Below are 131,985 nucleotides of genomic sequence, written 5' to 3' on the forward strand. Positions count from 1 at the left end.
GGTGGGGGTGGGCTTGGAGAACGCTGGCGTGGCTGCCCCGGGCCCAGCCAGGGGCTCCCCGCCTCCCTAGTAGCGGCCCCTCCTCTAGAGTCGTAAAGTCTGGCTCAGCCCCCATGTGCTCAGGCCTCATGGGACCCCAACCCGCTGGCCCCTGGCCTCGTCACTGCCCCGCACGCCTCCCCCTCCCTCTGACCAGCCTGGATGCCACCGTCTGTGCAGTGACCGCTCCCCCCGGCTCCCCATACACCTGGGCCAGCGAGCCGTGGGCCCTGGGGCCAAGCAGTTCCCTGAACACCGGGAAGAACTGGGGGCGGGGCCAGTGAAGGCTCCGAGGTGACACTGGGGCAGAGACAGGACAGAGTGGGAGGAGGAGACCGTGGAATGTTCCGGGCAGGGGCGCCACCCGTGAGCAGCCTGGGGCCGGGCCTGGCTGCGCCTGACCCAGAAATGGCAGGAGGACAGAGCAAGCTGAGCACAGGCCAGGGAGGGCTCAGCCCGGGGACCGGGGCAGGGGCTGTGGGGAGGGGTTTGGGTTCTGTCCTCAGAGCGACCGGAAGCCCCGGGGTTCTGAGCAGGGGGGTGCCAATGACCTGGCGTCTGTGTGAACGACCTGTAGATGAGAGTGCAGGTGGCCAGGTTGGGGGGATGCCCGCTGGCATGGAGGTGGCTGGACTGGGGAGGTGATGGCTTGGAAGGGGTGGGCGGGGGCTGAGCCCTGGGCGAGGTGGGATCCAGGGGCCCAAGAGCAGCCAGGTGGTGGGGGGAGGGGCTGGGTGGGTTGGCGAGAGCAGGGTTCACGGGGGCAGAGTGTGGGTGCCGCCATCTCGGCGGCAGTGAAACAGACTGGGCTCGTCCCAGGACTGAGTCCCTCGCGTCTCCAAGGCCGGGCGGGGAGGGCCGGGGGCGGCAGCAGGAGCGGGGTAGACGCTGCCAGAGACACCTGTCAGGATGTGGCTGGCAAGGGGCAGAGGAGAAGGCTCCAGAACCGGGGAACACCTCAGGAGGCAGGCGATGCCCCCGCAGGAAGGACGAGATGGGCAGGAGTGGGCACTGGCCCCTGCCAACCACCCTGTCCAGTAGCATCGCCTCTGGCCCTTTATGGTTTGAGCTGCCTCGAGGGCTGACATGAAGCCCTCACAGGACAGTAAACGTCCCTCCCAAACCTCCCCCCTACTCCTGTGCGCGCGCACGCCACACGCACGCGTGCATCTCCCCTGTGGGCACACGTGCTCCCGCACACTCACGCGCAGCGCTGCGCCCGGGTTTGGGAGATGAGTTAACAGGAAACGCAACATATGAGCCGCACGACCGCCGGGCAGGTCTCAGGAGTTGAAGGAGAATGCGGGTCCCCTTTCGTCCATTAATTTAAAATTACAGTATCTTCAAAGAGGGAAGGACGGGTAGTAATGCCATGGAGGTGAAATGAACAGGTGCGAGGAAACGTGGCGTGGGAGACAAAAGGAGAAATAAAGTCAGTGAGGCAGGCTCAGTAATTACGGGCCCAACTTCAGACAGGCCGTGGGATCGGGGGAGAGAAGCCACCCAGGGGCTCGGGGGAGGATAAAAGTGGAAGAAGCGTTGCATCCTCATGAGGGGCTCCAAGAAGAAACAGGAAGTCAGTGGAGGGGGCAGAATGTTGAAATAAGTACTTTTTAAAGATCTGAGAATTAGAGGAGGATTTAAAACCCCAGATGGAAAGTCTCAGAGGGCGAAGTGGGGCCGGCTCTTAAAACATACCCTTAGATTCACTGATGTAAAAAACCAAAGACGGAGGGGAAGTTCTTTAAACGCTTTTCTACAAAAAGACAAGAGTCGCTCTACGTCAAAAGGCGGGGGAAATGACCTCAGAGTGTTGAAGGGAAAAGGCTCGAATTTTATGCCCAGCAGAATTACTACTGAAACGAATGGGGTGAAAATACATTCTGAGGCCCACAAAGTCTGAGAAGGTCACATGTCACAGGGGATCCTCTTCGAAATCCGGTTGGTGGAGTTTTCTGCAGAAAGGGAAAGTAACCAGCACTTAGGCCCGATACATGGAAAATCCCAGGTAAGTAAAAGCCCTAGTGACGTTCGCCGTTCACGGAATCGTCAAGCCCTCCCCAGACCATCACATCGGTGGCAACCTAGACTAGGTTCCAGGCTGTTCCAGAATCCCTGAGGGCAGCCGAGGTGCTTGCTTTCTTTGGAGGTGGGAGGCTGACGGAGACAGTTTTCATATCAACTTGTTAAGCTCTTGGAAAATACCAGCACTCTTGAAGTTAGGAGCAGCCACCAGGAGGGAAAACACTGAACATATAACCTTCAAGATTAGCCAACTAGATCAAGCTTTCTTCTATGTAGGGGGGTAGAACACATGCAAGCAGAAAAATAAGGGAGACGGCCTGACCATATCCCAGTGTAGCAGAAATTACAACAAATAGCGGGGAGTTTAACGCTTCAAAAGATTGCGTTAAAAGACAAGATACAGCTTTCTACTTCTAGCCGTGACGGAGTAACCCATACTGGACCAAAAACCATTAAAAAGCACGGAAAATATATGAGGAAACTGTTTTTAGGCATTTTAATTTAGAAGGGTCAGTGTTTCAACAAATGGTGCTGAAACAACCCTCTCCCCGGTGTGTGAGGCCCCCAAGGTGTCAAAACATCACAAGACACAGAAAATGAAACACAGTCAACCCTAAGAGAAAGGAGGAGGACAGCCAGCGGGACCTGCACACAGCGGCTTGAGTCAGAATGACCGGACAGAGGCCAGCACTGGTGACGGAGACACAGACTTGCTTTATTTGGACAGAAGAACACGACTCAGCAACTAACGACAAAACTCTTTATGGATGGAGACACAGCCATGGTGGGTGCTGACCGCACCACACCTGGTGGAAGAACAGGACAGAAAGGCTGAGAACGGGGGGTTCCACTCATAGCAAGGCCAGGGACAGGCAGAGACCACCTCTGGGGAGGAAATTAGAGCCATCACAGCCACCGGGGCACAGGCTGGAAGGGGCTGGAGGGGGCTCTGGGGGATGGGGGCCTTGGGGTCGAATCTAGTGAAACTCACTGATCTGAGGACCTAAGACCAGGCATTTTGTCATAGGTAAATTTCATGTCAATCAAAACAAAAACCCTGGAGGCAAATACCCCAAAATAGTGGTCATGGTTAATTTGGTGGGAATGTGGGTGATCTATGCTGTGTGCGGATTTTCTGACTTGTGTTTGGGTCTCAAAAGACAGAAAAAGCGGATACCAGAAAGGGGAAGCATCCCCATCCCTGGGGCTCCTGCTCTCTCCCAACCCAGAAAAGAACATCTGCAGCTGGGCACCCCCAGGGCTCCCCACAGCTGCCCCATATCTGGCGCTGGATCCGCTTACGTAAGGAGGATTGAGGCGCTGACGTCTGAGATCTGCGTCCCATCCCGGCTGCATCCTTGGGGGCCTGGCCCTGCCCCACTTCCGCCGCCCAGTCCTGCGTCCTGGTGAACGCCCACCCGGGCTCTCCCCCAGCATCCTGGGATTGGTGCCCCAATGGCCCCAGGAGGCAGGTGCCGATCCAAGATGGGCAGATGGGGGCCTGGATGTCCAGGGGGCTGTCCAGAGCTTCACAGGCGGCGGGGTGGGGGCTGCAGACTCCAGCCTCCTCTGACCTGGCGCTGCCTCCAGCTGCACCTCCAGCAGCATCCCCATTACCTTGTGCGGGACCAGGCACAGCCTGGGGAGGGTGGAGACCCAGGGCTCCAAGAGGGCCCGGCTCCAACCTGCCAGCCACACCCCTGATGCATGGGGTCTGGGGAGCTTGACCATAAAGGGGGAGCGATTCTTTCGGCCTGGGGGGCCCCCCACCCAGGTGCCACTCCTGGGGGAGGGGCCACATTGTCCAGGACCCGCCTTGGCACCTGGAGCCTGAAGGTTTGGAAGAATCAGAAGATGGGCAGACTCGCCCACCCCGACACGCCCCCCCAGGGCCGGTGTTTTCCCAGGGTCTCCAGGGACACTGTTGGTGCCGCCCAGTGCTTAGCCTTGGGGTGGGGGGGACACTGGACCCCCAGGGCCATTGCCCGTGCACCTCCCCCCACCATCTCGGGCAGGGCAGCCCCCGCATGGTGTGAGGTAGGGCTCTTGGGCTGGGGGGCGGCCTGTGGAGGGTCCCCTCCACGCCCTCGATGTTTCTCAGGGGCTCCACCCCCAGGGACCACACTCCAGAGAGTCTCCAAGTCGGCCAGATGAGCTGTCCTCGGGTCCCCCCAGGTCACCATGGCTACTGTGTCAGGGAAGTCCTACCTGTGTCTATGCCCCAGAGGGGTCCCCGGGCTGTGGGCAGAGGGGAACCCACAGGAGGTGTCGGGGAGCCGGGACCTGGGTCCTGAATGTGGCTCCGGGTCCCTCACAAAGTACCAGGGCCCACGGGGGTCTGGGGGCATCACAGGCCCCTGCAAAGTGCTGGCCCGAGACCCCCGGCACCCCTGGAAGGCAGACTTCTGGACTCCCTGGGGCTGAGGATCCCTCACCTGAGGGGACCTGCCACTGGATTCTCCTCCGAGCAGGACTACGTCTCATCACTCCATCCCCAAGGCCCCTCAGGCACAAAATCGGGGTTTTTGTTAATTTACCCAGAACAGACCAAAATAAAATCCCTGCTTGGACCCTCCCCTGGCAAATGAGGTTCGAATGTTTGCTGACTCGCCTCTGGGGTCAGAGAGAGCAGGTCTGAGGACCCACGGATGCCCCAGGCCCGGGTGGCAGAGGCAGCCAGGCTCGGCTCAGTGCCTGGGCCTTGGGGATCCCGCAGGGACGAGGGGCTTTGGGGGCTGAGAGGGGCTGAGCGTGGCCAAGGGGCGTGGCCCTGGGACAGTCAGGGCTGCTGGGACATTTGCCGAGAGCAGTCAGACGTGCGTCCTGGCGGAAGGCCATCATGTCACCCTGCTCCGGACACACCGCCCTGCAGATAGACAGGCGTTTACCAGCCTCCCGGGCAGGTCCCCAGGAGGCAGCTTCCAAGGCCGTCTCACAGCAGACAGATGACGGGGGGTAATCTGGTGAGTGGCATGGCCTCATCGAGTGCGGGGAGTCCCCTAGATCATGCCGGCCAGCCAGGGCGGCAGGAAGAGGCCCACCGTTCCCAGCAGGCAGACGAGAATGAACACCCAGAGGAAGATGCGGTCGATGACCATGGCCACGTACTTCCAGTCCTCCTTCACCTGCGGACAGACACACACAGTCACTCCCGGCCGTGCCCTCAGGCCTCACCGCAGCGTGAACCTTCTAGAAGCTCTGTTCCTATCCTTGCCACCAAGGTCACAGGCACACCTGTACTGGGGTGAGGGGTGGAAAGGGGCCACGGAGAAACGGCTTGTCCAGCTGAAGTCTGGGCTCAGAAGCAGTGAGCTGCAGGGTCAATGCCCTCTGCGGGGGCCGGACAGCAGAGCCACTGCAGGGGACAGGGTCCAGCATGGTGGCCCCACCTGACTTCACCTGCCTGAGCTCCGAGAAGGTAGTGATGCCTCTGGAGGAATGCCAGGGTCCGCACTGTGTCACAGTGTAACGTGCTCTGGGTTTGCTAAAGTTGGTGGCACCGTGGGGACCAGCCAGTACACCCCCATTTGCAGGTGGGCAAGTGAGGCCCAGGGAGGGGGCACCCACAGCCCCTTGGCTGTGCAGGGCAAGAGCCAGGAGCAACCTGAGTAACGGGGCCTGGCCTCCAACAAAAAGCCCAGGGCAGGCTCCACGGTGGACGGCGTCCCAAGGGTGACAGCTGAGTCCTAACTGCCCTCCACTCCTGCCCGTGCCCCGGGGCGGCACTCACGGCCGCCTGCCCATGTGGCTCGAGCCCCTCATGGGTCCGGGGGTCTCTCAGCTCTGTCCCTAAAGCCGTTTGAGGGTGAGGGTCACATGTGAAGGAGGGCACAGCCGTGTGCTGCGAGCAGGCTCTGAGCCGGGCAGCTGCGAGGCAGGGGGCTCCATGGAAGGGCAAGGAGGGGACCCCGGGCTCGAAGTGGGGAACACGCGGAGTGCATCACCTGCGGTTGCTCCCTTGGACCTGACAAGGAAGGTGGCTGCACCATCCCGTCTGCAGGTGGGACCCTGAGGCCCAGCGTGGCGCAGGATGGGCCATGGTTACACGTCCACACTGGGCGAGCAGGTCCTGGCCTCCACCTGGTGTGACCCCAGGGAAAAGGCTCAGGAAGGCCACAGGCGGGTCCTGGGTGGGCAGCTGTCAGCCCTTGAGTGACCAGAAAGGATGCAGCCCCCAGGCTCAGGCCAGCCAGACGCCAGTGGGTGTGATAGGCCTGGGCAAGGGCAGGCTCATCACACCCCGTTTTGGGGCCGTCGAGGGAAAGAAGGCTTTTCACTGCTGTTTTGTGCTCTGATTTTTAAAGTCATCAGAGGCGTCCTGATAGTTTTAAGCCAAAGCTGAAAGAGCCGTGTTTATTCTCAGGAAACCAGAGCAAATGGGGTCACTATAAGCGAGGGAGCGCCAGGACCCTCTGTTCCAGGAAGCAGCCCGCGGCGCGCGGCCTCCGCGCTGCCTTTCACACTGCCCCTCCTCCCAGGATGAAATGCTCGCAGACAAAGCTACCCCAGCCGGGATCCCAGGCTGGATCCTGTGAAGTCGCTTTGCTCCCCAGAGCCCGGGGACGACGCCCGGAACCAGAACCAGGTCGCCACAGCCAGGCCCGCGATGCTGGTGGAGGGGTCTGGGGACGAGGGGCCGGCCCTGCGCTGAGGACCGCTGGGCCTCCGAGATCCTGGTGATACTTCAAAGGCGTCAGTCTCTGCTCAGCAGGCCCTCAAGCCCATGCCAGAGCCAGAGCTCCTCTTGTCTCAAGACCTGGCTGCAAGACGGAACCTTCCAGAAACCCCCAGGTGGCCTCACAGCCCCTTGGGATTCAGGGGGATAACCAGCCAGTCATACAGGGATGACCAGCTGGTACAGGGAGACCGGCTCACTGCTAGAGGCGGGGCTCAGCCACGGGACGGATGGTCCCCGGGGATCATGCGTGTCCGGGAAACAGTCATGGGCCGTTCCCAAGGAAGCAAAGGGACCAGGAGGTTCCTGGAGGGAATGGCAGTGTCACACCCACCCCCAGGTCCAGGGAGGGGACAGCAATGTCACGCCCGCACCCAGGGTCCATGTTACGGGCAAGAAGAAGCTAACGCGGGGCAAGGTCAACGCGGCATAACCGATGCCCAGGTTGAGCAGCTGGTAATGACCAGGCCGACTGACCAGTGCCCTCCCCCTGCCCGCCTGTCTCTGCCCATGCCCTGAACTGGGGCTCGGCCGCCAGCCTGGACCCACACTCACAGGCACCCACGACGTGGCCAGTGGAGCCTGAGCCTCGGGGAGCAGCCCCACTGCCACCCCATAAACTCCATGGGGCCCTGAGTCTCAGCTGTGTCTGAGCACCCGCCCTGCCCACCCAGACCCCGGGTGCCCTCTCCCCAGCTGGGCACAGGGGCGCCGGCCAGAGAGGCAGGGCGGTGGCCCAGGCCTGAATCCTCCTGTCCCCCCGCCAGGCCGCCGAGGCCACTCAGCCCCCGCCCTCACCCCAACCCCAGGGCCCAGACACCCCCCAGTCCTTCTCCGGGAGCCCTTGGCGGGGTGGGGGGCGCTCGAGGTCGGGGGAGGTGCTCACCAGGTACAGATGGTGCTGGCAGCCCCATCCCCGCCGGCAGGCTCCCTGCGCCCTGAAGCCCCAAGGGGGTGCCCGAGATCCATTCTGCTCTCCGCCAGCCACTCAGTCACCGCAGGGACCCCCACTGGTCTCGGAGGCTTGGGGCAGAGGGAGCAGACGGCGGGGTGGCGGGGGGCCTCCAAGCTGAGCAGCCGGCTCTGGGACCTGGTTTCTGGGCCTTTCACCGGCCACCCCCTCCTTCAGAGTGGACAGGGCAGCGGGGCCCATCTGGCACGGCCGCGGCGGGGACTTACCGAGAAGTCCGTGTCTTCCGCCTTCAGGTGGTCTGCAATGTACTGGACTCCCTCAACCGCCCGCGCCAGAGCTGGCGACAGGGGCAGGGGTGGCGCTGCGGTGCCGGGGGCCTTGAGCGCGGCATTCGGTGCCTCCGCCTCCTTCCTGCACTTGCATTTGCGGGGGGAGGCCTGGTCTGGGGGCTGAAGCTCGGCCGAGGGGGCCGTGGTCGGCGAGGCAGGGGAGCCGTCCGCCGGGCGGTCGGCTGGGGATGCGGCGTCTTCTCGGGGCGCGCGGTCCTGGATGCTCTGGGACCGGCACCTCACGCCACCCTCTGCCACGTCGCTGGGGCCGGACACGTGCTGGACGCTCAGGGACCGGGCCTTGGCGAGCCCTGGGGCCCGGGGCCCGGCGGGTGGGCGGCAGGGCCCGGGCGAGGGGCAGGGGCCAGCCTTCTCGGCCTCTGAGGGCTGCAGAGCAGAGGCCTGGTCCGAAGGCGACATGCAGGCCAGCTGGTCCGGGCTGCGCAATGGGGTCGGGGACGGGGCGGGGCCCCGACTCCCGAGCTCGGGCTCCCCCCGGGGCTCCGGCCAGAAGCGCGGGGCTCCGGCCGCCTTGTGCATGGACTCGATGAGCCGCCGGCAGTTGCCCTTGACCACGGACGGCCGCTTCATGAAGAGCAGGCGCGGCACGACGTCCAGGAAGACGCGGCGGACCCAGGCGGGCATGGTGTGCGTGCGCGGGGAGCGGTGGTGCACGTTCAGGACGAAGACGGTGATGACGATGGACAGGGTGACGAAGATCATGGTGAACAGCAGGTACTCGCCAACGAGCGGGATGACCAGCGAGGTGGACGGGATGATCTCGGTGATGAGCAGCAGGAAGACGGTGAGCGAGAGCAGCACGGAGATGCACAGCGTGACCTTCTCGCCGCACTCGGACGGCAGGTAGAAGACGAGCACCGTGAGGCAGGAGATGAGCAGGCAGGGGATGAGCAGGTTGATGGTGTAGAACAGCGGCAGGCGCCGGATGACGAAGGCGTACGTGATGTCCGGGTACACCTCCGCGCAGCACTCGTACTTGCGCGTGTTGTAGGTGCCCACGGCGTCCACGATGACCCACTCGCCGCTCTCCCAGAAGTCCAGCTGGTCCACGCGGCTGTGCATGCTCACCAGGTCGATCTTGGCCTTGTCGTAGGTCCAGGAGCCGAACTTCATGGTGCAGTTCTGCTGGTCGAATGGGAAGAAGGTGACGTCGATGCTGCAGGAGCTCTTGTAGATGGCCGGGGGTGTCCACTGCACCCGCCCATCGTGAAAGAGGTGGGCCTTGGTCAGGTGGGTGATGGCAAAGTCCCCGTCCGCGCTGGGTGGGAGACAGAGGGGGTGGGTGAGGTGCCCAGCACCCGCGGCCCGGAAGCTCTCCTCCCCCCGCCCGCCACATGCGCCCCCACTTCGCGGTGGCCTCGCCCAGGACGGGGCAGCCCTGGGCTCATTGCTCACCTGCCTGCCTCGCTGTCACCCCTACCCTGGGGGCAGCGCTCCGTGGAGACCGTCTCAGTGGCCCACACCGTGCCTGACGCCCAAGCTTGATGGCGGTGATGACCGTGATTATTTGGGGGCCAGAAAGCCCATCCACGCCACATCAGGGGCCCCAGGCACACAAGTGGCCCCTGAGTAGCACGCAGAGCACCTTGTCCCCTGCCGTCACCCCAGAGCTGGGCGGAAGTCGGACCTGTCCGGCCACCTTCTCGTGCCCCAGACTGCTGTTTTCTCCCCATTGACCCCCCCAAACTTAGAGGCAGGACCCCCCCTTCCTGCACAGGTGAGGACTCCAAGGCCCAACGAGGCAAAGACCAGTCTGGGCCCACCCCGAGCAAGACGTGGACCCCAGCCTCACATCCCAGGCCCTCAGCCCTCCTGCCTCTCCCTCGGCCTCGGGGTGCCCTGTCCCAGCCCTTCTCCTCGTGGGCAGAGTGCCCAGCCTGCAGCCCTGGCCCTGGGCCTCCCAGACAGTGATGTCCACCTCAGTTTTCTCCACCAAAGACACCCACGGTGGGATGGGGGGTACACTGACACCATGAGAGGTGAGGCAGCCGGCCGTGGGGACACAGGGACACCTGCTCATGTCCCCCCGAGAGCCCTCTTGGCCCCAGAGTCAGCCACTCTCTCCTCTGAAGCTGGCATCCGGTCCCCAGTCTGGGCCCTGAGTGGGTGCCACCTGGGCCTCGGGGGCCCCTCTGTCGGCCTGTTTCCCCACAAGGCCTGCGCTGCCCATGCCGACCGTGCATGGTGCCCACAGGCCAGTTGAGGCGGCAGCCGTTCCCCCAGCCCCTCCAGCAGCCCTGCCGCTTCGGCTCTGAAACACTGATGGGAGACCTTGCCTCGTCCCCCCAGGACGCCCCCCAGACAGCTGGCCCCAGGACTGAGGGGCACTGGATGCTAGTCACCAAGCCCGTGTCTTCACACTCGTGTGCTGAGGGCACATCGGCCCCGGCCAGGTCCTCAGAGGGCCTAGGGCTCTGCACGTGGGACCCGGCGCCTAGCGCAGCCCCGGGAAGGAGCAGCTTTCCCCAGGGCATGCTGTCACTACCCGTCACCGCTGCACGAAGTCCCGCCCCTCCCCCCACAGCTGGTTCCTGTGCCCCCAGCAAGCCCAGGGGTGTGGACAGCGGGACCGCATGACAGCGCCATGGGAGGAGGGGACCCCGAGCCAGCGGGTCCCGTTCCTACTCCAGGACGCAGACGCCCATCCACGTGAGACCCTCTGCCTGACAGGCCGATGCAGGGAAGCCCCCAGTGGGTGGCATGGCCTCACGTGCACGCCCTCCAACCTTGAAGGGGTGCCCCAAAGCTACCAGAAAAGCACCCCCCTGACCCTTCCCCCCGCCCAGCAGCCTGTGCTGACCGCTCGGCCTCACTCAAGTGCACACGGCCCTGGCCGTCAGCTACCCGCTGCCCCTGGAAACAGGCCTCCTCAGTGGCCGTCCGGCCAGCACCAGCCACCAGCTCTGGGGTCTGTCCTCACCCACGCCCAGCCCCATCCAGACAGGGCCTCGATGCCGATCTACTTTCCCAGGAGAAGCTGGAGGTCCATCCCGCTGCCTCCCGTGGGCCTTGGTAAGGAGGCCAGAAAAAGGGGCTCGGGCGGCGGCCCCACCCTCCTGCGTTGCCGGCCCAGGGGCTGTGTGGCTCCCGGAGCAGTCCTGACGAGGCTCCCCTGGGTGCCAGAGTTCTGACCCTGGTACCTATGTTCTGGATCCTTTGATACGCAGGCGTATTCCGTGCTAGATCCCAGCAGGTCAGGGGGCTGGGGGAGCGGAGCGTGGACCCGGGGGGCCCGGCGGCTGGAGAACTCCAGGGCGCAGGATCGGACCGGGCAGCTTGCAGAGGGAGAGTGGAGAGCCCGCCCCGCCTTCCATTCACCAAGCGGCCCCCCTTAATGCAGCCCCGAACACCATCTCCTCCACATGCGGCCGCTCTCCCGCTGCCATTACTGGAACCAATTAAGCTGAAAGAGGAGCCCAATCGTTCTTAATCAAATAGCAGCATTTTGTAGGTCAGGCCCAAGCCTGGGGGCCCAGGAGGGCTTTTGTGCAGAAGCACTGGGGTCTTGGTGGGAGGGCAGGGGCTGCGGGCAGATGGCTGGGACCAGAGGGGACCGGCGCTTCCATTTGCTGTAGCTGTAAGCGCTGTGGAACGGCCGCCTCCCAGGCCCGAGTCTGGATCCGCCAGTGTGGATTCAGCTCAGGGTGAGCTGGCCTGGCAATGACACAGCAGGGACACGGGGACGCGGGAGGGCACCAGGCTGCCCCGAGGTCAGGGACACCTCGAAGATCCCGGGAAAGGACAAGTTCAAGGACGCCAGCCCTCTGGAGCCCACTGTCTGCCACAGCCGTGCCCATCACACCCCAGCCCCCCAGCACAGAAACATCCTCCAGGAGATCCGATTTCAGAGCCGGGGACACGCGGCCCAGACAGAGGCTTTGTTTGCTTGCGTGTGGTTAGCGGGGTCTGGGGAGACTGCGAGCACAGACTACGGGGCAGGAGGAGGCGGGGGCGCGGGCCACGAGCCGGGATGGGCGGCCGGTCTGGGGCTTCCTCCCCACACCTCCTGGCCTTTGCTCCCAGACGCGGTGCGCTGCATGTGCAGGGCCCACTTTCCCCAGACAGGGACTGACTCTGGAAAGGACTCCAGCCCAAGGGGGAGCAGCTGCAGGGCCTGCAGTCACCCTGGGAGGACCTCAGACCCCTTCCCAGCCCGTGAGTGCCCGAGGCCCCTGCCCCAGCCTGGGCAGGGACAGAGCCCCCAGGCGCCACTGCTGCCCCCAGGACCCCGTCTCCTTGCCACCTTGCCCGCTGACGGGCCTGCCCCCCACACCCCAGGCCTCAACACCCTCCTTTACTCACTGTTCCTGCGTCCGAGCCCGCCCTCAGCCCACACAAGCCGCCTGCCTCTTGCTCACACCGGCCTTGGAAGAGCCGCCTGGCCGGAGCACAGCTGGACCCGGGCACCTGTCACCCTGCCAGCTAAGAACCCCGGGCTCACTTGTTGTACAGGACGATGTCCGGCCGCCAGATGAGCTCAGAGGGGATGCGGATGGAGGTCACGTTCTCGTAGTCAGCGGGGTCCCAGCGCAGCTTGTAGTCATGCCACTCCTGGGGGAAGCGGGGTGGGGAGGTGAGGGGGAGGAGTGGGGGGCGGTGAGGGGGAGGGGCGGGGCACGGAGGGGCGGGGGGCAGTGGGGGCTCCCTCCCACTCACCTGCTTCACCCACACATTCGTCGTCATCATCTGGTTCTTCTCATCCTAGGACACAAAGGAGAAGAAGGCAGGTTGTGATGCCCTCGGGTCAGGACACGTCTCTCTGGCCGCGTCTCCTTACCCGAAAGGATGGGCCAGGGCTGAACGTGGGGAGTGGGGGACCTCAGGAGGGAGTGAGCGCCTTGTCCCTGGAGGCAACCAAGCCCAGTACAGTGGGCCCGGAGGGGACTCAGGGCCAGAAGGAAAGTGAGGACAGCATTCGGCTGACGTCACTGGTGGCCGGGCCCGGCCCCCCTCCAGCTACCGAAGGGTCTGAGGGGAAGGGAGACGGCGCCCCTCCCCAGGCAGCCGTGCTGGGCCTGCCCACCTGCATGGCTCCATCCTGCCTGGCGGGGCAGCTGCCCTGCGGAGGGGCTCCAGGTGAGCTGGCATCTGCCCCCCTCCAGGTACCAGAGCAACACACTCACTGGCCAAACTGCCCCCCAGGGCCTGAGCCTCAGGACCCGAAGGTGAGGGGCTAAAGCAGGTGACGTGGGAGCAGGAGACCCGGGAGGGTCCTCTCCAGGTCACTTAGTGGGACCACACACGCCGTGAGCTTCCTTCCGGCCTCTGCACCTCCCCCGACTTCACAGCCCTCCCGGGTGCACGGACGGGCAGGCAGGTCCAGCCGAGGCTGGAGACCTCTGGAGAAGACCGCCAGGCTCCGTGCAGGGACGTAGGGGTCCTCACACCCCACTCTGAACCAACCTCCAGGGACCACGGCCTCCCCCAGCCCACTCAGAGGGTAGCTGGGCTTGGGGGCTGGCTCCTTGCCCAAAGTTTGGGGCAGGGCACCCAGCAGCTGATGGGGGGTCCCCTCAGAGAGCAGGGAGCCCATGGGGACCAGAGAGGCAGGGGCTCTTTCCCTGGGGGAAGAGGGACTGGACACGGGACACAGGGTGTGGGGAGCAGCTCCTGAACCAGCCTCCTCCCACTTGCTGATGGCCCAAACTTTGCCCCCATCTGCCCCAGACCAGGGACACACAGGCCATTGGGATGACTGCTGAGGCCAAAGAAACCAAGGGTGGTCAAGCAAGCAAAGCGCCCAGGGCCGGGGGTGGGGGCTGGTGTCCTTGGGAGCCTCCCCTCCTGCTTCCCCCAGGGGACAAGCCCCCATCAGCCAGGTCACAGGAGGGGACCACATCTCCTGCGGCCCAGGCACTGCCCTTGGTCCTGCTCTCTCTCGGGGCCACCTGGGACAGGCTGCCAGAGGACACTGAGGATAAGTGTGACTTGAGTGGGGCCCGGACACCACGTCCAACGACCTCGACCTCGGCAGTGCGGTCCTGCGGTGCAGCCCCCACCACCATGTCCCCGCCCCTCCCCCCTGGGGACAGCCTGCCGGGCTCTGCCCCGTCCCCCACCCCCAGGCTCCGAACAAGCTTCTGGGTGGCGGGGCCTGGCCTCCTCCTCTCGTGCCGGCCGCCCCCCAGCGCAGCTCTCCCCCCGGCACCCGTTTGAGGTGCTCTCTGTACATTCTGGCGCCTGCAACGTCCGCCCGGGGCCCAGAAGCGCCCAGGAATTCCCCAGCCTCCTCTGCAGGCGTGAACTCACACACACAAGCACTCTGCACCGGGGCACAGACCTGCAGCAAACACCCGAGCCCCACAAACAGTGGGGCAGGGAGGTGGCCCCTTCCACAAACGGCCAGCACCCAGGATGGGCAAGGACGTCTTGCCCGCACACACGTGTGTGCAGGAGTGCCCTTGGCCAGCGTGGCTGCAGACAGCAGAGCCTGGGAGCAGCTCCTGTCCTGCCTGGTGCTGCCACAGGGCCTCGAGTGGGTCCCTCGCTGGTGTCTCGGAGCTCGTGTGCTCCAGGCTGTCTCTCCTGGGCAAACCGGGGAGAAGCGGTGATGCGGGGCAGATGCTGCGATGTGGCAGGGGGGTGGACGAGACAGCTCCAGAAGCTCAGTTAGGGGGCCAGGCCACGGTGCAGCCGACCCAGAACATGAAGCCACAGCCACCACTGGGAACAGCATTTGCAAATGCAGTGGGTCGGGACCCCTGCCATCCTGAGTTGCCTTCTGGCTGTGCCCCAGCCAGGAGTACTTTACAGGAAGCATTTAAGGCCTGGTTCCAGGAGGCCTGAGGGCACAGGCCAGGCCAGGGGGACTGACCGGGTCTCTCTACTGATGGGGTCCAAGCACGGCCCTTTCTATCCATGTGAGTGTGGCTACCGCCCCTCCCACCTCCCAAAGCCCCTTGGATGTTGCCAGCTCAGCCCCAGCTGGAGCTGTCACACTCATCCCATTTCACAGGTGAGAAAACCAGGGCCCTGAGGGTCACCCAACACACCCGGCCTGTGCCAGGAACCAGGGCCTCCAGACTCCAAAACTGGTGGCTCCCCCCCTCACGGAGCCCACTTGGGGTTGGGGTCCCGGCAGGGGAATAGGGTTGGCATTTGGAGAGATCTACAGCCTCCTGCAGCTGCACAAGTTCCAGCTCCCTCTGTGGAACCAGAGCTGGCTGGAGACCCCAGCCCAAACCCAGCCGGCCTTGGACCTGCAAACCAGGCTCCCAGAGGCCCCCTCCCTGCCAGGCCAGAGCCCACCCTCCAAGGCCCTTGGGACCCTGCCCCAGGCTGTGCAGCTACCACCCAGTCAGACCCACAGGACGGGCTCCCACCCCAAATGGACGCCCCGGCCCCTCCAGAGCTGTGGCTACTCGGAGGCTGGACCCCCGGCCTCCTCCCAGCAGCTGCCTTGGTCCCCAACCAGGAAGGGAAACACATCCAAACCAGGTGGAGGTCAGGGTGCTGCCAGGGTGCCGCACGGCCTCACCCCACCCCACGCAGTAGCACGACTTACACAAAAGCCCTAAACTCTGCCACTGGCCCCACAGAGGTACTTCCTGCTCTCTGCCTCTGAAGATGACAGCCCGGACCCCCTGCTGCAAATCTGGCCCTTTGAGCTTTTCTACATGGAAAGGGAGGAAAGGGCAGGGCTTGGGGGTGTCGCACAGAACCTACCTTGCCTCCCGGCTTGCTTAGGCGTGCGTGCTGGGCTAAGGCGGGGCTGGGGCACACACAGTCCATGTGCAGCTCCGATGCAGCCCTCCCAGCTCATCCAGCCCCCCTGCCCCCGCCAGCCCTGGGGCCACCTCCAGGCCAGCCCCTCCCAGACATGGGTGCTCCCCTCAGGTCACTGCCCCCCCACCCCACCCCCCATCACCTACCACGTCAATGAGCTGTGCGATAGACAGGCCAAAGTGGACAAGAACTACATCCGAGATGTTGGCCACGGGCCGGGACCACTTGTTGTAGCCAGAGAAGAGTTTCTTCAGCAGCCGTTCCTCCGCGTGGGCCCGGGTCTCCACGTGGCTGCTCACTGCGGGGACCAGCATTTGTGCGGCTCAGGGGCAGGGGATGGTGGCCGTCCAGGATGCCCCCTTGGGCCTCCTGCCAGGCCGTGCTCAGCACCTGGGCTCCCTTCCAGCTTCTCACAGCACGTCCCTCCTACCTCAGGACCTTTGCACGTGCTGCCCTACTTCTAGCCGCAGTTTCTCCCCTACCCCCTGGGTCTGTAAGGGGGTCTGTAACTTCCTCAGGGAAGCCTTCCTAGCATGGTACCCCTCACCGTGAACGTAGATAACTGGTATGATAAGTGCTGACCCCGTCAGGCCGTGACTGTGGGTGGGAGGGACTGTATCTCTAGCTACTAGCAGAGTCCTGAGAACCTTGCCTCAAAGTACAAGGTGGGGGTAACCACAGGACAGGAAGGGAGATGGAGAAAGGAGAGTGAGGGTGCATCCACCGAGAGCCTGATTCCTTTGGCTGTGGCATCCGCAAGCAATCACCCAAGAAAAAAACATGCTTTGACATGTAAGGGGTACTTTAAGTGCAAAGCCCGACAATGAACCTGGCACCCTGTGTTCTTGGACGGACACACAGCCTGCCCTCGATGACCAGGTCTAGAGTGAGCCTGGGGAGGGGACCCCTCATTCAGCCCTGCCCATCGGCCAGTCTGTGGTCTGAGGGCTTCCCTGCCACTCCTGGGTGACTTTGCTGGGACCACTGCATGGGGGGGGCAGGGGTTTGAGGAGGGGGACAGGAGACCCCTGCCACTCTGGTCCTCTCAGCTCGGTCCTGCTCACCTGTGAGTCACGGATGGACATTAGGAGGGCATTCACAGGTACCCCTGGGGTCAGTCCTAGACCCCAGGACCCTTCACTCCCAACCCAGAGCCCCAGCCTGGTCCCTCTGACAGGAAGGTGTAGCCTGCTCCTCACTGGGGAAGCCAGAGAATTACACTCCACTCACCCCTGAAATAGCAAGGTGACTTCCCAGGGAATGGGGAGCACGGGGGCTAGAACTTCCCCTGTCCCAGTGGGCCTGGGGGAGCAGAAGAGGTTTGGGTGGGGCCCTGCCAAGGGCAGAGGCCACCCCTCTGATTCCCCAAACCCCGGTGCAGTGGGGAGGTGGGCAGGCACCATGCAGTCTGCAAGGAAATTTGGCACAATGGGTAAATGGGGGTGGGGGAGGGGGGAGATGGACCGCGCCTCTCTCCATCCAAGTTGGACTTTCTGGGTCCAGCTCTTGAAACAGCATTCCCCCTCACCCACCCACCCAAACCCTGCCTGCCTCAGCCCTCGCCGCAGGACAGCCTTTTGCGTCTGGAGGGAGGGTGGGGGTAGCCTCCGCGGCTGCCCCGTTGCACGCACCCGCGGCTTGGGACCGCAGCCAGGAGCCTCCCCTCCTCTGGCTCCGGAGGTCCGAGGCCGCCCTGAACCGGGCGAAAGGGGGTCCGTCTAGCGCCCCGAAACTTACCAGGCAAGAAGCCGGCCCCCAGCAGCAGCAGCAGCGGCGGCAGCAGCGGCGGCGGCGGTGCCCCCGGGCCGCCGAGCTCCATGGCGCACCGAGCGGGCTCTAGATGCGGGCGGCTCCCGGCCCCGCCGCGCCCCTGCTCCGAGCTCCGCGCGAGTCCAACTTCATGCCCCCCGCGCCGCGCGGGCAGCTCCGTCCGCCGGGCCTGCTTCGGCCGCTTCTCCCGCGGGGCGCGGCGGCGGCTACCGCGCCGGGAGCGCGGGGCTGTGGGCTCAGCGGCGCGGCCCCGCCCGGACCTGCCCGCCTCCAGCCGGCGAGGAGGAGGGGGAGGAGGGCGAGGATCGGAGGGGGAAGGAGGGGGAACGGACCGCGAGCCGAGAGGGGGCGCGGAGGCTGCGCTCTGCCCGCGCAGGGCCAAAGTTTCCTTCCACCTCCTGGGGCTGGGGACGTGCCCGAGCCACGAGTGGGGGCCCGGTAGTCACTGCGTGCGTCTGGGGAATCCCTGCGCGGTCTGGTTCGCGGAGCACGAGACACTGACCCCCTCCCCGTCCCCAGCCCAGCGCCTCCAACGCCTGCCTGGAGGGAGGACGCGCACCCAGGGTCTCCGGGCGCCAGGAGGGGAGCCCCGCACGGATCCGGTTAACTTCATCACCCCCGCCCCGCTCTGCAGTTTGGAAATCACAGGTCTTCCCCAACCAGGCGTTCAGGACAGAGTCCACCCCCATCGGCCTGTCCCTGGCGGACCGGGAAGCGTCCAGGGGAGCCTCGGCCCCGCGGCCCGCCCTTCGGGGGCGGAGAGGACCCTAACGCCCCCGCCCCGGGCGAAGCCTCCTCTTGCTGCCTCCAGGTCCGGCCTGGGCCGGGGTCCGCCGCCCCCCACTCTGCGCGGCCTGCGAGTGGGTGGCCTGCGCCGGCGTGAGGGCAGCCCCCATCCCACGCGCGGTGGGCAGCGGCTGAGGGGCGGCCGCGGAGCGCCTCGGGCCCGGGTGCCTGAAGAACAGACCCTTGGCGCCCCCGGACTAGCCTTGAACAATGTCGGCCGCAACCGAGATGCCCGGGCAGCGCGCTGGACGACCCGGCAGGGGCTCCGCCCTCAGGTGGGTCGAGGTGGCCGCCGGCAGAGCAGCAGGTGCTCGGAGGAGGGGCCGGGAGGGGCCTCTTTGTGCGGCGGAACCGCGGTCTGCGTGGCGCGCACACTCGTCGCCGCTCCGCAGAAGCGCGAGCCCCGTAGCCATCCCTGTTCGCCGTGCGCCGGGGGCTCTGGGGGGCGGTGGGGGGAGAACCCAGCCCCCAAACCGAGACTTCGGGTCCCGGGATGGAGGCAGAGAAGGAGGGGCTGGAGATGCCCCCGCGCTCCTCCTGAGTCGGCGCCCCGCCCTTGAGGGGGCTGAATGCGGGTCACGAGCCCCTCGTCCCCGCCCCTCACAGGCGATGCTCGTCAAGTAACAGGCTTGGTCCCAAGGCAGCAGCTTCCATCAGCAAAGGCCCCTGCCCCTCCGCATTGCCCCACTCCCGCCCCCTCCCAGCTGGTCTCCCCTGTCTCCGCTCTTTCTCCTCATCTCCCTCCTTCCCCATCGCCCTTCCCCCTCCCCATCTCTCCTGCCCCTCCCCCATCGCCTCTGCCCCTCCCCCAGCTCTCAGGCACTCTGGTCCCAGCTTTAGCTCTTGACACCTCACACAATTGCTCTGAGGCCTCCAGGGCTCCCCTCTCGGGAGCTGTCTATCCACTCTGGCTGGTGCCTATAAATAGAGCTCTCCAAAAGCTTGGCCCTGAGCAGTGGCCAGTCTCAACAGTGACGGTCGCCCTCACCCTGTCCATGGGCTTCCTAGATGCTGGCCCAAGCCATTGGGGCACGGCTCCCACAGCATCCCTGTGAGGCAGGCTCTTTGGTTATCTGTGTGTCCCAGTGAGGAAATGTTCAGACAGAGGAGTTGCCCCGCGTGCCAAGGTGATGCAGTCACTACCAGGGTTCCAAGCAGGCCCTCCAGCTTCAGGGTCTGCTCCTGGCCTCCCCGGCCTCAGGCATAGCATGTCCCAGGGCTGGTCTGTGCCCCTACAGACTGGAGCTCCCCAGGGTCTGCCCTGCCCTCTGGGCGACCTCCTGGGCTGCCAGCCCCAGCGCACAGCCCGCCCTGGACCAGCCCACAGACTCACTGGGAGCCTGCTCTGGTTTGAGGCCTATTTCTGCCGGCAAGCCCCCTCTTACCCTTCCCTCCCTCTCAGCACCCCCCAGGGTTCCTCTCACACCCTCAGGCCCCTTCCCCGAGCCAGCTCTGCGCCAGGAACCAGAAGATTCTCTGCGGTGAAGAGTTGCCCTGAGCCAGGAGCTGGGGGACAGGCCCGGCCGGCGGCCGACTGCGCGCAGGGGGCAAACCCCGACCCCGCCCCCCCTGGCCCGCTCCCCACACGCAGCAGAGCGCTTGGCCACACAAGGTGCAGAACCTGCGAAGCCCCCCCTCACGGAGAAGGGACGGTGGGCGTGGGGGTGAGCCCTGGTGACTGCCGGCTGCGTTCTCTGTCTGTCCCTGCTCCGTGCTGTCCCGGGACAGAAGGTGCCTTGCTCAACGACCTTCTCTTGGTGGTGGAGGCCAACCACACTCCAGGCCCCTCTGAAGTCCCCTCTAACCATCTCAGCACCTCTGGGAAGCAGGGGTTCCCTCATTTGGCAGCCCAGGAAGGTGAGGTATGGACGGGGTTTGTCTGGCTGAAAAGGCGAGATTGTCTTGTCTCGTCCCCCTGTGGCACTCCCCACGCCTTTCGGGATGGGGATGCTTCCTCAAGCCTCTGCCTTTAGGCTCATCTCTCGGGACTTGTGAAATCTGGGTGCTCCTGAGAATGTTAGGCTGACGTCAGAGGAGAGAGGGTGATCTGGCCCAATCTGTGAAGGCTTCCTGGAGGAAGGGGCACCCAGGGATGCAGCCCTGGGGACTGTGGACGTCCACTCACAGCCACGCACAGGGAGTCACCTGGGAGCTTGCTTAAGTTCCAGACTCTGGCGCCCCACCCTCAGAGGGTACTCAGCCAGGGCCGAGGCCCCCATCTCTATCTGCTGACAACCATCTCCAGGCAACACTGATTCAGGAGGCCTCGGACTTTAAGAGCTGATTTGGCCCAAGGACTTGGGCAGAAAGTCTGGCCAGGCGCCCACTCAACCTGGCATCCTGGCCTGAGCCGGGTGCTGGCATCACCCGGTGGCTGAGGCTGAACAGGGAGAGAGGCCTGGGCTCTCGGCAGGAGCCTGCAGCTGCTCACAGCCAGGTCAGCTCTGCACCCCTTCCCTGCACCTGGGCCAGCCCACGCAGTTGAGAAGGTGGGTCTTAATGGCCATTCCCACGGGTGAGCCCAGCAGGCCCATCCCTCCTGGAGCTCGAGGCCAGACTGGGGTTAGCGCGGTGCTTGGGGCCCCGGTGGACCCAGAGGGGCGTCGCGTGCACACGTTCACACACATCTGTCCAACCTTGTTTGGCTTTCCCCACAGACTTGCTAACGCAGCAAGATTAATCAGGCCTAACTCATTACTTTGCACAGCCCTCCCTCCGCACCTGCGCCCCGCTGGGAAGCACTCATTGCAGGAAGCTAGTCATCATCTAGTCGTGTCGTAGGAGCTGAATTAGTGCTTACTCCAGGCCGCCAGGCCCCTCCCTCCCGCTGCTCCTGAAACTGCTGTTTCAGAGGAAAGGAAAACCCCCAGTTCACACACGAATGAAACCGGCTTTGGGGAACGGGTGCCTCCGTGTCCCTGCGTCCTGGAGCCTTTGTGGCAGGAAAGGTGTCCTCTGAGCTGACCCCGGGTGGGGGCCGAGAGGAGGAAGGGTGTGGAGCAGGCCCCCGAAGACCCCTGCCCACACGCTACCCCGGCCAGTGCCAGGCGGCTGGCGAACGTGCAAGGTCTTCTCTGCAGAAACCGCCTTCCCCTCTCCGCCTGCTGCCCTCTCCACCCTCCACCCTGTCCCAAGGACATTGCCATGGTAACCAGTTGTTGGCATAAACGGGGACTGGATTAAAGGTGGGACTTAGGTTGGGTCAGGGGCTGAGGGAGGCAGGAGGGCGGGCTTGGGAGGCAACGGTGTGGGGGGGAAGGGGGTCGTCAGCAGCAGGACCCACGAGAGCCCAAGGGCAGCGCTGTGAGCTCAGCGGGCCGGGAGGAGGTGTCCTGCCTATACACCCACAGCCCTGGGGGACTTCCTCCTCCAGCCCTTCAGCCAGGCCCAGCCACAGGGGAGGGGTGGCTGACGGGCCCCCTCCAGTCCCCTCCCAGGTCCGCCCTGCTGCTTCCCTCAGCCCCTGACCCAGCCACGCAGGCCCTTTAAGACCCAAACACCCCTGAGAGGGGCCACGTGAAAAGCCCGGTGCTCCCACGTGGACTGTGGGGATGAGCTTCTCGCCCCCCCACTTCTCGCCCCCCACTTCTGCCCTGTGGCCATGCTTCACCTCACTTCCTAGTACCCTTCACCCCCTAGATGTCACACCTGTCGGCCCCTCCCCTCCGCCACCCCCCGCCAATAATGGAGGAGTCAGGCTTTGCACACATGCCCGGCACTTAGTAGGGCTGGTAAACGTGTTGAACGTGTGGGTGAATGGATGAGTGGGTGAGTGGGTGCCTGGCAAGAGGGCATAAGGGAGGCTGGGTCCAGAGGGGGCCCCTGTTGCGTCACACGTCAACCCCACCCTGGCTGAACCCCACACACTCAGGCTGAGAGGATCCAGGTGTTTGGGGCTGGTGCTGGGCATCCGGGCAGGTGCTACCCAGGAGGGAGGGGTGGTGACCACGCTGGGCCAGGCAGGAGTAAGGACGCTGGGACCTGGGGAGGGTTCAGAGACTGTCTGTTCCTTCCTCATCCTTTCCCCATCCTCGGTCAGGATTGGATCTGAAGTGAATCTACTGGCCTCACCTCCCTAGGCCCTCGCAGGCTACCCTGCCCTCCCTCAGGATGGAGATTGCGCCCACCCCCCGAAGCAGCCCCTGCAGCCAGTCCTGCAGTGGGACCTCCCCCCACACACACAGGGGACCACGCCCCACCAGAGCCCCACGTGGGCCCTGGCGCCATCTCTCGGGGGCTGTTAGGAAGATCCTGGCCTGGCCTGGGATCGAATCTCTCAGTGGGAGCCCTGGTCCAGCACACACTACGGTGAGGCCCCGAGGGAGGGGCACTGTGTCCAGCCCCCAGGTCACTCTGACTGCTACATGGAAACACATATCCATCCTCCTGGGCCAGAGGCCTCCCCGTCACGTCCCCCAGGCCCCTGCAGCCTGCCAGCTCTCAGCACCACGGACAGCGACACCCCCCAACCCCCACCCCCACCCCACCCCACACAACACCCCTCCAGCCTCAGTCGTGACCAAATGCCTTCCCTGGGGCTCCTGGGAGGAAGCCCATACTTGAGTCTCTTTCTTTGCCCATTTCTTTCAGCAGAAGTTTTGAAAGCCATCAAGTGCAGGAGGAATGTGAGAATCGGGGCCATTTCTCCAAAGGGGACGCGCTGTCATCTTCCCCCACTCGCAGGTGGGTCCAACCAGGCCTCTTAGAGAGATGCCCTTGCTGACCAGCCAGAGGCCACACTGACGCTGGGACAAGGGGTGGGAGAGAGGGGAGAGCGCAGCTGAGAGGCCTCGAAGTCACTGAACGTTCTCCGTGCAAGGAGGAGTGGACAGTCGCACAGAGGAAGGAGAGACCTGGCCTCCCCCGAGATACCGGCCAGTCCTCCTCCAGGTTCTGGATTTAAGCCACGAGCTCAAGCTGTGCTGTGCCGGGATCAGGGCCTGCTGCCCCAGCACGTTTCCTCGTCCCCTGTGTCCCTGGCGTCCCACGGCCCTGGCCTGGAGGACTGTGCTGTCCAGAGCCAGACATGCTGACAGGTGCCCTTCCTGCCAGGGCTCTGCAGGGCCCCTTCTCCCTCTGAGCCAATCTGGCAGGGGCTCAGCCCCACTCCCCCACCTTCAGGGGCCCCGCTGCCATAGGCGGGACTCCTGTGAGCTGGACTTTGTCCCTACGACACTTTGCAGCATCTTTTCAGACGGTATCGATCCGCCTTTGGCCGGCCTCCAGTCTCACAGCTCCACGTGCCTCTGCCTCCCACCCCACCCCCAGCTGCCTCTCTGCTAAGTAGTTAATTATCTATAAACACACTCCAGAGGAGGGCGAAGCACTCTTCAGGGTGAGGAAGCGGCTGGGGATGAATGGGATCCCCGGGCCTCGCCCCTGCTCCCAGTGTTCTGTTGGCCCAGCAAGCGTGGCGGGGGGGGTGGGGTGGGGTGGGGTGTGGTGGACGGTCCCTGCCGGCTGGCACCTCTCTGAACCTCCGTTTCCCCAGCTGTTAAGTGGGGATGGTAACAGTCCCCGCTCATGGGGCCGTCGTGAGGGTGGAGGGGTCGGGTCGGCCGGGCACTTGGTGTCTGGCTCCGTGTCTGGCTGGTGCTGAGTGGCTGCTGCTGCCGCTGAAATGACCATTAAACAGGAGCCCCCTGGCAGTTGCCCTTTTGCTCTCAAGGGAGGCCCCTGCGCCGACAGCTAAGAGCTGGAAGCCGGACGCAGCTCAAGTGCCTTCAGAGGCCAGACGGGGCCCACGGGCCAGGTCAGGTGTGGCGCAGACCCAGGGCCTTCTCCTTGCCACCTGCCCTGGGGGCTGCAGAGCATCCCGGGGCACTGTGCCCAAGGACCCCCACGCAGGCCTTCGTGCCCCACGGCCTGACCCAGGACCGGAACAGCAGGTGTCTGGACGCCTGCCGGCCCTGCCACCCCTGAGGCAGTGAGTCCGGCTCTTCCTGAAGAATTACGTTCTGACAGCCCACAGCGCAGAAAAGCCCTTTGTCCCAGCCAGCTGGCCACCTGCTCATGAGTCCCAGCCTGGAGGATCACACGGCTCCCACCTGGGGGCAGAGGGTCACAGTATCCCTCAGAGGAGGGGGGGGGGGCGGGGGCAGGCCCTGCTGAACGGCGATGCATGAGGACGGAGGGCAGGCCCAGCGAGGCTTCGTGACCCTCCGAGGGGAGCCCTGAGTCCTCCTGGAAGGTTCTCCTCTTTCTCCTTCGCCTCCAAGTCACCTTGTCCTCTCTTGGGCCCTGAACCTGCATTTCCAGATGGCGCTCTGCCTGGGGTGGGAGACCCCACAGCCTGCCAGGCTCCCCTGGGCCAGTGCGAGTGCCACGTCGGGGCTCCTGCTGCACGTGAGGCCTGGACCCCAAACTGCCGCTCCTGTGTGAGTTACCGCCACGTCTAGTGAGACCCCACACGTGTGTCCCCAGGGCCCCCTCAGGACCTGCCCTCTGTGAGCACAGCAGGGTGTGTGCTCTGGGCCTAGCCCCAAATCGCTGGTTGAGGGTGTCCTTCACCCCATCCAGATCCTGAGCCCCTCGAGGCAGGCAGCTGCCAGGTCGTCCTGGAAGAGGCACTGGGCAGGCCACGGGCACGTCCTGCCCAGACCAGTCTTGTCCACTGCCCAGGGACCTCCAAGGCGTGGAGGAGCCCCTCCTGGGGGTGGAAATCGGAACTTGGTCCTCAGAAACTGGCCCCGCCACCCCCGAGGGAGGGGAGAACGGCCGCGGTCATGCCTCCTGCTGGCCCCCAGGCTTGACCATCCAGGCCAGGCGAGGGGGCCTGTTCCTTGTGGACCTGGGGCAGAGCGAAGGCCCCTCCCCCGATTGTCACCTCCACCCCTGGGCATGTGCCCTGGTGGCCCCATGTGTGTGATCCAGGAGACCCAGACCCAGGCCTGATCCCGCCCCTCTGGCCACAAGGCCTCAGGCAACCCCCCGTCAACTCAGTCTCCCCACCTGTAAAGCGGGGCGCTGCCCCTTGTTTCCCAGGCTGTTCTTAACCAAGGGAAGCTCCTTGCTACAGTGGAGACCAGGCTGGGGTGTCAGCGCGTCCGTCCCGGATGCCAGCGCTGAGGTTGATCCCCTGCCCGCCAACTGAGACCACCTGCACTTCCTCATCATCCCAGGTTCCTTGGGAAGCGACCCAGTTGGGGCCCCTTGGGCCAGGGAGGACCCTCCCTGCTGGACCTTCTGGGCCAGTTTCCTGGGGGCCTAAGTTCCCACAAACACAGGCTGGCAAAGGCGGCTGGCCTCCCCCACCAGCAATGAAAACAGAGTCGGCAGCAGAGACCAGAAGGAGGGTCCCGGGAAGGCTGCACAGCTCCTGCGGGGTGGGGCCTCTCTGTGGCCTGCTGGCTGAGGCCCAGCACAGAAGTCAGGAGAGGAAGCCCGTGCATCTGCAACCAAAGCGGAGGATCAGCTGCAGGCCCAGAGGCCAACGGCCCTGGAGGCCACAGGCCGCTTCCTGGGCGAGTTTGCATGGGGAGCTCGTGTGAAAGCTGCACGCCATCTTCCCAGGCAGCCTTCCGTGGGCCTGGGCCTCGCCTGCTCTGCCCACTTCCACCCCCATCTCTGTGCCCAGCTGTCCTGCCCAGGAGGGAACTCAGCAGGAAAGGCAGACCACCGACATGCACAGCCTGCCCGAATCGGGGGTGGGTAGGGGGGGCAGGGGGGCGCCCACAATGGGAACTCAGGTCCCCAGGCCCAGCAGCCGACTGCAGAGCACGGAAGCTTCCTCGGCCAGTGACTGGATTTTTAAATCAGCACATTCCCCGGGCAGCGGGCAGCAGGCGGGCAGGCGGGGCCCTCTTCTTCAGCATCCTCCGCGTCCTCTGCGTCCTCCACGTCCTCCAACCAGCACTGGGCCCCTGAGATTCCGAGGCTGCTCACGCACCACAGCCTGCAGCTCAGGAACTGTCAGCAAGCCGAGGCACTGCTCTCTGCCCGCACCCACCGTGGACCCCATCCTCAGTGGGACCCCTGAGTGGATGAGATACCCCCAAACTAGGTCCTGGGGGCCCCGCTGGACCCCAGGCCACAGTCCACCCCACAGCGCCCAGCACCACCTGCTCTGTCCAGGTTCGTGGATGCAGGGAGGTCCAGCTGGGCCCTCAGGCTCTCAGCCTCCGTCCCTTCCTGGAAGGGAGCACTGGACATTCAGCCTCAGGGAGCTGGGATCCAGGCCAGGGGAGGTGCCGTGGAAGGAGAGGGAGCTTATTGATTTGTCCTTAGCGATCCCTGTCGGTATCTGTCCTTGGTCCTGCCTGGGGCCGGGGGCGGGGGGGGAGCGCTACGCCTTTGGGTTTCTGAGCCCATCATTTTAGGGAGGCGGATTGAGGGGGGGAAGGGGGCCCCTTTGCAGGGTGGGGTGCTCTTCTATTTCTGGCGTGTTCTGACGTTTGTTGTACCAGATGGATGGTCACTGCCTCTGGGGTGGCATTATTCTGCCACTCACACGCTGACAAAGCTGAGGTCATCCGGCCGAGGAAAGGGCCCGGCCGCGGGACCCCAGCAGCACAGCTCCACGCCCCCAGGTCCCAGCCCGACCTCCAGCCCCGGGTCCCCAGAGCCTCGTGCGGCCCCACCCACCTTCCTCCGTGAGATGAGACGCGCCCAGAGCTGGAGGCTCAGGAGGGCCCGTGAGCCTGGCTCTGCTCCTGTTGACAAGGACATGTCTGGCGGCCGAAGACCAGGAGGGCAGGAGCTAGCACAGCCGAGCCGCAGGGCCTCAGCGACCCGGGCAAGGCTGGAGCTCCCCTCTCAGGCTCCCATTCCTCCAGCTTCCTGCTCCCTCTCCCCGGTTTCTTTCCTCTTCCTTCCAACCTCAGTGAGACGGGGTGGGGGTGGGGGTGGGGGGCTGCCTCGACCACTCCCAGCCTGGGCCGGCCAGTATCTGTGCCGGCTGTCCCAGAGCCAGCACCCCACCCCGTTCCAGCTCGCGCGCTCTCCAAAGCGATTGCCGTGTCCCTGGCCTGTTCTCAGGGAGGCCCTGGACCTTGTCCCAGTCCTGGGTGGAGATGATTACCCTGACGTCCGCTGCAGACTTTAAGTGCATTCTCTTGGCGCTGGAAACACAGATTTGATGGTGGCGAGCTGAGGGTGGGGGGGCCTCAGCCTCCCCGGAAGGGCCGTTTCCTCCACCGAGGGGCCGGGGGCTCCTCACTGGGCAGAACCTGCTGCTGCGGGTCTGGGACACGGGTTGGCGGCAGCCAGGCTGGGAAGGGGGTGCTGGGGAGCCCGGCCCTGACGCTCCCCACCTTTGCGGAGGTGCCGCAGAGCTTTTGCAAGTTTGGAAGCTGCCATGGTGAGCACTGGGTCTCACTCAGAGCACGGCTCGCATCTCTGTAAAATCAGCGTCACAGGCACCGCAGACCTGGCTGCGCAGCCGGACAGACGGCAGGACCCTCCAAACAGGCTGCCCACTGGCTTCCAGGAACCGAGGTGGGGCCATGGCCCTGCAAACACCCCGTTCGACCCAGCAAACAACTCCCCAGATGGGGGCGGCCCCGCAGGAAACCGGAACTGGCAGGCCCATCACCCCTGCGCTCGGATGGAGCTTCAATCCAGGAGGATCTCGAGGACAGAGGGACAGGGGAACCTGGGACCACGTTGCCCCTGTTCCCGGGCCCAAGGGGACCCCAGGGATCTGCCAGGGTCCTCTCTCGCCTCCATGTGTACAGTGCGAGGTTCTAGAAGGTTCTAGCTGGGCCCTTCCCTGCTCGCCTGCCCGTGCCCCCGCCAACGCCTGGCTCCTTCCTGTCATTCGGGCCCTGGATGAAAGGCCACCTACCAGAAGGCCTCCCGACGTCCCTCTCAGAGGATGGGGTCCCTGCCGACCCTCCCCCGGGACAGGGCCTGGTGTGTGGTTCAGGGCGGAGGACTGGGGACGAGGGGTCTGTGGCAGCGGGACCCCAGTGGGCAGCTGTGGCCATGGCTCAGGCCAGGTTGGGGGGGCGGCCTGGGCTGCCCAGGTCACGGCGCCCACCTTGGGGCCCTTCCAGCCCAGGAGGGCGGTCAGACAGCCGTTGTCCAAACTCCTCCCGCCGTGGGCCCACCCGGCAGACCCCCACTGCCTCGGCGGTCACCTTCATGAAGTAACCAGGAGGGCAGGCCTCAGGGTGAAGGGAGCCCGGGAGCCTCCCCTCCAGGCCACCCCCAGCCAGGCCTCATCCGGCTCCACTTCTCCCACCTGCCTCTCCCCTGGGGTCCCTGCATCCCAGGCCCGGCTCAGACAGACGGGTGGGCGGGTGCTGCAGACCGCTGTGTTTCCAGCACAGGACGGAAGGCCGGCTCCTGGGCCTCAGCCCGCAGACCACTCATGGGCCGGAGGTGGAGCCCTGGAGACACAGATTTAAAGAAAACTCCCAGGGTGGCACTAAGGGAAAGCCACTGATGCCACAGCCGAGAGCACCGTCTCCGGGGCCCAGGCTCGAGGCCAGCCCTCAGCAAACGGTAACCGGCCTGAGCCTCCCTTTCCTCTTCAGCTGCTGGGGCTGAAAGTCGTACTTAACCCTAGAATCACCACGCACACTGCAGCCGGGGCCCCACACGGGTCCTGCTGTCCAGCCAGCACCACCCACAATGGGAGCTGACCTCGGGGAGGCTGGACGCAGGAGAAAGGCTGTCCCATGAAAGGCACAGCAGAGGGACCTGGGGTCCTGGCTGGCCTGGGGGTGTCTCTGCAGGGCCCCAGCCCCCAGAGCTTACAAACCATCGCCTGAGCACAAAGGGGGCCCTCCCCCTTCTCCGCAGACCACCATGGCCCTGACCAGGTGCCTTCGGGGGCCTGCCCCTTTAAGGAGGGGAAAGCTGCCAAGGACACTTGCCTTCTGAAAGAGGGAGGTGGGTGGGCTGAGGGGCTCCACCGGCCCCATTCACCCACCCTCAGCCACACCCACCCACCGGCAATCCTGCAGGATGACACCAGGCTGTTCCTCAGGAGGTGGGTTCTCCGCTTGCAACCTGTGGGCTGAGCTGCCGTGGTGAGACCCTCCGCCCTAGGGGCCTCCCTGTCCTAACTGCAGCTGCAGCAGGATGGCCACCTGTTCGCCGGGCACTTGCCAGGGGCTCGCGTGGACCAGGGTGCCTCGGGACCCACCACGGAGCTGTGCCCGGGCAGGACCCCTCCCCACTGATCTCTTGAACTCTGGGACCAGCTGGTGGGGGCTTTGATGGGGGCAAATAAGCGCCTTGAGGCCCAGCCGGTGGACCCTGGCCCGTGACTTCGGCCCACGTAGCCCCCTGCGGGGGGAGGGGGTGGAGCCTGGCTCCTGGACGGCCCAGTTGTTCTGCGCTGGGCCTGGCTGGCAGCCGGGCCACCCACACCTCTCCAGCCCAGCTGTCTGCCCGGGGCCCCACGTGCATGGCCACGGCTCTGTCTGCGCACCCAAACCGGGGAGAAGACAGAATGGCCTGAGCCCTGCGACCGACTTTGCTGAGAGGTTTTCAGATAAGCAGGCGCCTGGCGCCAGGCGTGGATCAGGCTGAGAGATCCCACATGTCGGGGTTTCTCATCCATCCCAGAAGCTTCTCGCTCGCCCAGAAGGACACACTTCCTGACCCACCTCCTCCGAGTTCTCTGGGCTTGGAAACTCATTCATCTTTCAACACCTCATCCCAGCCTGTCTGGGCCCATCCCCAGCCCATATCTCATAGTGTGTTTCCATAGCAACATGCAGGTGCCTCTGTTGGTGGCATCTCATTGGACTGTGAGCCCTTTGAAGACTCGGACCCTGAGCTGGCTGATGAGAGTGGGGCTGGGGCACCATGACCCTGAATGAGTGAGCGCGGTGAGGGAGCACGGGCTCCCCCTACCTCCAGTCTGTCCAGGACCTCGTCCATCCAGAGCCATCTTGAAGATGGGACGCTGAGGCCCAGAGAGAGGGAACCTCCCCTTTCACTACAGTGCGGGGGGCAGGGGTCATGCTGTCCAGGGACAACCATGCCCCCTTCTAGGAAGCCCACCAGGAGACAGAAGTCACCGATGAGAAGGGTCCAATCTCTCACATCCCTGGGAGAGGAAGGCCAGGCGCTGGACCCCCGCGTGGGGTACTGGGTGGGCCCTGTCCGTCCCTGGCCTCCTTTTCCAGGGACTCAAGGCCAGGAGGCAGGCCCGTTATCTGCTGCTTCAAGCCTAGGGGAGGCTGAGGATAAATGGGGGGCAGGGGACGGGGGACGACTTCCCGCCTCTGCTGAGGGCAGCAGCCCCGTGTCAGGAACATTTCCAGAGCGGCGGGTTTTCTGTCTGGTGGGCTTTCCCCCTCATAGCAAGGCGCCCGGTCTTCCAGCCTCCACCCAGGGGAGGCCCAGGGCCCAGCAGAGGGGCTGGGCTGTGGGGAGGAGCAAATCTCAGCAGAGGGGCCGCCGGGTCCTGCGAGGGGCGGGCACAGTCGCAGTCCAGCCTGTGCCCTTCGTCCTGTTGAGCAGACAAACTTGGCAACTGATACAGCACCTCAGTGGCCTGTTGGGGCTCTTTCCTCAGGGCATTTGAATAACGAGTATCATTTCAAATACACACAGGTCCTACATTTCAATAATTTTTTTTTTTTTTTTTTTTTCGGTACGCGGGCCTCTCACTGTTGTGGCCTCTCCCATTGCGCAGCACAGGCTCTGGACGCGCAGGCTCAGTGGCCATGGCTCATGGGCCCAGCCGCTCCGCGGCATGTGGGATCTTCTCGGACCGGGGCATGAACCCGTGTCCCCTGCATCGGCATGTGGACTCTCAACCACTGCGCCACCAGGGAAGCCCTACATTTCAATTTTTGATACTAAAGTCATTTCTGATGCAAATTTCTCAGCCCACAGAAATTGCTGGAATTTGCCTGAGTTGGGAATAAAAATTGGAAGCATGAGTCCTTCCATAACCCCAGGCCTAGCGGCTTCAAACAACGATACCCACGTATTATCTCCCATGGCTTCCGAAGACCAGGAAGGGATCTGGACAGGTCACAGAGGGGACAAAGTTCTGGGCCTCAGCCGGGGGCTGAGAGCATCACCTGCAAGCTGGCGTTGGCACTAGCTGTCGGCCAGAACACCCGCACGTGGGTCCCTGGTGGCCTCGGCTGGATTCCAGAAGTGAGGTCCCTTGAGAGAGGAGCCCGTGGGGTGTGTGCTGTGGCCACCGCTAGAAGACACCCTGCCTGGTTCATTTGTCCTGTGAACACCCATGACTCCTGCACCTTCCCCACTCTGGGTGTTTTCAGTACCGCGGGAGCCACGGGGATGCCGCCGGGGGTCCCCGGGCTCCGAGAATCCTGGTGGGGAGCACCTGGGGTGGGGATCCAGGCCAGTCCCTGGATGGGTGGGAGGCCCTCCTCCTCTCCGACAGGGACCCCATCCCCGCGGAGGCCACAGCCTAGGGTGCCCATCGGCAGCGCCCGAGGAGGCCGCTCGGGTTCCCTCCAGCCTGGGGGTGGGTCTCCCCCTCACAGAAGGAGGGCACAGGTGTCTGTCCCACCGTTTCTGCCTCCCCTCCTGTTTCTGGAGGGCCAGGCAGGGGCCCCAGGGGTCTGAGGCCCCTCGCCGCCCCCCAGCTGGCTCACTCTGCTGTCCTCAAGTTCTGAGGCTTGCCGGGAGCCAACCTCTCAGACCCCGTGGACCCACTTCTTCCTGAAGCCAGCCTGTCCCGCCCTCAGGGTGGCTCTCTGAGAATTCAGGGGAGCTGTGCCCACGGGCAGAGGCGCTCAGCCCACTCCGCCGTGTCCCCGTGGGGACCTCCTGTCCCCCCGTCTCCCCCGGCACCTCCGGCCAAGCTACCTAGCTTCTCTGAGCCTCAGGTTTTTCTCTAAATAGGGAGGGGGCTCTGAATGCAGGCCAAGCGGCAAATGGGGGACAAACTCCCGGCAGGGGGACGTGTCCTGGGAGGGGGGGGCGGGCGCTGGGCCTGGCTCCCAGGTCAGCCTTGGGGTGGGAGGCACTGGGCTCTCAACAGGGGGCTCCGCCAGGCCCACTCACCCCTGCAAAGCCGTCATCGGCCCTACCCTGCACGCCCACCCACACCTGTCTCCTTAGGTAGCCCTCTCCCTCCCTGCCCCAGCCCCCAACAGAAGCCTGGGGAGACGCAAGGCTGGGGGTCACAGGCCCCACCCCCCTGGGCCCTTGTCTACAAGACAGGTGAGCCTTCCCGCCCGGGGTTGGTGGGCACCCATTCTCCGGGTGCAGGCACAGCAGAATCCGGGAGAGCGGGCAGGGATGGGGCACGTGAGGCACGGATGCTGCAGGGAGTGTGCACCTCGGCTGGTTGGGTGCCGAGCGGATACCCACGAGTGCGGGCGCTGCGGTGGGAAGAACAGAGCCTCGCCCGACCTAAGGCAGGTGATGGGGACTTGGGAGGAGCAGGTGTGATGGGGCTTTGCCAGGGAAGACAGTGCCAGGACCAGGGCCCACCGGGGACCCTTATGGGGGAGTCTGCCCTGGAGCGCGGCCTGGGGCAGGGTGGGCAGCCACGTCCTGAGGTCAAGGTGGGGGCAGAGGCAGGGTGGAGGATGGGGGTCCCAGGTGCCCCACAGCACCAGGTCTGCGCCTAGGTGGCCGGGGCCCCCAGGGTGGGATGGACAGCAGGCAGTGGTGCGGGCAGCCAGGAGGATTCAGTCTCTGCGCCAGCCATGGGGAGGAAGTTAACAGAAACCGATTCCAATGCAAATGTCAAACCCACCCTGTGATGAAAAATTAGCATCTCTGAATGTCAAGGAGGGAGTTCCAGCTCTAGCTGTCTGGCTCCAGTGGGCGGGGCGGATGGGGCTGAGCTGTTTTCTCCAGCTCCTGGGCTGGGGGCCAAGGGAAGAGGCAGCTGGATCGGGGCCACTGCTGGGTGCAGACTGGCCACTGGACTGTCAGAGCGCCCATTGTCCCCTCAGCACCCCCCCCTCCAGCAAGTCCCTGAGGGGCTCAGGGGCGTGGCCGTGCCTTCTCCCCTGCCTCTCCACAGTGCAGAGAACAAAGGATGCATTCAGTAGGTGCTCCATAGATGCTCTTGGCCATGTGGTCTCTGGCTCTAGTGAGCATGAGTCCTGCACCCAGCTCCCTCTCTGTCCACTGGCCTGTGGCAGCCCCGGGCAGGTCCCACCCAGGGTCTCTCCAAGCAGGAGGGGAGGGTCCCAAACTGCCCCTGGGCTCACTGCTCCCAGCCCGGTGGTCTCAAGGCCATCCATGAAGACTGACAGGCATTTTCCGCCTACGAGTGTCTGAGAAGAACAAGCCACGTGCCAGCATCACCAGCTAGACCTCCCTCTGCACGTGCAGAAGTAAAATGCCAATTGCTTGAGCTAAACCGTTTCATCTTAAATTGAAAAAGAAATTATAGTTTTGCATCTTGTAAAAGCAGATGATGGCGGCTACGGGGCAGGGTTTCCTGAGGACCCAGCTGTGCCCGGATTTCGGGACTTTCCTGGCGTCTAACCCCAGCGGGTCTGCAGGCTCAAGGAGCTGGCCCTGGAGAGATGGGAGGGCCTCAGGAGAAGGGGCCCATGGGGAGGAGGATGGGGGCACGGAGGGGCTGAACGCCACCCCCGGGATGCAAGTCCATGTGAGGGAGGTGCACTGGTGCAGGGCAGCGCAGAGGCCACGAGGAGGAAGCAGGAGCGGAGGTGGCGCCCGGAAGGACCAGAGGGTCGGAGAATGGGAGGAGGGAGGGGTGGGGGTGTGCCCGGAGAGAAGCACGACGCTTGCGTGCTGGGGGGAAGGCCCCAGTGTGGGGAGGAAGGGTTTGGACTTTTCCCTGCAGGCACTGGGGAGCCACGGAAGGCTTCAGAGCAGGACGGTGCCCAGGGCAAAGGGAGCAGAGTGCAGACGCGTTGGGGGAGGAGCCCAGGGCTGGGCTGCAGGAGGGCCGAGGCCAGCCAGGCAGAGGGGTCGCAGGGGAGAAAGGCAGGACCCGGTGAGGGAGGAACGCCTCTGCTCACACACACAGAAGCTTCCAGGCCTGCCCTCTGCCGGGAGAAGCGTGAATGTGCAGTTTCTGGGCTGGCAGCGGGGTGGGCGGGTGTGGACAGCTGGTTTCCCATAAACCCCCATGCTTGCGTTTGAGGTGCAGTCTGGGGGCTCCTGAAACACCAGGCAGTGACTCAGGCTGGGTCCCTGCTCAGTGAACCCTCCGTCCTGCCTGCGAAAGCTCCGAATTTCACAGCCGGGCCGCGGGTGGAGAGCTGGACGGGGCAGTGCCACTTCCTCCCTCCCCGGTCTCGCCAGAGCCCAGAGCCCTGACCTGCAGGGCCAGCCCCGCGGATGTAATAAAGTTTGCAGACAAGCCCAGCGCCCCTGCCTGCCTCTTGCCCTCCTGGCACGGGTCTGAGCCTTGCTGTGTTAGGAGAAGGTCAGGGAGATTTGCTCCATCAGCTTCCGGAAAGGGAGACGGTAACAACAGAGGCCTTGCTCCGGGCAGCAGTTCCAGTAACAGGAGATGGCTTCCATTGCGCACTGGCCAGCCCCGTGCCCGAGCTCCCGCCCTGCGTTTCCGCTCCCCGGCACCGGACATCATTGGCTGGGCCCCCGGAGGGTCGAGGGTCAAGGCTTGCCCCAGGGCCTGCTGCACCCAGAGCCCATCAGGATTGCTAACCCAGGGTTGGACTGGGCTCCGCCTTGAGACAAATGTGCCCTACAAGCCAGTGAGGGCAGCCTGTGACCACCCCACTGAGCTGTCTGACCTCTGACCTCACGCGCACAGGGGCACTTCTGTCTGTAACGTCTGTGCTCCAGCAGCTGTCGTGAAAGGTCAGGCTTCACAGGTGGTATCCACAATCTGGCTTTCAGCCTCCATGAGCCCAAGGCCTGTGTCTGCCGCTTTCTGGTCGCTGCTCCTGGGGACCGACACTCACCTGTTTAGTGAATGAATGAATGCGTGAATGAATGAAGGGCACCACGCCCAGGGAAGCCTTCGGGCCTGTCCTGGGCGGAGCCGGGGCCATTCCGAGAACATCCCCCTCGTGGCCTTGGGACCCCGTGGGCTGCAGGCTTGAGGGTCCAGGCGGGGCCGGGGCTGCGGCCACTCCAGCTGCGTGAGCCCCCGGCTTGCAGAGCGGTAGAGGGAGCTGGACCACAGGCACTGGGCATGTTGACGGACGCGGGGAGCCAGGCCGAGGGGGCCTGGCGGGAGCAGCACCTCCTACTGTCCTGAGGCCTGAGGGCCCAGCTAGCATCCCAACCCCTTACCCTCCAGCCCACCCTCCACAGGAGCCCGCACAGCGGGGGCCCTCCTCTGACCCCTCAGGCCCTTCCCGAGGCACCACAGAGTCCGGGGCCAGGCCTGGGGGCGTCCGTCCAGCAGAAACCGCCAGGCAGCCTTTCCAAGCCGAGCACCGACCTCAGAATTGATGGGTCCCTGGGAGCAGCTGCCCCGGGTGGGCTCCAGGTCCCCGTCCTCCGGGTTAGTGCTGCCACCTAGTGGCATCTGGACGCGGCGGCCCTGGGGCCCAGGAAGGGCCAGACGGGGCGTCCTTCCTGGGGGGGCTTAGAGGTGGGCAGCGGCCGAGCACACCTGGGGGTTGGCATTCCCCGCCAGCCTCCCGACAACCCGCCCCTGCCCACAGCACCTATCCACCATGTGTCTTGTCACTCCGTGACCACAGCCCCTTCTGATCCCCCCGGGCCAGCGCTCACAGGCTAGATCCCCTGCCCCGTTGACCCTTGGGCACTCAGGGGCACCCCACGAGCTCATCAGCCACCTGGGAATGCACCACGGCGGGGGGGGGACATCATCTTCCTGCCCCCAGGAAGGTGGAAGGGGCAGGACATGGCGGGGGTGGCGGGGAGGTTTCAGGATGGGGGAGGGGCCAGCGGGCGAGACATGCCCAAGTGGCCCTGTGGCAGCAGGCACCCATCACGCCCCTGGGCCAGCACCTCTGGGAGGGAGAGCTCGGCCTCCCGGTTCTGCCATAACACCTCATCTCCGGAACCCTCCACCCTTTGGCTCTAGCAGACGGGCAAGGACATGGCAGGACCCTGGTTGGTGCTCCAGGTGGACAGAGGTGAGCCCAGCAGACGACCCCGGTCCTGCGAGCAGGAGCCCAGCTCTCACCCAAGGACGCCCCAGCCCAGAACTTTCTGGAAGCCTTGCAGCCCAGAGGCCTCTGGCGGGTGACCTGGGCCTGCCAGGCCCCTCCCTAACCACCCCTGCTGCAGGCCAGGTTGCCTGGGAAGCGGCTGTGGGTCAGCAGTCCACGCCCGCTCACTGCCTCTTGGGGTCCTGTCCTGCTGAGCTGTTCTTCCTACTCAGCTGACCCCCGGGAAGCCCAGGGAGGGTCCAGTGGGGTGGAAAATTCCAGAAGGCAGTGGGCAGCAGAGCTGAAAACACACACAGTCTCAGCTCACGGCCGCATCTCAGACCCACCTGCAGCCGGGCCCTCACTGCAACCCTCCAGGTGGGAGATGGGATGGCCTCGTCCACCACCCTCCAGCCCCTCCCCCCGCTGGAGAGAAGGTATGGGCGCATGACCAAGCAGGTGCCACGCCCAGCAGGAGGGGCTCTGAGGACATCGGAGTCCAGGCCGGGCACCAGCAGCGAGTTCTGGGTCTCCACCCACCGTGCAGACCCGTGTGCGCAGAGCCCACGCCCGAGAACAGGGCCCCGCACACGGGCACCCACCCACCATTTCCTGAGGGCCCCAACCTGGAAGGTCCAGTCCCAGGGCCCCTGCCATCCCAATGGTGGAGAGAAGGGCCAGGTGGGGAGCTCGACGGACTCAGGCCCCAGGCCCAGGTTCGTGAGCGTGGGTTTCTGTTGTGTAAGCCACTGGCTTATGGTCCTTCATTAAGGCAGCAACAGGACCTCAGCAGTGCCCAGCGCCCTAACCCTGGAGGGCAGAACCCTGCGTGAGCCCTGCCACAGGCCAGCAGTCCCAAGACCCAAGGAAAGAGACCACACACTGTCCAGGTTGAATCACTGTGTTTTACTAAGTGCACAGGTCCACTGGGCATCCGAACTCATCCCCGTGGCAGTAGAGCTTTCCAGAACTTTCCACGTGTCCCTGCCGCCAGATTCCACACCTGCAGTCCCCGGGCAGACCCGCGCTGGGCCCTCTGGCGGCACAAGTGTCAACCTGACAGTGAGTGGAGTGAGAATCTCTGCTGGTCCATAGAAAACTAGAGTTCTTTCCCTGGGCGTCTGTCCTAGAAAACGGACGGCACACACGTCACCTGTCACGGGGTGTGTGTGTGACACATCCAGGAGAAGAGGCCCGGCTGTGCTGCAGGGACTCGAGTGAGACGGTGCTCGTCGGTACTGAAGGCATCATGACATATTCTTTGGAGCATGAACATGAACAAAAGTGCAAAGACAGCCAAAGCAACAGCACAGGTGGGGGGCTGCAGCCGCCTTGGGGCTGGAGGGCGATGGCTGTGAGGACGGCATGGGATGGGGGCACAGGGACCCCCGGGCGGGCGGGCGGGCTGGGCCCCTGCAGGAGTGATGCCGTGAGGCCCGCCGCCCACTCTGCGCTTGCTGTGGACATGGTCCTGCAGATCCTGAATGGACATAGGCAGCGGGGTTCTGTGTTGGGGCCTGGAGGATGCCAAGGGGGCAGGGGGTGACCTTGGTGAATTTTCATCAACGTGCATTAAGGCAACAACTTTACGAAACCCGGTCAGAGCTGCACGTGCGGCATTTGGCAATGTCCACTCGCCCACCTGGAAACCCCAGGACCGAGGACCACCCCCCAGGAGGGTCCCCTCCTCTCCTGGCACCTGATCTGCCCATCCCGAGGGTGTCTCTGGACAGGGCCTTCCAGCCACACCTCTGTCGGGCGGGGGCACCCATTCAAGTGTCCAAGACAAGAGACCGCCCAACTCCTCCTCCGACCCAGATGGGTCTCTCCCCCCACGGAGCATCTCTTTCTCACGCTCTCTACCGGCTTCATAAGCTCCCCTCCCTCCAGCATCCCCTCCTCTGGTGTCTGCCGCCAGCCCCCACCCCTCACAAGACGGCAGAATCCAGCCACTCAGGGGGGGCAGGTTCCAGGGGCTACAGTGTCCGGGCCTGGGTAGCAGCTCTCCCAGATCCCTTGGAGAGAAGGCAGGCACGAGCCCCTGATCCCAGCACACCGCCTCCTCCAGGAAGCCCTCCCTAGTTGTCTCTCCCACTTGGCACTTGGTGGCGAGCGGCCCTAGTGGAGCCTGCCCCTGGGGGCAGGAACGCAGGAGGCAGCTGTCCTGGGACAGCCACGCAGGCTCCCCTGGGCACCACAAGCAGGCAGCCCAGCCCCCCTGCCCCACACCGAACATCCGTATATCCAAGCAGGCGGCCTGGAGGTCTGCTCAGGGGTCTCAGAGAGCAGGGCTGTCCACACCACTGCTGAGGGCAGCTGAGGATCATGCAGGACAGCGCCGGCCAGGGAAGAGAGTGTTTGATTGGGAACCAGTGTGCACTGGGGGTTACAGGGTCACGGAGCCCCTCCCGCTGCGCAGAACTCCCTGGGTGCAAAAGGTGCACCAAACCCTCCAGGTGGGTCCTCACTGCCAACGCAGCCCTCTTCACACCTTGTTTATTCAAGGGTCTGACGTGGGGGGTGGAACCGATCTTGACTTTGCAGCAGGAAATCCGGGCCAGATGCCTCCACGAGCGCTCAGCGCCTTCTTCTCATTTGGGGCGAGTGTGAAATAGTACAAACGAGGCTCCTACGGAGGCCTCCCCGCAGCCTCCGCCCTTCAGGCCTTCGGAAGCATCCAGACGTGCCAGGGCCCCGTTCCGTCCACAAACAGCATGGGCGGGGCGGGGAGAGCTGGACGGGGCAGTGCCACCTCCTCCCTCCCCGGTCTCGTCCAGCTTCTGCCTCACGGGGCGGGGAGCAGAAGAAAACAGGGCACTTCTCCCCTCTCTCCCGGGTTTACGTCTCAGATCAGTGGCCACTGGGGGACAAGCCCAGGGAATGGAGGAGTTAAAACCAACCAACGTGTGAAAGCTGTGAGCTGCCGCCTGGCCGGTGCTTCTGCTCCGGGCTGCACGTGGTGATTACAGGCCCACCAGGGGCGTCCCTCGTGAAGTGGACTCACAAGCAAGTACCCCCAAAGGAGGGTGGGACCGCTGCGGTCTCCCATGGGGAAGGGCCAGGCAGGCAGGCCCGGAAGGGAGCCCCCTGCCACCTGGCTGAGGTCCCTCCATCCTCCAGGACAGCCACAGCTCACGCTGTCACGCGGACAGAAGGGGATGTTGGCCAGAGAAGGGAGGGGGGGCCGGGGCCGGGCCACATGGCTAAGGAGGGCAGAGGAGGCGCCAGAGCCCCCGCGTCACAGCGGGACGCCCACGGATGCCAGGGCCTCTTGGCCTCTGGCTGACCCGACATCCCGGACGGCCTCCAGGGCAGCTGAGGAGGAGGAGGGGGCAGGTGGGACCTGGATGGGCTCGAGTGGACCATCTCCGGTGCTGCCCAGAGGACTGGGACAGCTGGAACCCCGACCCAGGTGTCCACGTCCCAGGACCGTCTGCAACTCCAGAGTCGTCAATTCCTCTGGCTTAAAGCAGGCAGAGCCACAGAGCCAGACGAGGTGTCTGTGCACGTGGGTGTGTATGAGTGTGCGTGCGTGGGGGTGAGAATGCGTGTGCATGACTCTGTGTGGTGGTATGTGTGCATGCGTGAGTGCATGTGTGCTGCATGTTCACGGGCGTGAGTGTGAGCACAGGCGTGTGTCAGGGGCTGGGGGGCGGGGCGTGCTCTAGTAACTAAAATGCTTGTCCAGGGGAACGTTCGCCACACCTGCTGAAGAGCAGGGTGGGTCCCGGCACAGTCACACACGCGCGCCCAAGAGGCACGTCGACTTCCCAGAGCGCCCAGCCTCTTTCCTTCTACACCTCCTGAAGGTGGGGGCCCCGGCGCAGTGGATGGACGCTGGGAGGATCACGCGCTGCTTGGGCCGGGGTCTGGGGGCCCCTGAGAAGGAGCCTCTACCCCCATCATCTCCCAAAACTGCACCCCCAAACCATCCCTCAAGCGGAGACATGGGTCTCCTGTCTTCCAAGGGGCCAGGATTTCACAGAGGAGACGTCACAGGCCCCTTGCTAAGTGCAGCACGTCGACAGCCTCGCCTCAACCCCTCCTGCTGCAACCTCGGAGACCCTCCCAGCAGTGGCCTTGGCGCCTGCGTCTGGCTCAGCAGCTCTGGGGACAAGAGGTATGTCTGGGCCGGCACCTCCCGTCACCAGGGGCCCACGGCACAGGGAGCGTGTGGGACAGGACACGAAACTCTCCTGTGGCCAAGGGCCCCTCCTAGTAGGGCACCCACGGCCACCAAGATCCGACAGGGGAGGGTCCCTGCTGCTGGCGGCCTGAATCTGACTCTCGCAGGGCCAGAGAGCAGGGGCTGGGGCTGGGCAGGATGTGGATATGCTTGGCCCAGGGGCCTGCAGCTGGGGCCTCCCCCTCACGCAGAGGAGCGGCCGCTTGCCGGGGCCCCTTCACGCCAGTCGCACCAAGTACCCATGTGTCCACACTGGGAGGGGCTTTTCTCACCACTGAGGGTCTGAGGTGGAGAAACACTGCCTTCGAGAACAAGAGGGGGGCACGGAGCAGACACGCCGGGCGGAGGGGGCCAGTGGGGCCACATGGAAGGTTCCACGCCCAACCCCTCCCGGGAGGCTGGAAGAGAGGGGTATCCTCGTGCTGCGGCCCTGAGCACAGACCACGGTTTCCAACTCTGAGCCTGGATCCTCCTGCACTGGGCCCAGCCCACCCTCCAGCCGCCTAGCCAGCAGCCCCAGCAGAGAGGTGCACACGGGTGGGACCCTGGGTATCCTGGCGAGGGCGGGCGCCATGCGCAGAGGCTACTGCAGACACTGCTCCCCAGAGATCTCAGAGCGTCAGGATCCTGACAGCCAGGGGCACGTGATGCTGCTTTCAAAGTCCTTCCCAGAGGAAGGGATACGGATTCCCTCACTGACCAGGACAAACACAGGCGTCCTGAGGAGACGGTGAGGCTCTCGCTGAACCTTGTGTTCCGGGGGACGCCGCTATGTGGTGGGCTTAGTGGGCCCAGCCCTGGAGCACAGGTCACTGCCTCAGAGGGCGCTAGGGGCCCAGGCTTGCCGTCCTGTCACCCCAAATGCCAGAGGCCCCTGCGCACTGACAGCTGGGGGCCCAGGACGGGGTCCACTCAGCCTCCTGGGGTTGGAATCCCAGCTCAAAGCTGCTGCCCCACAGACCCAGGTGCCCGGGACAGGAATGATGGGGGCCACTGCTTCCCAGGATACAAGGTGGGGATGGGCGTCTCTGACTCCAAGACACCAAGAGGTCACAGCCGAGGGGCCGGTCAGTGGAGGAGAGCAGGTGGGGGACGGTCAGCTCCGCGGGGACAGGAGAGACACCTGGAAGACAGAGCTGCCTTCGTCTCTGGACGGCGGGGGTTGCCCTACTGAAGATTTCCCCGATGGCGGCGGCACTGTCCAGCCCGGGCCCCATCAGGGGCTGATGGGAGACAGGCGAGGCAGGGTCCCCAGGGGAGGACAGCGTGCACATCTGCTGACCACGACCAGCCCGGCCCAGGACCCCAGAGCACAAGCCCAGCCTGGGGCCGTGCCCCAGCTGCCCAGCACCTCTCCCCGCAGGCGGGTCCACATTGCAGTGCTGGCCACAGCCTAGTGACCAGCACCCGGCCAGGGCAGAGGGGAGACGACACGGGGGCACCCCCGCCATCTTCCACATCTGGAAGGGAGCCCCCAAGAGCCCCCTTCCAGGAGCCTGTGGAGCGGGCCCCTCCCCACAAGAGCCAAGTTCGGGAGGTCTGAGGGTTGCTCTGCTCTGGGGTGGTCCCAAGCCTCGCCACCCTGCCCCCTCCAGGCCAGGGTACTGGACTTGGGGCCGGCTCCCATCACCGGACACTCAGAAACCACGGGAAGGAGGGCGACTGACCAGCAGCTCTGGGTGGGCACCCAAGACAGATGGGGCAGGACAGGAACGGGGGGCGGAGACAAGCCACACCCGAGGGGCCAGCCACCGCCCACCCAGGCCTCAAGGCCGCTGATCCTCACAAGACAGGCCTGCGCCTTGCTGCCACCCTCACCCGGCCCTGCTCCCAGCCCACGCCTCACCCCAGCCGCCAGGGGCCCGTCCTCAGCCTTGACCCCGGCCTCTGTCACGCCCAGGCCAACAGTCTGCAGAGTCTGCAGAGTGGGCACGGCCAGCCTGGCTGCCCCTCGCTGGAAAAGAATTTCTGCCGACCTCCAGTGCAAGAGACCAAGGGCCACGCCTGCCCAGCACCCCACACGGGCACCTGCACTGCGCTACTCTAAGCAAAGGGCCCTGGAGGGTCCGCCTCGAGACCGGGAGGCCAGGAGTCAGGGGCAGGCCGGCGGGCGGCCTCACTTCCGGGGCCCGGCCCAGCCCACATCGCCGAAGGGGCCCTCGCCCGTGGCAGAGCGCGGCGGGGGCCCGCACGGGGTGCAGAGGTCCGAGTCCGTGTCCGACTCGCCCTCCGCAATGTAGGGCCTGACTTTGGCGCACGGCGCGGCGGCGGCGTAGCAGCTGTTGAGGGCGTCCAGGTTCTCCTTGGACTGGGAGATGCTGAAGCCGCTGAAGGAGCGCTCCAGCTCCTCGTGGTCCACGGACGGGATGGAGATGGACGTGTCGCTGTCCCGCAGGGCGCCCTCGTGGGGCCTGCAGGCCGGGCCGTCCTCCGACCTCAGGAACTCCGTGCTGGCCCGGTGGCCCCCGCTGTAGGCGGACAGGGACCGCTCGTGGGCGGGTGGCGGCGGGATGCGCACCAGCGAGCCGTGGTCCCCCACGGGTGAGGTGCCGTGGCCCTGGCGCGGGTGGTACTGCTGCTGCCACGAGGTGGAGGGCGGGCACTGGGCGGGGGGCGCGGCTGGGGGTGCCGAGAAGTTCTTCTGGCCCGTGGAGCTGGTGGAGCGGACGAGCTTGATGATGCAGCCATTCCTGCTGCCGTGGTCCCGGCTGTCCTCGGGGCTGTGGTATGGTGGCGCCGGCTCTGGCTCCTTGGCCCCGAAGTAGGCCTCAGTCTCCGTCGGGGGGACGCCCATGCGCTGTGTGTAGATGTTCACCAGGAAGTCCAGCTTCTTCTCCATGGACAGGACCTGCAGGAGGGGCTGCTAGGCCATGCTGGGCTGCTCCCCGGAGCGGGGGCCCCAGGCTGCTCCTCGGGTGGGGGGGAACTGGGCTGTTCCCCAGAAGGGGGGGCGACCCAGGATGTTTCCCACAGAGGTGCAGAGGCAATGGAGGGCAGACCCCCCACAGCAGCTCAGCCTCTGACCCCACCCGTCAGTGTGTGAGGCCTCAGGACTTCAAACATGGACCCTCCTGCTTGTCTGGGCCGCCCTGTGTCCGCTGTGGGTTCACCCCTTAGAGCAAACCCTACAGAGGGAAAGAACTGGCCATTCCTTTCCTCAGCTCCCATCAGGGAAGTGCCCCAGGCCCGGGGGGTGCTCCTGGGGGCCCAGGGTCCAAACACGGCAGCCCTCCCTCCCCCCGAAGCTTAAGCTCCCTCCCGCAGCGTCCGTGCCGACACCCCGGGACCCCCAGACTCTCCCACCTGCTTCTCCACCTTCCCCAGCCGTCCCATCATGCTGGGGTCCTCGGGCAGCTCTGCCTCAGCCGGGCCCTTGCCTCGGTCTTTGTCTGCTATCGCCGGGCCACGCCCCACGATTTGGTCCACTCTGCCGGGAAGAGACCCCGTCCCCAGCGTGAGTTCAGGTGGGAGCGGCGGAGCCCGTGGTCCTCTCCTCCTGGCCAGGCCGCAGCCGCCAGATCCAGGCTCCGGGCTGGGTCCAGAGCCGACCGGGGGACAGCGAGGAACCAGGACACATGGACCCCGGGCGCCTGGTCCTTGTCCTGCTCTCCGCTGCCCTCGGGGCCTGTCCCCCGACCACTCCATTCCAGTGGGGCTGGCACATTAGCAAGGGGTAAAGAGAAGGGAGTTGGGGCCAAGCACCCCTCAGCTCCCCCGCCCCCACCCCCGAGCCCTGCTCCCGGAGAAGGTGCCACCGAGGCCCCTGCCCACCCGGGGTCTGGAGGGGATGGAGTTAAACGTCTGCAGCAGGAACCACAGAAGCGGGGTGGGGGGGCGTGAGGACTTCGCACCATGCGCCGGACGGGGGAGGGGACACAGACCAACACAGGAAACCACCAACGCACAACCAGAGGAGGGGACAGACAGAGCCACTGGCAACCAGAGAGGGGGTCCGTGTGTGCTCGTGCGTGTGCACGTGTGTGCTTGCTGTGCATGCCTGTGCGTGCACTTGTGTGAGAGTGCGTGGGCCTGTGTGTGCGCACGCACGAGGGAGACGCAGACGCAGCTGAGGTGACCTCAAACGAGGCCATCAGTCACGAATGCCGAGAGGGGAAGGAGGCCTCCTTCAGGGACGGGGGGCTTCTGCTTGACCCATGCGGCGTCCCCTGTCCCCTGTGCTGAACAGGAAGGGCCACTGAGGGGCTTGGAAGGGACCTTGGGAGTGTCAGGGTGGGCGCCCGACACTGAGCCCCAGAAGTGCAGCCACGTGGACGCTGGGCAAATGCACCAGGGCCAGGGTGCAGCTGGGCAGGACAGCCACCCAGGCACAGGCCACACAGCCCCGCCGCTTCTCTGGAGCCTCATGCACGAAGTGCGCCACCCAAGCTCCCGAGTGGGGAGGGGCGCCAGCTCCTAACCCCGCAAGCAGCGTCACGGGAGCTGCCAGCCTGCTCGGCGGCAGTCCTCCCCCACAGCGCCGTCCTGCCTGCCTGTCGGGGCTCAGGGTGGTCCGTCCTTGCTGTCACAGGAAGCAGGAGGGATCAGGCTTGCGTCAGCCGCGGGGCAGCCTCTCATGCTCCACGGGGCGTCATGCTTGGTCATGCGGTGGCAGGGCTGCCGTGGGGCCCTCGGGCTCCCAGCAGACGCCAGTGGGGACAGAGCGGGAGGAGGGCTCTCTGGCTCCAGGCGCCCACAGTCCAGGCACGGGTGCTCAGCGCCTTTACCCCTGCCACATGACGGGCCGCCCTCCCGGCTGCTCCCCTGGGAGCCTTGGCCCAGGGTCAGCCTGGAGCTGCCCCCGGTGGGTCTTCCGTGGAGCCTGTGCCACCCCCTCCCCTGGGCCTCAGGCCGAGGAGTTGGGCTTAACCCCTGTCCTTCTGGCTCCTTCTCTGTGGGCATCTGGCTGCAGTGGTCCGGGAGGCCTGCAGGGCTCCAAGGGCTGGCAGGGCCTTCCCAGCCCATGGCTCTGGATGCCCAGCCCCTGTGCCCTGCAGCAATGCCCAGGAGTGTGGGCTTCTGTCTCAGGGTCCAGCTTCCTTGGGGCTGGAGGTCCCGGGCAGAGCGGGGGACGCGGCGAACACTGTCTGGGCTGCCCGGCCTCAGGCCTGCTCCCCCGGAAGTTCCTTTCTCATGGGAGAGCCGCCAGGCTGAGATGCCCAGCACACACTGACCCTCGGCCTCACGCAAGAAACCTGGACACACAGGGTCAGGCACCCCCAGTCGCCCCAATGGCCCAGCTGCCAGCACCCCTGCCGGCCTCCGGGACACCCCTGGGCCCCTCTGCCAGCTTGGCCGGGCGTGTCTGCCCTCACCCCACATCCTTGCCCTGGGCTCTGCTCTCCCAGACCTGCCGGGGGGCGGTCACAGCCATCATCTCCGTAGTCCAGGGGAGCAGGAAGGCTCCGAAGTCTGAGTTCACCACCACCGAGCCTGCTTTTGCTGACTCACCACCTCACTGCCCGCCCCTCACCCTGCCCGCTGGCTGGGACTGTCTTCTTCAATAACCCTGACCACGGTGAAAACTGGAATAGAGCCCCCAAAGCTCTGGGGACTCCCCGGGAGCTGGGCTCCCGCCAGGACCTGCTCAGTCCACACAGCAGCCCAGGTCGACCCACCGGCAGGTGGCGGCAGGGGTCTGAGGCGGTGCTGGGGCAGGGCTCCAAGTCTAAACGCACCTGATCCCTGGGGGACTGCCGCCCTCTTCTGCCCAGGGAGCCCCCACCCCCAGCAGACACCACACAGGTGTCGGTGGAAAGGAGCCCCCCGGACAGCCTCCCCAGGACCCCGCCAAGAGGAGCAGCTCAAGGGCACCCCAACCCAGCCCGCCAGGGACTGCAGAGGACATCACTTTGTCAGGGACAGAGAAACAGCCCCTCGGTCCCATCGAGCAGAGCGGGTGCTGCCGTCATGTGGCTGGGGCGAAGGGGGCTGGCCATTCCACAGGGACAGGCGGGAGGCTCGGCATCCTGACCTAGGTGAGTACTGGGGCGACTCTCTCGGAGGGGCCGCGGGTCCTTTGGTGGGGTACTTCTTGTGCCGGGGAGTTGAAGGGGGTGGGGGGCCCACAATCATATCTATCCTGGCGAGTAAACAAGAAAAGAGACACCAGGAAAATGCATCGTGAAGCAACAGGAAAGGGGAGGCAGCCGGAAACTTGCAGAGACAAAATGAATGACCCGCTGAGAGCAGCCGTGACCTTTCTTACAAACGGGACGCAGGGACACTGCGCTCCCGTGACCCCAGATGTGGTCAAGCGAGCACTGGGTGAGGCCACGAGCTCGCAGAGCCCCGTCTGCCCGGGCAAGGCTACACGTCCAAGGACACGTGGCAGCTGGCAGCAAAGTACCAAAGGGCCCCGGGAAAGACACCAAGGCCCTGCCAGCAAGCGACAGACATCTGGCTCCTGCGGGGGTCGGTTTGTCTCGTCTGTTTTCCAGACAGAAAGGGAAGGAGAGGGGACGGCCTAGGACAGAAGAGCCTCGTGAACAAAAACCGCTGCCGTGAGTGGAGGCGGGTCAGCCGTCGAGACCCAGGGTGGCCTCTCACATACACACGTGTGCTCACACCTGCACACACACGTGGACACACGCACGCTCGCACACATGTACACACCGCAAGTTTGCACGCACGGCACACGTTTACACACTCATGTATACACGTGTACACTCTCACACATGATTTACAAGTGCACAACTGCACGCACGTTTGCACAAACACACAGGGCTACTCAATGCTCAAGGAGGACGCTGAGCAGTTGGCCTCCCGGCCTGAGCCTGGGGACAGGAAGGGGTTGTCCCCTGGCCTCACCCAATGGGAGCAGCTGGAGGCCCAGAGGGGCCCCTCCCCTGGGATCTTGAGCAGGATGGGGAGACGCCACCTGCCACGGGGCTGGGATCTGGGCTGACCCCCAGGACTGCCCCAACCATTCAGACCCCCCACGGCCAGGGCCTAGGCTTCAGGGCCAGAGAACTGGCAGCCGCCTCATTGGAGGGGCCCTGGCCAGGAGGGACCTGACCAGCAGGAAGGTGGGATCCATTCCAGGAGAGACCCATGGCAGCCACAGGCCTCCTCCCAGGCACCAGACACACGTGTGTGCGCCCGCTCGTCTGTGTATGGACGGTGCGTGCCTATGAGCACACACGTACTTGGTGTGCGTGTGTCAGTCCTATAGGACACACATGTGAGCACAAGGCTTAGAGCATGGTTATGGGTGTACACGTGTGCTGGCACACGTGGGCATGTGGGAGTGGACATGGGTCTGTGTGTGTGCATGTCCTGGGTCCTTGCTGTGTCTGTATACACGTATGTACAGCTGACTCCTGGGGTGAGCAAGCCAGTGCTCACATGGGGCCAGAGATGGCAGTGCCAGCGTGTGCCCGGCCACGGCCCACCAGGCACATGTCCAGCCCCACCGCCAGCTCCGGCCATGGGAATCCCTCTGTGCAGTGGGGAGGGAGGACCAGCCCTCTGTTCTGGAAGAGGTGCCACGTGGCCTAACTGCTGCCTGATGGGCCCACGGAAACCTGCACCTTCACCTTTCAACAGAACTAACTTCTCTCCCCAACACACACGGGTACACATGGGCAACATACGTGCATGGACACATGACACACATGGCACAGCACACACGCGTGCACCCACACATTTGCCAAAACATGTGTTGCACCCGTGTGCACACATGCACATGCATGCGATTGTACACATACACATGTGTACACACATGCACCTGGGGCCTGAACACGTGCAAGCACACGTGTGCATTCACGCATGTGCATATGCACGCCCGTGTGTGTGCACAACACATACACGCTTGCCCATCGCAGCACGGGCAGGAGAGAAGAGAGAGACAACAGAAAGGTTAAAAACAGACCACACAAGGACATGGCAGAAAGCCCACGTGGGGCCTGCGAGGAAGGGCCCAGATGTGGCAACTAGCAGGGCCGGGCGCTGCGCCCACAGCACATCGCCGCCCCACCTCTGGCAGGAGTGTGCAGCTGCGCCGCGCCCCTGTCCCCAACCCCCACCCGGCTTTGGCCCAGAGGACCCAGCTCCACGCCCCCGGGGCCAGGCAGGCAGGGGAGGTGCTCTTGCCTGGACTGCAGGTTTTTGATGCGGGATAGCATGTCCAGGTGGCCAGCCGAGTACTGCTCAATCACGTCCATCACATCGTAGGGCCGTAGGCTCTCCTTGAACTTGCGCTTGGACACCAGGAATCTCATGACACTGGAGGGGGTGGTTGGGAGGCTGTGAGCCCTGGGCAGAGACCACCGAAGGCAGCCCCCCAACATCCACCTGCCTTGGCCCGCCCAGCATCTCTGAGAGTGTCTGCTGGATGACTTGGCCCTGTCATCTGGGCCACCCACCTGTCTCGTACCCCAGCCACCCTTGGGCCCCACTGCGCAGAGGACCCTTGTCCACCCGGGAACCCCTGTGCAGTGGCACCTCCCAGCCGTCCACTAACAGCCTTGGGCACCCGGCACCTGGGACGCAGGCAACGGCTGGGACAGCAGGTGCCTTGTGAGCCGCGGGGGGCCGGACTGAAGGGGCGTCGGCCGCAAGGCAAGGCCCTCCCACCAGCCCCCCAAGGCCCCACGTCCGTGGACGACTCTGCGAGGGGGCCCGCCGGGTCCTCACCACACGGCCCGGATGCTGACTTTGAGGCCCGGGGTCAGATCCTCTGTCACGAACTCGCAGTTGCAGCTCTTGTTGTCGTCTACAATGTCCTCCCCTGGGAGACTTGCTTCTGGGTGGAAGGACACAGCCCGTGAGGGGCCGGGCCACCCCCGGGATGGAGGGGGCCTAGTGCTCCGGCCCCACAGCGCACGCGTGTCCGAGGGGGGCCTCCGCAGGCACACCCACGCTCCAGCCCGCCCCCCGTCCTGCTTTTCCAGCCTGCTTCCCTCCACTGTGCTCCTCAGGGAGCGGCCACCACAAGGGTGTAAGAGGGCATCCCTGTGCACAGATAGAAGGACAAAGTGGGATACGTCCACACAGAGAACTCGGGGAACATCCGCCGTAACAGCAGTGATGCGCCGGCACCAGCTCCACGGCTGAGCCTGGAAAACACGGAGCTCGGGGAGCGGAGCCCGACGCAGGGGGACCAGCACGTGTGGCCCCGTCGCACGGAGCTCCGGGAGAGCAAAGCCCAACTCGAAGGCTGCCCGACCCACCTTCCGAGTTCTGCCGGGAAGCGGCGCCCCTGGCCCGGAAGGCCTGCCGTGCGCGGCCGCGCTCCCCGAAGCTCCAGCTCTTGGGCACCTTGCTCGGACTGTCCTCCAGGCTCTGGTCGGCGCTGGGCGACCGCCGGACGGTCTGGGCCTGAGGGGACCCCTTGCCCTTGGCAGCCACGCCGCGGGGGCTGGAGAAGACACGGTCTTTCAAACTGACCTTCTGACTGCTCCCGCGAGAACCGACAGACGGACAGACACACAGAAAGACAGCAAGAGAGGTCACTCTGCAAAGAACACTCGCTCCCGCTGGCTCCTGGCGGGTGGACAGAGTGCCCTGGCCGTGGGATGGAGCACGGGCCGGGGCGGGAGGGTCGCTAGGACGAGCGGGGACAGGTCAGCTCCACCACAGGCTCCCCGGGGCCCGCTCAGCACTCAGCCTGGCCGGGGAGTGGTCAGTGGACTCTGAAATCACCTTCAGCTACCACCAAAAGCTGCCTGAGAGCTCGCCACACTGTCAACCAGGGCTCCCTCTTCAAACGCCCTGGGCAATGACGGCTTTTCCCTGGGCACCTCCTGAGGACCCCCGGCCACTCCAGCAGTTACCGTGCCTGCCCTCCACCCCCGTAACCGCCCCGGGTCAGGACAGTGAGGTTTGCAGCTGGCCCCCGGGCCCCTCGGCCGAACCCCAGGAAGCTGCCTGGCGAAACAGGTCTCGGGGAGGAGCATGGAGAGCAGCACAAGGGCCAGGGTCTGCCCACCTCCCCTCCACCCAGGGTGGCACAGGCTCCACCCCCCACCAAGGACACGGCCGGGAACAGAACGTCCACACTTCCGGAAGGATGCTACGGGTGCCGGTCGAGCCCCTGCCCGAGGCCGCAGACAGGGGACAACCACGGCCGCACAGCCACAGCCCCGTGAGGGTCTTTGGGCCTCGCTGCCCCCGTCTCTTGGTAACCATGGAGACGGGTCTGACACCCCACGTTTGTTGGTTCTAACACCCTCCAGGCAGCAGGCAGGAGAAAAGGGCGGTCTCTGGTCAGGGTGAGGTCAGGCCCGGGGCCAGGCGGCCACTCATTTCTCCCGTGGACAGTTTACACCATCTGCCCAGGAGGAGAGCGAGGCCCCCATGAACCATGAACCCACTCACGCCACCACACTCAGGGGCCACCCTCAGAACCTCCCGAGGGGCCTCTGCGCTGCCCTGGGGCCTGGGACCAGCCCGCATGGGTGCCTGGCAGGGCCTCTGCTGTCACTGGGAAGCTACCACCACCAGCTAATCCCTCAGGCAGCGCCAGCCCCACCGCAGATGGCCCAGGTCAGCTGCTTCCATCGGCCCGAAGGGGACCCACAGCAGAGACACGTCGTCAGACGGCGCAGAAATGACCCACCATGGACAAGAACCAGCCCGTGGCCTGGTCCAGCCAGCCCACACACTGTGGTCCAGGTCGGTGCCCCTGCCCCGCCGCCCCCCAGGCAGCCGAGACCATCTGTGCTAGTTCTCAGGCCCGAGGCATGGAGCCCACTCAGAGGGGTGGCTCCTCCAGAGACCCTGGGTGTCCTGTGTCCCCATGAACACAGGAGCCGGGGTGTCTGCTTGCTCAGGACGCTGGTCCCAAGCCTGTAACTGCTGTGCCCGGCACGAGACCAAGACAGGGGTGGGGGACCGAGGGGTAGCCAGAGCCAGGCTGTGGAGGCTGCTATGAAGGTGACCCTCTCCGTCCTGTGTTCCCAAAGGAGACCACTAGCTGGTCCAGAGAGACCATGAAACAAGGGCCCCACCAAGCCGGGACTGCTGGGGAGCCCCGCTGGACCTGCTGTCCCGTGCACAACAGGGGCCCCCAGAACCGGGGCCCACGCAGCTGACCGCGATGACAGAGCCACAGGAAGGAGCCTTCCCTGGCCTTGGCCTGGCCCTGCCGTCCCTGGCTCTCAGATTGCTCAGACTGGGGAGGGGTGCCCTGCTGGAGGAGGCCACGGGTGGCTGTCTGGACTTCCACGGTCATCACAGCTCAGGGCTCACAGGCACGCAGCCCCCAGCCACCCCAGGCCTGCCCCAACTCCAGGTGCCCGAACGCCGACGGTCCTGCAGGTGTCGAGAGAGACCCTCCCTCGCCTCACAAGCCAAGGACAGAAGCATACACAGGAGAGGGCTCTGGCGGCCTGCCCCCAGGGAAGGAGCACAAGGCCAGCCCACCTTCCGAGTGAGAGGGCATTTACAGGGGCCAGGGGGAAGCTCAGGAGGGTCTGGGGGAGAAAGCGAGGCCCGGCCTCTCCTCCCCTGCCTGCCACCCTCCCCAGGGCAAACTTCCCAACAAGTGAAGCCAGCCATCCACAGGGACAGGTGAGCGGGGGCCCCGGCTGAGCTCCGCTGCACCCTGGGCTGCACGGCCGGCCGGGGCCCAGCTCAGCGGGGAAGGAGCCAGCATCCAGAGAGAACCGCCTGGCCCACAGCTGGACCGCGGATGCCCAGGGAAGGCGGGGGTGGGGGGATGAAGTGATGTCCGTGAGACGCACACAGCAGGGCCAAGTGAGGCCTGGGCTCCTGGCCCAGCCATGGGCACCTCTGGCCTTTCTGGTTCCCAAGCAGCCTGATCACAGCCCCTGACCCGACCGGCCAGCCTGTGGCCAGAAGCACCCTGGACACCAGCTCTGGGCAAGCAGGACGGCTTCTGCCGGGGTCCCAGATCTCCCCTCCTGGGGCTGCAAAAGCCTCCCCCACGGTGCCTTACGTCGGGAACACACAGGCAGCACGGGCAGGTGGGGGCAGGCGACCCTCCGGGCCCCTCTCGAGGGCGAGAAGGATTCAGAGCATGCACGGATGCAGATGTGCAAGCATGCCGCCGCCCTGGAGCCCCGACCCTGCTGCCCGGCCCCTCCCCACGCCCGCCGCTCGGCACCCCTGCTTCCAGGGCCATCACGGACCACATGCACACGATGACCGGTGAGTGCAGCTGCCAGCACCTGCAGGGCCGCACGGGGCAGGGAGGGGCGGGCAGGAGGGGGCCCCAGAGCAAGCAAGAGGACAGACGCTTCCACACCCCCGAGAGCAGATGGGGAGAGAGAGGAAACGTGTCGGCAGTCAGGGAGCCCACGGGGCAAAGATCGGGCGGCCTTTCACCGACCCGTTTCCAGCCTGCCCTAAACCAGGCCTGCACGTGGGAGGGGGAGCCGTGGACCTCTGGCTTTCCGGTGTGTCTGGTGTGCCAGGACCGCGGGGAGCGGGCACACACACGACAGAGCTGCCTCCCGGTGGGCGGGCGGGCTCCGGGTTGAGGGCAGTGGTCCTCCCGTGCGTAGTAGAGGTGCTAGATGGACGAGCCGTGGAGAAAAGGCTCGCGGGAGAGCTATCAGGCCCCTGAAGGCGCCCTTTCTGGTTTTCAGAGCCCCTGGCCGGCCCCCCTCCTGCTTGGAGCACAGCATCGTTTGGCATGAGGAGAAGGAAAGGGGTTATAGCTCCACGGCCACCGTCACCCAGGCGGTAGTCTGGAGCCGGAGGGGGCCTAGGGCTCCACCAAGGGGCCGGGAGGCAAGCTGTCAATCAGAATCGGGGCCTGGGGGGCCGGGCGGGCAGCAGCCTCTCCCTGGCGCATCTAGAACCTCTAATAAGCAGAGTGCTTGGAGCGGGAGGGGGACAAGAGCCGTGCAGCAATGGTCGTCCGAGCGACGTGTCTGAGGTACCTAGCGTGTCCTGGGCAGCATCCACACAGGGACTCTGTGCACCGTCTGCCTTTACTGGAAATGAGGAGAGGACAGTTAGTCCCGGGGGCGCCGGCGACCTGACGCGACCAGAGGGAGCCTGGGACGGGCGCGCGGGCAGGAGGCGCAGGGACGCGAGGCACCAGCCACCCGGGGCGGCTCTGTGCTCAAGCCGCACCCGCTACAGAGTTCGCGTCTCAGCGAGAACGAGGGAGCCGCGCACAAAGTCCTTCGTCGGCCTGGAAAAAAAGGTAGTCCCTATTTTTGGAGAAAAAAAAAAAATCCCTGTTTTTTCCTCCAAAAATAACTTTTCCTTCCAGCGTCAGTTTGGGGCCACGTCTTTCAAAAGATGTATTATTTTTTTTGCTATATTCATGCCAACAACAACAAAAATAATACATGGGCTGAGGCTGTGCTGGTTCTAGAGGGACAGGATTCCAGAAAGCTCATGTTTCAGAGGAAAAATGTGCAAGTTTGGCTTCACAAACCAACCCAGCCAGTGGCCCGATCAGAAGTGGCCTCAGTTTACCCACAAGGCAGTGGCTGCCCCCCCCCCCGGAAGGGAGCTAAGGAGAAGGGAGCTTGGGGCTCCTGGACTTGAAAGGGCCGCCAAGGTCAGACCTTGGGTGAGGTCCACCCCGTGCTGAGAGCAGAGACGGACCTGCGGGCGGCTCTTCAGGAAACGCTGCCCATGGTCACCCTGCCCAAGAACCTCCCCAAAGGCCCAAGACTCAGCTCTGCACTAGAACCTGAAAACTTTTCAGCAAAAATGAGAAGAACCAGCCAGAACTTCAAGAAACCCTTCACTTCCCTGCGGCCTCGCTCTCTGCCCCCACCTTTGCTTCTGAGACAGTGGTTCTCAAACTCTGTACCTGAGGAACCCAGACGCGGCCAATGGTCTTGATTCACAAAAGTGTTCAGTGTCCACACGTTCACTTAAACACCGACAGCGCCTGCCAGTGTCCAGACAAGGATCCCCCCACTAAACGCCAGCAAGCCAAGGTCAAGTCTCCTCAAGGAGCCCGCGCTTGGCTGCCCCGGCCTCGCCCTGCACGGAGTCCCCTGCGAGCGTGCGTGCTTCCCCAGGGGGACCTTCCCCAGTCACTTCGGGTTGTAGAACAAAACTAACTAGAGGTCGACCCCGGGTGGAGGGAGCTGGGGTCCAGCTATCCACCGAGCGTACCCACACAGGGGCGGACCTCCCCAGGACTTGGACCCCCCGCCCAGCAGGAGCCCCTCAAATTTAGGGCACACGTTCTCTTCCAGAGTGCACCCCCGAGGCAGCCACAGTCCCACCAGGGCCTGCAGGACAGATAAGGACCCTAAAGGCCAGGATCCCCATGGCCAGCTCCCCCCAGGGGTCCCCAGGCCTGCACACAGGTCCCGCCCCACCTGGAGGCTCCTCCCCTGGGAAAGAGGACCAAGCGGGGCGGGGTCTTTGCCCCCAGCCTTGACCAAGTCCCTGCCTTGACCAGCTTTGCTGCCTTCAAAACTCCCAGCGGCCACCTGCCCACAGCCCAGCACCGCCAAACCCACCGTTTCCTAGGCGACCGCCCCACGCCTGGCTCCCAAGCACACAAGACTGGGGAAAGGCTCTCTAACTGCAGTGACTGCCTTTAATTTTAACGAAAATTTAAACGGCCTCACATGGCCAGCGGCTCCTGCATGAGACAGCGCAGCCTGAGAGTGGGACAAGAGCGAGGGGAGGTGGGCTGCTGCTGGCCTGGCCCCCCCGATCACTGCCCCTCTGCTTCGGGCGGACGAGGGGCCCCAACTCCAGCCCGTTGCCTCTGGGTTCCAGGCTGGCGCTGGGGTTTCCTGCCCACAGCAGCCAAGTGGAGCTTCACCCCATCAGAACTACCGGCAGGCAAGCCCGGGCTCGAGAGGGTGGAAGAGGCGCCCACGGACACTCACCAAGACCAGACTGGACAGACACGCACTCGAACACGGCACACTGCCCCCCGCGACGAAGAGGGGAGCCACAGGACAGGGGCAAAGCGGCTGGGGCACAGGGGTTCCCCCAGGCACAGGAGGGGCGGGGGCAGTCAGAAATGGGGTGGGTCAAAGGGCAGGTCAAAGCCACACCCAGAGCAGCACAGCCTGAGACCCCCGCCTGCCCCGCCCCCAGCCCCACGCCTTGGTCTGACGCCCACACAGCCACGGGGCACGTCCCCATCCTGAGCCAGGACCGGGGCTCTCACGGCAGCTGAGGGAGGGTCCCTGCGTCCACCCCGTCCACCTGTGCTTCACGGGACAGGGTCCCCTCACCAGGCAGCCCAGGGACAGGCCCACCCTGCCGTGGGTCCTGTGGCAGGATCATTTCCTGCAGACCTACTATGCACTGGGTGCTACAAAGGGGCTCATGGCTGCTCCAGTCAGGGAACAGAAATGCCACCTGTTACCTGGCTGACAGGTGTGCATCCAGGAGAGGCAGGCCCTCTGTCCCAGGGCCTCAGCCCGGGGCCCCCAGGGGAAGCCGCTGGGTCACAGGCAGGGACACACGGACACAAGGGGAGGGAGGGAGGAGCAGGAAGCAGGGGGGCGGGGGGGGTAGCCACAGAACGTGCCGGAGAGCCGGGGGGCTCCAGCGTATCCTCACCTTGAGTCCTGCTTTCAGGGTCAGCCACCTCATCCCCAAAGACAGAGCAGACGTGAAAGGGGCCCGAGAAGGGCAGTGACATGATTAAAGGCACTTGGGGGGCAGAGGCAAGAGTTTCCAGATCGGGGGAGGGAGGGCAGGAGGGGAGAGAGAGAGAGAGAGAGGCTGAGACGGACATTGTCGGGAGTGGAGACGCAGCGGGGCGGCGCGCACAGGAAGCCGCGTCGGGCCACAGGGGCCGCCGGGTGGGCGGGCCGCGCTGAGGGCCAGAGAGGCGCCCACCCGGGCAGAGCCAAGGGCAGCCGCGCCGCCTCCCCGGCCTCAGGGTCCCGGGGCTCACGGCGGGGCGGATGGCAGCCCCGACGGGATCCCACAAAGCACGCGAGGCCCTGCTGCACGCCCCTCCCAGCCCCCCTGACCACAGCCCCGCGTCGGGCCCCCTCACTCCCAGCCTGCCCAGGAAAACAGAGGTCACTGCCTCGGCTGAACCCTCTCTGGTCCAGGTCTGGGGGGCCACCACTGCTGCTCTTCGGGCTGCTTCGGGGCAAAGCCCTGCCGACCTTTCCAACCCCAGGCCCCAGCTGACATCCCCCTTTGGGGACTCGGGGGTGGGGACACATGCCCCCTTCCGATGGATGCCGAGGGTGGGCTCAGCCCAACGCCTCCCCAACTGGGCAGCCAGCCGAGCCGCCTTTGATCCAGGAGGGCACTAATGTGGGCAGGCAGCGTCTCTGGCCCCCGGCCTCGGGGACAGGGCTCCCTCTGCAGGTGGAGACGGGGCGCCGGGGGACCCTGAGCTCAGAGGTACACAGCGATACACGGACAGGCTGGAGGTCACCAACCTGAACGCTGTGAACTGATCTGGATTTTTTTTTCCAGCACTAGGAGAACAGCAGGGTGCTGTCATCCCTCCTCTGCCCCCAGCAGAAGTCATCCCTGGGAGTCCCCATTCGGGGTCCCAGTCTCAAACTCCCCTAAAGCAAACAGAACCGCAGGGGCCTGGACAAACCCAGGGAGGGGGAGACCGGTCCCCACCGAGGGCTTGTGAAGCAGGGCAGGAGGCCCTGCCCCAAAGGAGACCCTGTCCCACTCCTCCAGAAACCTTCCACAAACCAAGACCTGACGGGGGTGACGCGAAGACCCCTCCTCAGAGCTGCCCCTCCTCCCACCGTCCGACCCTGACCTGCAGTGTCGGGGGGACACCCCGTGGGAGTGTCCACCTGGGTCGCCCTCGGCTCAGAACAGCCCAGGCCCTGTGCTGGAGCTGGTAGGACTGCTCCCCCGGAAGCCCCCCGCGTCCGTTCCGAGGGGCTACAGTCACGGGAGGGCAGGAGCTGCCCCTCAGCTGCCGAGCAGGCCCGGGGCCTGGGAGGGGGCGTGGACACAGGAAGCGTGATTTAAGGGCCCACATCACCAGCAGGCAGGGAGGGGTCCACCCTCAGCAGCACAGAGGAGCATGCACAGCCCGGAGGCAGCCCGCGCTCCCCGAGGACACACTGCAGGCGCGGAGGCAGCGGGAGCAGGTGGCACTGACCTTGGAGATGGCTCCGGCTGGGGCTCCTTCCTGCAAACAGAAGCACAAGCCTGTTCGCGGGCAGCCCTCCGGGCTGACCCTGTGCAGAGCCCAGCTGACCCCCCATGCTCCCACAGGCCGGGGGCTGCATGTGAGGGGCAGGAACAGCCCACCCACCCCGAGAGCCCACTGGGGGCCCGAGGAGGCGGGTCCCAGGGGACAGGGAATCCGGAAGGGGTCACGAGAAGTTCTGAGGCTGCGGTTGCTACTGCCCCGTGTTTATGGACACGCGCTTTCATCAGAATCACTGACATTAACAGACTTTCAGAGAGGAAGTGTGGAGGAAGCTCCTCCAAATCGACGCTCAGGACAGCTGAGGTCCTTCACTTAATCACACCCACGAAGACTTTTTCCAGATAAGGTCACGTTCACAGGTTCCAGGGCACGCATGTGTCTTTGTGGGGCAGGTGGGGGCGCACCATTCAACCCACCCCGGCCGCTCCGCCCACTGAGAGCCCTTCCTTGTCGGCAAACAGGCCTGGTCATGGGCACTCTCCCCTCCCCTCTCCTGCAGCCCAGCCTGGCTCCTCCGCACGCCCCTCCCGCGTCAAGCGCTCGAGGAGTCACAGGGTGTGTGACTGGGAGAACCAGCAGGTGCCACCGCGCGTGTCCACCCGACACTCCAGGGACGTGCACGGTTGGACTCTTCTTCCCGCCTCAGGCCAGAGCGCCAGCCTCCCGGCCCCACATGGAGCTCCCCTCTGTGTGCCCACCCAGCACCCGGCCGCCCTCAGGATGGGAGCTGAGACTGGGGTCGGCAAAGGCAGAACACCACCGGCGTCGCCGGGTCCCACGGCAGCCCGACCACCAGCACCCTGCAGCTGCCAGCCCCTTGCCAAGCCCCGAGACGCTGTGCCCCGAGCGCCAGCCCAGGCGCCCCCGCTCACCTGAAGGTGAGTCCAGATTTGCTCTTGAGGTTCCGAAGCAGCTCTAGCTGGTTCAGCGGCGGGATGAGTCTGCGGCAGGAGGACAGGTGAGTGGGCCCCCGCCCGCCACAGCCCCGGGGCCCTCAGCCCAGCGCTCACGAGCAGCCACGTCTCACACGGGGACACGGGCTGTGGCCCGTCACAGGCAGAAAGAGGGGAGTGCACGGCGGCGGCAGACCCCAGGGAGCCCGGGCCTCCACCTCTGGGGCTGGGGCACTGTCTGACTCTGGGCTCACTCGCCCTGGGGACCTCAGCCCTGGGGGTGCGCGGGGCCCAGGCCATCCCTAGAGGGGATCCCCATGTGGGGCCGGTGCTGCAGGGAGGACAGGGGGCTCCCGCCCCTCCGCCTTCCCAATCCCTGAACACCCCCAGGAGAAGCACAGTTGCAAACCCAGCCCCCAACACAGTGGCGCTCCCAGACCCCTCTCTGCAGAGCCACTCTCTCTGCCAAGGCTCAGCGGGGCCGAGGTCACAGGAAAGGACTGTGCTGGGCAGAGCCCACAGGGCTGCAAGCGGGCCTCCTGGACGGCTGGCCTGGCCCCCCTCCGAGCCCCTCTTCCTAGAGGCAGTCACACCTACCAGGACAGCCGCACACCTGGCCCGCCTGCCGGCCCAGCATTCAGTGCTGCGGGCACCGGCCAGGAAGCCGAGAGGTGAAAAGTCCCCCTGGGATGCCAGGGAGGGTTTTGTACACCTGGGACATTCCTGGGGAAGCCAGGTCTCCCACCTCCAGCTGCAGGAGACTCACCCGAGACTCAAGTCCCCACAGTGTCTGGGGACATTTCTGTCCCCAACCCCACCCCACTCCCCACTCCTCGCGGATCCTGGCCACCTTCGGCTCACACACAGCTTCCATGCCATCGGTGACAGACACTGCGTGTCTCCAGGCCCTGGTCTCTTTCCTGACTCAACCCCACCTGCTGTGACAACTCCGCCTGTTCTCTGACACCCCCACCTGCCCTGTGACATGCCCACCTGCTGTGACATCCCCACCTGCCCTGTGACACCCCACCTGCTCTGTGACACCCCACTGTCTGTGACACCCCACCTGCCCTGTGACACCCCACCTGCTCTGTGACACCCCACTGTCTGTGACACTCCACCTACTCTGTGACACCCCACTGTCTGTGACATCCCCACCTGCTTTGTGACACCCCCACCTGCTCTGACACCCCCACCTGCTCTGTGACATCCCCACCTGCTCTGTGACACCCCCACCTGCTCTGTGACATCCCCACATGCTCTGTGACACCCCACTGTCTGTGACATCCCCACCTACTCTGTGACACCTCACTGTCTGTGACAACCCACTCACTCTGTGACACTGCTTCCTGCTCTGTGACACCCCCACCTGCTCTGTGACACCCCACTTTGACATCCCCACCTGCTGTGGGACACCCAAGTGCTATGTGACATCCCCACCTGCTCTGTGACATCCCCACCTGCTCTGTGACACCCCCCACTCAGCCTCAGCCCCCAAACCCAGTCCTGAGCCTCAGTCCTTCTTGACCCTGGGGACCCCTGTCCCTCCTGTGCACCTGTGTCTGAGCCATCCTGGGCACCGTCAGCCGGTCCACAGCACCGCCACCCGCCACACACACAGCCCTGGCTCCAGCCCTCACCCCCTCCTGTCCCCTCCCACGTCCCCCGTGTCTTCCTCTCCCTGGGCCTCCCTGGATGGCCACCCTGCTCGTGTGATGCGTTCTTGTCCTTCCCCTGCTCACACTCCCCGCTGTCTCCAAAACAGGAGGGTCTGTGACCCCCCTGCACCCACGGCCCCGCCCCGCCCCCGCCCCCGCCCCCGCCCACCTGCCAGTCCGGCTTTGCTTTGGTCCCTCCCGACTCCTCCTCTACCCAGCCACGCCCCCTAGCGCCCATCCGAGTGCCCCCTCCACCGGGCTTGCCTCAGTCACTGCCATCTCCAGGGCCAGCAGGGGCAGCCCTGCCCCTCTGTTCCCTCTGCCGCCCCAGCCCGGCCAGGCCTGGATCCTGGGAACACTAGCCCTCTCTCTCCCCTCCCCACTCCCCCTCCAGGCCTCTCCTGTCCTCATAGGTCCAGACCAAGCAGGAGGCCTGCGCGGTCAGGTCGGCTCACAGCGTGGGCGCAGCAGAGCCCCAGGACTGGACACCGGGACAGAGCTGGTCTCCCCACCCCCTTGGCCACCCACCACGGGGCCTGGCACGGAGACCCTGGGCAGCTGGCCCCACTCGGCCGCCGCACACGCAGGTCCAGGGTAGGGGCACGCAGTTGGACGCCATGCCTTGGACACACAGAGGCAGGGGACAGAACACGGATGGGCAGGGCCGCGGACAGAGACGTGCCGGCACCACACACGTGGGGGCCACGCACACACAGCCCCAGTCGTGGAGGACGCGGGTGCAGTGGGCCATGGGTGGGGGGGACACATCGGGGGGCATCCCCGGGAGCGAGCAGCGGCTAGTCTGGGGTCAGACGCCGCCAGAGGACAAGGCCAGCCCCCAGGCCCGGGGTGGGGATGGGGTGCTTCCACAGACGTCAGGGGATGGGGGGCTTCTGGAGAAGATGGACCGCGGGGGCCATCGGGTCTGGGAGGAGCCTGTCAGGCTCTGAAGCAGGGTCCCCCCAACTGCCCGGCAGCCTGGAGCCCCAGGGGTCCAGGGCCAGCAGACGGGGAAGGATGCTGCTCCCAACGCCACCCCCTGCTGAGTGAAGCCCCTGTGGCCGATGGCCAACGGTGAAAGGCAGGCACTGTTGGGGCGGAGATGCCGAGGGGTCAGGACCCTCCCGCCCCCGGAGCCTGGCCCTACACTGCCCAGCACGGCACCCTCTTCCCTCCTGGGAGCGGAGGGGTTAACTTCCTAACACGGTTCCCATGCAGGGCGCCAGGGGAGGATGAGAGACCGCCCCCACCCAGGCTCTGCAGGGCGCAGCACGGTGCCACCGCTCCGAGGGGAAGCACAGGGCCTACAAAGGGACCTGGCCCCGGGCACAGGGGCCCTCGTGGAGCAGTGCAGTGCCCCCGTCTGGGCACGGGGCCCCAGACTGAAAGTGCAGCAGGAAGAGAGCCATCTGGGGCAGACACGGTCAGTGGGGCCACACGGACGGACCGCAGGCCCCCTCCGCCCAGGGCCTCACGTCTCCCTCTCGCTGCAGTGAGAAGACTCGGGGTGGGGGGCGGATGCAGAGAGGGAGACTCCAAGCCCAGAGCTGCCTTCCAGGACCAGGGGCCGCTGGCTGGGGTGCCCCCGAGCTGGGATGGCTGATATCCCATCTCCACCACCTCTGCACTGGGAGAAAGTGGGGCCCGTGGGGCGGGACCCCAGCCACTGAGACAAGGCAGGAAGCAGGACAAGGAACAGAGGACACCTGGACAGACAGATCCAGCACAAGAAAGCAGCTGGTGGGGAGGGGCGGTCGGGAGAGGGAACCAGGGGAGCGAGGAGGGCGCACGTGGCTCCAGGCGGCGGCCACAGGCCGGGCGGGGGCGGGGACTCGGGGTGGCCCCGGAACAGTCCCCAACAGAACAGAATCACACCACACGCTTTCCGCCCATGCAGTCCTACCTGGAGGCCCCGTAGGTTTGAGTTTGCGAGCTTTTTCAAGTGTTTTCACACACACACAAAGGGAAAGGAATGAAAGATTTTAAAAGAACGGGATAAGAAAAAGAAAATGAAAAAAAATAGTCCAGGAAAGTGGGGGAAACAACAGAACAAAGAAAATTAGCACGAGGGTCAGTCCTGCCCCGGCCGGAGGGCTGAGAGCACAGCGCCGTCAGCGTTTCCGGGAAGCGGGGGTGGCGCCAGGCCCCCACCACCCGGAAGCTGAGCGTCCCCGAAAGTGCCAGCGGGGACGGTGCTGGAGGAGGGAGCCGGCAGATCCCGAGAGGGGCAGGTGGCAGGTGGGGACCCGCAGGAGGACCCTGCCCCAGGGACAGGGCTCCGTGGGTGGACACCCCCAGGGGCAGGTAAGGGGACTCCTCGGGCTGAGAGGCCCCAGGGCTCAGCGTCAGCCCTGAGGGGGGAGGGCGGGCTGGCAGGGCAGCGCCCAGCCCGGGGGCACCTGACCTGCATGGACGCTGGCCAGCCCGCACCCTTCTCACCTCAGACCTCGTTCTAAGCCGGAGCCTGGCACAGACAAACCCCGGGGGGCACAAGCCGTGCCTGGAAAGCCGCCTGCTGACCACGCAGTCCCCCAGGGAGGACTCCCCGGCCCCCTCCTCTCCCCCTCAGGGTGCCTGGGGGTGTCTGTGCTTTGCCCTGTCGGGACCTCGCTGTGGGGTCTGGGGTGCTCTCCTTCCTTGAGCAGAGACGCTTGCCCTCGCTGGGGGTCAGAGGGTCAAGGTTATCCTTTTGATTCTAAACACGGGGCCCCCTGGAGGGGCTGCGGTCCCCGGAACCAGCTGGCATTTACCTCCGCAAGCTCTGGGGGGCTGTCGTCACAAGGCTTACACACTATGCACCTGACAGCAAAGACACTAAGCGGGGGGCGGAATGAAGGTGAAAAATAAAAGCCGCAAACTATAAAACAGAGAACAAAATTAATAGAATAATCACGCACGATTCCTTTTTGAAAAGTACATATATTTGAAAGAAAAAGAAACAAAAAATAATCAAAATGATGAACGACAACTGAAAAATGGAGTTTAGGAACAAAGGGGGCTGCACACAGGCAGTGCTGGGAGGTGCGGGAGGTACCTGTACATGGGGACGGTCACCGTGCGCTCATAGTACTGCCACGTGGAGTGCAGGTCCGTGCGTGACAGGTTGGTGGCGTAGAACCTCCAGGCGGACTGCGGGGAGGACAGGACGTCAGCTGGGCTCTAAGGGGTCCCACCGGCTTCTCCCAGGGCCTCGTCCCTGCGCAGCCCCGTGCGCGGGGCTCTGGACTGCGGCCCCGTGCTGCTCCCACCCCCTCAGGCCTCGGTAGCCTCTGCAGAATGGAGACGCGGCGGGGCGTGGGGCGCAGGTCAAGCACCCGGCGAGCCTGCAGCGAGCTTCGGTTCTTTCCTTCCATCTGCACTACCTGACGCTTGGAAGCCGTCACCCGGCATCGTGGTCACCTTCCTTCCCTCCCCGGGGGACGGGGTGGAGGGCAGAGCCAGGAACAGCCCTCAGCCTCCCCACCTTGAGACTGAGCCCCTGCCAGGCGCGGGCCTGCCCCGTACACCAACCCCGACCCGGCCTGGGCTTCCGCTCCTCGCTCTTTTTGTTAACTGGGGTAAAATACACATTGAATAAAATTCACCACTTTAAAGTGTGCAATTAACTGGCGTTAAGCCCATTCCCGATGCTGTGCAACCATCCCCTCCAGCCAACCCCACATTTTTACCACCTCAAAAACAAGCGCCCCCAACCCACCAGCGTGACTCCCGCCCCCTCCTGCCCCCGGCCTGCCACCCCCAATCTGCATCAGTCCCTGTGGGTTTCCCTACTCCAGTCACTTTGTGGCGATGGAATCGTAGCGCGTGGCCTTCTGTGTCTGGCCTCCTTCATTTAGCACATTCTCAAGGCCCATCCCCACCGGAGCCTGCGTCCGAGCCTCCTTCTTTTTAAGGCTGAACAATATTCAGGCATATGGATGGACCACATCTGTGTACCCTTTCACCCACCGAGGGACATCTGAGCTGTCTCCACCTTTCAGCTCCTGTGAACCGTGCTGCTACAAACACCTGTGTGAAGCTTTTTGGCTGAACACCTGTTTTCAATTCTGTTGGGCGTATACCTAGGAGTGGGATTCCTGGGTCATGTGACATGTTTAACTTTTTGAGGAACCACCAAACTTTCCTGCAGTGGCTGCACCATTTCACATCCCCCCAGCAATGTACGAGGATTCTGATGTCACCACATCCTCAACACTTTTTCTTTTAATTTTAGCCATGCTGGTGGATGTGAAGTGCTTTTGATTTGCATTTCCTTCATGAAGAATGATGTTGAACATCTTTTAATGTTCTTATTAGCCATCTATGTATCTTCTTTGGGGCGATGTCTACTTAAATCCTCTGCCCATTTCTTAATTGGGTTGTGTGTCTGTTTGTTGTTGAGCTGTATGAGTCCTTCATATATTTTGGATACCAGACCTGTATCAGATATATGATTTGCAAACATTTTCTCCCATTCTGTGGGTTATCTTTTCACTCTCTAAAGAGACGCTATGAATAGTGTCCTTTAACGCACGGAAGTTTTTAATTTTGCTAAAGTCTTATTTATTTTTGCTTTTATTGCTTGTGCTTTTGGTGTCGTATCTAAGAAACCAAAGTCATAGAGATTGACATCCATAATTTCATCTAAAAATTTTAGTTTTAGCTCTTATATTTAGGCTTTTAATCCATTTGGAGTTAATTTGGTATTGGTGTGAGGTAAGGGTCAAACTTCACTCCTTTAAAAATGGGTATCCAGTATCCCAGAACCACCGTCAAAGAGACTGTCCTTTCCTCATTGGATAGATGTGGCACCCAACTATCGAGACTTGTTTTGGCCCAACCCATGGTCTATCCTGGGGAACGTTCCACATGCACTTGAGAAGGATGTGTTCTCTGTGGTTGGTGACACATGTCTAATGACAGACGTCTGCAGGTCTAGCTGGGTCGTGGTTTGTTCAAGTCCTCTGTCTCCTTAGGATCTTTTGTCTGGTTTTTCTACCCCCTTTTTTTTTTCTTTTGTATTTAGTTTTGGCTCCATTGGGTCTTCATTGCTGCCTGCGGGCTTTCTCTAGTTGCAGCGAGCAGGAGCTACTCTTCATTGTGGTGCGTGGGCTTCTCATTGTGGTGGCTTCTCTTTGTTGTGGAGCATGGGCTCTAGGCGCATGGGCTTCAGTAGTTGTGGCACGCAGGCTCAGTAGTTGTGGCTCGCGGGCTCTAGAGCACAGGCTCAGTAGTTGTGACGCACGGGCTTAGCTGCTCCATGGCATGTGGGATCTTCCCAGACCAGGGCTCAAATCTGTGTCCCCTGCCTTGGCAGGTGAATTCTTAACCACTGTGCCATTTTGAAAGTGGGGTATTGAATTCTCCAGGTATTACTGTAGAAATGTCTATTTCATCCTTTAATTCTGTCAGTTTTTGCTTCATATATTTTTAGGGCTCTGTTGTTAGTATATAAATGTTTATGATTGTTAATCATCTTTATAAATTGACTCTTATCAATACATAACAGCCTTCTTTGTTTTGTCTGATACAAGTGTGGCCAACCCAGCTCCAGGTCACTGTTTGCATGGAATATCTTTTTCCATTCTTTCACTTTCAGTGTATTGTCGTCTTTGGATCTAGTACAGTTGGATAGATTTTTAATCCATTCCTCCAACCTCTACCTTTTAATTGGGGAGTTTAATCCATTTACATTTAAAGTAATTACTTATTAGGAAGGACTTGCTTCTGCTGTTTTTTTGTTTCTCAATTCCTCCGTTATTGCCTTCTGTAGAGTTTCATTTTTTTCTAGTTATTATTGAGTCCCTTCTCTTTTCCTTTTCTGGTATTTTTTAGTTGTTTTCTTAAGGGCTACCCTGGGATTATGATTAATCCCATCTTAAATTTGTAACAATCTAGTTTGCATTAACACCAACTCAGCTTCCCTAGTGAACAGAGACTCTGCTCTTGTGCAGTCCGCCCCCTTTATGCTGTAACTGTTACAAATTACACTCTCTACATTGTGCGCCCAGAAATACAGGTTTATGATTATTGCTTTATGCCTTTGTCTTTTAACTCATATAAGGGAAAAAATGAGTTACAAATCAAAAATATAATACTACTCGCTTTCACATTCACTTGTGTAGTTAACTTTACCAGTGTCTGTGTGGCTTGGGTTAATGTCCAGGGTCCTTTCACTTCCGTCTGAAGAGCCCTCTCCAGCATTTCTTGTAGGGCAGGTCTGTTAGCTACAAACTCCCTCAGCTTTTGTCTTTATGGGAATGCTGTGATTTCTCTTTTGAAGCATAATTTTGCCAGACCAGAATTCTGGGTCGACAGTTTTTTCTTTGCAGACTTTAAACACGTCATCCCGCTGCCTTCTGGCCCCCATGGTTTCTGATGAGAAATCGGCAGTTACCCTCACTGAGGACCCTTGGGCACCAAGAGTCCTTTCTCTGCTGCTGCTTCCAAGACTCCCTCTGTCTGTGGGCTTCAACAGTTTGATCATGAGCCCTGGTGTGAATCTCTTTGACTTTATACTACTTGGATGTACAGATTCTCAACTTTCATCAAATCTGGGAAGTTTTCAGCCTTATGTTTTCAGGTGTTCTTTTTGCCCAACGCCTCTTCTCTTTCTGGGGCTCCCATGATGCAAATGGTACATTAGATGGTATCCCACAGGCCTTGTGGGCTCCGCTCATTTTTCTTCACTTGTTCTCTTTCTGCTCCTCAGAAAGGGTAACTTCAACTCACCTGTCTTCAAGTCTGCCGATTCTTCCCTCTGCCTGCTCAGATCTGCTGCTGAACCCTCTAGTGCATTTTTCATTTCAGTTATTGTACTCTTCAGCTCCAGAATTTCTATCTGTTTCCTTTTTATTATTTCTGTCTCTATGGACATTCTCTATTTGGTGAGACATCATTCTTCTGATTTCCTTTAGTTCATTTCCATGGATTCCTTTAGTCCTTTGTGCATATTTAAACAGCTAATTGAAAGTCTTTGTCTAGTAAATCAAACATCAGGGCTTCTTCAGGGACAGTTTCTGTTACTTTTACTTTTCTTTTTTCCCTGTGACTGGATCACACTTTCTTGTTTCTTTGCATGCCTCACAATTTTTTGTTGAAAACTAGACATTTTGAGTATTGTAATGTGGTACCTCTGGAAGTCAGATTCCTCCCCATCCCCAGAGTTTGTTGCTGCTGTTTGTTGTTGATTGTAGTCGTTTGTTAAGTGACTTTTCTAAGCTATTCCATAAACGCTGTATTCTTTGTGTGTGTGGTCACTGAAGTCTCTGTTCCCTTAGCTCAGTGGTCAGATGGTGACTTGACAGATGTTCCCTTAAACCCAAAGAACCAAAGAGGAAACAAATGCTCTCAGCCTCTGCAGACCGGCCCTGTGTTGGGGCACTCCTCCAACACCTGAGAAGGTCACTTACAGCTCTGCCTTAACCATCATTTCCTGCTTGCACGGAGTCTAAAGATCAGCCTGAAGTGAGCAATTAGTGCCTTCTCCAGTCACTTCTGAGCCTGCGTCCAGCACTGGGCATGTGTGTGCCTCCTAGATCCCCCAGTGTATGGGGGTCCTTCCCAAGCCCTAATTCTTCCATGTCTCCTTCCCAAACCTCTGAGCTTCTCGGAGAGGAGGGGCAGAGGGTAGGTGCTGCGTGTTCAGGCAACGCTCCTTCCCTGTGCTACTCAGACCTCTGAACCACACGTAGTGCTGTGACTTTATTGTCAGTATGGGTGGGACTGGGGGGCATCTTTGTTCCTCTTCACACTCTTTTGCATTTAAAAGAAGTAGCCATTTGAAGTTCTTATGGTGAAAGACACATGCATACATACATACATACATAAAAGTAGGCTGCACCCAGGGCAAGACCACATCTTTAAAAATGAAATGCACTTGAGGGGCCAGGGCAGTGTCCAGCCAGCAGTAAAGGCCAGTCAACTCCAAAGGTCCACTGGGTCCCCTGGGCTTTGGGAGGGGCTGCAGGAACGCTGGGCCCATCGGGCAGCCTGTGCTCAGGCCCACACTCTCAGGATGGCTCATGAAGCACTACTGGAGGCCGAGTGGCCACTGTGACCCCCAGTGACAGAGTGGGCATTGTGAGCTGGGGCAGCACAGACATCGCTCTGGCACCTACCTGCGTGGGGAATCTCTGAACCCTGATTCCACAAGTGCAGGATGTGTGTCAGTGCTGTGAAGGGACACCTCGGGGGCACCTGTGACAGCCTGGCCCAGGACCCAGGGCCCACAGAACGCTGGCCAGCACCCTAGCTGCCAGACAGCTGCGGGCATCTAAGCTGGTTCTCAGCACAGACTCGAATTCCCCAACAGGGAGACAGACGCCTAGCAGGGCTCCGCTCCAACACCGTGGGCCCAGGCCAGGGGTTCTGCCGGTCTACATGGCACTCCATGTGGGGGCCACCTGGACTCACCTGGATCAGGCCTGCTGCAGGGTTCCGCCTCTTCTCAAAGTGCTTCTGACGATGCTGCTCTTGAACTTTCAGGGCAAAGCCAGACCCCAAAATGCCCTGCAAGTCACTGGGGTCAGACGATGCCCCAGGGACCACAGCCCCACACTGAGTTCCTCAGGGTCAGACCACGTCCGGGGGACCGCACCCCCACCCCACCCTTGCCTGCACACTTCTGGCTCCACCTTCCTGCCTCCTCAGCCCCCAGTGCCAGGAGACAGGCTGGGGGGAAAGACTTGGATTTGGGGTCAAGGGAACTTCAGGCTTACAGGAGCCTGGCAGGGCCCACTCTGAACACATCTGGGCCCAGAGGTTAATCCTCCTCCCCAATTTGTCCACACTGGAGTGAGTGGAGGGGTGTGGTCCGGGGTCACAGAGAAGGGCCACCGGGAGAGCAGCATCGCCAGCCCCCCCACCACAGCTGCGGGTAGAGGGTTAACAGGGCCCTTGCCTCTTGTGAAGGAGACCTGACAGAGCTGTGTCACCGTACAGCACCGCTCCTGGTCACAAGGACCCGACTGGCCAATCCCACAAGGCTGGGAGGCGCTGACAGTGACCCACAGACACGGGTCAGAAGGTACAGCCTGGGGCGGCAGGTTGTGGAGGCTGCCACATCCACTCCTGGGGGCTGTGGACCTGCTGGGAGCCTGCCCCTGCCCCGCATGGCCCCGAGGGCAGCTGTGGTCACCAGGGGAGCCCAAACCCCGTCCCCAGCAAAGGCAGGAAGGGGCGGGACTCACAGCAGGAAGAGCAAAGAAGGAGACGCCGATGAGGGTGAAAGTTGCCGCCAGGAGCCTCCCATTCCAGGTCTGGGGGTACTTGTCCCCGTAGCCGATGGTCGTCAGGGTGATCTGCGGACAGCAGGCCCCATCGCTCAGCCAGGCCGGACAGTGGCCGCCTGGAGGCCCGGGACCTGAGCCAGACCCTCCTCCTGAGGCCTCAGGGCAGCTGGACAGACCCCCCCGCCGTGCCGCCCTCCCAGGGCCGGAGAGGCCAGGGTCACTGCTGGCTGCCCCTCCCCCCTCAACAATCACGTCCACACTCCAAACCTCTGCTTCGTCCCTGTGTGCCGGGAGTGGGGGTCAGGCTCTGCTCTCATTTCACACCCAGCCAGGAGCCAGGAGGCTAGGAGAGAGCCAGGGGCCTGAGAGGTGACAGTGCCGAGGGACCTTCCAGGGACGCGGAGAGGGTCGTGTGGGCCCTTCGGAGGGTGGCTTGTAAGCTGAGGCCAGGAGAGCGGGAGGGGCCGGGGGCGGGGCTGGAGGAGGCGACAGGAGGGGCCGGACTGGAGAAGGAAAAGGCCCCCTCCCCAGGGTGTGGCAGGCAGGGACGCAGGCGCTTGTGTTTAGAATTGCTCTGCGGTGGGGAGCCGGCAAGGAGGAAGTGGGGCCCAGACGGGCCTTCCCAGGAGCCCAAATGGAGGGGGCCATTTTCAGGTAGCTCCCACAACACCTGCCAAAGTGGAGGCTCAGGCCTGGTGTGCAGGACCGCCAAGGCCACACACAGAGGCAGGTACGGAGGCTCAGGACAGACCACGTGGCCAGCTGGGCTGGGAGGTGGGCCCAGGCGGGCCCCGAGAGGGGAGGTCTTAGCCAAACAGAGGGAGGGCCCGAGGTGCGAGCAGGAGAGGGGACTGGGGGCGTGGGCGGCCCCGGCCAGGCGGCGGACAGGAGCAGAGCTTCCTCATCGGGGGACCCGGACAGCAGGGTCAACTGGCCCCCGCGCCAGAGGCACGGACATCTCCCACCATCCACCCACCGTCCACCCTGGGAATCCATCCCCCCGACTCTGGGGTCATGCAGAGAGTCCACCCGAAGCCCACTGTGCAGTCTGAGAAAAGTCTGCAAAACGGGGCTGAATAATCACGGCTTCGCCAGCAGGGACTTCTGTGCCGGTCCCCTGCGAAATCACAGCCAAGGCATTCGGGCCTGCATAGAAGGTTCTGGGAAGGCGCCAGCGAGCTGGGCGCAGGTGACAGGGAGCTGGGTGGAGTGAGCCGGCTTCTCACCAGAAACCTCCCGGTGGTCGGGCTCCTCTAGTCGGCTGCTTTCAACGAAACTAAACACATCTTAAAGACGTAAAATACTTAAAATCACGCCCCACCCCCCACCAAAACTCGGCAGCGCGACAGGAAAGGCTGTGAAAGGACACAAGCCGAGGGTGAGGGCAGCGAACCGGGCAAGACGGAGGCCGATGCGGGCCTGACTCAGGGCCAGGAGGTGGGGAGAAACCCAAGGGCTCTCAGGGCTCAAGGAAAGGCCCCAGGCCTGGCGCTGATGTAGGCACAGGGCGCGCAGGGCAGGACGGCGAGTCTGTGCCAGGGCGCCCGCACCCGCCCCAGGACCGCAGACCCATGTCCTCCCCACCACCGGCGAACACCGGAGCAGCAAGAGGGGAGACACTTCCCCTCCTGCCCACCCACCAGCAGCCGGGCCTGTACCCCCCATGCCTGGCCCTACTCTTGGGGACCCCAGAGCTGGTCAGAAAGCCTCCAACGGGCAAAGACTTCCTAAAAATTCCACTATCCCCGGACAGAGAGAAGAAAGTGTATCCATAAAACAAAGAATCTTGAAAACGAGACCAAAATCATACAGAGTCAGGTGGAAGACACCTCCCAGGATGTAGGCAAAGAGATGAGGAATCTAGATAGGACACATTCCACGGTCCAGCGGTCTCACCAGCGGCCTCGGAGCCCCGGGAAGAAGGGAAGGAGGAAGCTGTAGACTTTGAAGCCGCAAAGGGCACCAGCCTCCTGGAAGGAAGCGCCCCCCCAAGGGCCCACGTTCCAGAAGAATGTCAGGGAGGGAGGGGCCCGGCCGCCAGCGGGAGCGTGGAATTGGGGCACCTTCAGACACGCGTCTCACAAACTTCTTCCCTCAGAAGACTGTGACCTCCAAACCAAAGGCAGACTGGGGGTGGTGCTGGGGGACTCGGCACCTGGGGGCCCAGCATTCGGGGGGCCCAGCCCTCAGGGGTCAGCATTCACGGCCAGCGTTCGGGGGGCTGGCTTGAGCGCGCTGCAGTGGGGGACTCCCCCGGCGCCAGTGAGGCCCCTCCGAGGACCCCCAGGCCCACAGAGCAGAAGAAAGGGGGGCTCGGGCAGGACGCTTTCCAAGAATGACAGGGCCGGGGAGGGAGCTCATCGCACCCTATCACAGAACAAAGCGAGCCTTTGAAGTCTAAAGTTCACAGGGGAGGGAAATCCCTGGCTGTTCAATGGTTACAACTCAGCGTTCTCACTGCCGAGGGCCTGGGTTCAATCCCTGGTTGGGGGACTAAGACCCCGAAAGCCGCGAGGCACGGCCTAAAATAAAATAAAAATAAAGCTCACAGAGGAAATCCCGGCGTAGGTGGGGAATATGCAGAAAGGTTCCCCCGTCTTCGGGGGGGGGGGGGCGCCAAAAGGGGGGGATGGGAGCGGGGGCACAGTTTCACTGTAACACTCAGGCACTACTTGGCGTGTTTAAGATTTTGATTCAATGCTGAAAGATGGGGAGGCCCCCCCGGAGGGCCTGGGCAGGGCAGGCCGAGAGGGCGGCGAGGCCCTGGCTGTCCGCTCAGAGGCTGGACGCACAGCGGCTGTGGGGGGCTCTGATGCGCGGCTCTCGGTGCCCGGGCCTCAACTTCCCTCTCCTGCCAAGCCCCGCCCCCGGCCAGGCTCCCCGTCACCCTGCTTCCCACGTGGTTGGTAGAGGGACACAGACTCCGGGCCTCGTGGCAATTAATACAATAACTACAAGTAAATTGCTTTCTGGCTCAAAGGCCAGGTGAAAGCAGGCATCCCTCTTGCCAGCGACTGGATTTGCAGCATCTGCCCAAGGTCACGTGGTCCTCATTTTCGGAACTGGGTCTGGGGTCCCAGGAGACAATGGACTCTAACCTCCCACGGGACCCTCCCCACGACCCCCGGCCCAGTGCCCCCAGGCTGAGTGTCCAGTACCCCCAGGAAGAGCTCACAAAGGAGGGTACTCTGGCCCCCCTGCCTGGGGACGTCGTGGAAACGGGGAGGAGGAGCCAGGCCGAGGCCCCGCGGGGCCCAGCCTGGTCTCCAGAGGCCACACTCCGAGAACGCGGAGCCTCGTCACTCAGAGCAGGAGGGCCTTCAGAGGGTGGCCCAGGAAGGCTTTTCTCAGAAGAGGCCACTTGCACCCGGTGACAGGAGAGGGGCCCTCGAGGGGCTCAGGAGGTGGGTGGCCGTGAGCATGGGCTGAAAATCCACCAGCTCCAGACCCACCCTGGGCCGGGGCAGCCTGGGAGTTGAGCTGGGAGAGCCAGGGCGTCCACTTCCCCTTTTTCAAACTCTCCTGCCCATCAACAGGACCGCAGGACCCCCCTCCCCCCATCACAGAGGTCACACGTGGTCAGTGAGGAAGGAGAGAAGGTGACTGGCCATGGCTAGGCACAGGCTCCCTGAGGCCAGGCCTCTCTCCACCCCACACAGACCAGCGCATCCCCTACCACCACCCCTCCTGGGCCGCCACGTCCACGTGGCATCACAGTCAGCAGTGGCCAGTAAGAGGCCCCAGAGAGACGTCTCTGGCCAGGTCAGCCAGGGAGAGCTGTGCGTCTCCTGTCCAGGCCCAGGGGCACGCCCTGGAGTGGGGAGCAGGGGACGGCAGACAATGTGCAGCAGGGACCCCAAGGAAGACCACACCCGGTGAGCGTGTCCTCAGTGAAGGGCAAAGGCCCCAGCGGCTGGGCACTCACCAGGCCCCACCAGAGCGCGTCCGCGTAGGTATCAAAGTGATCGTTCTCCCCCTTCTCCGCCAAGTACACCAGAAACGAGGCCAGGATGAGGCAGAGGAAGCCGATGTACCAGGCAGTGACCAGCTCCTGAAAGAGGCACATCACAGCCGCTGGGCCAGCGTCCAGCCCGACTCACCCCCGGGAGCACGAGGCCCCACCTGCCTGGAGGTTTGCTGGGCGCTGCATCCCCCGGGCTTCAGCGGGCGGGTACCCCTCCCGAGAGCCGGCCGCAGAGCCCCAGCAGCCCCGAGCCCGGGGCAGGCAGGAGCGGGGGGGCGCGTTTTCCAGTTCCAGCCCTGGGTGGTCCCACACCTACGCACCTCACCCCTGGAGGGCGGTGGGTAGGGACGGCTCAGTGCCGCATCCACCCAGGAAGGGAGTGTCCCCAGGCGGCCGTCAGCCAGTCAGGCTGGAGAATCTTGGGCTTGCTCGGACCCTACCCCAACTTGCCTGAGCCTGGGGGAGACACGCCGACTGGGTGCCCTTCCTGGGGGTCCAGCACCTCAGCACCCTGGGGGACCACCACCCTCTCTGTCCTGCCAGCCAAGCCCCAGCCTCCGGGCTCAGACAGGAAGGGTAGTGGGGAAGGGACTCTTGGGCCAATAAGCCCACCCACAAGAGGACAGCCTCTTGGCAGAGTCTGGCAGGGCGGGGCCTGGGTGGGCAGGGCCCCTGGCAACACAGGGACGGGATCTGAACGGGACATGGGGCCACAGCCCCCTTGCGGGTCCCATGGCCAGCGGCCACCACAAGCCTCAGCCTAAATGGGCAGGAGCCTGGGTGCTGGGGGGCAGCGGGTACTGATCTAGCACAGCCACCCAACCAAGGAGCGAGCCGGCTCCAGGGCCCAGATGGACCGGACCTGGCAGACAAGCTGGAGAGAAGAGGAAGATGGTCAAGTCATGGCAAGACGCCCAGAAGAAACGAGGGGCTGGGTCCTGCCTGCTCACCTTGCTGTGCGCGTAGACCACGGAGCCCAGCAGCTTCCAGGTGCCGCCCCGCCGGTCCATACGGATCATGCGCAGGATCTGCAGGAAGCGCAGGCTCCGGAGCGCCGACGTGGCAAAGACGTTGCCCTGGGAGCCGGCGGCCAGCACGGCGATGGATGCAATGAGCACCATGATGTCTGCGGGAGACAGCGGAGGAGCTCGGGGCGGCCCCTGCCGCGGTAGGGCAGCCCCCAACCAGGGCCCCGGGAGGACGGACAGACGGACGCACACAAAGTGCCGGCGTGGGCCTGGCTCCGCTGTCCGCCCAGCCCACCCCTGCCCTGGGCACGGCCGCCCGACACCTCATCGCCCTGCACTCAGGCCACAATAACCACGGGCTCTGACGCCAAGAGGGCAGGTGACGAGAAACTTCCAGAAGGAGCCATCCTGCAGTCCTGCCTGCCCCCACCTGCACCGGGCCTCACCGATCACACAGAAGGGCTTCCGCGCAAACTTGAGCCGCCCCCTCCAGCCGCGGTACCGGCAGCAGCAGCCCGCAGCCCAGATCCGCACGAAGTATTCCACGCCGAACACCACGATGGTCACGATTTCCTGCAGGGGAAGCCACAGCTGAGCCACTGCCGGCTCAGCTGGTGGGGGGCGGGGAGGGGAGAGTGCTGTGTAGCTGGTGTGCGAGTGGGGACCCCGTCCTGTGTAGCTGGTGTGCGAGTGGGGACCCCGTCCTGTGTAGCTGGTGTGCGAGTGGGGACCCCTTCCTGTGTAGCTGGTGTGCGAGTGGGGACCCCGTCCTGTGTAGCTGGTGTGCGAGTGGGGACCCCGTCCTGTGTAGCTGGTGTGCGAGTGGGGACCCCGTCCTGTGTAGCTGGTGTGCGAGTGGGGACACAGAGGGCAGAGCCGATGGAGGGTCTCAGGTGACTGCCAAGGGGGTGGGGCTCCCATGCCCGGGGCAGCCCCAGGACACAGCGCAGGGCGGGCAGGGGCGGAGGGCTCCCCAGAGGTGCGTCCGGAGGCGGCATCAGCTTCCCTGTGGCCCCATACCTCCATCACCAACAGCGACACAGAAATTACCTGTGGTTGCCATGGCGCCTGCCCCGACCCATCACGGGGTTGCTGTGAGCTTCACAACCCCCAGCCCACGCCCGCATCTGCCAGGGAACACCCCACACTATGAGGTGGAGGGGGCCACCGGGGCCCTCAGGCTCTAGTGAGAACAGGAGGTGAGAAAGGGGGTGGGGACAGTGGGAGGCCTATCAGGCCTATCGTGGCGACACAGGGAGAGGCCAGCCTAGGCTGGAGGGTAACAGGGTGCCGGGGGTGTTCGGGCGAGGGGTGGGTGGGGGCTGAGGATGCGGCCGCATCACCAACGTCAGGGGGGAAGCTGGGAGGGACCCAAGGGCTACCAGGAAGAGCAGGGGCCATGGGTGCCAGGAGGACAGGGGTCCCTGCCGGTGGGCGTCTGGGAGATCAGCCCAACGGGACCGGGGACAGGCTGCCGCCCACGGGCTCCGCCGCCATCAGGCCCGTCTGCGCCGACCTGCGGGACGCACCAGGATGTAGAGCGCGCCCTCCGAGCTCTTCTCGTACTCCTTGATGGTGGAGAACACAGACAGCACGAGGCAGGAGAAGACCAGCAGGAACCTGGGGGCCGGAGCAGAAGACGGTCAGCCAGGCCGGGCACCCAGCCGGCGCGGGAAGGCGCCGGGCAGAGCAGGGGGCACGCGGCAGCCCAGGGCTCCACGGTGATGACTGAGCCCCGCTGCCCTCCAGGAGGCCCACCACGCTCCCCCCGCCGCCCCCACCAACGTCCCTCGCCAACGTCCAACGTCCCTCTCAGAGGGAACACAAACAGCGGACACTGCCTTCTGGGCCACTGGGCAAACAAGAAATGAGTGAAGCGCACAGCCCGTGCCCAAGCGGGGCACCCCGTACGCAGTCACCCCTCTCCTCATCCACAACTGTTTCTTCACCAGGCCCCGAAGTAGACGCTTCCTGTCTCCCAGCTCACACCAGCCTCACACACGCCGTCCCAGTGCCCTTGGCCGCCGGACCTGTGTCTACAGGCGGTGCTGGCGGGGGCACTAATGGAGCCAGGAGCCGATGGGCAGCAGGTGTCCAGCCAGAGCGGACAGGGTGGGGCTGGGGTCCCAGGGGGCAGAGCCCCTGAGGGCTGAGGGGCAGGATCCAGGCCGTCTGAGGCCCAGAGCGCCTGGCACGGGAAGCTGGGCGGGGACCGCACTCCATGCCCCTCCCACTTCACCACCACGGGGACACCCCCACCACCCCAGGGAGTCGAGACCACCATCCTCCGTGGTAGCGGTGGAGGAGGGGAGATGAGACCCCTCAGAGCCAAAGCCGCCTGGTCCAACCTCAGCCGGGCCACAGCGACAGTGACTCGGGCCCTACCCCGCCCAGCCCAGCCCGCGTCACGGAGCGGCGGCCCTGCCCACGTGCCCCAGAGGCCTGACAACGGGCCCAGAGAGGCGCAGACCCACCTCCACATGCGGCCCCTCCCCAGAGCGTGGCCCCGAGGATGTCTCCGGACGCGCCCCCAGCTCCAGGGCAGAGGCGCTAAGGGCAGATAACGGAGGCCGCTGGCACAGACACAACGCACGCGGGGAAACGGTCACGTTTCAAACCTCAATTAATTTCCTTTGCTCATTAGCCAATTTATTCAATTAGCTGAGCCCTGGGGGAAAAAATGTCCAGATGTCTCATGTGCCTTATACTCGTAATTCTCTGCCTGCGGTGGGAAGGAGCCCACGTGCCCAGAGAGGATCTGCCAGGGTCAGAGGAGATCCCAGGGTGGTGAGTCAGGACCCCGGAGCCTGGGCGGTGGGAGAGACTGGCAGGATCCCCAGCTCAGAAGGGGCACCTGGACCCAGCCCAGCTCAGCACTGGACGCGGGAGCCGGGGGGACGCATAGCATGGTGGGCTTCCCTGTGGAGGTGTCCACAGCACTGCAGGATGAAGAGCTGGTGGGGCCAACAGAGAAGGGAAAGTGTTCCTGGCAGAGGGAAGGGCAAGTGGAGTGGCGCCCGGCGGGGGGGGTGGGGGGGGAGACAGTGTGTCCAGGACCCGGCAGCAGGCAAGTCTGACCAGACTGGAGACCGGGGCCCTGGGGTGCCTGACGCCATTGTCCCCTGTCAGGGAGACTGAGTCCAGGGCTGCGCCCACAAAGGGCTCCTCGTGCTGTATAAAAACATTCCTCTAAAGAAAAACAGGAAAGACCCAGGTCCCAAGGTGACCAGGCCCTCTCAGCCCCGCCTCCCCAGGGCGCTCTGACCAGCATCTCGGAACCTTCCAGAATGGCCAGGGCACACTGCACGAAGCGCAGCCCTTCCCAGCAGGCAGCGGCCAGGCTGTCGGGAGCCCCACCAGCAGTTCAGGAGACAAACCTGCGGCCCAAGCTGGGAACCTCCCCAGCGGCCCAGCCCCAGGAAATGCCAGTGACATTCCAAGTTTTGTTTTTGATGTTTTGGGACAGATGGCCACAGATGGCACCGCCTGGGGTGTGCAGGGGATGCAGCAGGATGGACACTCCAGAAAGAGGCCAGCACACCCACATGGCAAGGAGGAAGGAGAGGCGGGCAGCAGACTCCCACGGGCAGCGGGCACCCCAGCCATGCCTCCAGGTGCAGGTAGGGCCCCCGCAGATCAAGAGAGGGACAACTCCAAAGGGCAGTGATGTCCCCCACCCCTCGGCCACTCACAGGCAGCCACGATGGGGAAAAGGCACTTACTTCCAGGTCCCCTCCTGTCTGCGGGTAACCCTGTGACCGGCGACCACCCCTGCCCAGCACATAGCCGCATCCTGGGCCCGGGGACCGCCAAAGCCCACGCCCATCCCGCGAGGCTGGAGGGGGCTCTGCCTCTGGCCTCGTGGTCCCAGGCACGGCATCCTCCATTACAGGGGACACTTCCCTGGGGCCCAGCCCCGGGGAGCCGGGGGGTAGGGGGGCCAGCCCTCCCGCAGGACGACACAGGTGATCACCCCCAGCCCTGAGGCCCATCACGGGGTCGCCCGCTGCAGTTATGCTGGGGCCTTGGGCACCGGCGCGTCCTGGAGACCCTGGGGAATCTGAGCCAGGCAGGGGCCTTCCTTCCCAAAGACCTCTCTTGCCTCCGTGACCTGGCTCCTGGCAGGCTCATGGGAGCTGGCAGCTGTGGACCAAAGGGACCTCCCTCCTCTCTCCTCCTCTGGAGAGGCATTGGGGAGGTGCAGGGTGGGCGCCGCCAGCACCACTGGGAGGCCCCGGGAGGCAAGCTGTGTGCCGAGCACTGACCCCGCCGGCCCCAGAGGACGTGGTGGCTAGTAGCTGGGTCCGCTTCCTCCCCAGATGGGACCGGTGAGCAGTTCTACCCGCCCACAGGCTGGGAGACCCGTCCCCCTGCTGCAAGGTTCAGCTCAACGGCCAGCACCATCCTGTACATCTCCCCAACACCGGGACGGAGGCCCCAGGGCCCTGGGGGAGGGGAGTTCTCACGCCCTCCGGCCTGGGAACTGTCCAGGCTGCAGGAAAAGAAAGGAGGGGAGGCAGGAGGTGGCTCCAACGGGGCAGAACATGGTGGCTAATTATGATAATGAATTCAACGTCAGGATGCTTCCCTGGCAGCGGTTGCCAAGGAGACGAGCAGCTCAAGCAGCTGGTCCCCAGCCCCAGATTCCAGGGGCTGTGATGGGGGTCAGGCGGAGGGGCAGGGCAGCCAGGGACCTCAGACCTTGCTCACCTGGGCAGGGGGGAGGTAGGCCACCTGGAGAGTGAGCATCAGAACAACCACATCCCAGATGCACACCCAGGCCTGCACCACCCAGTTCACGAGTGGCCACGAGGTGGGGTTGACCCCAGCACTGCAGGATCCACAGCAGCAGGACAGACCTCAGCCAGACGTCAGGAGGGACTTCCATTGCCTGAGCTCTGGGCAGAGATGGACCCCTCTTTTGAAACAGGTGGAGGCACGGCAGGGTCCTCAGGTAGGGATTCTGACGCACGGAGAGACAGGGCAGGCGGGAGGTTACGGGAGGGACTGAGGGTGGTGGAGGCTTGGGCATTGGCCAGGGGAGCCCCCCAGTCAAGGCCTGACGACACCCCTCAAGGCGGTCAGCCCACCCACAGCCGTGCCGCAGGTCCTGGGTGCGCACGTGTGCGTTCTGCCTGCCCTGCAGTCTCGGGAGGGGGCAGCCGTCACCTCCAGTGGGGAGACCCCACTGCTCCGGCCCTCTCCCCCCCTCCCCCCCATCTGACTGCAGGGAATACTTCTTTTCCGGAAAACGTGACAAAGCCTCTGCCGCCTCATTCCCACGTCTGGTTCCCACTGCTGGGAGGGCACCAGGGTGGATGCCATGGTGCTGGCCCACAGCCCAGACTCTCTCGCTCCCTTCAAAGACTAAGTTGGGAGATGCCTGGGATTATTCATCTCCTTTTACATATTTAGTGAAATACACCTTTTATAAGCAAACGGCAGGGCTGGGAGGAAGGGAAGTCGTGTTATCAGCACCCCACTTGCTCACCCCCAGCCCCTGGCTGGCAGAGCTGGGAGAGGAGGATGGGGAGGGGTCCCTGACATCAAGCACCACCCCCCAGGCTACAATTCAGCTAGGCACCAGGCAGGCAACGACCCAGCAGACTGGAAGAAGATGCTCATATGTTTTACAGACGAGAAAACGGAGGCTGTGATGCAGCTCACCGCAGCCGCGCGGGGCCGAGCCTGAGCACCCCTTCCACTGACGGGGTCTCCCCAGAATAACGTCCATCCCGATAAGGCCGGGTGGCCCGGGAGCCCAGGAGAGGACGGGGAGGGAGGAGCCGCCGGCGTGAGGCCCAAGCTCCCGCACCGGGTCCCCGGGGAACCTCCCGCTGCCTCGTCCGTCAGGACTGCAGTGGGCGCTGCAGCCCGGAATCTAATTTCACCCTTAATGAACGGCTCTGCCTCCAGTACCTGGTGCCACTGCCAACCTCTGGGCGACAGGAAGCCTGGACTCCTGACGGCTGCTCCGGGCGCAAACCAGATGCGAGGAATCGCTCTGAGATCCCGCCGCGGCCCGAGGGAGCGGGAGGCCGTGTGCAGACCCTACCCCGGAAACGAGGCCCGCCCATGGGGCAGCCCGCCCATGGGGCAGCCCGCCCAGGCCCACTGCAGTCCCGCCAGGCCCCGTCTGAGCCTGCTGACGGGAGAATGGAAGGTTCTTGGAAGCACCCACCTGAGCCTGGGCCGTGGGGGGTGAAGCAGGCGGGCACTCAGGACCCCCGTACACGGCAAGTAAGTGCTCAGTAAACGCCTCAGACCTGACGGGCCCCAACCCAGGAAGTCCCAGACCCTGGGAAGGTCCGGCTCCGGCCTTGGCATTTGAGGCCTCCCTTGAATTAAATTAAATTGAATAATTGCACATTCTGTGGATTTCACCTCAATTAAAGAAAAAAAGAGAAACAGGCCAGGTTGTCAGGGACCGAAGCAGAGGGTAAAGCCCATCCACCCGTCTGTGCCCAGGCAGGCCCTCCCCACCTGTGCCTCAGCTCCCCTCTGCGTCAGCACAGATTTGGGTGGGAGAGCCACCCCTCTGCCCACACTGCTCCCCGCACCCCCTGCCGGCAGGGGACCTGACCCCACCCTTCAAGGAAGGACACTGCTCTGAGGCCTCTTGGGGGGCAAGGAGGGCCCCAGCCTCCCCTGGGACTCCTCAGCATCCACACATGGGGAGCAGGCAACTGCTGGCTGGGTGATTTCCTGAGCTGTGGGGCAGGGGTCCCCCTCCAGGTGTGTTTTCTTCCATGGTCCACACCGAGCTCTGTCCTTGTAAGTCCTGGTCTCCCCCGGCCCCGGCTCACCCTGGGGGTCCCCGTCCTGGGGGTGCGTCCCCCAGGCCTGCCACACACACCCCCAGCACAGCCACCTTTGGGGTCCCTCGAGTGCCGGGCTCTGTCCAGGGAGCTGGCCTGACGAAACGGTCAGCATGGCTGACTCCGGCCCTGCGGGTCCCATAGCCCCACCACGTGGAAGCCTGCGCAGGAGCGGGGTGAGGAGGGGAGGGGTCCCCCGAGGGAGGCACTGCCGTGGACAGGCCTCTGAGGTCAGGATCCAGGGCAAATACCATCTTTCGGGGGAGAGGTGCTCCTCCCCCCACGAGGGGTCAGTTTGGACCAGTCCCGGCATCTGACGTCCCCTTCGTGAGCACAGGACCCCACGCAGGCGCTCAGGGTACCCCCACACCAGGGCCCCTCATAGACCTGCCTCCCCAGGTCGACAGCACGGCCAGGCCTGCTCCCCCGGACTCTTCCTGAACACCCTGCGAGCGGCTCTCGGGCTGGCCCGCTGCCCCCGTGCCCCACGGCCCATAGCTCAGTGGTCCTGAGCTAGAAACACTCCTGGTGTTCTGCTGGTCTCCATTTGCACACCTCCAGCGACAGCGACGGAGGGGCAGGCCCAGCCATGGGCAGGACCTCGTTCAAACAAGCCCCCTCCTGGACCAGCCCTGGTCCTGACCCCGGGGGACCACCAGGCGTGTGCTTGCCTGGGGTCCTTCTCCAGGCCAGAGGCGCTGTCTGCTCCCCAGCCGTAAGCCACCGAGGGCGGAGGGTGAGGGATCAGTGACAGGGCCACCTCATTCTCCCCTGACCCCAGGGGCACCAGGAGCCCTGATGACAGAGACAAAGCCCAACACTCGTCCAGCAGAGACTCATCTGATTCCACGGGAAAACCCCCACCACACACGGTCAGCACGGAGGAGGACAGAGCCTGGATCCGATCTCCTTTAGGAAACGCAGAGACGGGCACAGACGCTCGGCAGTGAATCGGGAAGGACAAACGCTCCTCCTCAGGTTTTCTGCACCTTCTCCGCTTCCTACGGTGCACGTGTGTAATTTTCATAATCAGGAAAGATAATGGACCACAACCCAGTGTTTCTCCAAGAGGCCGCCAGCCCCTCTCGCTCAGACTATGCAGTGCCGTCTGCCCACCACCTGGCCTGAAACACTGGATTTCCGTCCACACGATATTAATTCAGCACTCAGCTAATCAAACCACACAGATCGGAGAGGACCGTCTTGGAGAACATTAACCAAGGAGGAAGGAGCTCTGTGAGCACAAAAGGCTGAATCAGGAGACGGAAGCGACGAGGGGTGGCCGTGCGCCTGCCCCAGGAGCCCCTTCCCCAGGCCAGCCAGCGATGGGCCAATTTCCCCACTTTCCATGGTCCTGCACGGAGCTCACTTGGAGAGACGGCCGTGGGCTCATGATCAGGACCTTGGCCAGCGCCCTGCACACCGGTCCTGCCTTGGCTCGCCCGGGTCCCCCGCACCCCCCCCCCCCACCGAGGCTGAGCTCCAAGTGCTCTCACTTCCTGTTCCTCCGGGTGAGAGTCAGGGACCCCGGGCCAGGCCCTGCCCTCCTGCTGGAGGGCCCGTCCCGGTGCTGCCACCACATCCCACATCAAGGCTTGGCCTCTGGGGAGAACAGACTTCTAAGGGAAGGAAGGGGTGGACCAGACAGGACCTGGAGGACGGAGGGGCCTGGGTGGGCGCGCACGCAGCAGACAGCCAGGAACAACCTGGGAGCTGAGACCTGTCACCACAACAGACGATTAAGGAATCTCTGGAGACGCTGTTGCCAATGAGTCCGAGTAGGACTTTCTGGAACAAACGCGGTTCTGTACATTTACAAAATTATTCCAGGGGGCTTCCCTGGTGGCGCAGTGGCTGAGACTCCAGGCTCCCAATGCAGGGGGCCCGGGTTCAGTCCCTGGCCAGGGAACTAGATCCCACATGCACGCTGCAACTAAGAGTTCACAACTAAGGAGCCCATGTGCTGAGACTAAGACCCGGCACAACCAAATAAATAAATAAATAAATATTTTAAAAAGATTAATCCGGGTCATCTGAAAAAATTAAAGACCTAATTTTACTCAAGCCGGGTAGCCGGCAGAGCCTAAGGACGCTCAGCTCTGGTACATCCTGGAGACGAAGGTCAGACTCAGGGCTGGTGGCTGGAACACACCCACCCTCATGTCTCAACCAAGTGGAGCCAACACGGCCTCTGCAAGGAGCTGCCGGAAAAGGCCTGCCCGCTCCAGCGTGCCCTCCCTTTGGCCGATCCCAGCTGCTGGGCAGTGGGACCAAAGCTCTGGGCAGCTGGTGGCCGAGAAGCCAAAGCCCCCTCGTGGGCGGGCACCCGCCCCAGACCAGGGGTCTCCCCGCTGTCCTTGGGGCTGCTGGAGAAGGCACAGCCCTCACCCAGCCTCTGCCCGGCTTGAGCGCTGCTGGCCCCGCGCACCAGTGCGCACTTGGGTCCGTCACTCAGCCCAGCTCACCTGCGCCCCGCCCCGCAGCGTCATGACACCTGGTAGAAGTCCTGCCGTTGTCCCTGTTCTCCCTTCGGCAGGCACCATCCTGCCCGTTCCCCGGGGAACCCCCTTTGCATGACGGAACCCTCACTTGCCAAACCCAGGCCTTCACAGTAGGGAACTCTGGGGCCTGCAGCCCCTGGGGCTCTGGCTGGGCTGCGGATGAAGCCACCCAAACACACTGGGGCAAACTGAGGAATGTGGGCCCTGCAGCCCCCACTGGGAGGCACGCAGGCCCCAGAGCTGCCCACCCAAGGGCTCCAAGACCCAGGCATCCCCAGCCCTGCTTCCTCCTGGATGAATTAAAAGCTTGGTGCAGCCCAGCTTCAAACAACAAAGACCAGCCCTCTCCCTAACTCCAGACCGTCTGCAAAACAGCACCTGGACCACCTCCCTCCAACTCCGGCCATGGCTGTCTTAATTCACACGAGGAACAGACAGGCTTTAGAAATAGTCATCTCTCTGCCCTGACCCCTCCTGTATGCAACCACCTCACCAAGAGGGGTTCACCGCCGCCCCACCAGCTGCCAGGGGAGCAAGCTGAGAGCGGTCATCGGGCCACGGCCGCCTGCAGAAAAGTGGAAAGAGGGCCTAGGGGCCAGGGGCAGCTTCGTCCAACCCTCCCCTCAGCGTGGAAGGCAGGGTCCCTGGGGGACAACCTCGGGGCTGCACGGCTCTCTTCTTTCTACCTCGGATCTCACCAAGCTGGCCCGGGCTTGCTGGCCGGGTGCCCCACAGCTGGGAGGGAACTGCATGGCACAGATGAGGCCCATTTCCTGACGCTGCAGAGCTGTCAGCAAACCTCTGTTGGAAAGCGCAGCCGGGCACCAGCCTTCAGAAGGGAGTGGCTGTGCTAGAAGGAGCCTCCCGTGCTCCGGGCAGTGCCGTCTGGAGATGGGCTCAGCCTGGCAGCCCATGTGACACTAAGTCACCACACGACAGTTTAGGAGGGGGTGCAGCTCATCAGGACGCAGCCCATGCGGAAACCTGGGGTCCCCTTTACGGTCTGGGGGTCCATTGGTACAACCCGCTCGCAATGGTCCTTTTCAAGCCAAAACCGTTCTGGCCTCCATGCTCGGAGGTCCAGGCTGCTGGGACCACTCAGCCGTGGAAGGAAGACCTCCCCCAACACCCGGGCAGCTGTAGAACAGCGAAGTCCTTTAGGAAAACGGCCAGTCCTCCTGGACAAACGCAGCTTCAGACGGGGGCCCCGTGTCTAATCGCGCAGCCACGTTCACAGCAGCCCCAGACCCCTCCATCCAGGCGCAGCCACTGGCTGATGGGACTGAGAACGCACCCGGGCCGCGCTGAGGGCAGACAGCGCAGGGTGCTGTCCCGGACGCGCCCACCTCCCTCCGCCCGGTGTTCCTCCTGCTGAGTGACAGACAGCGTGGCCAGGACCCCGTGAATGTCACACGCTCCGAGCCCTGTGCTGAGCGATTCACAGGAGACAAGCACAGAGTGGTGTCCCCACGTCACAGATGAGGGGACACAGGGCCCACAGGCAGGATCCCCGCCAGGCCCACGGTCCCCACGGCTCGCCATCCTCTGCCCGCACGCGCCCCTGAACCATCACTGGTTATAACCTCACACCACCCCTGACGGGGGCGTGGGGGTGACGAGGTGACATCTGGGACTAAGGCACGTACCCGGCGATTTCCACGCAGGAAAGATCCTCCACTTACTCTCGAGAACTTTTCAAATGACCCGCCTACGAGGTAACCCAGGCAGCACGGTTTATAATGAGGCTATCGGACACAGGCCAATGTCTCTCACAAGCCTTGCCTCAGGAAGGGCCACAAGCCTCCAGCCCAGGGCCGACCCAGCATCGTGAGCCCCAGGCCTGGCCCCCAGCCCCACCCCTCCCCGTCCCCCACAAGGAGAGGGTCAGCAGGCCCGGAATGCCTGCAGCACGTCCCTCCCCGTCGTTCCGAGCGCAGGTTCGGCCCTCCGCGGGGTCCCCCACCGCCACCCTGGCCCCCAGCACCTTCCATGAAAGGCCCCAGAGAACTCTCGGTCCTCTGCAGCCTGTTCCTTCTCCGGGGCATTCAGAACGCAGCTCCCGGGGGTGGGGGCAGCCTGGCGGGCTCACCAGGACGGGCTCAGGACACCTGTGAGAGATGGCCAGGAGCGGACTCCGGGCCTCATCGTGGACACACAGGCACGCAGGGATTAACACAGCCTAGGATTCATTTACTGACTAAAAGGGACCGGGAAGAACACCCCCTGAGACGCTCTATCCACCACCAGGCTCGGGCTGCGCTCTTGGAAACAATCCGGTCTCTTCACAATCATTCCAGGTTTAGGTGTTTTCAGAGGCGGTGCCCACGTCAAAGCCCCCCGCCAAGTCTCCGTAGAGACTAGTTTCAATGTTTGACTTGTACTGGTTTCTAACAAAACAGAGATTTTTCTTTGTTCTGATCTGTGAAACTGTCAAGAACGGAGCTTCCTACCGACCCCATTACCTTGAGGACACAGACCGCATTTGCAGGGATTCACGACAGTGTAATTAGACACCGTGATTAAGAAACACTTCATTGTCTTATTGTGGGTGAGAAATCCTACGAGGAGGCCTGAGGTCTCCAGACAGCCGGCCGGGGACAGTCTGCTGAGCCCTGGTCTCCCTGGAAACCACAACCCTCCTACCGTTTTCACCTTTGGGGAAATTTCCATAAGATTCTCTGACTCTTCAATCAATAGACATTTCCTCCCCAGGATTGCAGTGAGGTCTGGGAGCTGAAAGAAGCTGAGAATACAGCCATTCAGACCCCAGTCTCCTCTCAGAAGCAGACACCCTGGCCACTTGCCCTGGGCCCCCCCACGTCCCCCAAGTGCAGTCACGCCGAGGAAAAGAGGCCAGTACGTGGGCCCACACTTGCCCACCCGAGGGCGGACAGGTGAGAGGGGGCAGCGGGCGGCCTGCACGTGACCAAACGTGGAACCCCACTTGGGTTATCTGAGGCCACGCAGGGGACTGCAGCAGGGCCCTGAGGCCCGAGGCCCCAGGCCCCCATCCCGCTGCCCCCAGCCACAGGCCCCGAAATGTCGGAGGCCCCCGAGACCCACCTGGACACCATCCGAGGACGGAGGGGGCTCGTTGGACCCGCCCGAGAGAAGGCAGCTCGCAGGAGTGAGCCGCTCAGGCGAGCCCCGGCCTCCAGGGGCCGGTCCCTGCCCTGCAGTCACCGACATTTTCCATCCCGCCTATTTCAAACACAGTCTCACCTGGCAACTCCAAGTGGCTTTTGGATGTTGGAAAAGTCAACCGATCTGCACCCCAAGCTCCCATCACTGGGCAGAGACCCCTTCTGTCCGGCGTGAGTGGGGCAACTCAGGAACTCAAACATCTCAGCCTCGGTTTCCTCACCAGTGAAAATGGGGCCACAAAGTGTGAAACCCCTGAGACCAGCAGACAGCGGGCCGGCCCAGAAGACGTGCGGTTCCCCTCCCCTCCTAACTTGAGCCTCGGGGAGATTCCCCACCCCCCACCATGATGGAGCAGCTGCCGCTCCCACCTGAGAGGGGAGGGGGCTGCGCTCCCAACCCAGGCTCTCAGAGGACCCCCCAGGGCTTGCCTGAAGCCGATGAGTAGCCCCTGGGGTCCCACTGGCCTGGACACACATCCCTGAAGTGGTTTGGGGCCTTTTCTGTGGCTCACACCCCCTCTGAGAGACTCATGAAAACTCTAGACCGTAGCTAGAAAATCCTCTCCTGTAAAGACGCCCTGCTCTAGGGGTGCACTGACCCTCGGAGCCCCGAGACCTGCCTGGGGGTGTGGAGGGCAGGCGGTGGGGAGCTGAGCTGCACCCACTCCCCACCCCACACGGCCCAGCTCCCCGCAACAGGGCCCCCACTCCCCGCGGACGACACCAGCCTGCCCGCCCCGAATCCCAGCCAGAGCTGGGTGACGAGTCATGCGGGGCGGGGAGCAGAGGAAGGGACCCTGCAGGGGCCTCGGGGCTGGGAGGGGTGGCCCGGGCGGGCTCCCCTCCGCCTGGTCCGGGCTCCCTCCTGACTCAGGGAAGCCTCCCGCCCCCAGAAGTGCTTGTGGAGCCGCTCACGGGCAGAAGCAGTGATGGCGACGGCTCCAGGCCCAGAGGCACGTCCGTGGAGACAGCCCCTTGCGCAAAGGGCGGGGGGCACCTGGCCTGATGCCCACCAAGCCCGGGGGCCAGAGGGCGGCCACCTCCCTCCCCACCTCCGACACCCAGAGGGCTCAGCATACCTCTGCCTTCCAGAAGCCAGGCTTTGGTGGCAAAAGGCAGAGGAAGGTGGCCCAGGAGGGCAGCACTGCCCCAGCCCTGGGACTACTCCCTGCCCCCACCGGCCCCCCCCAGGCCCAGCTCAGGAGGGCCTTGAACTGGTTTAATCAACAAACCAAACAGACGAGGGCCAGTCCATGCTGGGAAGCGGGGGCTGCACAGGGGAGGCCGCACCATTGGGGACCAGCATGGGGGCAGTGAAGGCCTCCTGAGTCCAGTGGGCTGGGCCCCAAGGATGGGCTGGGCCTGGGGACAGCTAGTGAGTTCCAGGCCCGGGGACCCGGGGGGTGACCGATGAGCAGCGACAGCGGGACAGAGGTGTCGCCACTCAGGAGCGCCCCGGGCCAGCGCCGGGAGAGTGGCGACCCCACGCGGTAGCCTCCACAATGCCCTGGGGGCAGGGGCAGCTGTGCCCCGCTCACTGCCCCTGGACCCTCACACGCTGCAGGCCCACCTGTCCCAACTGGGGCACTCCCGAGCGGGGGGCGATGCAGACCCACACCCAAGAGAGCAGCTGCCTGGCCCCCAGTCCCCACACTCTGTTGCCAGTTCTGGAGGCTGCAGCTTCCAGGACGCAGGACGCACAGAGGGGCCGGCCACTTCAGGCCTGGGCAGGGAGAGGCCACACAGAGGGGACCCCGGGAAGTGCTGCCGGCGGGGACCTTCGTGCCCAAAGCACAGCAAACCCTCCAGCAGCCGCACCACAGGTCAGACAGGAGTGGGGGCACCGCTGGGCTGTGCCCATACACCAGAGGTCACCTCGGGCCAGGACCCGGCTGACCAGAGCTGGCCCCCGCCCAGCAGGGAGAGGAAGCACGGGGCTCTTCCAAGGAGGAAGAGCGCACCTGGGCATGTCCACCCCGGGAAGAGCCAGGTCACCTCCCTGGGGCAGGCGGGGCCTGACACAGTGCCAGGGGAGCCTCTGCCTCTTGGGACTCCCGGGGTGGCTCAGCGCTGGGGCTGGGGACAGTGGCCAGGAGGCCTCCAGGGCTGTGGTGACCCCCAGGACAACTACCCCTCCAGCAGCTTGGCATTTCCTCCCAGGGTCTTCTCCCCCACCCACAGAGGGTCCGTCCAGAGCACACACTCACAGGTCACAGGCACACTCACGGGCACACACACCCTCATCCCAGGTGGGCACTTGGTCGGAGGTGGTTTCCCAGAATCCACCCCTCACTCCCATCCCCAAATGCCTCTTTCTCACAAAATGGCCGAGTCCCGGGCCCAGTCTAGCTGGGATGGGAGAGAGCGCCTGTAGGCTCAGAGGCCGTGCTCGCCACCAGCACGGGCACGCGTGCACACACACACACACAAACGCCACACACTCGAACACCCGTGTGCACACAATGCCGGCCTGTGACCACCAGCCCTGCCTCAGGAGCCAGGAGTTCCCTGGACAACGGGCCCAGGGACACCGACAGCCCTCCCAGGGCCAGGGCTGGTGGCCCCAGGATGGTGGCACCCCTCTTCCTGGGGGTCCACTCTGTAATAAAGGGGGTCTGGAGCCCAGAATGCGCACAGAGGCGTCAGGCATGCACCTGCTCCTCCAGCGAGCAGCTGCAGAGGGGCTCAGGGCTGTGCTGGGTGGAGGGGAGGGTGGGGCGACGCAGGCCAGGCCAGGGGTGGGTGCAAGCACCACGGGGCAGGAACAGCCAACTAACTGCCCTCAGCCTACAGCTGGGGGAGGAGAGTAATGATGGGACCCCTCCGCCATTTCAGCACCCCAGCAGCTCACCCTAGAAGGAGAGTGAGCGGCTTGCGGGGAGGGGGAAGGGTTGGCCAGCCCTTCCCCCCATTTCCCCTTCTCTGAGGGAACCCGTCTAGAGGGGGCCCTCTAGGAGTCCAGATCCAGTGCCAGGACGGGCAGCGCCGCCCTCCCTCCCTGGTCGGCCCTTTGTTCGATGCAGTGGCCGTGGGGAGGGGCCTCTCAGGGCTGAGAAGGGGAGGCTGGGGCGCTGCACATCTCCCCAACCTGCGGGGGAGGGACTGATGCAACCCGACCAGGCCGCTGGCGGGCGCGGGAGGGGGACAGGCGCCCCCACCCCGACCCCAGAACTCCTTCCAACCAGACTTCTCCAAAATCGCTCTCCAACCTCTGTCCTTCGCTTGAACCAAGGGACCCCAGGCACACGGTGTGACCGACGCGGGCGCTCGGACACACACGGAGGCCCTCGTAGCCCGCAGCTGCGCGCCCACGGGCCGCCAGCGGCCGATCGCCCGGGTGCCTCGCGACCCGCGCCCGCCGCCCGGGTGGGCACTCACACGTAGGCGTGGTAGATGAAAGCCCAGCCGCGCGGCCGCTCCAACACGTTGTAGAGGAAATTCTGCAGCTTGCGGTAGAAGGCGTTGCGCTTGGGGGGCTTCCCGGCGCCCGCGCCGCCCGCGCGCGGCTTACTCAGGATGCTGCCGCGCTTGGGGGCCTCGGAGCCGGCGATGAGCAGCGCGCCGTCGCGGGTGGAGTCGGGCGCGCCGGGGTCCAGCCCCACGAAGCCCACCTTGAGCTTCTTCTCCCCGCTCGGGCCAGGGTACACGCCGCCGTTGCGAGACTTCTGCACCATGGTGCCGGGCGGCGCCCGGGCGGGCGCGGGCTCAGCGGGGGCGGCGCGCGGGGGGCGGCGCGGGCCCGAGCCCAGTTCCCCGGCCCTGGAGCCGCATGGCCAGGCGGCGGCGGCGGCGGCGGCGGCAGCGGCGGCGGCGGCTCCGCGCTCCTGCCGGGCCCGGGCCGCGCGCGGGGACGCTGCGGCCCCCTCGCTCCGCGCGCGCCTGGGCGCCTGGCCCGCGGCCGCGCCGGCTCCGCCCGCCGCCTCGCCCCGCCCCCCACCCTCCGTTAACCCCTGCGCCGCCGCCCCGGCCGCGGGAGGCAAGGGGAGGGGAGGAGGGGGAAGAAAGAGGAGGGAGCATCAGGCTGCGCCACCCCGCCGACCTCTTCCTGCCCCTCCGGCCACGTGTGCCCTGATGAGGGAATCAGGCCCCCTGGTCCCCTCTGGGGTGGGAGGGCAGGACCAGGCAAGCACACGCCTGAGCAGAGACCCCAGCTCTCCCCGGGATCTCCAGGTGGTGCGGTGCCAGGGCCTGGCCGCAGTTGAATTCTTACCAGCTGGGCCTGGACTGGACACCTTGGAGCCGGGGAGGCCAGGCTCTCTGTTAGAAGGCCCAGCTCCCCGGGGCCTTATGCTCCTGGCCTCTAGATGGACCAGGCATGAGGACGCTTTAGACCCCAGGCCCTTGGCTGTGCAGGGAGGCGTCTGCGGAGACTTCCTTCCTAAGAGGTAGAACCGCGCCTTGGAGAGGACGTCCCGGGGGGAGACAGCTGGGGAAAGGTGGGGGTTCGCAGAGGCTTCTCGGCAGAAAGAGGAGGAAGGAGGGTCAGGAAGCTCAGACCTGAGAGACACCCCGGGGAGCCTTGAAGTCCCCCAAGGACCTGGGATTTGTTCTGCAGACCCCAAAGAGGCCTGAGGCAGGGGCAGGGGGTTGGAGAGTGGGCCCCAGGGCAAGACCTAGGCCTCAGGCCAGTGGAGACGCTGGTCCCACGGTCAGGACAAAGGAGGGCAGGCTCTGGACACAGATGGCAGGGTGTCCCCTTGGCGGGGAGTGGGCAGAATTGGCCTCCCCTAGCCATGGGTGTCCTGGGGGGGGTCACTCTGGAACCTGCTGCTGGAAGACCAAAGGGCTCATTCCTCAGCTCCCGAGGGGCCCCTGCACACTCGATGCTGTCAGCTCCTCACCATGCCCCCCCCGGACCCCCCCATCTGCACACCTAGGATGGTGTTGGCTTCAGGGGCCCCTCCTGACTACACCCAGACCCCTCCCACGTTCACCCGGTATCGTGGGATCTACCAAGCGAAAGGCCCTGTTTAGTAGCTGGTGCTGCCCTCACTGGTAACTCGGAGGCTAACGCAGGACCCCTGGTGCCAGGTCAGCTGTGTTGTTTGCCCTTTGGGTTCCAAAGGCATTGGCGTGGTTTTGTTTTTCTTCAGTTGGGCAGAAGACATAATGGACAATGCAGGCACAGGGCTAAGTCATCTAGAATGTTGGGGAGACTGCAGCACATGCCACACCCACACCTGTGCACACAGGTGCATCCCAGGGGCCACATTCCTGACCCCCACCTCCCTGCCTCCATGCCTGGTCACTAGCTACAATCACCAGCGTTAGGTGGGTTCTCCCCCGCTGAGCCCAGGCTGAGGGAGGAGAGGGAGGCCCTGGATTACGAAAGGGAAGAAGGGGCCACTGCGTCCCGCGCGCACTGGGTCTGCACGGGGGTGGCGTCTGGGGGACACTCATGCTCAGTCCTCAGAAACTGGGTGAACCCCTGTGACTCAGACGTGTAGACTCCACGAGGGCTGGGCCACCCCCTCCTGCTGAGGGGAGGCCTCCCAGACCCCGGGGTGCCACCTGGGCTGGGCATGGTCCCTCCCTGGGGGAACCCCTCCCCAGGGTTGGATGGGAGAGCAACGCGAGCCCACGTTAGTGTGGCCCCCCGAGGATGAAGGTGTCACCTTTGCAGGTGAGACAGCAGCAAGGTTTGGGCTCGGCGTTCCAGGGCACTGAGCAGGAAGAAAGGAGGGTAAGCCGCTGAGGTCCGAGGGGCCCCTGGCTGCCTTCATGACCTCCTGGGGGAGGCGGTGCTGAGAGGGAGCCCCCACCCGGCTGCAAGGGGACTGGGCTCGGTTGCAGGCATCCTCCACCTCCCCAAGCCCCTGCTCGCTTGTCCACAGTGGCGTTGTCACCAAGAGCTTTACCGCATCTCTTGGAGGTTCCAGAAGGCGAACACCGCATCAAGGTTTGAAAACCTCTGCTTCCTCTGTTTAGGGTGTCCTTTCCGTGATCAGTTGTGTTTTCAATTTTGTGTCTTGCACACCACGGGCTGTGCACTGTCAGCAGTCTGGTCACCAGTGCCCCCACCCCTGCCACCTAGGCAAAACAGGTTGTTGAAAACAGTCAGTTGGGGTGAATTTTCATGCAAGTGACAGGAATTCCATTTATTTAAAAATAGATGGGAAAAGCTTTCAGGCTCAAGCCATCTTTGCCAAGACTGCACTGATGGGATCCAGAGAAGGGGAGTGGAAAAATTCGGATGCACACGATGCCCAGCCCCAGTTTGGGGAGAAAGCTTTCACCAGGACTCTGGGGCGGCCGCTGCCCAGGCCAGGCGCTGTCCTTTCAGCACCACCCCAGAACCTTCTGAGCCCAGCCCAGTCTTCTTTCGCCCTCTCCCCTGGCCTCCTCCTCCTGTCCCCCACATCACCGGCTACACTGAGCTGTCACATCAGAGGCCAGCTCAGAGTCTCACCCCCTGCACCCCTGTACTCCCGTGTGTTCCCTTCCTGTGGGGGAGCTCACCACGCAGGGCTGTGACCTTGCTTCCCGGCCCGGCTCCTCTGCCTTTGGGTGCATCTCACTCACCGTCATGTCCCCCAGAGCCTGGCACAGATGAGGCCCACACTGCGAGGTCAGGGGATGTCGCAGCCGCGGGTGTCGGAGGCCACGTGGAAGCGCATCCGGATCATCCCCTGTTTGGGAACCTTCATGGTGACCCTTCCCACGGCGACCCTTCCCACGGCTCAGCCCATGGGCTCAGCATTTCCCGGGAACCCGCTTCTCCACAAGCCCGGGGGGTGTAACTCTAGCTTCACAACAGACAGACGGTGGAACCAGAAGACTTCTGAGCACAGGGGAGCGAGTGGAGAGCACGCAGGCTTCCCCTGGCCGGCCGTCCTGTCCGAGGGCCATCAGCAGCAAGGTCCTGCAGGCTGTCCCCGGGGGGAGGTGGCTCCGGCACCCTGCTGTGGGATCCCTTTTCGTTCAGCCCCGTCTGATGCTTTGTTGACACCTGCAGTCACCAAAAAGATACTTACATCCCGGTGTTCAGCCATGCGCAAGTTCATGGCCAGTGACCACGTGGACATGGGGGGCAGACCCTGAAAAGCAGAGTTTCCTGTTTCACCACCACCCCATTTCCTCCCAGTAGAAAAGAAGCAAGCTCCTTCCCCAACCACACCGCCTTCAGAAAAACAGATGGTCCCACAGAGGCCCAGAGGGAAAACTCCACCAGGCTGAGAAACAAGGCAATTTGGGGAAATGAGAAGAGGCAGGTTCTCAGTCACATAACCTGGGTCAGGGCTGTTGTCGCCTTAGTGCTGTGATTTGGGCAACAGGAAGCACCTACCCAGACAGAGAGTCCCACCCCCTCCAAGGAATTTTCCGTTATTAGGAGGAAGGGCGGTTGTATTTATCCAGCTCATGGAGGGAAAAAAGGAGTGAGGAAAAATTCAAGATATGAAAGCATTGATTTTTTTTAAACATCTTGCACTAAAGTCAATATAAATTTAATGTATAGGGTTTTCTTTTAAAGGATCAGAGCTCTCAACAAGATTCCCCAGCCCCAGCTAATTGCATGCGGGAGATGACTTGTATTTCTCAGCCGCCGATAACACCTTGACGCCAGGAGTCCATGGTCGCCTGTGACAGTGGAGACAGGCTGAAGGTGGGGGGGTTGTTTGGGAGGCTGTGCCTTTTGTCATCTCTGAGGTGTGACCCAGGCCCCACCAGCGTTCTCTCTCTCCGAGTCAATGCTCCCATGACCCATGTTCCTCGCCATGGCCTCTTTACCTGTGTGACCTGGCCCGGCGGTCGCAGACCCCCACCTCTCCACCCCACGTCCCTTCCTCCCAGCTCCGTGCCCTGGGCACACGACAGCCTCAAGGACCCTCAAGCAGGTGAAGGGGGCTTTGAATATACTGTTCCCTCTGCCAGGAATGCTGTTCCCTCCGTTAGCACCCGAAGGTCCCTGTGGTTCTTCTCAGGGAGGCCCTGCTCATGGATCTCCCCTGAGGTATGATTCCAGCCCCAGCTCTCAGGTTCCCCATCACAGTCTGAGACTGGGTTACTTATTGTCTCCCCTCCTGGTCGTCCCCCAACCCCACTAGACAGGGAGCTCAAGAGGAGGATGGTGCCACACTCACAGCCCTGTGCACACACCCACGGCCCCGTGCACACTCACAGCCCCGTGCACGCTCATGGGCCCGTGCACACAGATAGAGCCTCACACACACGCACACAGCCTCGTGCACACTCTCACGGCCCCTGGCCCAGCCCACAGAAGCTGCTCATCAACATTCCCTGAATGAGTGAACAGTCACTTTTTTCTAGAGCTAGATGTTGCTTGGAGCCTCTAGCCAGGATGCGTCCCTGATGACCGGCCTGGGGCTTGTGTGGCTTAGGGTCTGCCCAGGTAGACCATGGGTGGATGTGAGCTGGAGCACGATGCCGTGGAGACAGGCTGCCCACCAGCAGAGCGGTCAGCACCCTGCCCACACACGGGCATGGGCATCTGGGTCCTGGCTGCCAGCCCACTGCCAGCCCCAGCTCGCTTGAGTGCCCGGCTTGCTTGGCCAGATGTCCAGTAGGCTTTGGACAGAGCTGTCCAGCCTGGGGCAGGGCCCATGGGCAGTCAGAGTCCCCCCCACCCCCGGCCCCTCACCCAGGACAAGGTCACCACACACTAAGCCAGGGAGATGGGACAGAAAGGCTGGACTCTTGGACCAGCAAACCAGGACACATCAGCCTAGACAGAGCTGGAGCCCTCAGCCAGCACCACGGGCTCAGGCAGGGTGGACCCTGATGAATCACTCCACCAGCAAACGCGGCTCCACCCCACAGCGTTGCCAGAGGCAGGGTGGTGCTGCAGAGCGTAGCCCTGGGGCGGCCCCGCGGGCTCATCCGAGCTGGTCAAGTGACCTTTGCAGAGCCCAGGGGTCCTCATTGGTCCAGTGAAGAGAAACGGTTCCCACCTCATGGGGCTGCTGGGGGATGCTGAAAGGAGGCGACCCTGAAAACACCACCCAGCACAGAGCAGCATCCAGGAAACAGCAGGGAGATGCATGGTGACCCCAGTCCTGGCTTAGAAGCACCCTCTTCCTTGGTTTCTTACAGACCCTCCCCCATGGGAGAGTCCCCCAGGTCAGACACACTGACCCCCTCCCTTCTTGGCATCCAGCCACAGAGATGAGATCCACTTAGGCCAATCATTCCTACCCAGGGCAGCTTTGTTCCCCAAGGGACATCTGTAACGTCTGGAGACATTTTTGGTTGTCATGATGGGCACAGGTGCTACTGGCATCTAATGGGTAGAGGCACAGAACAGGCTTCTCACCCCCACAACAAGAGAATTTTCTATCCCTGGATGTCAATAGTGATGAGGTTAAGACACCATGATTTAGGTTAACAAGGTCTTCTCTCAAGTTGCAAATATTTCCAGGAGTTAGCCATTCACCCCTTAGTATAAAATAGTGCCAACAAATGGATTTTCTTCCTAAATCTCCTAATAGTACCCAAGCCAAGGGATGAGAATGTTCATGGCAGGAGAGCAACTCTCCCCGACCCCAGGAAGGGCTTTGGGCAGGGCAAGCATCTGTGTGAGGGGCACACTTGCCAAGAGGCAACAGGACAGCTCATCATCAGAGTTCAACAAAGTGACCCTGGGTTTTCCATGTTGCTATTTTCTAGCCTGATGACAGAATTTACCTTTACACCATCACAGAATAGTGCAGTCTTTGCTCCTGTTTCACAGCTCATGTCTGTGTGTAACCGGGCAAGGTGCTGGCCCTCTCTGGCCCTCGTAAACGATACCACAGGATTGTTACAACCGTTCACGGAGTTAAGGTTTGCATGGCACTTAGAACAATGTCTGGCATGAGTAAGCATTATATACGCTTTAAAGTAAAAATAAATGAATCGATGCCAGGGCTGCCTCTGCAATCTCGCATTTCCAACATGTACCACCTTCCTCAACACTGGGGAGGAGGACCCTGGGTTTCCGGAGACACACAGTAAAGAAAGGGACGAGAGGACACCAGAGGCACCCAGCATCCCAGGGGCCGCACACCCGCCAGCGGAGGCAGCTGCAGGCTTCCAAGAGAGCCGGGGCTCAGGGCAGCGCCACCTAACACAGACCCTGGCCCTAAAGGTGCACAGAGCACACATCCAGGTCCTGCCCACTCTGAGGGGCAAGAGGTTTGCTCAGAGGCCAGAGATGGAAGGGGACATTTCACAAACTCCCACCGCGGGGTTCAGACGCATGATCCCCACCCCCTTCCCCGTCCCTCTTCCCTCCTTTGTCCTGTCCTCCAGCTCCCCGTTTGGCTCAGCTTTGCCGCGCCCCCCCCACTTTCTGGGCAGCTGAACCCCAGACACCAGGACCCCAGCCATCTCGAAAGATCCAGCTTCAAGCAGCAGCTGGCACGGTCCTTGTCACCAGAGCCCAGGGTGGGCCCTCTGGGCCAGGGAGCTGGGCCCATCAGTCACTCGGGGCTGGCACAAGCCCAGCCACGGCCTCTATGCCCCCCAGAGCTGCCAGCATCCCTGACAAGAAGATGGCTTCGGAGCCTGGGGCCACTTCACCGAGCATCTTCACAGAGACGGTCCAAGGAGAATGATCTGGTCCCTGCCCCATGGACCCTTCCAGGTCCACCCACTCCGCCTGGGCGGACACGGGACAGGCAGGGCCTGGGAGCTCTCGCCTCCCCCGCCCCTGCTTCCGGCCCCACTCGGCCCACAGCCCGGGCCCAGCCCCCGGTTTGCAGCTGACTGGACCTCTGCGCTGGCAGCTGATTCGGCTGGGCTCCCAGCCATGAGCCCACGTCTGTGTGGCCTTCGCCCTCCGCAGCCGACCCCCAAAGAGAGACGCCAGGAAAGGAAGCAGCTCCACTGGACACCAAGCTCCGTTCCTCCCCAACCCACCCAGACCCACCCCCGTGAAGTCATGAGCAGCCAGCGCAGCCCCCCAGCCGGCTTCTCCCCGCACAGGCGCAGGACCGGGAAAGCTCCCCAGCACTGCCTGAGTCCAGCCACCCACGGCGCCCTGGGCTCAATCCTGACTCCAGCCAGCCAGCCAGCCAGCAGTGCATCTACAGCCGGGACACAGCTTGTGCGGGCACACACACACTCACACTCGTGCACACGTGTGCATGCTCATGCGTGCTCCCTCAAGCACGCACAAGATGCACACACGCCTGCACACATTCGCTGCCCTGGCTCCCGTGGGCTCCAGGACCCCCACCACGTTCTCCCCACACTCCATACAGCCACACGCAGACGTGCACAGCTCCACACCCAGGTCACACTCACACAGGTGTGCACGGCTGGATACACACACCAGGGGCACTCGTGTAACCTGGCACACCCATGGTCCCACTCCGAGACGCACCAGGGCACCCAGGAGGAGACACACCCACAGCCCCCCACAAGGGCGGTCACTCCCTGGCGAGAAGCCCTGGGGTCTGAGGCCGCTGTCCAGACACAGGACTGTCACCACCAGGGTCACCCAGGTCCCTGGGGGAAGGAGGGAAGGTGCTTCCTGTCTTGAGGGGAGGGCACCGGGAGCCCTGGGGAGACAAGGGCAGGAGACAGATCAGATCTGGCCAGCTCAGCAGGACCCTGCAGCCCCAAGGACTCAGAAATCTTTCGGAGGTGCCCGAAGTGCACGTTGAAGCCGCCAGGCGGGTCCTGGCACATCTTGCTTTCAGTTATTCCCCAGCCCAGCAGAGGGTGGAAGACCCGGCCCCGGGTCTCAGCTTCAGGGGGCAATCGCCCAGCCTGGGCTCCGGAACTAGCCCTATGGCCCCTACGTCCTGCGCAGCAGCCCCGGCATCCAGGCCCAGTGTGAGCGCTGGTCTGTGCCCCCTGCTCAGGTCCTGGCCCTGAGGCTGTACCCCCGCCTGCACCCCAGGGTGCCCTGTCCGGGCTGTGGTGCCACCCACCCTGTCCACCCGCCCTCCGCCTCTGAAGCTGACGCCCCGCCCCCTACCCTGCTCCCCGGCCCCACCCACCACCAGACCAAAGGGCGGGCCCCCCACGCCCTCCACTCACCGCGCAGCCTCAGCCCGGACTCCGATGGCCGTGCCGGGAGCTGGGCAGCAGCGGAGGCAGGCCAGGAGGCAGCTGCGCAGCCCCTGCGAGCACCTGACCGCAGGGGGCTCCTCCACCCACCATCTGCTTTGTCCCCACTGGCAGTGGGTGGAGCGGGGCAGGAACCAGCACCCTCACCGCCTGCACTGCTGCCCAGATCAGAGGTTCTCAGAGTTAGGTCCAGGCACCCCGGGGACCGAGAACCCTCCAGAAGGCCCTCAAGATCAAACTGTCTCCCAGTAACGCCAAGGCCTTGTCTTTGTCCCGCCCGTGCCCCCTCGTACAGTGGGGTTTTCAGAGCCACATGATGTGTGACGACCGCGCTGTGTGACCTTGAGTTTTAAATGTTTCTGCTTTCCTTTCCGGTGCACCAAGTCTATGGCTACCACCTCAGCGGTGTCTGACCCTGAGAGGGTTTGAGAACCGACACCCAGAGTGTGACGCTGGGCCTCTGCTATCCCACCCAGCCCTCCCCTCCCACTGCCAGCCCCGAGGTGTGGCCAGTGCCCACCCTCCCCCTGAAGCCCCTCCCGCTGAGTGTGTTTGGCTCCCGGAACAGCCCAGAGACCCAGGCCCCTGCCCACCCCAGCTCTGCAGGGTGCTGCTGGTGGGGGCCCCGCCCCCCCCCCCCCAGGTCAGCAGAAAAATCCTGGGAGAGGTGCTGTATGTGCCGCCCCCACGTGGACACCTGGAGGTACTGCATGTCCCCGAGAGTGACGTCCGGATTTCTCATCCTCTGCCCTGGGGAACCCCACCCTGAGCAAGGCACAGGGATGCAGAGAGGTCCAGTGCCCTGCCAGGCAACAGACTAGGAGCTTGCACCTTCCTGGGGCTGCCTTAATCACTCCATCCCCGAAGGGGGCCCAAGGCCCCTTCCGAGACCCTCTGAGAAACCCCACCCTCCACCGTGGCAGGGACCCCCATCTTCCTCAGACTCCGGTGGGAGTGGAGAAGTGCCCCCACCTCTGTCCTCACACTGTCCTGAGAGTCCATGAGCCTGGAATGATCTGTGTCCCCCACCCCAGGAACGCTCACCTGCAGGGGTGGGGGCAGTATGGCTGAAATCCCCCCACCCTTGACATCTGGACCACAACAGCCACTGGGACCAGAGGGTGAGGGTCCCCTCAGGGACCACGCTGGGGGGCTTCCTTTGACCCCAGCCGGGGGCTGGATTCATTCTTACCCTGTCTCAAGCTGACAGGTTTCTCTGGCTTGACCGCAATTCTAACTGGGCCAAGTGTAAAAGGACAGCTTCCTGGGACAGACAGCTGGCAGGGCCACAGCAGGTTGGCCCGGGGGGCCCAGGATGGGCCGCGGCTCAGGAGAGCGGCAGGGGGCACCCAGTTTCCTTGGGTAGGGCCACCAGATAAAACACACCAACAAGTGTGAATCTCAGGTAAGCGGTAAATACTTTTTCAGTGTACATAGTGTATGGGACATGTTTATGTTAAAAAATTATCCACTGTTTATCTGAAATCCAGATTTGCCTGGGGTTCTGTGTCTCTGTTTGTCTACTCAAGCTGCCTTCCTTGGAGGCCTCTGAGGGTCAGCCCAGACCCTTCGCATGGGGGTCTGCAGGCCGCCAGCACCGGGGAAGTGGGTCCCACTCCACACTCGGCTTGGCTAGTCTGGTCGCCCTTCTTCTGGTCCTACGCTCCCTTCATGCGCCCTCCGGGGGCCCACCCCCCACTTTGGGACTGGGCGGGGAGACACCACAGTCCCTCCGTGGACACCCCTGCACCCCAGCACCCATCTGTCCTGGCTGGCCCCTCACTCGGTGGCATAATTCCCATCACCACCCAGGGTGGTGGGCTGCATATGCTCTCGAAGAGTTCAGGCCTCAGGCCCTGGAAGCTGTGATGTGACAAGTGCCAAGGAAGTGTTTTGCAGAGGTGACTAAATCAAGGATCTTGAGTGGAGATGATCCTGGATTATCCAGGGGGGTCTTCAGTGACCTCCCTTATAAGCAGTTGGCAGAGGAGATTTGACCCAGAGAAGAGGAGACCATGTGACCATGGAGGCAGAGACTGGGGGCATGTGGCCACAAGCCAAGGAACTTCGGCAGCCACCAGGAGCTGCAAGAGGCACGGACCGGACCCTCCCCCACAGCCTCTGGAGGGAGCGGGCCCTGCCCACACTGGATCTTGTCCCAGTGGTACTAGACTGTGGGAGAGTCCATTTCTGTCGTTTTAAGCTGCCAGCTTGAGGCCCATTTGTTGCTGCAGCCCCAGGGGACCCTGTGGTTGGCCTGCTGCTCACCCTGGAGGGGACGCCCCACAGCCCAGTTCCCGCTGCAGGCGGGCAAGTCTGCACTGTGCCCGCAGTCAGGGATCTGCTCAGCCCCGCTCTGAGCTCCATCTGCAGCACCAACACCCGGCTCGGGCCAGGGGCTGCTTTCTGGAAGCAGGGAGAGCGGGGCAGGGAGCCATCCCTCCCCCGCACCACCGTGCTTGCTGACCAAGGCCAGGGCTTGTTCTGGGGTTCCAGGGGCTGCAGTTCCTGGCTGTGCCGGGGGCCCCACTGAGGAGCAGGATGGCAGTGGCGCTGCGTCCAGCCACAAGTGACCGGCCTAGGGGTGGGAGTTGGGGGGGTTAAGAGTGGGCTTCCAAGAGCGTGGGAGCTTGAAAACCCGGGTGAACAACAGTGTGTGTGACAGTCACTCGTGGGGCATGGGCCCTCACTTCATCCCATTCTCAGAGAGACCCCCAACACATTCAACCCCGCTTCTGCGGATCCGAAGTGACTCATTCTTTGTCCTGGGTGCCCCCACTGGGGGAACGCCAAAGCCCCCTCACCAGCTGGACTCTGGATCCAGTGCCCCACCGCCCCCCTGGGTAGCACAGGTGGACACCTGGCCAGGTCGCCCACAGGGGTGGTGGGTGCTGGGCAGGACGCCAGGTGGGACGGGGCTGGCAACTTGGTGGGGGGCCAGGAGGTGTCCTAACGAGCGCCCTCCCGCAGGGCGAGCCGCCCACCCCCCAACAGCAGGCGCACACGGCTCCGGGGTCGCTCAGTTTATTGGTAAAACGGGCACTGAGCGTGGCAAAGGCTGGACGCGGAAGCCGGGGCGGCGGCGGGGGCGCTTTTCCTCTTAAAGAACTTCCACTGGACCTTGATGGCGAGCATCCAGTCGCTGACGGAGAGCCTCTTACAAGCGGAGGTGCAGACATGCGCCTGGCGGCGGGGCGGGGCGCCGGGACCGCGCCGGGAGCGGGGCCGGGGGTAGGAGCGGGGGCGGGGCGCGGCGCCGCCGAGGAGGGTCGCGCCGCGGGCGCCCGCGCTTCACTTGCCCGCCTTCTGCGCCTTCTGCGCCGATTTGGTGACCTTACCGGCGCCGCCACTCTTCTTCTCCACATTCTTGATGACGCCCACGGCCACCGTCTGCCGCATGTCGCGCACGGCGAAGCGGCCTGCGGGGAGGGGGCGTGAGGCGCGGGCCGGGATACAGCGCGCAGGCGCACTCGCGCCCGCAGCCTCCTCCCCAGCCCCTGGCCCTGGGGCGGGACCCTAGCGCTGGGCACCGAGCTCTCTGCGCCTGTTTCGAGGGGGGCGGGGGCGGTGGAGTACGAGGCTCCTGTCTCCTTAGGTGGCAGGAATAACACACATAGGACTCCACCAAGGCGTCGTTGTGGGAATTAAATGGTATGTGAACAGTACTTAGGGCAGGCTGGCGCAGAGAGTACAGTACACCCTTCTAGCTATCTTGAAGATGGCCAGCAACCTTGCATAAGGCAGCTCTCTGATATAGGTCTGTGGGTCATCCTTGGGGTATCTGTGGGGCGGGCCAGCTGGAGGCAGGCGGCCAGTCCTAACTCTGCCACCAGACTAGCTGTGGGCCTTGGGTGAGTCTGCAGAGCAGGGTACCATCCCAGGCCCACCCAGTGGGGCCACCTGTGCTCCATGAGACAAAGACCAAGGCCGGGGGTCTCCTGCTAAGCTCTAAGCTGCAGCGGACAAGTGCAGGACCCTCCGTCCACCCCACCCCCACAGTGGTCCTCTGCCCTTGGCCTGGATTGGCCACCACCCCGGGGCTGCTCCTCCCTCACCACCCAGCTCACCGAGAGGTGGGTACTGGGAGAAGCTCTCCACACACATGGGCTTCCCCGGGACCATCTCCACGATGGCCGCATCGCCGGACTTCAGGGACTTGGGGTTGTCCTCCAGCTTCTTTCCAGAGCGCCGGTCAATCTTCTCCTTCAGCTCAGCAAACTTGCAGGCGATGTGGGCTGTGTGGCAGTCAATGACCGGCGAGTAGCCAGCGCTGATCTGCCCAGGGTGGTTCAGAATGATGACCTGTGGACAGAGGTGCATGAGGCCATCAGGCACACGCAGGTGGGCGCAGGGGGAGGGCACAGAGCTGGAGGAGGCTCCGCCCACCCCCAGGTCCCTGGGGCCCAGAGTGCTGACCATGGAGGAAGGTCAGTCTAGGGGGGACCCAGGCCCCCGGACCTGGACCCCGAGGTCCTCTTCGAGCATCTAAAAAGCCACAAGAGATAAACAATGACGAGGGCACTGTTTGAAAGGGCCAGCGGTCAGAGCAAAGACGGGGGATGACAAAACCGGACTTCGATTATCATATTTCAGTTATATCTCAGTAAAGCCAATTTAAAGAGTCCTAGTCACGTGAGGAGGTGACCGAAGAGGGCACAGTGAAAATGTGGAAAATAAAGTATCACAGGCCTGTCCCAGGCAATAAACGGATAAAAGCGTTTTCAGGACCAAAGTGGGACCTCAGTGAGGCTGGGATCACCAAGGCCGGGGTGCACCCCGCCTGCTCTTCCTGCCTGCGCCCTCGGCCGGCTTCAACCCTGCCCGGCCTCAGTGGCCCACTCTGCGAAGCAGGGGTCTCAGTCCTCCCCGGCGCCAGGCAGCCGCCTCGCCTGAGGACAGCCCTGGTACTGGTGGGGGGGGGGGGGGTCCCTGCCGGCCACGGGCTGCCCACCTGGGACGTGAACTGGGCGGCCTCCTGGGGCGGGTCGGACTTGCTGTCCCCGCACACATTGCCCCTGCGGATGTCCTTGACTGACACGTTCTTCACGTTAAAGCCTACGTTGTCCCCGGGCAGGGCCTCGCTCAGCGCCTCGTGGTGCATCTCCACTGACTTCACCTCCGTGGTGATGTTCACAGGCGCGAAGGTCACCACCATGCCCGGCCGGAGGATGCCCGTCTCCACTCGGCCCACGGGCACGGTGCCAATGCCTGGGCCGAGAGGAAGGGGGCCGTGAGGGCTGGCTGGCGTCAGGGGTGCCCTGTCCTCCCTGGCAGGTGGGGGGTAGCCACGTGGCGGGAGGGAGGGGACAGGGAGACCCCAGGCAAGGCGGACGCTGACACGTTCAGACAGAAGTGGAGGCTTCCGCGCCCCGCCAGCGGAAGAAGGAACTGAGGGAGAGAGTTCCCAGAACACAGGGAGAATGGGCAAGGAGGGGTCCCACCCCTGCCCCCGGGTGGCAGCTTTCCCCGGAGGAGGCACTGGGGGACCCTCCTCTGAGGCCCCACCCTGTGAGGCAGAAGCACTGAGCAGATTGAGGACCAGCCCACCCAAGGTGGTCTGCCCGGCGCTGGTGCTGCTGTCTTGAGGGTCATTCCCAAAGGGGCGTGGGTGCCCCTGCACTTCTCAGGATCTGCTTACACTGTGTGGCTGCCCAAGGGGGGTCTGGTGCTCCCCAGAGTGGGGGACGGGGGGCGGGGGGGCTCCAGCCGGTCTCCCTGGCTGTGACAGAGGGTCGTGTGGCATCGCGGAGACTGAGGCTGGTGGCTGTTCTCTGTGCTGGGTGAGTGTGACACCCCCATCCTGCACACAGCCCCTGCATCTCTGCCACAGCCTCCGGGCTGGGAGTCCCCCATCGCTGCCCCCTCGTGGGCCTCATACTTATTTATGGTTCTATATCATTTCATGACCAGCTTTTCTCACTCCTGCAGTGGATCGTGTCTCCCACAAGACAGGGATCTCCAGGTGGGGAGTAATATGTGACTCTCCCTGTGCCACCAGCTCCTGGTATAGGGCTGGGCACTTATCTGGAGGGAGGAAGACCCTGGCCAACTCGGGACAGACTGATGGACGGGCGGGGGGAGGTGGGTGGATAAATGGACCGATGAATGGATGGATGGATGGACTGATGAAGAAATGGATAATAGATGGGTCAGGGGTGGGGGTGGAGAGATGGACAGATAGATGCATGGATGGAGATGGGTGGATGGGTGGCCCCCCGGAAAGTGTGCAGCATGGGGGAAGGGGCTGAAATAACCCGGCCCGGATGCTCCTGGTCAGGGGCCCATTCTCAGGAGGGGGTCTGAGGGCAGAGCTGGCCAGGCGTGCAGGGTGGGTGCTGCAGCGGGCAGTGGCGATGGAGCCCTCACTCACCGCCGATCTTGTACACATCCTGCAGCGGCAGGCGCAGGGGCTTGTCTGTGGGGCGTGTGGGGGGCAGGATGGTGTCCAGGGCCTCCAGCAGGGACACGCCACTGGCGTTCCCTTCCTTCCGCTCCACTTTCCAGCCCTTGAACCACGGCATCTGGGCAGGAGGAAGAAGGCACCGTCCTAGAGCCCACGCGCCCCCGCGCTACCCAGCCCACAGCCATGGCCTCCAGGCCCACGGTTGGCTCACCCCTCCCTACGTGAGACCCCACGAGGGGAGCTCGATCCACGAGATACAAGCCGGCAGCCCGGCCAGAAGGGGCGGCCCCCAACCACGGGTGCAGGGCTGAGTTTCCCCTGGCTCTCCTGAGATACCCCCCGTGCCCACCTCCCTCAGTGTGGGCAGCTGCAGCCTGGCCAGGACTAGTGACCCCTGCTGGGCCAGGGGTGGCCTCTGGCTTGACCGGGTGAGGCACTTGGTCTCGGGCTCCACAGATTCAAAACAACCAGGTCCCGCTCATCACCTCCTACCGAGTCATAGTCCCCAGGACATGGGCTGCCAGAGCCACCAGCTTCCCAGCTGACCCCAGAGAGCCAACCCTCGGCCCTTTGCTGTCCCGGCCTGCTCTGGGCCTCGGGGAGGTGCCTGGGGGGCCTCGGGGAGGCCTGGGAGGCCCTTTGGCCTTGGCTCCTGGGGGAGATGCAACTCTGCCACGCAGGTCTCTGGAGACAGAGACGGGGCAAGGAGGCCTGGGCCCCGGCAGCCGCTGCCCCCGCAGTGTCAGCCTGGGGCGTGAGGGGGGCGTGTCCCTGGCCAGAGAAGGGGCTACAGCGGCTTTTGCCAGCCTCACAGGGAGGCTGAGCTGAGGGCAGAGCGTCTGGTCCCCAAGGAGTCTGGGGCTTCCAGCAGCGCGGACACCCACAGGGGGCTGGCACCGCACTCGCAGCGCAGCCCTCTGACCTCCTGCTGGCTGTCTGTGCCCGCCTTGACCCAGGGCCCTCAGGGGGAGGTCGGAGCAGCCCCACCGCTGCCGGGCACTCACGTTGGGTGAGGGCTCCAGCATGTTGTCGCCGTGCCAGCCCGAGATGGGCACAAAGGGCACGGTGGCTGGGTTGTAGCCGATCTTCTTGATGTAGGCGCTGACCTCCTTGACGATCTCGTCGTAGCGCTTCTCGCTGTAGGCGGGCTCCGTGGAGTCCATCTTGTTGACCCCCACGATAAGCTGCTTCACGCCCAGCGTGTAGGCCAGCAGTGCGTGCTCCCGGGTCTGCCCGTTCTTGGAGATGCCCGCCTCAAACTCGCCCACTCCCGCCGCTACGATCAACACGGCGCAGTCCGCCTGCCCGGCAGGTCGGGCGAGGTGAGCCCAGACCTCACCCAGCACCCAAGCCCAGGCCCCTCTGGGCAGCAGACAGGGGCCTGGGCCATCGCCTGGGCATGGAACCTGGGGGTCCCAACCTTAGGGGCAGTGTCTGTCTGTCTGTGTGAATCCCCTGGCAATGTCGGATTGTCCAGGGGCATTTCTGCCCACATTTCAGTGTCCCCATCCTGGCCTCTGTGTCTTCTGTGAAGGTGGCCCTGACAGTGGCTGGCTGTCCTTACAGGCACCCTTGCCTGGCTGAGATGCTGGGGCACTTAGTTCTTTGAGGGGGGGGGCGAGTGGTGACAAAGGTGAGGGGTCTCATGCCCCGGCGAGGAATCGGAGGAGACCCAACTACCGCTCACCGATTCCAGGGCCCCCCAGGCTCTCCTGGATGGTGCCCTGGCCCCACCTCCCGTTCCCCCAGGCCCCCGAGGCCCCGCCCACCTGGGATGTGCCTGTGATCATGTTCTTGATGAAGTCGCGGTGGCCTGGGGCGTCGATGATGGTGATGTAGTACTTGGTGGTCTCAAATTTCCAGAGGGAGATGTCGATGGTGATGCCGCGCTCCCGCTCGGCCTTCAGCTTGTCCAGCACCCAGGCGTACTTGAAGGAGCCCTTCCCCATCTGGAGGGGTGGGGACGTGGCTCAGGACGGGACCAGGACTCAGCTGGCCTGGCCACGGGTCCCCCTGGGCCGCGGGAGCAGCATGTCACAGCAGAGAGACCCCTCGCCACTGCTGGAACCCTGGGACTCTGGACCCACCTCTGGAACCGGGGACACCCGGACCTCATCCCTGCCCTGCCCAGACCGGTCTCCTGCCGCCTAAACGGGCGCCACCAGCAGGGGGCGCAAGGGCCTGGGAGCAGCCTGAGAGCCACCCTGGTTTCAAGCCCTCCCCTGGCTGAGGGCTCCCTTTTATCTGAAGCCAGGGTCCCCCCCACCGCACCCCCCAGATCCCTGTGTCAGCTGATGACCCCACTGGGTTTCAGGCTGTCCAACCAAAAAGCCCCTCTGTGATTTTTTTTTCTTTCTTTTTTTTAGGGAAAAAGAAAGAAAGAAATCAGATGAGGTGACAAGGACGGACCTGGCTTTCCAGTTCTTTCTACAGCCGCTAAAGCTCCCCCGTGGCTCTGAGGCTCCTCCTCCACTCCCCGCCCCACCTGACCAGGGAAAGCAAGGCTGGACTGCCCTCTCCCAACACCTGTGCCAAGTGCCCAGCGAGACCCCCATGCCCAGGGTCAGGGCTGCGGTCAGAGTGGCAGCTGTGGTCACTGCCCAGCTGGTCAAAGCTCCCTGCCAGGACCATGCACAGACAGGGCTCTGCCCTCCAGGGAGGCTGCCCAGCCAGGGCCCAGCTAGACCCGAACCAGACACCCTGCAAACACCCTCAGCCCCCCTCAACACTAGCCCCACAGGGAAGAAGAGACACAGCTTTGGGGCCCAGGAGCACCCCCACGGCCCCATGAGCAGGGTTCAGCCCAGGCCAGCAGCTGCCGCCTCCTGAGCCCTGGCACCAGCCATCCAGGTGAGACCCCTCCCAGCTCCCCAACAGGAGCTTCTCCCAGAGCTCAGGGGCGGAGGTGGGAGACACAGAGAGCAGACCCCCACTCCATGGACACTTCCCAACCACGGGTCTCGGACGCTTGAGAGGATCAGCTTCGAGAAATGCGGGGTCAGCCATCAGGGCCCCTCTCATCCTCACCAGGTGACAAAGACTCCCCCCCAAAAAAGGGTGCCACCCTGGACAAGCAGCCTGCCCTGGCCCGGCATGAGAAAATGGAGCTGATGGGCTGGGTGCCCATCAATCAGCTATTAATAGCCGCTCTGAGTCCTGGCCCAGCCCTGGGACAAGCGAGGACAGCGCCACCTCCAGCCCCAGACCTCAGCCCTGGGGGAACCCAACCCTGGGGGCTCAGAGACAGTGACCTATACTGGGAGAAATGCACCTCCAGCCCCTCCCTCGCCTGGGGCTGGTCCAGTAGGTCATTCCACCTCCCCCGCCCCGACCAGGCACCTCCTCAGAGAGAGGCTCCCCGCACTGCCCCCATGCCTCTCCCATCTGGATGCTGTGACATACACATCTCCCACATGGGGTCCCTGGGGCTCACGCCCCTTTTGCCCCAGAGGAGTTAATCTGAGCTACGTGCCCCAGGGTCAGGGAAGCATCAGCCCGGCTACCATGTGGGAACCCAACCTCATGGTGGAGGCAAAGGTGGGAGCCCCACCCAGGGCTCACCTCGGCCGCCTCCTTTTCAAACTTCTCGATGGTCCTCTTGTCGATGCCCCCGCATTTGTAGATGAGGTGGCCAGTCGTGGTGGACTTGCCCGAGTCCACGTGGCCAATGACCACGATGTTGATGTGGGTCTTCTCCTTGCCCATTCTGCCCGGGGTGTGGGGAGGGGCCGGCACGACCTGGGGTGTCCTGGCTCAGGGTGAGAGGGACACTGAGCAGTGACTCTGTGGGTCGAGGTGGGGAGCAAAGGTGATGGAGGGCCTCAGAGAGAAGCCCAGCAAAGACACTGCCCTGCACAGGTTGCGAGCACACCCTGACCACAGTCCGGGCCCCCAAGGCCGGAGCCAGGTCTCCGTGTTTAGCTGAGCAGAGCCCGGGGGCAAGCCCAAACAGGCCAGGAGCCGTAAATGTCTGAATGCTGTGCCTACAGAGCACCCCCACCATGAAAGAGGTTAACCCCCATCTAGAGAAACCGAGAAACACCAGCCTGGGTGAGCCCCGTGACCAGTCAGGAGCCTGGTGATGAGTCACCCTGCCCCGCTCTCCAGTGCCCTGTCCCCGGTGCTTGCTCCCCACCCACAGTCTTGGGCTGGGACACGGCACCCGATCCCAGCCCCCAGCCCCCACCCCCCTCCCCGCAGAGCCGCCACGGTGGGGGAGACGGTCAGTGCTTCCCACTCCCCTCCTCAAGCAGGGACGGTGCCATCTTCCCCTCATCCCTGCCCGGCAGGCTGGCACCGGGGAGACAGCCTGGCCCAGAGCTCAAGCAGGGCGATGCAGTGCCCAGATCAGGGGCCCAGAATAGCTCGGGCCCTCCCCGGGGTCTGGACGGGGGCAGACAGTGGGGCAGGGAGGTGGGGGTCCCTGCTGTGTCCAGAGGAGGGAGAATCTGGCCCCAGCAGCCAAGCTCAGCAGATGCCAGACAGAGATGCTCTCAGCCTGGTGGGGGCAGAGGGCCATACCCTCCCCCTTCCCTCTGGTCACAGGGTCACAGCCCCTGCCCCATCCTGGAGGTCAGTGGAGAAACCTAGGCAGCCCGGGGTGGGGGTGGCAGGTGGCTGGGGAAGGGAAAGCTGGAGAAAACGGTGCACCCTAGGGTGCGGACACCAGGTGGACACCGCCTGCCCGGGTGGAGGTGGGTGGCAAGGACCCCTCAGGTCTCACAGCCTCCCCCTCCCCCTCTACTTCGGGGGTGGGCACCCCCAGCGCCCACCCTCACCAGCCCCCAGCGCTGACGACCCTTCCCGAACCCCACAGGGCCCTCCCCGGGCGATCCCAAGGTCACGGCTGCAGGTTGATCGCCACCGCCCAGGAGACTCGCCCCTGCCGCGGCAGCCCCGTAAACAAGCGCTACCGCGGTGCCCCCACCCCACCCAGGGCCGCCCGGGGGACTGACCCCGGTGCTGGGTCCGGAGTCCCTGGGCGGGCAGCCGATCTCCTCGGGGAGCAGCGCAGCCTCGCCAGGCGCCGGGGCCGACCAGTCTCTGCCCCTGGGACTGGTCCCCGGGGAAGGGACCCTCTGCGGAAAGCTGGGGGCGGGGGTGGGGACCCGGAGGCCCAGCGTCCTTACCCGGAGCCGAGGTCTCAGCCAGAGGGACTGGCGGCGCCGGCGCCGGCGGTTTTATCTCTCCAGGAGGGGGGTCCACCTATTGACGGAGCAGGCGCAGTGCACTGCACCCCTGCAGTACGGCAATGCGGTACCGGCGCGGGCGGGGCCGGGGGCGGGGATGCGAGGGATGCAGGGATGCAGGGATGCAGGGATACAGGGACAGCGGGCCCGCGGACGCACGCGAGCGCGACAGGGACGCGAGAGGAGGATGTGGCGAGGGAGCGAGCTACAAAGGCGGAGACGAGACGCACCCGGAGGGAGCGCGGGCGGGGAGAGAAAAACAGGCGGAGGCGGCGCGAGCCGGATGGGGAGAGGGCGCGGAAAGGAGGGAGGCGCAGAGATGGAGAGAGGCCCGGAGAGAAACAGCTAGCGGCAGAGGGCAGATACAGCAAGGCTGGAACGCCAGGCTCGGCACGCGAGGGGCGAGCAGCGCCGCGCCGAGCACAAAAAGACGTTTGGATCATAAAAGGAGGTCCCAGGGACGGGCCAGTCCGCAAGGACGGGGCGGGTGGCGGCAGGGGAGGAGCAGGTCAGGCCTGGGGGGTGGCTGGGGTCGGCGTCTGGGCGGCTGTCTGCCGGCACCTGGTTTACATGGTGCTGTGTTCTGAGACATGTCTCCAGGGTGGCCCAGGGGGTGCCGGCCCCCTAGTGGGACCCCAGAATCTGCTTGTTTCCAAGCCCCCTGCCCCCGCATGTGCCTGCCACACAGACTTGCCCCAGCAGGCCCCCGAAGCCAGGCTTCTGCACCCCGGCCCCGTGGTGTGGCACGGACACTGTGGCCTCCAGGGTCCCCTCAGCTCAGCATCAGCAGATCCAGTCCGCTCAGCCTCCCTCCCAAGCCCTGGAAAGAACTATTTTCCACCCTGGGCCCCTTTTGGTACAGGGACCACTTGAAGTCCACCCCCAGAGCCCACTGCAATCCTTGAGGGCTGCCCTGGTCTGCGCACATGGGCCGGGGTCCCAGGGACGCAGAGTTTGCCAAGGAAAGAAATCAGCTCTCAGAGAGAGTCCCAGGCTGTGGCCCTGAGGCCTCCCCTTGATCTGTAGGAAGCCGGATGTCCCTGAGGATCCTGGGCAGACCAGGGCAATGACCAAAATGGGTTTTGAGGTGGGGGATGGGTTAGTGAAGACCAGGGTCATGGCCTCTTCCGCGACCTCCGACCTTGTCAGCTCACCCATTACCGCATCCCCCCATGGCCGTGTCTCCATCTGCCTCAGAGCCCGAGGACACTCAGGTTATGGTCAGAGTCTCGGAGAAGGCGGGGAAGGGTCTCAAAAAATGTGTGGGGGGCGCAGAGGCCCAGGGGTCAGCACCTCCTGGTGGGGCAGTGCCCACGGGCAGCCCCCAGAGGTGGGACCCCCAGCAGGTAAGGGAGTAAAGATGGGCCGGGGCAGTGGTTGGGCGCCAAGCAGGTCTCCCTGCCCCGTGGGGAGGGTCTCTCTGGGAGGGGAGGGGCCCTCCTGCCGGGCTGTCCCTGTGTCCGCCCACAGACCAGGCGAGAGGGGCTGGCAAGTGACCCGGCGCTTCCTCGTGCTGCTGATGCCATCAAACAGTAGCCAGGAATTAAAAATAAACGCCTGTGCGGAAAGCACGGCCCCCCCCGCCCTGCCCAGCTGGCCTCTGTGTTTAATGCGTCGCAGGATCTGGGAGATGCCGTGACTGACCGAGGCTGGGATGGGACGGACCGAGGGGGCAGGAGGCCCGGGTCCCTGTGGACGCCCCCCCAACTTCCCCCAGGGATCTCCAGCTGCCTGAAGGCTCAGAGGGTGTTTATCAGACGCCCGCACAGGCCTGAGGCTCGCCTCTCTGCTCTGGGCTCACCCACTGCTGTCGCCTGGCAGGAACCAAACCGCACTGGGCTGCCTGCACCAGGGGCTGGGAGGCCGTGCTCCCCAGAGCAATGGCCGCTGCTAATGGAAGGCAACGTCCCCCCCAAGGACCTGCTCGCTGACCTGGGGCAGAGGTCTCCAGTGGTTCCCCCAGGAGGCCTCCATGTCCCCAGGACATGCCCATCCGTCCTCAGCCGGACCACCTGCAGGGCCCTGGGAGCCCGGGCAAGATGGCGTCTGGAGACACTGGGCTCACACAGTGGAGACACGGAGGGAGGTACGGTGCCACATAACCCCGACCAGCAGCGCAGGGCTGCACCACCGCGTGGTCCAGCTAACTGGTGAACAGCTGCACCACCGCATGGTCCAGCTAACTGATGAACAGCTGCACCACCACATGGTCCAGCTAACTGGTGAACAGCTGCTAACTACTGAATAGTGTTTAATGACTACTAACTACTGATTCGTACTTAATAACCACTGAATAGTACTAAATAACTAATCACTGACTAGTACTGAATAACTATGAAATAATAAGCAATCCTAAACACTATGTGATGCACTAAACAGCCACAGTCACCAAGCCTTGCATGGTGGGGCTCCCAGGCAGCCTGAGGACCCGTGGACCAAGAGCCAACTGGGCACAGAGAAGCAAAGCACAGTGCCCAAGGTCACACAGCAAGGAGGGCAGAGCTTGTGGAAGGCTTGGAAGGCCTGAACCGGGGCAGCGTTACTTCTGGACAAGCCCGCCCAGGTCCCGGCTGTGCTCCTGCCTTCTCCCAGGTCAGGCTCCGCCCCTGTAGCCCTTTTCCCACACCTGAGCCACTGGTCACAGTGGCCCCCGTAGCAGCCAAGGGTTTGGGTGGGGGGACGAGCAAAGAAGGGACTCCTGCTCATGAGGCTGGAGCAGCCTCCCAGGGCACTTTCTGGGGGGCGGGCAGAGGGAGGGGTACAGGCCCCGCCTTCTCAGCCCCTCCAGTAGCTCCCAGGCCCAGCCACGAGCTGTTTGGGGCGGGGCGACACAGACAGCCCCCTCTTTGGCGGGCAGGGATTTTCACGAGCCTGGGGAAAGAAGATCCAGCTAAAATTAACCGTTATCAAGCTGTCAGCCCTGGAAATAAACCCGCCTCCCATTGGCTGCGGGTGATGTCACTGCCGGGTTAATAATAACCTGTGAATGCAGAGCTTTCCACCTGTACGTGTGCCTTCCTGGGGGGCCACGGCCCCAGCAGGTAGGGGCCAGCAACCCGGGTGATGGTCACAGGGGCCCAGACAGCGGCCTGAGGGGTGGGTGGGGGGAGGGGAGGGCTGCGGGGTGTCTCAGAATGACATCACACCCTGGCCTTGGGCCACGGACTGCCCTCTGTCCCTTGGGCATCGGTGTGCATCCTTACATGTGGGGTCGGTCGCACCTGTCTCCCAGCCTACCTGGGCAGCAGGACCCTGGACGGCCTCAGGGACACACTCCCCTGCCCCCAGCTCTCCAGGCTGGGCACCCAGGGGACCGAGCTGCCCTCGAGGCCGCAAATTAAATGGTCTCCATGGTGAAGAGGAGCTCTTGGCTACCAGATCCCCCCTCAGAAGAGCAAGGTCACGGCCCCTAATCAGAGAAGGGAGCGGGGCCGGGCGGAGCCAGGCCAGGTGCACACCAGCAAGACCCCAAGGCCAGCCAAGGCCCCACCAGCCTGCCAGCCCTGTGCTCGGTTTCACTGCCGAGTGAAAGTAAGTCGGGGCGACTTACTGGACAATCCAGGCCCCCAAACACACCTCCCGCCAAACCCAGCGTGTCTGGGGAGGTTTGTGAGGCTGACCTGAGTCAGCCAGGGAAGCCTAGAGAGGGGGACACAGCCCCTCAGAGAGGAGGAGGGCAGCTGGCCTGCCCTGCCCCCATCCACGCTGGGGCCACTGGAGCTGCGGGGCCACCGGTACCTGCCACGCGGCAGGGAGCCGTCACCATGGTGAAGGAGCTGCTGGCTCGCAGGCTCCTCCCCACAGGCCCTCACTCCCCAGGCACCCGGGGCGGGGGGCGGGCACCCATGCTTAGAGGGCAGCCGCAGCCCTGCCTGCACTAGCCCAGCTCCACCTGCTTCCCGCGAGCAGAGAGGGGGTCTGGCGGGCTGGGCCCTGGCTCTGGGCCGGTGTGCAGGGTCAGAGGCTCCAGCCTGGTGCCAGGAATAGGGAGTGGCCAGGCCCCCCATTTGGCCCATTGCAGGCTGGGATGCCAACCAGAGACGTGGAGGGACCAGCCTCTCGGGCCAAGAAGGGGCAGCCCTGCAGTGGGGCTGGGGACACAGGGGAGAACCGGCGGGGGGGGGCCTACAGGCTCAGCGACCCCCACCACGGTCGCCTTCTCTGGGCCCAGGAGAAAGAAGGGAGCAGGTAGGCATTTGTTGCATCACCTAGCTTCTCCTGCACCTTGCTCGGTTCCCCTGGGCCCCTGGAGTGGGGGAGGGAGAGGCCTCAGTGCTAAGCCAGCCTCCCCACCCCCAGGTGCAGGAATTTCCCTGGGGAACAGGAAGAGCCTTAGCAACTCTGCAGCCTGCCTTTTCTGCTCTTTGAACAGAGCTCCCCTCAGCTGGGCAGTTGGGAATAACCTGCCTCAGGGGCTGGGGACCTCAGGGGCTCTTAGGATGAACTGGTGCAGGAGGCTTTGGGCGGGGAAAGGACCGGGCACCAAGGGAGACAGGGCTCCAGCCTGCCTTTGAACAACTTAGAGAAACGTGCACAAATTACAAACGTGCTTGACCACCAGATCAAGAAATAGAGCACTGCATCATGCCCTCAAAGCCAACCACTCCCTTGGCTTCTCCCACTATACATCACTTTGCCTGCTCTTAAGCTTTGCGTGAATGGTAGGTGCAGTTTGTGTCCTTTTTTCCGGCTTCTTTCACCTGCCGTCATGTTTGTGACATGCACACTTGCTGCTGCATTTGGGAGGTGTTTGGGTTTTTTTCACTGCTGTGTAGCATTCCATTTCCAGTTTTGAGCTACTGAAAATTAAGCTGCTACGAACCTCCCCTGTGTGCCCTTGTGCGAGCATTTCTGTTTGCTGTACACCACAGGGGTGGAGTTTTGAGCTGCAGTGTGTGTACATTATGCCAGTCATGCTTTTACTGCCTCTTGGCTGTAAATTCATTTGCCACCTGCTCTGTGACAGTGGACAAAATTACATTAAGCATTTCTCCTTTATAGTGAGCTGATCCACTTTTGCTGAGCAGGCAATGAAGGGTGAATTTACATCTAGAAGGAAATTAATTGACAACTGGTGTTTTTCCTTGACAAGGAGGAAATTTTACTATTTCTTCACACGTCTAGTGATTTTTGGCTGAATACTGAACATTCTGTAAAGACTCTGGATTCTGTTATCTTCCTAGGAAGACTGTTGGTTCTCATTTTAGCAGCTATTCAATTACTGGACCTTTGTGGGCTTGTTTTCATGCTTTGTTGGTTTCGATCTGGGAACCCCAAAGTGCCTCACAAGACCCTCGACTTGGCAAGATTCAGCTTCCAGTTTCAGTCCCCCCAAAGCTCTTTATCGGGCTCGGTTTTAAATTTTCTTAGATGAGCCTAGAGTAGACATTGCTGTAGGTTGTAGTCTTTTCTCCCAAAAATAAGTAAGCAGGTCTCTCCATTCTGGCTGGGCCCAAGTGCCAGTGCCCTAGCGGTCCAGTGGTTAAGACTTCATGCTTCCACTGCAGGGGGCACAAGTTCGATCTCTGGTCGGGGAACTAAGATCCCACATGCTGCATGGCACCGCCAAAAAAAAAAAAAAGGCGTGCCTGGACTCCTGACCCATGGAAGCCGGGTATGTATAGTAAATGTGTGTGGGAGGGGGGAGTTTGAGGTTTTTTGGGGGGTTTTAATTGAAGTATAGTTGATTTACAATGTTGTGTTAATTTCTGCTGTACAGCAAAGTGATTCAGTTATACATATATATACATTCTTTTTTATATTCTTTTCTATTATGAGTTATCACAGGATATTGAATATAGTTCTTTGTGCTATACAGTAGGACCTTGTTGTTTATCCATCTTACATACAATAGTTTGCATCTGCTAACCCCAATCTCCCAATCCATCCCTGCCCCACCCCTCCTGCCCCTTGGCAATCACCAGTCTGTTCTCTATGTCTGTTTCCATTGCGTAGATATGTTCATTTGTGTCATATTTTAGATTCCACAAAGAAGTGATATCATATGGTATTTATCTTTCTCTTTCTAACTTATTTCGCTTAGCATGATAATATCTAGTTGCATCCATGTTGTTGCAAATGGCATTATTTCGTTCTTTTTTATGGCTGAGTAATATTCCATTGTATATACTGTATGGACCACATCTTCTTTATCCCTTCATCTGTCGATGAACATTTAGGTTGTTTCCATATCTTGGCTACTGTGAATAGTGCTGCTATGAACATAGGGGTGCATGTATCTTTTTGAATTATGATTTTCTCCAGATATATACCCAGGGGTGGGATTGCAGGATCACATGGTAGCTCTATTTTTAGTTTTCTGAGGACTCTCCATACTGTTGTTCATAGTGGCTGTACCAACTTACATTCCCACCAACAGCATAAAATGGCTCCCTTTTCTCCACATCCTCTCCAGCATTTGTTATTTCTAGACTTTTTAATGATGGCCATTCTGACTGGTGTGAGGTGGTACCTCATTGTAGTTCTGATTTGTAAAGGCGTGAGTTTTTTTTGTTTTGTTTTGTTTTGTTTTTGCGGTATGTGGGCCTCTCACCCCTGTGGCCTCTCCCATTGTGGAGCACAGGCTCTGGACGTGCAGGCTCAGCGTCCATGGCTCACGGGCCCAGCCGCTCCGTGGCATGTGGGATTTTCCCGGACCGGGGCACGAACCCGTGTCCCCTGCATCAGCAGGCGGACTCTCAACCACTGCGCCACCAGGGAAGCCCAAGGCATGTTTTTTAAAGCCACTAAATTTGCTATGCGGGAATAAATAGCTAGTACACAACCCATAGTGTCTGCTCTCGGGGAGGCCTCCAGCAGCACCCCCTCCAGCCCTCAGCCACATGCTCGAAGGGACCCCACATGAGTTTCTAGGCCCCAGCTGCTCTCTACCTTCAGCTGCCTTGCACCCCAGCTTCGGACTCCAAGCTTGCGGGGACCACCATGCTCTGCTTGGAGCCCTGCTTCAGGGCTGTGGTCAGACCGTCCCCAGGGAGCCAGGAGGGCGGGCCCTTGAGAGCTCACAGCCCTGAGGGTCCAGTGTCCACTGACTGGTGCAGCTGCTGCCGGACTCCGTCCAGTTTCACAGTCATTTCTGGACGCTGGCTGGCCTTCCCGCCACTTCTCTGCGGTTGGAAGCAGGAGTTGAGTCCACACATGTCAACTTCTTTTCTGAAACAATTTCAAACTTACAGAAAAGTTGCAAGAGGACCAAGAACGCTGCCTTATGCCCTGCGTCCACATCACTAATTCTTCACACCTGCCCTGTCTGCTGTACTGTTCTCTATGTCTCTCTCTGTGTCTGCTTATATTATTGTCTCTGAAACATTTGAGAAAAGGTTGCATAAATCATTGCCTCGACCCCTTAATACTTCAGTGTACGTTTCCAGTTGATACAATCCCTCAATCTGCAGTCCAGCTTCTAATTGTGTCACTTGTCCCAGTGATATTTTTCGTAGCTGTATTTTTCCCAATCCAGGATCACACGCTGGTTTTGGTGGTCAAGGCTCTTAGTTTCCTTCATCTGAAACAGATCCTCGGCCATTTGTGTCTTTCATGACACAGACGTTTTTAAAGAGTGGAGACAAGCTGTTTTGCAGGATGTCCCTCTGCTGGGGGTTTTTCTCATGTCTCTGCATGAATAGATTCACATTTTATTTTTCCGGCAGGAATTCCACAGGAGCAATGCATGTCAGACAGGCAGGTGCCTGACGTCAGTGGCGGCGTTATCCTCGATCACCTGGTGGAGGTAGTGTCCACCAGGTTTCCCTACCATGAAGTTACTCTTTTTCCCTTTGTAATGATTAAATACTTAACGAGGATGTACTTTGGATTCAATAAGTATCCTTTTCCTCATTAAAATCCCTCTCAGCGGGGCTTCCCTGATGGTGCAGTGGTTGAGAGTCCGCCTGCCAATGCAGGGGACGCGGGTTCGTGCCCCGGTCTGGGAAGATCCCACGTGCCGCAGAGCGGCTGGGCCCGTGAGCCATGGCCACTGAGCCTGCGCTTCTGGAGCCTGTGCTCTGCAACGGGAGAGGCCACAACAGTGAGTGGCCAGCATACCGCAAAAAAAAAAAAAAAAAAAGTCCCTCTCAGCTTAGCACTCATGGAGAATTCTTAACTGAATCAATTTTACTGTGATGGTTGTGCTTTTTAAGTTATTTATATATTTTTATTTTTGAGTTATACAGAAAATTGACTTTTTGAAAGATGTACAGTTCTGTGAATGTTAGCACAGGTGCAGACTCCTGTAGCCACTCAGTTGGGACACAGAATCCCCCATGACCCTAAAAATCTCCCCTGTGCTCACCCTTTATACTCCCTCTTCCTCCTACTCAGAGTCACGGATCTCTTCCCCATCACCATAGCTTTGTCTTCTTGAGAATGTCATGTAAATGGAAGCCTACAGTGTGTTATGTTTTGGGTCCGGCTTTTCTTTTTATAAAGTGGGTTTTTTTTGGTTTTTTGTTTTTTTTTTTTTAATTTATTTTTGGCCGCGTTGGGTCTTTGTGCGCACAGGCTTTCTCTAGTTGCAGCAAGGGGGGGCTACTCTTCGTTGTGGTGCGCAGGCTTCTCATTGTGGTGGCTTCTCTTTGTTGCAGAGCACGGGCTCTAGGCATGCAGGCTTCAGTAATTGTGGCACACGGGCTCAGTAGTTGTGGCTCACAGGCTCTAGAGCAAAGGCTCAGTAGTTGTGGCACACGGGCTTAGTTGCTCCATGGCATGTGGGATCTTCTCGGACCATGTCCCCTGCACTGGCAGGCAGATTCTTTTTTTTTTTAACATATTTATTAGAGTATAACTGCCTTACAATGGTGTGTTAGTTGCTGCTGTATAACAAAGTGAATCAGCTATACATATACGTATATCCCCATATCTCCTCCCTCTTGCGGCAGGTGGATTCTTAACCGCTGCGCCACCAGGGAGATCCCAGGTCCGGCTTCTTTCACTCAGCATAATGCTTTGAGAGTCATCCAGGTGATTACGTGTTTCAGTGGTTCATTCCTTTTTAACAGTGAATGGTATTCCATGTGTGGATGGACCGCAATTTGCTTATCCTTCACCCACTAGATGATGTCTGGGTTGTTTCCAGTCTTGGCAGTTATGAATAAAGCCACCATAGACATTTGTGTACAGGTTTTTGCGAACATAAGTTTGAATTTCTCTTGGACAAATGCCCAGAAGTGGGATTGCTTGATCATTTGTCAGGCGTGTGACTCACTTTTTAAGAAACTGCCACACTGATCTCCAGAGTACTGGTGCCATTTTGCATGCCACAGCAGTTGGTGAGAGTTCCGGTTGCTCCACGCCCTCAGTAGCACTTGTTCTTGTCAGTCTCTTGTTGGAAATTTTGTTTTAGCTCTTCTAACGGATGTGCAGTGCTCTCCCATCCTGGTTTTAATTGCATTTCTCTTATAACTGATGATGTTGAAGAACTTTCCCTGTGCTGAATGGTGCGTTCTCTTTAGTGAAGTTCCATTCAGGTCTTTTATCCTTTTAAAAACAAACAGCTTTATTGAGATGTCATTTACATACCATAAAGTTCATCCATGTAAAGTACATATATATAAGGCATAATGCAGTGGCTTTTAGTGTATTTAGAGTTGTGCAGCCATCATCATAATCTAATTTCTGAACTTTTTATCACCTCAGAAAGAAACCCGAGCTATTAGGTAGTCACTCAAAGCAAGCCCCTGGCAACCACTAATCTACTTCCTGTCTCTGTGGGCTTGCCTGTTCTGGACATTTCATATAAATGGAATCATCCAGGATGTGGTCATCTGTGACTGGATACTTTCACTTGGAGTGTTTTCAAGGCTCATCCACACTGTAGCCTGTGTCAGTGCCTCATTCAATTTTTTTTTGCCAACTAAAACCTCATTCCTTAGTTATACCATATTTGGTCGTCATTCATCAGTTGATGGACATTTGGGTTGTTCCCACTTTTTACCTAATAGGAATGATGCTGCCATGAACATTCCTGTCTAAGTTCTCTGTGTGGATATATGTTTTCACTTATCCTGAGTAGATATCTAGGAATAGAATTGTTGGGTCATATGGTGACTATATTTAACCTTTCAAGAAACTGCCAAACTGTTTTCCACAGCAGCTGCACCATTTTACATTCCCAACAGCAATGTAGGAGGGTTCCAACATCTCCACATACTCACCAACATTTGTTATGGGTCTGTCTTTTTGATTATAGTTATTCTATGGGTCTGAAGTGGTCTCTCATTGCAGTTTTGACCTGCAGTTCCCTAAAGACTAATGATGTCGAGCATCTTTTCATGTGCTTATCAGCCATATGTATATCTTCTTTGGAAAAATGTCTATTCGGAGCCTTAGCCCAATTTTTCAGTGGGTTGTTTATTTTCTTAATGTGGAGTTTTGAGAGCTCTTTATGTATTCTGAATACAAGGCCTTCATCAGATATTTGACTTGCAAATATTTTCTCCCTGTCTGCGGCTTGTCTTTTTATTCACTTAACAGTCATTCGTAGCACAAAAGTTTTTCATTTTGATGAAGTCCAATGCACCCAATTTTTTCTTGTGTGGAATGATCCATTGACATTGGCAAACCCCAGATCACAAAGATTTTCTCCCCTATTTTCTTCTAAAAGTTTTATAGTTTTACATTTACATACAATATCCATCTTGAGTTAATTTTCATATAAGGTGTGAGATTTAGGTCAAGATTCATTTTTCTTGCTTATGGATGTCCAGTTCTTCCAGCATCATTTGTCTAGAGAGTATACTTTCTCCATTGAATGACTTTTGCACCTTTGTCAAAGCACCATTGGACCTATGTGTGGAGCTATTTCTGGACTCTGTTCTGTTACACTGATTTTTGTGTCTATCTCCACACCAAGACCACACTGAATCGATTATTGCAGTTTTATAGCAATTGCTAAAATCAGGAAGTGTGTGAAAAGAATAATCTCTTTAACAAATGGTGCTGTGATAATTCTACATCCACTTGCAAAAGAATGAAGTTGGATCCCTACCTCACACCATATACAAAAATTAACACGAAATGGACCAAAGGCCCAATAAATCTATAAAACGGTTAGAAGAAAACATAGGTGTAAATCTTCATGACCTTGGATTTGGCAATAGATTTTTAGATATGACACCAAAAACACAAGCAAAAAAGAAGAAATAGGTAAATTGGACTTCATCAAAATTTCAAACTTTCATGCAACAAAGGATACTATCAAGAAAGTGAAAACACAACCTACAGAATGGGAGAAAATATTTTCAAATCATAATGAGTAAGGGTCTAGTGTTCAGAATATATAAGGAACACTTACAACTCCATAATAAAAAGACAGATAACCCAATTTTTAAATGAGCAAAGGATATGAATAAACATTTATCCAGAGAAGATACACAAATTGTCAATAAGCACATGAAAAAATGCTCAACATCATTAGTCATTACATACCTAATAACAGACCATCAAAATATATGAAGGAAAACTGTCTGAACTGAAGGAAGAAATAGAGAGTTCTACACTAATGGAGACTTCAATGCTCCCCTCTCAATAATGGACAGAGCAACCAGAGAGAAGATAGGGAAATAGGAGACTGAAATAACGTGCTAAACCGACTAGATGTAACAGATGTATGCAGAACACCCCACCTGACAACAGAACACATGTTCTTCTCAAGTGCACATGGGACAATTTCTACAATAGACCATGTGTTAAGGCCACAAATTAAATCTCAGTAGATTTTTAAAAGATAGATATCATACAAAGCGTCTTCTTCCACCACCATGGGATAAAGTTAGAAATCAATAACAGAGGTAAAATTCACAAATTTGTAGAAATTAAACCACACACTCAAACAACCAATAGATCAAAGAAGAAATCACAAAGAAAATTAGAAAATGCTTAGAGATGACTGATAATGAAAATACAACATATCAAAACTTAAGAGACATAGCAAATAATAATGCTAAGGGTAAAATTTATAGCTATACACACTTACATTAAAATCAAGAAAGAGCTCAGACTTCCCTGGTGGCGCAGTGGTTAAGAATCCGCCTGCTAATGCAGGGGACACGGGTTTGAGCCCTGATCCGGGAAGATCCCACATGCCACGGAGCAGCTAAGCCCGTGCACCACAACTACTGAGCCTGAGCTCTAGAGCCCACGAGCCACAACTACTGAAGCCTGTGTCCCTAGAGCCCGTGCTCTGCAACAAGAGAAGCCGCCGCAATGAGAAGCCCGCACACCGCAACGAAGAGTAGCCCCCACTCGCCACAACTAGAGAAAAGCCCGCGCGCAGCAATGAAGACACAACGCAGCCAAAAAATTTTAAATATAAATAAATAAGTAAATAAAAATTTTAAAGTTAGAAAAAATAAACAAGAAAGATCTCACATCATCAACCTACCTTTATACCCTAAGGAACTAGAAGAAGGACAAACTAAACCCAAAGCTGGCAGAAGGAAGGAAATAGTAAGATTAGAGCAGAGATCAAAGTAATATAGAATATAAAAACAGTAGAGAAAATCAATGAAACCAAAAGTTGGTTCTTTGAAAAAAATCAACAAAATTTCCTTTAGCTAGATAGGCTAAGAAAAAAAGAGAGAAGATTCAAATTACTACAGTCAGAACTAAGTCCTCGTATATATGGTCATATGATTTTTGACTAGAGTGCCAAGACTACAGGGAAAAAAGAGTCTTTTCAACCAATGGTGCTGGAAAACTGACTACCCACCTGCGAAAGAAAGAAGCTGGACCCTTACCTACACTATATACAAAAATTAACTCAAAATGGATCAAGGACCTAAAGGTAAGACCTAAAACTATAAAACTCTTAGAAGAAAACAGGAAAAAAATCTTCATGACATTGCATTTGGCAATTATTTCTTGAATATAACACCAAGAGCACAGGTAACAAAAGAAAAAAAATAGACAAATTGGACTTCATGAAAAATTTTTTTAATTTGCACCTCAAAAGAAACTATAAACAGAGTAAAAACGCAGCCCACAGAATGGAGGAAAATAGTTGCAAAGCAGATATCTGATGAGGAATTGATATCCAGAATATATATAAAACTCCTAAAATTCAACAAGAAAACAAACAGCCTAATTCAAAAACGAGAAAAATACTTGAGCAGACATTTCTCCAAAGAAGATATACAAATGGCCAAGAAGCACATGAAATGCGGCTCAACATCACTGGTCATTAGGGAAATTCAAATCAAAACTACAATGAAATACCACATTGGACAGAATGTAGAGAAATATGAACACTTGTGCACTGTTGGTAAGAATGTAAAATGGTACAGCCACTATGCAAAACACTATGGTAGTTCCCAAAAATATTAAAAATAGAATTACCATATGATCCAGCAACTCTACTTCTGGGTATACACCCTAGAGAACTCAAAGCAGGGTCTCAAAGAGATATTTGTACACCCATATTCATAGAAGAATTATTCAAAATAGTTAAAATGTGGAAGTGGATCCAAGTGTCCATAAGCAGATGAATGGATAAGCAAAATGTGGCCTAGGCATGCAACGGAATATTATTCAGCCTGGAAAAGGAAGGCAATTCTGAAACAAGCTACACCATGGGTAAACCTCGAGGACAGTATGCCAGGTAGCCAGTCACAGAAAGACAAATACTGGGTGATCCCACCTACATGACATACTTAGATTAGTCAAAATCATATGAAGAGAAAGTCAAATGATGTTTCTGGGAGGAGGGGAAATGGGGAGTGATGGCTTAATGGGGACAGAGTTTCAATTTTACAAGATGAAAGAGCTTTGGAGACAGTTGGTGCTGATGGCTGTGCAACATAATTAATGTATTTATTACCACTGAACTGCACCCTTCAGAATGGTTAAGATGGGAATTCCCTGGCAGTCCAGTGGTTAGGACTCTGCTTTCACAGCCGAGGCCCGGGTTCGATCCCTGGTCGGGCAACTAAGATCCTGCAAGCCGGCGGCACAGCCAAAGGAAAAATAAAATGGTTAAGGGCTTCCCTGGTGGCACAGTGGTTGAGAGTCCGCCTGCCGATGCAGGGGACGCGTGTTGGTGCCCCGGTCCAGGAAGATCCCACATGCCGCGGAGCGGCTGGGCCGGTAAGCCATGGCCAATGAGCCTGCGCGTCCGGAGCCTGTGCTCCGCAACGGGAGAGGCCACAACAGTGAGAGGCCCGTGTACCGCAAAAAAAATAAATAAATAAAAATAAAAATAAATAAAATGGTTAAACTGTTATGTGTATTTTACTGCAATAAAAAAAATTTTTTTGGAAAAAAAAAAGGAAGTACTGATGCATGCTACAATATGGATGAACTTTGAAAACAGTACGCTGAGTGAAACAAGCCAGACACAAAAGACCAGACCACATGCTGTATGATTCCATTTATATGAAATGTCCAGAATAGGTAAAATCATAGAGACAGAAAGTAGATTAATGGGGCTGAGGGAGGGGTGTTGCTTAATGGATACAGGGTTTCATTTTGGGCTGGGGATGAAATGTTTTGGAACTAGATAGAGGTGATGGTTACACAGCATTGTCAATGTATTAAATGGTTGCCACTAAATTGCCCACTTTAAAATGGTTAGTTTTAGTTTATGGGAATTTTACCTCAATAAAAAGATTTGGGTATTGCAATTTCTCTATATTCTTATTTTTCAAAAGTGTTTTAGTTATCATAGTTCATTTGTCTTTCTGTGTTAATTTTAGGATCTACATCTTTTTTAAAAATTTGCTGAGATTGTTATTGGAATTGCACTAAATCTATATGTCAGTTTGGAGGGAACCGATGTCTTTACTCTGTTGGGTCTTCATTTACTTAGGCCCTCTTTGATTTCTTTCATTAGCTTTAATGTTTGGCCTACAAATCCTATACGTGTTTTATTAGGTTTATAGCTAAGTGTTTCATGTCAGAGTGTCACTATTATAAATGGTATTTAAAAAAATTTCTGCTTGTAAAATCCCTAGTATGTAGCACTACGATTGATTTTTGCCCATTGCCTTTGTATCTTGCTAATCTCATTCACTCAGTTAGGTTTTTTATAGATTCCTTGACGATAGACCACCACGTTGTCTGTGAAGAGGGACAGTTTTATTCCTCACTTGCAATCAGCATGCCTTTTGTTTCTTTTTCTTGCCTCGTTGTACGGGCCCTGACTTCCAGTAGACGCTGAATATTCATCGCGAGAGTGGACGTCTTTGCTCCCTACCCAGGCCTGGTGGGAGGACCCTGTCTTCCTCCATCCGGCGCGGTGCTGGCCGTGCTGGCCGGGAGCTCGCGGGTGTGAGCGACGCTCTTGACAAGATCGAAGACGCCCTTTCCTATTCCTCGTTTCCGTGGTTCTGATCATGAACGTGTTTGTCAAGCTCATTCTCCGTCATTTGACGCGAGCGCTCACGCTTGTGTGTTGGTGCATTTTTACAGCAGCCTCTTTAAAGCCTTTGTCAGTCGTTACGGCATCTGCCACCCCAGAGTCAGTGTTTGTTGGCTGGGTGCTGTTTCTCAGGCCAGCTGAGGTCCTCCTGATGCTTTGCCCTGGGTAATTTTATTTTATTTATTTTTAATTTTTTTGGCTGCACCGTGAGGCTTGCAGGATCTTAGTACCAGGGGTTGAACCCAGGCCCTCAGCAATGAAAGCTTGGAGTCCTAACCACTGGACCACCAGGGAATTCCCTCGCTGAGTAATTTTCGATCTTATCCTGAAGTTCAGTATTCTTGGTGAATAAACACTGATTTGTCATATGCCTTGGGTGGGATTCCAGGGCACTGAAATGCTTGCTTCTGACAGTTGTTCCCAGGTTTGTATTTGCTTTTTGGGGAGAGTCTTTCTGACCTCCTCACTCCTTCATGCTGGAAATCTGTAATGTCTTTTACTACACAATTCACCCTTTCATCAACTATATTTCTTTTTTTTTTTTTTTTTTCAGTACGCGGGCCTCTCACTGTTGTGGCCTCTCCCGTTGCGGAGCACAGGCTCCAGACGCGCAGGCTCAGCGGCCATGGCTCACGGGCCCAGCCGCTCCGCGGCATGTGGGATCTTCCTGGACCGGGGCACGAACCTGTGTCCCCTGCATTGGCAGGCAGACTCTCAACCACTGCGCCACCAGGGAAGCCCAACTATATTTCTTGAACACCCACAACAGGGCTGATTCTTTCTTAGCCACTGGGGACTGAACAGGTGCAAGCTCAGCCCTCCTAGATTCTACTTAACCAGCAAAAAAACCAATTAGGTTATTTCCAGTAGTGAAAAGTGCTATAAATAGTGACTTTCACTAAGCACCTGCTATGCGCCAGGTCCTGGCACTTCCCGTTTTACCGACAAGGACACTGGGAAACGGCGGATGCTGGCTGCTGCTCCCTGAGGAATCATCTGGCCACACAAAGTGCCCCCACACAGTAGGCATTCATTAAACATTAGTCAGTAGTTTTATTTCTTCTGCAGATGGTGACCTCACCTACAGAGGCCCAGCTCCTGCTAGAGAGCCCGGCAGTCACTGCCACCAGGGAAGAGGTCTTCTGACCGGAAGGCAAGGGGCGGTCCATGCCGTGGTCCTGGTGGGGAACCCCATTCTCCAGGAGCAGGTGGAGGAGCCCCGAGGGCCCCAGCCCTGCTTGGACTTTCCAGAGCCCTCACCTCACCCCCAAACGCCTGCGGCCAGAGCAACCACATGGGCACCGTGACAGCAACAGCCCCTGGGTTTGAGCAGCACCTGGCCCCTCCTGTCCGGTCTTCACAGAACACCTGTCAGGAAGGTGCTGTCACCACCCCAATCCTGGCGGGAGGGGATGGGGCTCGGGAACAGCAGGAGGCCCCGCTGCACAGCCGGGACCCGAACCCCAGGCCCAAGCCTTGCCCCCCCAGCCTTGGGAGCCCATGGCCATCAGCCATCCTGCCCCTTCCGCAGTGCAGACGTCCTGCGTGTGGCCATCTCCAGCCCTCCAGAGGATTCTCCTGTCACCACTTCCCAGGTGGCTGGAGGCTCATGTGCTGCGTCCTGACCCCGCGCCCAGCCTGCCCACCCTGAGCCCTGCACGAGCCTCCAGGCACACGGGCCATCACCCCCTGGGGCCAGTGGAAAGGAAGGGCTGACCTCTCCTGAGCTTGGCCCCTGTCCCAGACCCCGTCACCACCCACCCTAAAGACGGAGCAACCCCTGCCCAGGCCTCGCGGGTCACCATTGGCTGCCGGGGTTTGGGAACCTGCACGACCCCGTGTTTCCCCAAGGCTGGAGCCACACCCGGGGGTGGCCAGCAAGACAAGGGCCCTGAGGTGGACCCAGCGCCTCCGAGGACACCAGACGGGGGTGCAGCTCCTCTGGAGGTCATCCCATGCCATCTACGCATGGGCTGGGGTGGACCAGATGGAGGCCGAGACCTCTCACCCCTTTCCCCGTTCTAACCAGGACATGTCCCCATCTGCTCCGGGTCCCCGATGTTAGCTGTGGGGAGTGACTGGCGGAGCCCCACCTTCCTGGCTTAGTAAATGCAGCCTTTACACATTCGCTTTTAAAAAAACAAACAAAACAAACCCTCTTTTTGGATTATCTGATCTGGAAGTCATTGGCGAGGTTGAGAGTGAGGTGGACAGGGGCAGGCTGGCCCAGCAGGCTGCTGGAGGGTGGCCTGGGGAGGTGGGAGGCACCGCCACCAGGGCTCCTTCAGGGAAGGCCTCCCCACCCGGCCAGGAGTGCTCAGCACACGGCCCCCACCGCCCCTCCTTCAGGGTCGGCCTGGGCTGCAAAGCCGCCACACCCCCAGGCTCACTTCCCCCGCTGGCTGCCTGGGGCCTGACGCAGGTCATCCTGACGGTCTCTCCTCGCTCCGGGGCTCCCCACTGGGCAGCCGCCTGAGCTGACACCACCCCTCGCCCAGTCCTGCGTCCTCCCGGCTCCCCCAACAGGTGCAGGTCACCAACACACATTCTGCACCCCAACCCCTGCCTCAGCAGCTGCTCCCAAGACACTTCTACAGGAGGGAATCCCAGACAGGAAGTGGCCACAGCGGGTCACAGCCGTGTGCCCTGCCGGCCCAGGGTCCCAAACCCTGGCGGCCAAGGGTGACCCCAGGGCACGGCTGGCCTCGCCCTCAGCCCCGGAGGCACAGGCTTCACAGGCTCTGCCCAGAGAGGGGGTCACGTGGCCTGATCAGGCTCAGGAGGGCCCTGCTGGCTGAAGCCAGAGAACCGGGGTGGAGAGAATGGAACGGAGTTGAGGGCCACCAAGCTCTGAATATGGAAGAGGGAGCAACAGCCCCCAGGAAGTCTCAGCTCCGAGCCGGGCAGGGGGCAGCCAGAGGACCCCTCCCGGTACTTGTCCCCCCCTCCCCGAACCCTCCTCCCCAGCTGCCCAGGCCTGAGCCAGGCCCAGGGAGCCCCAGGGAGGCAGCAGCCTGGGCCCCATGGGGAACAGATGGGGGTGTGGCTGTGTTGGGGCCGTCCCAGGGGCCCGGCACTGTTTGTGAGCCGGACGGAGGAGAGGCTGCATAGGCCCCGGGGGCGGGATGGCCCAGGTTGTGAGGCCGGCACAGAGTGACAAAGGTGCCACATGCTCTCCCCCACCCCATCCCCTGGGGAGCCCCTGGGACATCTCATCTTCTGCTCCCCTCCAGGAGGTAGAACCTGACTTCAACCTCCCCATACCCACAGCCCAGTGCACCAGGGCTCTCTCCAGCCCCAGGGCCTTTGCACCTCCCTGAACTAGTGCTGAGATAGCACGTTCTGAGCCTCTGGGGACTGAGCCTGGAGAGGGCAGGGGCTCCTGCTCACCGCCCCTGGCACACCTGGCCTTGCACTGCCTGCGTCACGGCGGGTTACCCATGGCTCTGGATGGCTGGAAGCCACAGCAGCAAGGCCGGCACCAGCCTCCCTCCCCGAGCCCCTCCCAGCAGAAGCCCTGGTGGCCCTCCTGCCCCTAAGCTGACCCTGTTCTCTAGAGCAGCCCCCAAGTCTCAGCTCTCTCTGCTCAGACTCTGCCATGAGATGGCTCTACCCCAGGGGTTCCAACCCATCTGGCCTCCCACTTCTCACACTGCTGCTCCCCCCTCCCCCGGGAGTACTCGGCGTGCCTCCTGGGCCCCCGGAATGGCACCAACCCTCATTCCCCCAGCTGTGTCCCCTCCTGAGTGACCACCAGGCCCACGATTTGGACAGGGCACCTCGCCAAACCTTACCCACCTCCTGACCATATGAGCGGTCCATGGCCCTGGGCAGGCCCCTCATGCTGGCCTCCCCAGCTTCGGCCCTGGCACCCCAGTCCTGTTGGAGGCATGCATGAGGGGCACCCCATGAGATGCCCACACACTCAGCCGCTGACCACAGGGACACGGGAGTTCACAGAAGGGGCAGAGAGCCCTGTGGCTGAGGGTCCTTTAGAGCAAGACAAGCCTGGTTCTTGCCGGAACATTCCATCCTCCTGGTGTCACCTGCACTGACCAACCTGCTCTGTCAGTGACCCCTCAGGCCTGGCTGCCTCTCCCACTACAGGTCCTGCCACTGGCCCCCACCCCGTCCAAGGCCAGCAGCCCCCCTGCTCTTGCCCGGCAGCTCTGAGCGCCGGGCCCCTCCCCAGCTCCTCTTCAGCTGAAGCCTGACAACCCCTCTCTTGTCCCCCCTCACCGAGTGGGGACCCTCCTTCTGGGTTGGCCCCTCTGCTGGAAGGGGCGCCTACCTGACTCACCACCACTACCCGTGCCCGGCCGAGCTGTTTGCACACAGTAGGTGCTCAGCCAACCCGAGCACTGGGTGAACAGAACAGCACACGGTCCAGTCAGGGCCCCCGTCTCACTCAGAGACCCCTTTCAGCGCCCCTGCCTGGCTCCTGTGTCCCTACCACAAACCCACGAAGGCGGTGCCCTTGTCCTCAGTTTCCCCAGCACGCGGCCAGAGCTGGCACCCGCCACCTTCGCAAACCACACAACACCCAACCCAGTCATGCTTCGAGCTCACCGGAGGCTGCCCCTCACTTGGGGACGGCCCTGACGCTGCCAGCTTCCAACCGGTGGTGTGTCTCAGGGGAGGGCAGGAGGGGTAGACATGTGCAACCGGGCAAGTCGGTGGGCTGGGGTGAGGGCGCTCTGTTGCCCATCCCAGGCAAACATGTGGTCAGGGGCTGGCAGCAGAGCTGAGACCAGAGGGGAGAGGCTGCCCCGCACAGTGGGTGGCTCCATGAGGCCCTGAGCAGAGCTGATGGCCAGAGCCCACATGGACCCAAATGGCCAATAACCCAGCAACAGGGCCCTGGCACATTTGATCCACGACCAGGCTCAGGGTTTGGTGAGCATGGGAGGAGTGGGGGATGGCCAACGGCCCTTAAGAATTAAATTTGATTTGCAGTAAAGTCACCATCCAGAATTAACGCCCTGGCGGAGGGCAGGAAGACGGCCAGGCCGTGCCTGTGGTGACCCTGGGAAGCAAAGGTCTCTGGCTGTGAAGGGAGGTTGGGGTGAGGGCTTGGGGGACCATGCGGCTCTCCTTCAGGGTCTTGACTCACGGGTATGAGCAATCCAGCTGACCCTCGCTGTGAACCACGGTTATCTTGGAAGCCCACGAAAGACGCGGCTGGATGGGTGGCAGGGAGAGACGCTGGAACCGTCCTTTTCCCAGTGACCAGAAGGGGCCCAGTCCATGGGGACACCAGGAAGAGACGGGGGAGGCCGAGAAGGAAAGAGAGTCACCTGGGCCAGGTAGCTGCACCCCCTCCAGGGTCCCCTAGCCACACTGTGACCCAAGCCAGGTCGCAGTTAGGAGGTCAGCAGCTTTGACCCCCACCCAGCCCAGTAAAGGGTCACATCCAGGGGCAGCAAGGCCGCTCCCCTCCTGGGGCCTCAGTTTCTCCGTCTCCTGAGTGAGAAGTGGTACTGAGGTTCAGGAATCCTGGAGGGGTCCTTGAGGGGGTGTGAGGATATGGAGGGCCCAGCCCAGGGGGTTATGGGATCTTCCTGATGGCCCCCCACCGAAGCCACCACAGATCTCCTGAGACCCCCCCCGCCAGCCACCAGGGGCGAGACTGCCCAGCCAGGGCCTAGTGCCAAAGAGCCATGGAGAGGACAGGGGGACTTCCCCTCCCTACAGAGGGAGGCTGGGGGTCGGGGGGGAAGGCTGATTTCCACATTGGAAAGGAAGTCCTCCTCCCGGTTGAAAAGCCAGGGTGTGGCAGGGCCCAGGCACTGCAGGGAACATTCTGGGGGATCTTTACCCCACCCACTGACACGAGCTCCCCCTCTGCCCGCCCTCCTTTCCTCTCTCCCTCCTCCCCCACCCACGCCTTGCAAGCCGCTGGATGCAAGCTGGAACGGGGAGTGGGTTCCAGAGCCCCCAGAGCTGTGAGGGGGACGTGGGTAGGCTCCCCAGCTTCCCACCTGCAATGAAGTCCCTGAAGGGCTGGAAAGCTAGAGGCACACAGCTCGTTCTGGGTACCACCCAGGCCGACAGCTGGGAGAGGGCACCCGCTGGCGGGGGCCCACGTCTGGTTGAGCAGATGTCCCCCAAGTATGGGTGAGAGCGGGGAGTGCCCCATCCTGAGCACAGAAGGCCAGAGCAGAGGGGCACTGCAAGGGCTGGGCCTGCGGGGCTCAGCCCAGGACTGGGGGCAGCGGCAGAAACAGATCGGAAGTGCAGGGGCCACCGTCCGGCACCCCCGCCGCCTCCACGGAGCTGGAAAGGTGGAGACAGGCTGGACCAGCAGCGGGCGTGGGTCCAAAAGGATGGCCAGGGCCCGGAAAGGTGGGACGAGAGGTG

The 131,985-nt window shown here is 61.9% G+C and overlaps 3 protein-coding genes across 12 annotated transcripts; all 3 read right to left on the reverse strand.

Moving 5' to 3' along the window:
• Nucleotides 1–5,063: 5,063 nt before the first annotated feature.
• CHRNA4 (cholinergic receptor nicotinic alpha 4 subunit) lies at nt 5,064–17,546 on the reverse strand (the record flags this gene model as incomplete). The annotated part of the gene is made up of 6 exons (XM_079719341.1): nt 5,064–5,189; nt 7,919–9,260; nt 12,444–12,553; nt 12,659–12,703; nt 15,874–16,025; nt 17,465–17,546. 6 exons carry the CDS (start codon nt 17,544–17,546, stop codon nt 5,064–5,066), a joined length of 1,857 nt encoding a protein of 618 aa, XP_079575467.1.
• Nucleotides 17,547–42,554: 25,008 nt separating this feature from the next.
• On the reverse strand, nt 42,555–90,322 carry KCNQ2 (potassium voltage-gated channel subfamily Q member 2; the record flags this gene model as incomplete). Of its 10 annotated transcripts, XM_079719442.1 has the most annotated exons (18): nt 42,555–43,286; nt 43,742–43,865; nt 46,410–46,517; nt 48,530–48,661; nt 49,073–49,181; nt 49,609–49,832; nt 53,287–53,340; nt 57,438–57,467; nt 58,364–58,432; nt 61,946–61,975; nt 63,077–63,171; nt 68,437–68,532; nt 69,213–69,323; nt 73,180–73,305; nt 74,169–74,344; nt 74,633–74,759; nt 75,716–75,806; nt 90,027–90,322. In XM_079719442.1, 18 exons carry the CDS (start codon nt 90,320–90,322, stop codon nt 42,555–42,557), a joined length of 2,730 nt encoding a protein of 909 aa, XP_079575568.1. The 10 variants fall into 10 exon arrangements, with proteins under 10 accessions (XP_079575568.1, XP_079575574.1, XP_079575573.1 ...); XM_079719448.1 differs by lacking the exon at nt 46,410–46,517; XM_079719447.1 differs by lacking the exon at nt 46,410–46,517 and having other exon boundaries at nt 49,073–49,202.
• An 11,384-nt stretch (nt 90,323–101,706) lies between these two features.
• EEF1A2 (eukaryotic translation elongation factor 1 alpha 2) lies at nt 101,707–108,771 on the reverse strand (the record flags this gene model as incomplete). The annotated part of the gene is made up of 7 exons (XM_079719760.1): nt 101,707–102,082; nt 102,731–102,965; nt 103,615–103,871; nt 105,034–105,184; nt 106,071–106,367; nt 106,836–107,015; nt 108,628–108,771. The coding sequence occupies 7 exons, from the start codon at nt 108,769–108,771 to the stop codon at nt 101,955–101,957; spliced, it is 1,392 nt and encodes a 463-aa protein (XP_079575886.1). The 3' UTR covers nt 101,707–101,954.
• Nucleotides 108,772–131,985: the final 23,214 nt, after the last annotated feature.

The sequence above is a fragment of the Hyperoodon ampullatus genome, assembly GCF_949752795.1.
Source record: "Hyperoodon ampullatus genome assembly, chromosome: 14".
In the NCBI taxonomy this organism is placed as follows: domain Eukaryota; kingdom Metazoa; phylum Chordata; class Mammalia; order Artiodactyla; family Ziphiidae; genus Hyperoodon; species Hyperoodon ampullatus.